The sequence below is a fragment of the Stegodyphus dumicola genome, chromosome 1 (genome assembly GCF_044657685.1).
Source record: "Stegodyphus dumicola isolate Sdum_Otavi_A_Nest chromosome 1, ASM4465768v1".
In the NCBI taxonomy this organism is placed as follows: domain Eukaryota; kingdom Metazoa; phylum Arthropoda; class Arachnida; order Araneae; family Eresidae; genus Stegodyphus; species Stegodyphus dumicola.
In genome coordinates this window covers 7,970,947-8,115,125 of record NC_140768.1, presented here as the reverse complement: position 1 = coordinate 8,115,125, position 144,179 = coordinate 7,970,947, and the positions used below count along the sequence as shown (strand labels likewise).

The window sequence follows — 144,179 nt, the reverse complement described above, 5'->3', positions numbered from 1 at the left end:
CTATTGAATAGTATATGCTGTGATTGCAATGTTTCTGCGAGAAAACGATGCTTAATAATAAAGTTAAAAAGACAACATTAATGACAACATGAATTAGTAGGAGCGATTACAACAGCAGACTGGTAGATTGCGATTTCAGTGAGAACTTAAAAAGCCTTAACAAACCCTTTTGGGCGAATAGTTAAAATCTGAAACCTTTCAAATTTTTTCTTTAACAAATTTATTAGATTTGAATGTTTTATCAACATTACCCTGTTTACATTTAGTTTACTGCTTCACTATTTATTACGCATTTTCACATTTCTTTAAATCAAAGTTATAGGAATTTTACACCGCGTTTGGACATTACATTAAGTGAAAACATAACGAATCCGCTCTACGATAGATTCAGACGATTCAGGTCCTTTCGAAGACTTTTCAGACCTTTCAAATACTTTTTTTTTAATTATTGTCATAGAATTATGAAATTTTGCATGCATGTATATTTTACTATAATCATATCAAATATCTTTGAAAAAAATTTCTGGATCATTGTAATTTAATTTTTTTCAAATTTCTTTTGAATTTTTAAAATTTTTTCAAAATGCTCCACGCGACTTAATTTTTTTTTTTCCGTTTCTTGTTAATTTTGCTTTATTTTTATTCAAAATGCATTTCAAACACAGCTTAGTATGAATTAGTGAATTGAATAAAATGTTAGTTTTTAATTAATATTTCTTTCACATGTACCAGAATTTTGGACAAAATTTCCCACTTTAATTGGACTTTTATCCCTTAATGAATTCGCATTCAAAAATGCATACCAAGTTTTGTTACATGTATAAATGGGAATCTAAATTACAAATTACAGTCATTTTGAACATAAAATAAAGCGCATGGAGCATTTTGAAGATGTAATAATCGCAAAAATTTCATTATGAGAAAAATAAGTTTTAAGAATATTTTTATGCCCACGTATAATATTTACTTCTTAGTATACCCTAATATATGATTTTTTTAATATAAAATATTTTAACATTGTTTTACGTATGCATAAATAATGTTTCTACTAATAAAATCGTAGAATGGTAAGAAATACTTAATATTATTTTAGAAATTTTCTCGAACACTTTCAGTAAATTCAACCAAATACTTTTTTAAAACTAAGAATCGCTTTAAAAACGTTGTACACCATATGTTTCCTCTTCCCCGTTTACATTTTCATTATGTTTACCTACCTTACATAGGTTTTTTTTTTTTTTTTTTTTTTTTTTTTTTTGGTAATTCTTCTTTTCTTGTATCCAGTCGAACCCCTCTTTTTGCTTTGATATATACGACGTTTATCTTGCCTTTGTCCAATAGATATTGAACATGAATTTATATCTTTATGTTCCATACCTGCAGTATTTAAACACTATTAATTGAAGTCACTAATTGCTGTAATAACAGCAACAGAGGCTGTTCACACATTTTTTAGACGACGTATATTGTATTCACAAAACTAAATTACATAAAATTCTTGTGTTTTAAATGTTCTATAGAACATCCCTTATTCTGAACTATCTTTCGACACCGCAATTTCCAGGATAATAATGCCTTTTGAAGTGGCAGAAGAGATATTCTATCCCATTCCTCCCGAACAGCTTTCCAGAGTCCTGTTAGGGTTTCGGGACAACGTTTGGATAATGCAGTTTTTAAAAGTCCGAAAGCACAAAAATCCATAGGTGACACATCGGGAGATTTACTAGGGATATCACTGAAGGGTATGGCCTCGATACCAGTTTTTTGTTCCATTCCTTTTAGGAAATTTACAGTGGATTTTGATGTGTGACTGCTAGCTTTGTCCTGATGCAGTCTCACAGATGGATGGCACTGTGGGTAAAGCGATGGTATTTCATTCAGAAAAATTGGCGATAAAATATGTTCCTGATAGTATTTGGAGTTAATCTTGTCATTTTTTTTTTTTTTCACTCTCTTTATCTTTAACTTGCCATTATAAGAAAAACCAGCAACAATCATGAATCCCTTAGAAAAACTTTCTTTCGATTCTTTGAACCATGTACTTAATTTTTTTTCTCCCCTTTTATAAAAATAAATGGCTTTTTTTGTTACATTCATTTAAATACACCCATGCTTCATCTATTGTGACAATTTTTTTCCATTTTTCTTTGGATGAGTGTTTCTCATATAGAATTCTGCAGCGCGTCCTGCGTCGAGCGATATGCTTTGGAAGAAGACGATGCACATTGCGTTTTTTCGCTTTCTTAAGATTTAAATTAACGTTTATCATTTTGTTTACAGTGGACACCGAGCATTTTAATGATTTTGCAACTGTCCTTTGACTAGGGGGATTTTCTTTTAACATTAAACAACGTACCTTTGCAATAGTCGAAGATGTCCGTTTTTTCCTTGGATACTTGTTTGGAATTTTTGTCCCACTTGAGGCTCCAATTTGACGTTTTTTTTCCTTTCTTGTTGATGATATTACCTAACGATGCTTTAGATACCACAAAACCATGACTCTCACATCGTTTTTGGATAACGGAGTATGCATATTTCTCTTCGGAAAGAGCGTAAATGTAGCCTTCGAACCACTGCTTTGTTAAATTCGCCATTTTGAGTAAAAACAAAACTTTCAAGCCACAGACGATAATTTTGAGTTTTAGAAACATAGTACAATTGCAATTACTTCTTTTGCAGCAAACGTTTTTTTATTACCACTTACCAAAATCGTCTAAAAATTGTGCGAACAGCCTTTGTATTTTGAGTCTGTTTTCAATAGAAATGTTTCCTTCGGGCAGTTCTTCCAAATGGCGCTATGTGAACTCTCGTTAGTATTTTGTATTTTTCCAGATATGGATCATGCTAAAACCTGATTACTGACTAGTCATTGAAACATTGGCAATATTTTGGATAAAACATTTACTGTTGATTTGTTTTTCATCATTGAATGAGATTTAGGTTTCATATTTTTAGCAATGCTACACTTAAAAAATAATAAATGATATGACATCTGTTGGGTATTTATAATGTCTGGGTAAACTCATCCGTGAAATAAACTTGCATAAATTGAAGTCTTCATAATTTTACACATTTATATCTTACTAACAGTAAAAAATATTGTCGCGGAAATTAAAATAATGTTTCTCAAATGTTTGTTTACCTTTTTATTGACATTTAAATGTCCCTGCAAAAAAGGTAAACAAGCATATTCAAACGCTTATAACTTCTTTAAAAATAATTTTATATATAAGCGGGTTTTTTTTTTTTTTTTTTTTTTTTTTAGACGACAAAGTTAAAACCGCAGAATATTATCATATGAAATTTTTATTTCCCAATTTTTGGTCGATTTTTGCTAAAATTTGTCAACTGTCCCCTTATAAGGAAATATCTAGTAATGGTGTTTATTTACATGTTGACTGATATTGGTCTTTCTCGGAAGTAGTCACTACATTAGGGGGTCACCAAAAGATGTTACAATATATAAAATTACATCCACCATTGCAAGGCAAATATTGCTTCGAACTTCTTTAGAAAAATTTATTACCGTTACCAAATCAAAAGCAAATATATTAGCCTACAACAATGATTTGAATCAATTACCATGTAATTAGTTCAAATAAACAAATAAAAAGAGTTTTGGTGTGTATTGAGAAAGCAAGTGAAAATTAATTACAAAGATAGGAAAGAAAAAAAAAAAATGCGCTATTTTTATCATAGCATTGCAGATCATTAACTTTTAAAACCTCATTCATCAAAATAAATAATTCATCAAAGAACTTTACTATAGATCAGCTAATTCTTAATGAAGCAAAACGGATGTGGCTTAGAAGATTTCAACTCGTATGATCACTGGAGTAAATCGAAATGCAGTTTCTTCTAAGACATTACGGCAACCAACAAACATTTTTTCAAGAAAGAAAAGAGAAAAAAAATAGAAGTTTTTATTACTATAATCTACTAGAATATTATTTAAAAGTGAAAGAATTTTTTCCCCAAAAATGTACTTAAAAGTGCATTATATTTTAAGCAAAATTTTCATTTTAGCTTAAAAAAAAAAAAAAAAAAAAAAAACAGCAGAAGCGTACGAAAGTAGATCGAAGTTTTAAATATGTGCAATAACTTCGTACAATATCGCTTTTTTCCTTACAGGGTATTTTCTACCTCCTTTCGGCATGCCTTCGTGGTATTAACGGTAGCATACTTGACGCGTATTCAAAAGGTCCAGGATTCGAGTCCCGGCGAGGGTATTGCACATATGGCATTACACATATTTCTCGTCTGCTGCTGCAAATTAACCTAGCAGAGATATTAGGTTTTTTTTGGGGGGGTAGCAGGAGTTGTGAAAAATGAGCAGCGCCCTCGCTGGGAATCGAACCACGGGCCTCTCGAATACGCGCCGAGCGTGCTGACCACTACACTACGAAGGCACGCTAAGAAGGCGGGAGAAATACCTTATAACCTAATGGTTCTTAATTGGCGCCCGAACTAAAAAACAAAGTGGTGGACGATAATTAGTCACCACCAGAATTTGGCGACTGGGTTGCTTATCCTCAGTAGCTCTCTAAAAGAGGGGGAGTACATAAGATTATTTTCTCCCTCCATGCTGTAGTGGTAGTACACTCGGCTGGTATTTGAGAGGTCCAGGTTCGAGTCTCGGCGAGGGTATGGCATATTTTTCACGTCTCCTGCTTCGAAAAATACCTAAGGACTCTACACTGCCGCCTGAACTAATGGATGGTGGACGATGATACTTCACTTCCAGGGTTTGGGTCCCTTAATCCTCAGGTCGCTCTTTAACCCTTTGCGGCACAGTGTGTCCGGTCTGGACACACCTAAAAATTTCCTTCTGTACGCACAGAAAAATTGAATGAAAAAGGATTTATAGGTTACTCTTGGCCTTCTTTATTTACAGTAGATGGCAGCTGAAACAAACCATTCCATGTATTTTACCCATGTTTAGTTTTTTAAGACCCTCATTTTTCAAAGAAATCTTCCAAAATTTTTTTTAGGGTATAAAATGAATTGTTTGAAAAGAAATTTCTAAGTTATTTTTTGGCTGTAGGCTAATCTCCTTATTCTATATCAGTTTAAATTTTTACCTTGAAATCTTGCCTAAAATCAAACGGCGAACCCTAGGTGTGCCCAGACCGGGCTCACCGATCATCTAGGACAACTGAGATTCTGTATTCTTTCTTTCTCTGCATCTCATCGGTCAGTTCATTGACAACAATGCTCGTTTGAGCACTCTTTTCGAAGCTCTATTCAATCAGTGTGCCACTTTGAGCACACCCACAGAATTAAAACGATAAGTGCTATCTTCACAAAAATTTATTTGTGTACTCCTCTAAGCCTAATTAGACTGCCTATCTTTTTAAAAAAAAAAAAAAAAAACTCAGACCTTAAAAGGTAGTGTGCCGGAAAGGGTTAAAAGGGGGAGTATATAAGCTATTTTCTCCCTCTTTCCAGCACGTCTTCGAGGTGTAACTGTAACATAGTGCACTGGTATTCGAGAGGTCCAGGCTGGAGTCACGGCGAGATGTCTCCTGCTTAAAAAAATACCTAATGACTAGTGTGAGTGTAATAATAATAAGTGACGCCCGAACTAAACGATGGTGGATGATAGTTCGTTACTAACAGAATTTGGCAACTGGGTCATTTAATTCTCAGTAGCCCTTTAACGGTATACATACGGTGGATGGACAAAAATAAGGAAACACCTTGTGAAATGCATGTTTGAAAAGAAAGATTGATTTTAATGAAATATGTAAGTGGCGCTGGCGTTTTTGACTACTGACGCCACCTATACAACTTCGTGAATGTGCTAAACAGTTCAGTTGTTGTCGGAGTACTGTTATGTGAGGTTGTCATTGCATTATGTCAGAGTTAACAGACTTCGAACGTGGGCAAATTGTTGGAGCCCGTATGGTAGGTGCTTCCGTAAGCAAGGCAGCCGAGGTGTTTAGTGTTTCAAGAGGTACTGTATCGAAGATTTATTCCGCATATTTGAAAAGCGGAAAAACATCATCTGCTAAATCACAGCGCGGACGTAATTGTGTCCTGAGTGATCGTGACAGACGATCATTAAGGGCAATTGTGACGAAAAATAAGAAGACTACAGCTGCAAAAGTTACTGCTGAAATGAATGTTGTGTTACCGAACCCTGTGAGTACCAAAACAATTCATAGCGTCCCTGTTTATGAGCTTCCCTGTTTCCAGCAATTCCCTATTTATGAGCTTCATAAACAAGGAATTGCTGGCCGTGCTGCAATTGAGAAGCCACTCATCAGTGATGCTAATGCCCGCAACAGGAAAAAGTGGTGTTTAAGTCATAAAGCCTGGACTATAGAGCAATGGAAGCGAAAAATATGATCTGACGAGTCTTCTTTCACATTGTTCCCCACTTATGGCCGAGTTTACGTTTGGAGAACGCCATCTCAAGCCTATAATACAGACTGCTTGTTGCCAAGAGTGAAACATGGCGGGAGTTCTGTTATGGTTTGGGCAGCCATATCGTGGTTCTCTGCCAGCCCCATGATAACTGTGTCAGGGCACATGACTGCCAAGACTTATGTGAACATTTTGGCCGATCAAGTTCATCCCATGGTACAAACTTTGTTCCCCGATGGTGATGGTGTCTTCCAAGACGACGAAGCCCCTGTTCACACAGCTCACATTGTCCAGGACTGGTTCTCTGAGCACGAGGATGAGTTGTCCCGTCTCCCCTGGCTACCACATTCACCAGACCTGAATATTATCGAACCTTTGTGGTCTACATTGGAACGGAAAGTGCGTTCTCGTTATCCACCGCCAACATCGTTATCTGAACTTGCCACCGTTTTGCAGGAAGAATGGTATAATATTCCCTTGGCAAACATACAGGAATTGTATTTATCCATTCCGAGAAGTCTGCAAGCTGTTTTGGATGCCAACGGGTTTCCTACACCACATTATGCAAAGAAACATGTTTTTTTAAAGGTGTTTCCATATTTTTGTCCAACCCCTGTATATAAGATTATTTTCTCCCTCCTGCCACCCTGCCTTCGTTGTGTAAAGGTAGCATACTTGGCTCGTATTCGAGAGGTCCAAGTTCCATCGCGGGCATGGCACATTTTTCACATCTTGCCTGCTTCCAAAATAATAATAATAATAATAAATGCATAAATAAATTGTAAGATTCTCACTAGTATATTTCTCAGTTACTGTAGAAGGTGAGTAACCTTAAGAACTAGAACCAATTAAACTGAATAATACTCCTTCCCTTTTTTATTAATAGTGTAAGTTTTTAAGTCACTTGAGTTACACTTGACGGTCTCTTTAAAATAAACTGTTGCACTCTAATTACCAATTAAACTGAATAATACTCATTCCCATATATATTAGCGTACGTATCTAAGTCACTTGAGTCACACTTGGCAGTCTTTATAACTATAGGATTTTGGCTGCCCTGCTCCGGGAACTAAGCCCACTACAGGTCCACTCCCCCTTTGGGCACGTCATGGAGGTAGGAAGTAAGAAGGAGTCGCCCTAAACAAGTTTCTCCGTACCCTGCTCTGAAGCACCGGCGATCCCTACGTGGTGACCAAAACATTGGGTCATTTACCATTGAGTTCTATGGGATTTGACGCGTTCGGGTGTAAATATTTTGTAATTACGTCGCAAATATACATATAAATGTATATATTTTCTTTTTCTACAACACTTCAGAGTCCTAAGTATGTGAAAACAACATATTTTTAAACAACATTTCATTCTGAACGGAATTAAATGCTATACTTTTCACAGGACAGTTTTCTCAGAATGGTTTAATTTGAATGAAATATTTTCACAAGTTTTCGTTAATTACATTAGAAAAAAAAATTAAGGTAATTCGGTTTTATTCGGTTAAGGTACAAAAATTAAGACCAAAGTTTATTGTATTATTAATATTAAAATTATGCATTATTTCTTTTCTATTTATAGAGCTTCTTCCTAAAGTACTTTCTTAAATATAACATGATTTTTTGGCTTCTTTTAAATCGAAAAATGTAAGTCAATTTATAATTAATGCTCTATTCGGTTCATTTTAAATTAGAGAATTATTAGGAATTAAATAGTATTTGACTTTCTCTGAACATTTCTGAAAGGGAATAAAATAAGTTTTTTTTTTAAGTATTATTTAAAACTTGTAACTGAGTTATTATAAAATGTAAAGGGAATAATTCTTTTAATTATACTTATCAGATTTTTTTTTTTTTTACCCTTCATTTCAACAATATATATTCCAAAACTCTTTATTACGTTCTTAAGTGCGCATCTCATAGCATTTGCTTTACAATACCTTTTAACAGATTGCTTTCCAATACGAACAATTCTTGCTTAAATAGTTTTATAACGTATTTGTCAACAGGATTTCAATTTATGTTTACAATTCAATATTAAGGTTATTATATATTTAGATAACATTTATAATCATTATAAATTAGATACATTTAATCATTAGATTTCTTCACAGTACTTTCACAGTTGTTTATAAGTGAATAAATTCTTCCTTTCAAATACATTTATAAATAATTTAATGAATATTTAAGTATTTTGTCAAAAGCAGATACATGCTTTTTGCAAGCACATGCATAAATACCCATACATATTTCCTATTTTTCATTTCCGGCATGTGCAAATCTTTAATTTCTGTGCATTCACTATATTTTTCGTGTAAAGTAATTTACACTAATTTAGCATACACCCGAAAGTTTCACATAAAAATATATATGAATATAATTTGAATGAAAATTATAATTATTATTTTTAATACCCACTCAAAGGTCAGTTTTTCTTCAAAATTCCTCCACGATGGCATCTCTCTCTATAGGCAGATAGCCCTTGCATGCGTTACTCTAATAAAAATAGTAGAAATAGTAGAAAATCTTGTAGAGCTTTCGTTTTCTGATTTTAATTGGTTTCTGACATTTCATTTTCTCGATTTTTATCATGCATTAATATTTGGATTGATGTTCACGGCATATTGTCGCTCTTTACAGCGAGAAAATGACTCGAGCTACAATTAGCGTCGAGTATTATGCATTTACTAACACCCGTGGATTAAGAGAATTCAAGTATATATATATATATATTTTTAATTGAGCTGAGAAGGAATGGAAGTGTTACAATGAATTCAACATTTTCTTATTTCAGTGCTTGCATTCTTTTGATTTTTAAAGAGTAAGATTCAGAATATATATTGTGTATGAACTGATTATATCCAATGTTAACATTAAAAGTTATATGTGAATAAATTGAATATATTCGTTGTGAATAAGATAAATTCATTCTGTTTGATGAGCATTTCTTGTGTAGACAGTACATTTAAGAGTGAGCGGTTATTAAATGCGAAATTTAACGCATTAAATGTATACGAATGCAAATTAGTACAGTTGAGTAGCATTGGCTATTATTATAGAACATCTTTTTCATACAGACTGCAATAAAAAGAGCTGACTTCTATTTACAAATATAATTGGACTAAATATTTTTCTCATATGCATAGTTTTATGCAAAGATAGCATTTGGGCTCAGATGTTTATCACATATTTCTTTCTTCATGTTATTTACCACTTATTAAGTAATATTTCACATGGATATTTTTGCGGAGTATCCAACATCTGTTTTTATTTATATCAAATTCTTTCAATCATGTAGTGAAACCCTCACAATTGCTTATATTTGATCTAACTAGCAACAATGAAAATTTTCAGAAGAAATCGGCTATGCTTTAATTATTTTCTACAAAAAATGGCGTAGCAAAATATTTTCAAACATCTTGCTGAAATCTTAAAGCACGCGAAAGGTAATGCAATATGACAGAAATTACTGGATGCTCATTGGTCCATCCTAGAAGCCACTCCCTCGGTGGCTACACAGATGTGCACTTGTGAAATATGCTTCTCGATTACCTTTACTGTATTGCATTCGATCTAAATGTTCGTCTGCAGATACTAAGACCAAGAGTTGTTTAATGAAATTCGAAATGTGTGCAGAGTCTGCAATTGCAATAAAAACTTGAATTCGAATTCTTACTTGATTAATATATTTGATTTGATTAAGGAAAATGAAAAGAAATACATTTAGGAAAAAATGCTTGAAGTAATGAGTTATCTTAAACATGGAAGTAATTGAATTAAGCACAACAGCGAAAGTAATCCAATAATGATTTTCAGTTGCTTAAGAACGTTCATTCATTCGCATTTTTTCCTGCTATGAAATGATTAAATTTTGGAGCATTTCCTTTCTAGAATTCGGAGTAATGATCGACTGCGTTAAGCAACTGAAATGGAAAAGAATAAATGTTTACGACAAAATCTTTTTTTATAGCTAAATGTTTTTAATAAAATTAATAAATTTTATTTCAAATGTGAGATGCGAAAACGAAATGAGATTCAGAAAGATTTACACTCGAATACGCAATATTTGAAATGGACCTTTAAAAATTCGAAATAACGGTTTGTATTTTTTCGCAGAAGAAATCTGATCATAAATTTTTATTTAAAGAAGTAAATTGCCTCGAACAATAACAAGATGTCATCCGAAATAAAAACACATAATTTATGCTAATTTTGGTGCAATGATTACATATACGAGAGTGGGCCCATTTTAAAAAAAAAGTTACAAGGACAGTAAAATATTATTTATTAACAATAGACAGGAAATATAAAAGGGGATTGAGAGGCATACTTGCCTATAGTTTTTTCACATAATCACCAAATCTATTTAGGCTTTTATCTGAACGCAGGGTCAACTAGTTTAACCCGAATTTGTAGAAATCACTGATCCAGTTCTCGATGGCTGTTTTCACGTCATTCTCTGAAGAGATATGTTCCTTCCTGATAAATGTTCCTTCAATTTCGGAAAAGATAAAAGGAAATAGTCACTAGGCTGTGTAAAACTTTCACTGTGTGAATCTCAGTTACTGTAGAAAGTGACGAATCTTAAGAACTAGTTAGCAAATAATCGCTTAAGTTCGTGTGACAAGAAACAGCAAGATGGAAGGGTAACTAACCCTTTATTATTCAAATAAGATTTAACAAAACTCCGTCTTAAAGTGTACAATAAAAGCCGACACTTGGGCTTGAACTTAAGAGACTAAAATAAACTAAGATTAACTAAAGACATATAGCCGAAGCTATCAAGATTCTAATCAGTTCTAATAAAGTGAATTCAAAAGCTGAATATTAAAATTGAAGATTTTAATACTTGTTCTTGAAGTATTCAGCAGAAGAATAATTTTGTTTTCTAAGTAAGAGTTAAATATTTCTTTTTCATGAGACGCATATTTTGTGTAAGTGTTTGAATCTAAGAAGATAATGGCAGAAGAAAAAGTAGATAAATTAAAAAAGAAAAGAAGTATCTTAAGAACTGCGGTTACAAAACTATTTAGGAAAATCGAAAGTGAATTAAATAAATCAGAAGTTAGTATTAATGAGCTCGAAGAATTGTTAGAACAGCTTAATGCTAAAACCGAAACACTATCTAAGGTACTACTTTGGTAGACGGTTGCACGGATTTTTGGCGATTTACTTTGGCGCAATTGTTGGCGCTGTTTTTACAGTCGTCAGCCATCTTGAAAAATGCTGTTTTTACGTATTTCACGTTTTTCCGTATTTTACATTAATAGTAAAGTATTCGAAACTTTAAAAAAAATAAATATTGTTAAAAATAATGGATTAATTTTTTGTTGAAAACGTTGTTTTTTTTTTTTTTTTTTTTTAAAGATGGCTGGCAAATGTAAGAGTTTAATTAACTCATTTACTAAGAGTATAAAATGCTAAAGTAAGGTTAAATTATTACTTTCATATAATAGAATAAAAACACCGCTATAAAAACATTGCGCCAACATTTAATTGCAATAAAATATTACTTAAATTGAATATTGAATTAAAAACATCATACCAACGTTTAAGAGAATTAAAAATTTTCAATTACTTAAATTCAAATCCTTTAAAATAAGTTTTATAGGATATAATTATTTAACATTAAAACATACGTGGCAATAAATATCTCGGCAATTTTTGAAAACAGTGTATTAATTTTTTTAAATAAAAATTGAAGTATACAATAATAAAGTAAAAGAAAAATATGTACTTACATTTTTTTTTAACTATTTTACCTCACGTATATTGATAAGTACCAGAAAAAAAAAAAAATCTTCATGTGTTATCCACATCTCTCGCACTTCAGTAAAGAAGTAATTAGCGAGGTTTCCTCCAAAATTTTTTAATAAATTTCCTCTTACCCTTGTAACAATAAATAAATGTTTGATTAGGAAATCCAGGTTGGCCAAAATAAGGTCTCAAACGGCAATTTTTTATTCCGATACCAATAATTCTTGGTAATTACCAATAACAACATTCATCTTCGAAACTGACACATCCATTCGCTTTGAAATCTGAGGAATTCGAAGAGATGAATAATAAAATTTTAAAATGGCGCGGTAATGCACAAATATTCAGTAACCAATCAGGGAGCTGATTACATCACGCATAGAATTAAAATTATTTAAATAATCATTCATAATAAAATCATATTTAAAAAATGCAAAATTAAATTGTATTTTAATATTTAACAGCCATAAATAATGTTTAAAACATTAGATTAAATTTATAGATAGTAAAACCAATTACTTTTAAAATATTGTGACGTCATTCATTACATCATTCACAACATAAAATATCATAAACAATAAAAATGCAAAATTTAATTCATTTTTATTATTTAGGAGTCATAAATAATATTTAAAACACGGAATTTATGCATAATAAAACGCATTATTTTTTAAATAAAATGACAACAAAGTATCGGTTACCATAAATAACTTGTCTAGCAATGGGTTTACCATAAGTTCTATCGCTTGCCAAAAAAAATCGCCAAAATCCGTGCAACCGTCTACCAAAGTAGCACCTTATCTAATGCCGATGTAGAAGTTGAACCAATTCTGAGTGTAGATGAATTCGAAATTACAGAACAATATCGCGAGAAGATAACGTTATGGAAATTCAGGCTTAAGAAACGGATTAAGGAAGAGATACCCACCATCTAGTGGCAAGAATGGGACAGTTTTCAACGACTGCGATTTCAATTTCAACGCATGCGATGCGTTTAATTCTCTGCCGAATTTCTAGAACGTCCCTCTCAAGAAAGCTTTTCAAAGTTTTATTGGCAAGAACTGTTGTAAACACAGGCACTAATATTCAATCCTGACATCACTGGTCCATCTCGGACCCATCTGCAGGGCAAACGGCGATTATCCGTGCAGCCTGAATGAATCCAATAACAACAACAGAGCCAGAATGGGCAGACAGGCAGAAAGTTATTTCCTGACTCGTGCTCGGAGGGGTGAAATGAAAGATGGGATGGAGTCCACTCGCTCGGCCGTGACCAACGAGATGAAATTCCGAATGAGGAGCCGACAATGAGAACTCATCTCACGAGAGGGGTTAAATGACTCACAAGACACCCGAAGGCATCCTCGCGAAGGGACATTCAATGGAACTGAATTGGGCTTTGTAATGATCACAGGTTTATAAAATGCAGATGCCGCCACGGAGGTAGAAATTAATTTCTCTTTATCTCCGCGGTCGGTGCCGTGTAACAAGATTCCTCCCCCCCCCATAACTTGTTTTTTATGCCAAGCCAGAAACGTAAGGGACAGAAGTAACACAATTTTCTTCCAGGAGCCACTAACCGAGCAGATTTAACGTCACATCCGCTTATTATTACAGGGAGTCCTGGAGTAATGAATGAGATACGTTTCTGGGGATGGTTCGTGAATCGAATTTGTTCGTAAACTCGATCCGTGGTAAGGAATACGGGATATACGATAGCAATAAAAAAATGTTATTGTTAATAGTAATAGTAAATGCTATTTATCGAATTGTTGCGTGCGTACGGGTTCGTAATAGATTGAATGCACGAGTCCGATAAAAAGTTGATAAAATTTATTCCTATGACAAGAACTGTAACAAAAAGCTGGATTTTTCCACAAAGATATTCGTACAATATCGCAGTATCACGCAATATAATCAGTAGCTATATTTTAAACTACTAAAACGTTAAATAGAACGCAATCCGAACTTCAGAGAAAGCTAATCCGATCTCAGTAAACAACAACAGTAAACAACAAACCTCTACAGTAAACAACAACAGTAAACAACAAACCTCTACAGTAAACAACAACAGTAAACAACAAACCGCTACAGTAAACAACAACAATAAACAACAAACCGCTACAGTAAACAACAAACCGCTACCGTAAACAACAACAGTAAACAACAAACCGCTACAGTAAACAACAACAGTAAACAACATGGAAATTCAGTATACAGTAAACAACAGTAAACAGTATACAGTAAACAACAGTAAACAGTAAACGCTACAGTAAACAATAACAGTTATCTAAACACCTTGTCGAGACATTAAGCTTATTTCGGAGCAGGAGAGATGAAAAATAAGCAATGCCCACGCCGGGAATCGAGCCACGGATCTCTCGAATATGCGCCGAGTGTGCTGACTACTACACTACGAAGGCATTCTAAGAAAGCGGAAAAATACCTTAACCCTTTTAAAGGGCGACTGTAGTTTTTAGGGGACCCAATCGCCAAAGCCTAGCGTTGAAGAATCATCATTCACCACCTTTTAGTTCGGGCGCCACTGTAGAGACATTAGGTTATTTCGGGGCAGGAAAGATAAGTGACGGTGGACGTGGGCATTGTCCCTTTACCATAACGATTAATCAGTTTAGTTTAGTTTAGTTTACGAGTATGCTGCAACCCTCTTGGCCGACAATAATCGGCCTCATGGTTAACGCAGCCCACCCGACGCAGACAAACAAAAATAATTAGAAGATTAAAATATTTAAAGTCCTATTCCTATGATAGTCTTGTTTTCATTCACAATCCTTATAATTTCTGTTGCGTAGCTATTCAAGAATTTTCTTTTTTCAATTACATTCTGTTCATTTATTTTTCCAAATCTCGTCCTTAGACTCTCGGTCAGTTTACATTCTTCCATAAAATGAGCTGCATTTCCGTACTTCCCACAAGCCAAGCATCGATCATTGCCCTGGGGATTAAAACGTTTTAAATAGGCCGGGAATCTACCATGATCCGTGATAACTTGAATAGTATCTGTATTATTAAATAGATCCATTTTTCTTTTTATGGTCAAAATCCTCAAGTAACCCTTATTTTTATTTGAACCATTCCATTCCCGAGCCCATTTCTCAATTATACTTGCTTTCATTTTTCTCAAGGCAGTTCTTCTGGAATCGTTAATCAGTACAACATCTCGTCCAGCATTATCTAGAGCAGGCCAGATGGTATGGCCACACGTGGGCCTCGAACATGACGCCCAGACCCAGCTCCCGGACCATCCGGTGGGCAGTCGAAAAACCAAAAATGCTCCGGGAATGCACTGCCACCCAACTGCCCGGGCCCAGCATTTATTGAGTTCAAAATCAATAGATACATGGCCATACGAGGGCTATGGGCTATAGTGGCAGAGTGTGTTATTAACTTTAATGGCGTAGCTTACATAGGCTTACAGTGCTATGGCTTCAGGTTACATGGGAGAACATATCTGGTAGTAAAAAAACATATGTGACATGACATACATACATAAACTTGCATTGAGTTACATTACTTACGTTACAATTAACTGAAGACACACACTATGCATATTGCAAAATTAACATAAACAATGGTACAGTACATTTACATTTTCACTGTCATAATTGCATTAGAAATTTAATCTTACGCATTATACATTATACTTAAATTTACGCCTTAATCTTATGCATCTGTACATACATTTTTACTCATGACATGCGTATATATTATTGCAGAAATGTGTGTGTGTGATTATGACAAAGCCTCTAGGGCTATCTACCTAAGGGGGGGATGCCTTCGTGGAGGACTTTCTAAAAGAAACTGGCTCGTACACACGTTACACACGTTACACATGGGGAAAACCACGAAAACGCCCATGCAGCCAGCCCGTTCTCGGACCGAACTACCAGTGTTAACGACTTTACCGCTCGGCCGCTATTGCAGAAATGCCTACAGAATCTTGCAGTATATTATATTAACCGAAGAACTTATTTACAGAACGTATTTACAGTATTGTATGCTGTGCTTATGTTCCCTAGAATGTGCATTATACATCGCTATTATACATTACTTACGTTATAATTTTCTGCTATTAAACACTGTACATATTGCAGAATTAGCATTAAGAACGTTACTGCGTACCTTACAGTATCACAATCATAGTTACATTAGAAATTTTAACCTTATTCATTAAAATTATATTTGTACATTATTCTTATGCGATGCGTCTGTATATACAAATACAACATGGCATGCATACATATTATTGCTGAAGTGCCTACAAAATCTTGTATTAAATTACCTAGAATATATATTTTACAAACCAGAACTTATTTGCAGTATTGTATGCTGTGCTTATATGCACTAGGATGTGTATTACACATTGCTATTATACGTTACTTACGTTATAGTTACTGGGGATATACATATTGCAAATTAACATAGACAACGTTACTGCGTACGTTACAATACGTTTACAAATCACTATCATTAAATGTATAATATATTATACATTATACTTATATTTACATTATACTTAAATTTACGTCTTAATCTGATGCCGTACATCTGTGCATACATTTATATTAATGACATGCATACATATTATTGCAGAAATGCATACAGAATTTTGCAGTATATTATCTAAAGAACTTATTTACAGGGGCAGGAAAGATGAAAAATGAGCAATGCCCTCGCCGGAAATCGAGCCACGGACCTCTCGAATACGCGTCGAGTGTGCTGACCACTACACCACGAAGGCCTGTTAAGAAGGCGGGAGAAATACCTTATACTGTTATCTGCATAATACCATGTCGTATAAAGTCACTGCAACTTTTTGTTACTTGATACCACAACCTAATGCATGATAAGCTTTCTTTTTCGTTGGAAGAAATTCTCAGCGTTTTTTACAGTTGACGGGGAAACTTAAATAGTTAACATGTTTAGGGATAAAATCCCAATTTTAAATAGCAGAAGGAATATTAATATAACGAGTCGCCCAGACGGTATAGGGGTTAGGAAAGCCTGACTGCGATACCAAAGGGCCTTTGTTCGAATCCCGGATATGGCAGGGTTATAACTGTTCGTCCCTTCATAGGAGACGATGGTGGTCCACCTATTAGGTGCCTCCATAATAAAGCTGAAATGTTTATCTCCGGCTTTTATAGCTTTTTTAAATCGGCCTCACGAGATAGATCTAGCAATTTTTGGAAAGCAAAAATCGTAGAATTACGGTTACAGATAACACACTGGTCAATTACATTTATTCGAATTAAACATAAATCAAAAGAGATACTTATTTATTAAATGTTAAATGCACCTGCTCTTGTATTTTTAATTTTCCGGCTAAGTTTTCTCTTAAAATTCGTCACGCGCTGCACTGCGAGGGGAAATAAAACAATTTTAATTATAATTCTATCAGAAATATCTAACAAAATGCACAATTCGTGACAGTATGGTATAACGATAAAATACAATATAATGCTGTAATAATATCTTGTACATCTTTGTAATAATATTTAAAATCTGAAACCTTTCAGATTTTAAATTACGTCCAAAGGGGCGTTTTTTTAAAAAACATTTTGTGTGTTACCATTATTTATTAAATATCATGTTCTTTGCACTTAAACCATAAAATTCTGTTCAGCAGTAATGTCGCAAAATAATTTTCAAATGAGCCTATCTTTAGAATTTCCGATACATAGTTCCGCGCGCTGGAGATAAAAAGGTTCTTCCCCCCCCCCTCGGTAGAGTGCTGCCAATGCTCGCTTTTAAATCGTTCCGTTTGTTGCTTAAAAATTCGTTAGAGTTTTAAAAAATATGAAATTAATAATAAAACAAATTCCAAATTTCAAATTTCAAATTTGGTCTTCCACGTGCCCATATTCGTAGGAGGATTACGTCATTCCAAATTCGATGGCTCTATGTACCGTTGTTTTATCACAATGCGAGAAATAAACATACATTTATGTAGATTTTTCATTATTTAATTTCTTCAAATATAACGCAGGACTCTAGCATTTGGTGGCAACAGTTTGAAAAGTGATTCGCCGTTTATAGTGATTCAACGCAAAATCACAAAACCAAAATAATAGTCCTTCAGGGACAGAGCCTCTTTGGACAGTTCTCTATCTCCCGTTTTACTGGACCGATTGTCGAAATTCAACTTGCATTTTCCATGTCTCGAAAGCGCGTCTTAGGATATATATTACACTTATATACAGCTTTGTCCTAACGTAGGTAATTTGACACAAAATCGGACTTTTTTCTGAAATTATATACATTTTTTTTTCTGTATATCGATTCTACGACTCAAATTACGAGATGCCTAGATATTAAATTCTGTAATTTTTGGCGAGACATTTATGGAGAAATTTTAAAATTTATCTTTGCGCATTTTTTTCAGTTTGCGCCGAGAATAATGGCCAGTGGGTAGGAAGAAAAAAAAATTCAATTCCCAAAACTGAAAGTTAACTTTTGGTTCATTGGGTTAAAAAGCCATTGAATTTGGTGCACCAACTGTCTTAATTCACTATTTCACTAAGAGTTTCGAATGTAAACAAATGGCTGCCTCGTTAGGCATAGCGTCACTTTAAACAGTTGACAATTCTAAAACTACTGCATTCAGATTAACAAAAGATATAAAATACCTTTACCGAAAGCACAAACCATAAGTGCACATCAGTATGCGCAACTGAGGGAGGAGTTTCTAAAAATGAGCCAATGAACTTCTATTACTCTTGTGACGCCGAATCTTTGAAACTGCATATGAGCGCATATTGTCCTTAAAGTTTTATTTTGCATTTGTTTCGCAGTTATAAAAGTATGGCGTATAAATACTGTTATCATTTTTGCATAAAATCTCGTAGTGCTTTCATTTTATGAGTTTACTTAATCGTCAAAATTTCACTTTTCGTCAAAACTTCATCACGCTCTGATATTGGGATTAATGTTCGTGGCATAGTATCTCGCTCTTTGTATCGAGAAAATGACTCAAGCTATAATTAGCCTCGAATATAATGCATTTAACTAACACTATGGATTAAGAGGATTAAGATAATTCTATAATTTTTTAACTGAGCTGAGAAAAACTGGAAGTGTTACAATGAACCTAGTATTCTCCTATCACGATGCCTGCAGTCCTTTGTTTTTAAAAGTGTAAGATTCAAAATATGTATTGTGAATGATATGATTATATCTAATGTAACATTAAAAATTATATATGAATAAATTAAGTATATTCGTTATGAATAAGATAAATGCATACTGTGTGAAGCATACAAAAAAGAGAGTATATCTTGTGCAAGCAATACATTTAAGAGTGAACAATTATTATTGTGAAATTTAACACATTAAATGTGTAGGAATGCAAATTAGGAACGTTCACTTTGAGTAAAATTATGCATTGGCTATTATTATAGAATATCTTTTTCATACAGACAGCATTAAAAAATGCTAGGACCTTCCACTACTTACACTTATAATTATGTTTATTTTTTATCCAATTTCGCACTGAAAATTTTCCAGAAATCCAAGATGATTTAGTTATTTTGTACAGGAAATTGCGTGGCAAAATATTTTCAAACATCTTGCTTAAAGCGCTGCGAAAATCATGTGACGTGACAGAAATGTTACCGGAAGCCCATTGGTCCATTCTATAAGCCATTCCCTCGGTGGCGATACAGATGTGCATTTATGAAATATGCTTACCTTACCGGAACATAAAAATAACGTAATTCTATCACTTTTAAAGCAAAAAAAGGCACAATTTATCAACATATAAAAGCAAAAAGAATGAGTTAACCGAGCCGAGTATTAGAGTGGAATACACATTTATATATGTTTGGTGTGGCCAATTGCAACAAAAAAGAGAGGTGCGAGGTGCATAAGTAGATGTTACATCATATAGAATATCCCAATATTCTACGGCTACTCGTTGAGTTATTACGAAATACATACAAAAAAAAAATCTCTACGGAATCCCCTTCAAATCCATTTTACAATCCGTTTTGGAAAAAAAAAAAAAAAAAAACTTTTATTATGTCCGTATAATACAAATGTCACGAAAAACCATCATTCAAATAGATTCGAGAGCGGTCAAAATGGATATTTTAGTTGAAATATGATATCCGAAATATTTCGCGATTACAATATTTCCTTTATTTCGTACAAGGAAGTAAAAAGCACCGCAGCTCATCTTATTTGAGGCTTCGGCTGCAAAAGCGAAATGACTGAAAGACCGAATGTGACTGCGACTCAGTTTAAGTCTTGAAAAGTAGATTTTCACAGGTAGTTCTTAATTATTTTTTACTAGCAGCTTCACTACCAGCCTTCGTCTGGCTTTTAAATGTACCGGAAAAATGGTTGAAGGGAACACCAAACGTTAAATTTAAAAACTGCGTAGAATTTTACTCTTCAGAACAACTTCATTAAAAAAAGTCATTACGTATAACAAAATTACAATGAAATAAGCAATATTCCTTAATACAAATATTAATTTTCCTAATAAATAAATTAACCAACTTCCCTTTGCAAAATCTTAAGAACTCAAGCGGTATAAAGGAGGTTAAGAACTTTGTTTCCTTAAAAAATCCCTCAAAACTTTTCAGTATCTTAAAAACAGTGAAATGAGCAATAAATAACATAAAAGGGTACTTTTCCGTTTCGCCGGCGCAAATCTCGCCAAGCAGACTTTATTGGCGACAACATACAGTATACACATAAAAAATATCAAAAAAATGTTAGTTCTAAGAATTCTTTTTAAAAAAGAAGGCATAAACATTTTAATATCGCTTAAAATTTTATAAAAAGCCAATAAATAAAGACAGCAAATTTGTAAAAAGACATTAAGAATTTACTATGCTTTTATGGTTCAACATCCTGATTCGCCGGTTCATATCACGTGACCCCAAGCGATCTCATCTCACGTAAACTACTCTACAAAAATCTAATGCTCTTAATAATTACCACATTAATTTCAAGTTAAATCTTAATTTGGAACACAAGTTTAAATGCAAGAAATATTTCAATTCGTACGAATAGCTTACTCAGAAATTATGTAAAACTGCAGTGCTTTACTTCGCTAATGTATCCTTATTAGAATTGATGAATTTAACCCTTGACTTTACCTTTTCTATATTTTTCGGCTTCGGGTAAGCGCTGTGATTACATCCTAATTGACTTAATTACCGAAAATGGCCTTAAACATAAAACTGAACTATCTGATAAAAATTCTATGTAATGATATGCCAGTATTGAAAGAAACAATCAATATGATGAGAAAAAGCTGCGACTTGTTTTGAAAATGAGGCGTAAAAGATTACCAGCGAGAATATTCCGTTTGGCATCGGTTGTACCATTATTGGCGACTTTATCGCTTGCGCCGGCAAAACGGAAAAGTACCCATAAAAGAATACAAAAAACAAAGAATTCTGAAAAGCAAAGTATAATTAATCATATTTTATCTTATATTTTCAAGAGAAAAAATTACAATGAAATAAGTTATATCCCTTAATACGATCCCTTAATAGGATAATTAATTATCCTAATAAAAAAATTAACCAACTTTACGTTGAAGAAAAAAAAAATCATGCAAAACTTTTCAATATCTTACAAATTGTGAAATAAGCAAAAAATAACATGAAAGAAACTCAAAAAACAAACAATTCCGCGCAAAATATTACTCTGCAGAGCAACTTTAACAAAAATAATAATAATAAATAAATAAAATGTATTATATATACGTATATAAAAAAATGACAATAAAATATGCCAATCTCTTAAAAACAGTGAAATAAAAAATACGATGAAAAATTGTTGCCAAAACTCATGTTTCTAAATGAATGAAACTATTCAAAGTGATGCGATTTCATCAAAAATCTATCAACAGCAATAAGACAGGAAAATTGTTGCCAAAATCACAATTTTAAAGATGTGACATGTGAGAAGTGTACTCGGAAGCTTCATTGAAATTTTTTTTTAAAAAATACAAAATATTATCATTTTTCCAAACTTCTTTTTGTAAAAGCAGTCGCAAGGATGAAAGTTTAACGTGTCCAAAAATCAAAGAAAAATAAACTGTACATTTTTAAAAATAAACTTTTTTAGAAAAACTCCCGTTGAAAGGTGTTATGTTCACTTTGTTAAATAAATTCGTATTTAATCGATTTATTGAAAGACGAAATTTATTTTAAGTTCGTAAAATAGCTAAGTCCCTACGTTTCATGACGATGTGAAAATGGTGTGCGTAGAGTAAAATCTCGCTTTATGCCATTATGTCTCAAAATGACGCGATTTCGTCACAAAACATAAAATTAAAAAAATTCTAATTCGAATTTGGAAAAAATCGCTTCGAGGTGCACTGGCTCTTGTCTAGATGCACCTGTGTACCAAATTTCGTAGCCGTGGGTCTATTAGTTTACGCGCAGCGCGAACGAAAGACACACACACTTTCTTTTATTATATGTAGAGATTATGAATTTTTAAATGTGTCAAGACTTTTTTATACAACCCCAATTCTCTTAATTTTCTATGCGATTTCCTGATATTTAGTTACGAAGAATTGTTTTTAGAAATTGTATTTTAAATTGTATAATATAAAACTCTAATTTTTCTATCCTTTCTTTGCTTTGCTGTAATTTTCTTAACGCGGCTCATAATAAAAAATATCCTCGTTTTTACCAAATTTTACTGTCTGTTTAGACTTATACAGAAGTTTCATTTATTAGCCCAGAAGGGCGATTAATTTCGTTTTGCCATTTTGCGTCGAAAACTTTAAATGACCGTTTCAGTTTTCAAATTGTTGCCACTAAATATGATCGCCCTGTATTATATTTAAAGAAATTAAATAATGAAGAATCTGCATAAATGTATGTATGTTTCTCTAATCGTAATAAAACAACGGTATCTAGAGCCATCCAATTTTGAATGACGTAATCCTACTGCGAATATGGGCATCTGAAATCCCAAATTTGAAATTTGTTTTATTATCGATTTCATATTTTGTAACACTTTAACGAATTTTTGAGTAGCAAAATCAAGGATTTAAAAGCGAGCAATGGCAACACTTTGCAGAGGAAAAAAAAAAAAAAAAACTTTTTATCTCCAGCGCTCGAGACATCCGAAATTCTAAAGATATGCTCATTTTAAAAATATTTTGTGATATTGCTGTTTAACTGAATTTTATGCTTTAAGTGCGAAGAACGTGATATTTAATAAATAAAGGTGATATGTTAAACGTTAAAAAACGCCCCTTTCAGCGTAATGTAAAATCTGAAGGTTCAGATTTTTTAAAGTTTTTTATTTATTCTTTCACTTCGAGTATATGGATTATATATGTGCTATTGTTTAGAGAAATTTCTTCTCTTTTCAGATACGCGTCGTTTCAAATAATGTTTAAGTAAAATTGTTCAGAGTTTAAAATTATAACTGAATTGTATATGTGGAGCATCAAAATAATATCTAATGATACTTTTGTTTTTAAGTATTGTTTAGTTAATATATTTTTACGGATGTCAGCAAGCTTTCCTTACATTTAATTCCAAAAGCTGCGTACAGATGGCAGCAGTAGTGAAAGTCCACTTGATGGAAAACTACGAAGTAATTAATGTGTCTAACCGATTTCGGTACTTTCTACACATCTAACTGTAAACAATTTAGGTTTCCCCCCCCCCCCGGGGAAACATCTAACTCATGGAGGTAAACGGCCAAGCAATGATGCAGTTGGTAACGAAGTTTGCTGTTATAAAATAGGAATTTGAGTGAGTGTCTGAACATTTCAAGTAACTTGATGCTCATAAATCAAAATTATGTATTATTTCCCGTTTGTTGATAAACAAGAAGAGAAAATTCGCTTCCTCTTTTCAGGATGTAATTTTCTGACGATTATTTGCGAAATAATTATCTCCATCAGCAAATTAATTAGTGCATGCATTAGAAACATCGAAACTAAGGAGAAAATTAATTACCTTCGCAAAAGAGTGCTAATTCACATTAGTTCAAAACGTTCGTTTCGAAAAATTAAACTGCCATGAAAATTAAGCTGACTCTAAAAAGTTTATTTAATTGATAATTAGAAATGATACTTATGCGAACCATTTTTTTAAACAATTTTCAATTTCTTTAACATAATGTTTGCTACAGATTACTCCTTCTGCTAATATAAATAGAGAAAAGTGGAGTAAGGCTGGGTAGATAAACTTGCTGGATTTAAATTATTCGACCTAGATTTTAGATTATCCATTCATTGTTTATCTGAGTACCATATATTGTTATAAATATAGGTTTTATTGTTATAAATATAGGAGTATACTTTACTAATGATTCTTTTGTTTTAAGTATTGTTTAGTTAATATATTTTTACGGATGTCAACAAGCTTTCCTTACATTTAGTTCCAAGATTTGCGTACAGATGGCAGCAGTAGTGAAAGTCCACTTTATGGAAAACTACGAAGTAATTAATGTGTCTAACCAATTTCGGTACTTTCTACACATCTGACTGTAAACAATTTAGGTTTCCATATATTGTTGTAAATATAGGAGGTTTTTTAAGGACTTCATTTCAAAAAATTTTGGGAAATTTAACTTTAATATTAAAACATTTCAGTTTTTCTTAATTACTTTGATTTTTTGCAATTTTCACAAAAAATTTTTTTTACAATTTTTACACAATTTTTCAACAGAACACACATTTCACATTACAAACAGTTTACATTTTATTCACAATACCACTTCACTTTATTTTCCTTCAAGCAAACTTACATCTCTTGATTGGCTCAGTTACTTAACTCCCTATATAATTGATAATTACTACCTTTAGGATTTTTAATTTTTAATTTAATTTAATTTAATTTTTAATATTAATGTTTACAAAAAAATTTTTTACTATAACAAAGATAGCAGCTTGACACTCAACTTTACCTACATAAACGCCATCTATATAATTTGAAGAACACACTTACTTCTCTTTAACAACACTTTTGCAGACCCCAACACTCATATAGTAGATAAATTAGAATTAAAACTTAGTATTTACTTGCTTTAAGTATTTTTTAAATTTTTTATGTAGTATCTAATTATTTTCTAAATATATTTTTTAAAAATTGTAAATTAGTTCTTTTTGTTTCTTATTGGTTTATATGGATTATGTCTAGTTCTTTTTTAGTTTTTTTTATTGATATGCATATTCGTGTAGGGGAAGTTTCTGTAGACATGGGTTTCTAAAACACATTAGTTTCTAGATTTTTTTATTATTTTTTATAGAAAATTAATTTTTTAAAAAATTTAATTTTTTAGAAAAAAGTTTAATTCTTGACTTTACTTGCTTGTTTCTCAAAGGACTTCATTGGTGTTTTCCTTTTTGAACTTTAATTCTTAAATGTTCATTTCTAAGAGTACCACTTTATTGGAATTACTTTTGGTTTTGACTTTTGCCTGCATGAATGACGAAACACGAATTGAATGATTGGAGAGTTAGGTTTGGACGCAACTTCCCCTTGATAAGTTTGTCTCCTGCCTACTCAACGGTCATTCACATATGCATTTTTTTAAAAAAAATGTTTAATTTAATTTTTTAATTAGTAAATTTATTTTCATGGATTGATTCTACACTTGATTTGCTTATGCTTCTGAATTTAAATGATATTGTAGATTAGTTCGAGAATTAAATCTTTTATATGTTTGCACATTTTTTTTAAAAATTATTTTGGCTTTTTTCTTTTTTTTAGGATTTAAATTTGCTTTTTTACTTTTATACGTATTTGTTAAAAATTGAGTTTAAATTTGTTTAAATTTAAGTTGTAAATATATAAGGTATTTTCTCTTTCCGTTCCGCATGTCTTCGAGTTCTACTTTGAAATATGACAACAAGATCAGAGAAAATATTGGTACGCAAGCTAAGATTTGAATATTTTTCAATGGCATGGAGAAATCTGCATATGATGCCCATGGCTTTGCTCTTGACACTTTTAATGTGGTTGGACCATGTGAGTCTTTGATTCAAAATAATTCCTAAATATTTAGCTTTATTGACCAAAGGAACAGTTTCTTGAAAAAGGTAGAGGTTTTTAAAAACAATGTGCTTCTTCGTTTTGCTGAGGATTAAAATTTGTGGCTTGCTAGCATTGATTTTTACATGCCAATTTGTACACCAATCTTCTACAGCATGGAGATAATTTTGAATTTTATTGGATAGACAAATTGGGCAGCTTTTATCATGCATTCCTTTATTAAAGAACCATTGGTGAATAATTCTGAATGTTTTGCTAATAAATAACTTATTTCGTAACTAGCTCTAAACTTATTACTTTTCATGAATTTTGTTAAACACTCTTCGCTGGCTATTAAGTGAATTCTTCGTTAATTTTAATTTTTCTACTGTTATTTTTCCTTTGAAGCATAAAAGTTGTTCTTCGTGATTAGATCTATAATGCCGCTTAATGTTGCATTGTTTAGTGACAGAAATTGATTCTTTGCAAATTAAGCACTTAATTTAAATGTTAACTTCAATACAAAATCAGCTCAGGTCTCATTTTTCTTGAAGTTTTCTTTCCTCAATCTTTCGTTTTTTATTTGAAGTGTTGAAATGACATTTTCCGAAAAAAAAAAAAAAAAAAAAAAGTTTTTAATTTTAAAAATTTACTTAACTGCAACTTTTTTTTTTTTTTTTTTTTTTTTTTTAAGTTATAAAAGAAACACAACCCACAAATCTTAACACGCCGATCGAGACAAAGAAACTAGCGCAAAGATCAGAACTGAAGCCATTTAAAATTATTGAACAAAATCTTAAATGCTTAAATAAATGGATATTTTTTTGTATTAAAATGCTTAAATGTAGAGAAAGAATATACGAGATCTGTAACCTAATAAAGTAAATGAAAACAAATACCGCTAATATATCAACATAATCTAATAAGTACTATACATTTTCACTTATGTCTTATACCTGTAAATGTACTAAAGTAACTAATAAAAAACGCAAAATATTGCACAGGTGACAAACGTGTTTCCCAATCGTAATGGCAGGGCCCACCAGTGGCCGAGCGGTAAAGTCGCTGAACGCTGGTAGTTCGGTCCGAGGTTCGGATTCCGCGAATGGGCTGGCTGCATGAGCGTTTTCGTGGTTTTCCCCGTGTGTAACGTGTATACGAGCCAGTTTCTCTTAGAAAGTCCTCCACGAAGGTATCCCTTCCCTTAGGCAGATGGCCCTCGAGCCTTTGCCATAATCACACTCACACACACAATCGTAATGCTTTCATGGACCTTATAAGAAATAGACCAACCTAAATGGGTCACCTTGTCTGACGCGTTCCCGGCTGTCACCTTGATCACATCCGGAGGAGTAGGGACGACTTGCAGAAATTTAACAGTGGTTGCCTATTGCAGCATGTATAATTGCCAAGAAAAAGCTGGTTGTAGCACCTCATTTAACAAATTAGAATTTCTCCATATTTTTTATTTTGAAACTGAGATTGATTTTTTAAAAATTTAGCATATTTATCAAGCATAATTAACGTTCCAAATAATTATAAAGCTATTGCATGCTTTCAGGTCTGGATATTTTTTAAGCTTTTCCTATGCTGTAAGGAAATTCGTAACTACTTCTTTTAGAAAATAATATTTTTAATCTGAACTAATAGAAAATTTCAAGCAAAGAATTTTTCTCTTGCAATTTTTATGCTTTTTATTAGCGTAAATAAGTAAAAATTACTAAAATATTTAAAAACGAATTTTTGAAAGTTTCGTTTAAAATTCTAAATTGAGCTGCTTTTTTTAAATTATAGATGAGTATTGTAACACAATTTCCATAAAGGAATTTCAATTATAATTCATAATACATCATAGTGATAAACACTTCTTAATTTTTATACATTTAAATCTAATATTAAAATTGTATTTAACCGTAATAATTAGTATTGCTCGTATTTTATACTGATTATTTTTTAAATTTACTTTTAGTTCTGCATAAGATTTTTTTTTATTTACTGTTAATTTAATTTATAAGCTCGAAGCGGCGTTTCACTATAAATATCCGTGTCTCCTTGCAAACTGTTGTTACCAAATATTATTGCCCTGTATTATATTTAAAGAAATTTAATAATGAAGAATTTGCATGAATACATGCATGTTTCTCGCACTGTGACAAAAACGACGGCATCTAGAGCCATCAAATTTTGAATAATGTAATCTTCCACCCCGAACATGGCCATCCGGATGACCGAATTTCGAATTTGTTTTCATCTATTTCATATTTTGTAAACCCTTAACGAATTTTTGATTAACAAACTCAACGAATTCAAAGTGAGAAATGGTAACACTGTACGGAAAATAACATTTTTATCTCCAGTGCGGAAATTCTAAAGATATGCTGTTTTCAAATGGTATGTAGTTTATGGGCGGAGAACATGATAATCAATAACTATAGGTAACACTCAAAATAAAACTAAGAGACTATTGGCCAAACTAAGAGAGCCTTAAAATTTCGCGTCAAAGAACATGAGGCATATGTTAGAAAAAAGGAAACACAGAAGTCTTCTGTTGCTCAACATTGTTGGTCCGAAAATCACACTTTCAATTTTTCTGCTGCCAAAATTATTCAAAAAACATCTTCCATTGGAGAACTGGATTTTCTAGAGGCATTTCACATTCATAAAAATCTTTCTGTTCTAGTTAACGATCCTAATTCCAATCCAAATTTGCCTTCGGCTTTTAGAGAAATTATGTTTTAGTTTTGGTTTCGCCAACAGATGGCGCCACTTGCTTATTCTTGTCCAGGCTTTCTTATCTAATCATTATTTCCTATCTTGTTCATTTGCGGTTTTGCAGCTGAAGATGATGGTTCGGTAAAACCATCGAAACTAGTCCTGTGAAAATTTTGTAGGTATAACGCTGATTTTTGTTGTTTGACTTCTGAACACTCAAAACGTTAAAAAAAATTCCTTTTGGGCGTAATATAAAATGTGAGTGCTTCTAGATATTATTTTATCTTTTTTTTTTTTTTTTCCTTCCTTTTTTTCCCTTACACTCAGAAAATTTTTTGCTCCGAATTTTATAAATTACTAAAATAAATAATCCACTTTAACGTTAATAATTTAATGATGATATAATCAAATAAATGATCGTTTTGTAATGTTATTATAGTTTTAAAAATCACTGCCTGAAAATGCTCGTTAAATTTTTTTAAAAAATTATCAGATCTTGTTTAATTTTTCCTTATTTATTTCAAAGCATCACGTTCTATCAATCTTATTTAATTTTACTTTATTTTTACGCAAAATTAAGGTCATAAATTTTGTGCTTATAGTTTTTACCGTTTTACCAATGTAAAGATGTTTGTACAAGAATTACGCGTGAAAAAAATCCGCGAAATGCAGTAAAAAGGGCTATAATGAGATATATTAAATCCTATTTGAAAAAAAAAACGAAAAACAATTTGTGATGTAGCCGTTCCTCAATAGACACAAATGCCGGCTAGCTTTAAAAGGATTTATTAACAGAGCACACAGGAACGGTTACAAACAAAAGAAATATATATAAAAATGAAACATAAACGAAATGGAACATCAAACATTGAGAATAACATAACATAGTAAGCTATCATCATGGCGGCTGGAGGTCGACTGACGTTTTTTCATATCGCCACGAGATGGCGTTTAAATAAAATAGTTCGGTTACAGTTCATGAGTTCATGGCGTGAATAAAATAGTTCAGTTACACTTAAATAGGTCTGTTACATCCTCCCCCTCTGACTTCGTAGACGTCTCGGCAAGAAGTCAGGAACTGACATTTGTCTACTTTGTGCAGCGGGCGGAGAATCAGATGAATGGGTTCCAGTTTGACGAGCAGTAGATTTTGCGTCACCAGCACCTTGTGCAACAGGTGCAGATTCGGGCGGTATTACACGTTTCGGGCGTCCTCTTTTCTTTAAGGGAACCACTGGAATTACACGAGCTGAGTTTTGAAACTTCTTTCGATCTTGATATGGATTCAAGGCTGAAACATGATACTTGCCGAGAATTTTGTCTGGTTCATGAGGATCGGCAATATCATAAGTGGTTGGGGATCTTGTAGTCACTATCACATAAGGACCATCTCTCTTGGGCATGAATTTAGCAGTTTTCTTCAGTGGACCTTTGCTGATTGGATGGAGGGTGACCCAAACTTTATCTCCAGGAACGAATTTCGGTGTTTCTGTTCGTTTTCTGTCAGCATATCGTTTCTGCTTATCTTGATGCATTTCGACTCTTTCTCGTACCTGTTGTACATTTCTTGCAAAACGTTTCAAATATGGAGTAATTTCGGGAACAAAATTATCGTTCTCAATTACGGCTTTTATATCATGCTTTACATCATCTAAGGTTCGTAACTCTCGTGCAAATTGAAGAAAAGAAGCAGAATGTCCAGTTGAATCACATTTGGCTGTATTCAAAGCAAACCTTATTAATGGCAGTTTATCCTTCCATGACTGATGGTCGTTACCAACAAGTATTGCTAAACGTGGTTTCAGATCTCTATTCTTCCTTTCAACTGGGTTAGATTGTGGGTGATAGACAGGAGTAAGACTTTGATCAATGTTCAAGATATAGCATAGTTGTTGCATAACAGCACTAGTAAACTGGGTACCATTATCACTTATTATTTTCCTGGGTAACCCAAATCGAAGGGCGACTTCCTCCAAAAGAATAGTGGCACATTCTCTGGCCGTGGCTTCCTTTAAAGCAAATAGTTCTGTCCACTTCGTAGCACAGTCCTGCACAATAAAAATCCATTTTTCACCAGACGGTGTTTCAGGAAGGGGACCGAAAAGATCAATTGACAAGGTCTCGAAACGTTGAGTATAGACTGGAGTTTGATGTAAACCAGATGGCTTTTGATTAGTGGCTTTATAACGACAGCATTCGAGACAGCTTTTGACATATTCTGCTATATCCTTTCTCATTCCAACCCAGTAGTATCTTTTTGCTATTCGATAAAATGTTCCTTCAGATCCATAGTGACCGGCCGTTGGCGAATCATGATATTCTTTCAAGATTTCTGCTTTTCTTTTTTGAGGTATAACTAGTTGAGCTTCTTCCTCTTCTGAATCAGGGGAGTATCGGTACAAAACTCCTCTGTTCATAACGTAGCCTCTTCCAGTCCAAGTTGCACAGTCTGCTTCTTTCTCTGGACTCTCAAAAGTTTCGATGATCTTCCGAAGATCATCATCTTCTAGCTGTGATTGTCTTAATTCTGCAGGGCTAATAGTGGGGATTTCGACAGAGACAGCACATACTTGACAAGAATCTGTACTTGAGTGTTCACAAATAGGACGAGACAATAGATCAGCAATAAAGTTCAATCGTCCAGGAATGTAATTGATAGTCAGATTGTAGGATTGGATTTGTAAGGCCCATCTTGCGAGCCTACCAGTTGGTGACTTTAAAGACATCAGCCATTTCAATGGTTGGTGGTCAGAGGTGATTGTGATAGACTGGCTTTCAACATATTTTGTTATTTGTTGAGTGCCCATACTACTGGTAAGGCTTCTTTTTCTATGGTGGAATAGTTTCGTTCTGATGCAGTCAGCAAGCGGCTGGCATATTCTATAGGGTGTTCTTCATTTTTCTCCCCTTGTAGCAACACTGCTCCAATGGCTACATTGCTAGCATCTGTGCGAATGATAAAAGGCTTCGTTCCATCAGCTTGCTTAAGAATCGGCGGGCTAATTAATTTGGATTTCAGCTCTTGGAAAGCATTTTCTTGTTGTGCTTCCCACTTCCACAGCGCTTTCTTCTTTGTTAAATCCGTTAACGGTTTGGCTATTTGAGAAAAATTTGGAATATATCGACGATACCAAGAACACGTTTGTACGAACGATTGCACTTGCTTAACAGTTTTCGGCGATGGCATGTCTGCAATGGCAGCAGTCTTGTGTGGATCAACAGCTATACCATGCTTAGTAATGTAATGCCCTAAATATTTCACTTTTTCACAACAGAAGTGGCACTTCTCACGATTAGCATTGAGCTTGAATAACGATAGACGTTGGAAAACTTGTTCTAAGTCAGAAAGGTGCTTTTCGAAGCTAGATGACAGCACGATAATATCATCTAAATATGTCAAAGCAAACACCTTATTAAGTCCAGAACGGAACCTATCTATCAATCTAGAAAAAGTGGCAGGAGCGTTTCTCAATCCGAAGGGCATTCGGGTAAATTTATATGTACCAAAAGGGCAAACAAAAGCAGTCTTATTTTGATCTTCTTCAGCTACTCTCACCTGATGATAACCGGATCTCAAATCAATAGTTGACATATAAGGTGTCGGTTTTGCTTCACTCAACAAATCATCTATACGTGGCAAAGGATAAATGTCTGGAACGGTTTGAGCATTTAGGTTACGATAATCAATGCATAACCGTACTTTTCCATTTGCCTTGGGAATCAGAACCACAGGAGAGGCATAGGGGCTTTCACATTCTTTTATGATACCTTGTTTCAGAAGGGAATCAAGTTCCTTTTTCAACAGTTCTTTCTTACTTGGGCTCATCCGATATGGAGGGACTGAAACAGGGGGGCTGTTTCTTGTGTTAATATGGTGTTCAATGAATGGAGTGGCTTCTCCCCCTACTTTGAAGACAGTGTGATATTTGTTAAGCAATGCATCAGTTGCAAGCCGTTGGGCTGTAGTTAATTGTTGTCCTTCATTTTCTCGTAGTTGGCAGTTGTTTACAACAACTGGGGTTTCTTCCAGTACTTGGAATTGATGAGGTTTCACGAAGCTATATTTTCTTCGAGGTTCATCAGAAAAGTTCCACTTATTTTCAGCAAGATTTAAAACAATTTTAGCTTTTTGAAGAAAGTCAGTTCCTAACAGAGTCGAGTTATTTTTGGCATCAGGCAACACAAGGAGCGGAGTTTTGAACTCTCTGCCTTCGAGAAGAATGATTTGTTCGGTGCCAAGTACCTCTTTTTCAGATACCAAACCATCAGCGAAAGACACCTGTAGTGTTGTGTTGTCTTTTCAAATACTGCATCTTGTTTTTGCAGAATATGATAGAGGGATTCACTTGCAATTGAGTGACTAGCACCAGTGTCGGCGAAAGCTGTACCGGAAACACCACCAATACTAATTGGAAATACAGCAGTCCGAGTGGAAGATAAACAGGATCGGATTTGGATAGTGCCAAAATTTGATGAATTTGAACTCTTTGGGGGGTTACAGTCTGAACATTTAGACTTGATAAAACCAGTTTTTCCGCACCCATAGCATGTTAAAGGAGGTCGCTTTTCCTCTGTTTGTTGCTGAACACGATTTGAAAAGGTTTTATGAGTTTCCTGTATGTCACTTGTTCGATTTTCTACTTTGTGTTTGGATGGATTAGTCGGTTTGTAAGAATAGTTTCGCCTGCCAGGAAGCTGAGTTTTATAGTTCGTATTTTTAACACGTACAGCTTCATAATCATCCAATTTCTGTACTAATTCAGATGAACTCTTTATTTTTCCCAAAGTATCAATAAAATGCTCCTTAACGTCACTACTGACTCTTCTTTTAAGCTGATCCGTCAGGACCAAGTCTTTCAGTGATTCAAAGTCTGTAACATCGAGACTATGAAGCCACTCTTCGAGATAATTGTTTAATTCGTAAGTAAAATCTTTCCATAAAGGCCCAGGGTGTTTTTGGTGTGTAGTAAGTTTAATTCGAAATGATTCAGCATTTAATTTGAATCTTTGTAGCAGAATCTTCTTGATGTAAGAATAATCTTCTAATTTGTCTTTTGGTTCTCTTAAAATAATTTGCGAAATGTCTATAGGCAAAAGAGATAGGAGATGAGTGATGTAATCTCTTTTTTATATTAACTTTCTCACATTGTCTTTCAAAAATTTGCAGGTAGGTTGCAATGTCAGAAGTTCCTGTAAATTTAGGGATTAGGTGTTGAATATTTGTTTCAATAGCTGCATTTGAAGCAAAGTTAGGATTTGAGCTAGCAGCTGCCAGGTTTAATTTTAAACGTTCCAATTCTAATAAAAGTTCTTGTTCTTTTCTTTGACGTTTCTTTCACGTTGTTTTTGTTGTCTAGTTTCGATTAAAGTTTCCAGAAGATTCCTGGTGAAAGCCTCATTATAAGTGTCAGAATTGTTTACAGTGAAACCTAGTTCTGTAGCAAGAGTTTTTAAATCCTCTTTTCGTGCTTTGGCAAGGTAAGCCATAATTATATGAGAGGTCAGGGGGGAGGGAAAATATGAAGTTGAATTTGTTGTTATTTCGATTTTATTCACAATACAGTATTTTAGAATTAATAATTATACCTTTAAGTAAAATGTATATACCCCTATTAAACAGCATGTATGAATGTAAACAATGTTACTCATACATTTATATACCACTATTAAACAGTATTTATAAATGTAAACAATAATACTCACAAAGTTTATTATTTCGGAGTCGTAAAAATATCATAAAATGCCCTCATAAATTCAACTTATATCAAGAAAATAACATATGATAAATTGCTCAAAAATTGTTTACTACTTAGCAACATACATAAATGTCTTACCATAAGCTTTTATATTTAAGTTGAATTCTTCGAAATCTTAATCTTAAAAAAATATTAAGCTGATTAAGCAACACACACTTAGTAACTCTTTTACTTTATTTAAATGGTCATTCGATGTTATTCATAATTTTTTTCTTTCGCTTCAAGAAATATTTTCAAGACATGCATTCATTAAAGGAAAACAATCGTATTTTCTTAATTTTCTTAAAGTATTATACTATAATCATTTTCTCAAAATGTTCGTCGAAAGATAAATCAACAAGTACAATATTTTATTTTATGTAGAATAAAACATTTAATAAGGAACAACAGCACTCAAAGGAAATAAAAATAATAAAAGATTTGACGTAAACACATCATAAATCATCGCTAGTCTAAACATTTCCGCGGGGGGAAAACATCTGCTGCTGTAAATCAGAAGCGAAATTCTAATAAATTCCAATGAACAACGTCCATAAATATATTCAAACTTTAACATCAAAACATGTATTCAGTGAAACAATATTATTCACAAATTAATTTACTATGCGCATTAACATTTTAAAATAACAAATTACAATTCAAGAAATAATGTTTGGTTAACAGAAAGCCGTTTGCTTTCGTTTAATACTCTTATGTAGTATCAATAAATGAGATTTCAGTAAAGAATTTACATTTGCTTTAAGAAGCAGCTTATAATAAATAATCAGTTTAAAAGAACTTTAAACTCAGATTAAACGATAATGTAAACGAAACTTATCTTTTCCGTTGAAATTGTCCAGTTGATGATTCGATGTGCTAGCAGCACGGTATGACAATTTTAATTCCAGAATTGGTTTCCAGAATATTTGACCAGTAGTCCACACCTGAAAAGAAACTGAGCCGATCTCCAGCAACTAAAAGTTAAATTCGGGAGTAAGAGCTTGTTAAAGCCAAACGGAAATTCTAAACATTTTGTTGCGCCATTTTGGATTCAAATTTCGTTGGGCGCCAATGTGATGTAGCCGTTCCTCAATAGACACAAATGCCGGCTAGCTTTAAAAGGATTTATTAACAGAGCACACAGGAACGGTTACAAACAAAAGAAATATATATAAAAATGAAACATAAACGAAATGGAACATCAAACATTGAGAATAACATAACATAGTAAGCTATCATCATGGCGGCTGGAGGTCGACTGACGTTTTTTCATATCGCCACGAGATGGCGTTTAAATAAAATAGTTCGGTTACAGTTCATGAGTTCATGGCGTGAATAAAATAGTTCAGTTACACTTAAATAGGTCTGTTACAAATTATATTTTTATTAAATTAATATTTTGAGAAAATGTATGCTATGTAATAATTGTTACTAAATTTAAGTATGAAGCACACCCACAAAAAATTTTTACATGTGTTCTTAATTTATTTTACTACAGTTTCCTTTTATAAAGCAAAAGTGTTCCGTCACTTTTGTGAGACACTGTAGAAGCTTCATTCAAACTACTAAATATCTATAATTCTTCTTGAGCCTAATTCATTTGAAAATTAATTATATAACTCATTGTCCATGTAAAAATTCTGCATAATTTGAATTATAATTGCATTCAAAAATAAAAAACACAAATTTCTCATACAAATCAATGATTCTTAGTCATATGAAGAAAAGGTAAGTACTTTTGATTTATTTGTCATTAACTTTAAAAGTAACCTTTTTTTAAGCAATTTTATATAATAAATGTTATAATTAATATAAAATGCATTATTTTACATTATTACATTTGTACGTCGTTTAATTGCGACGCGCTATCTCGTGTTACATAATAATACAGCGCGTGTCCTCCCGGGTTAACGATATACCACTAAATGTTATGGTTAACCTATTTATTTTACGTCTATATGCTATATATCTTATAACTTGACTGTACACCGCTCAAATCATCGATTCTATATGTTAAATATCTTGCAACGTAACTAACTATACACCGCTAAAATCATGGCCGATTAGCCGTTGTGAGCTTGGCGAATAAATACGCACCGGCGCCAACGGATCTGCTGCGGAAGCGCCAACGGATCCTTTGCTGAAGAAAACCCAAAAGAACTGTGACTTTCATAGTCTCATCACTATACTACGTATCACATTTAATAATGAAAAACTGTTATGTAGTACAAACGCCATAGGTTTCAGTGGTAAAGTAAACCAGATCATCCCTACTCTTTCTTGCGGACATGTCGGTGACGCGTGCCCCGCCCACTGGGCTAGTCTATCTCTTATAAGGTCCATGAATGCTTTCCTATAAAAATATTAACTAGCGCTGCCGTTAGATAGCAGCACCCTCCAAATGGCTGTACTCGTATTTAGCAGGACGAAATTGTGTGTACGGTATTGGTCCAATTTTCCATAACTGCTATTTCCTTTGCAATTATATTTCTATTTTCATTTGATTTCAGAAATGGTGAGCCACGAAAAGTTAATACGGGAGCTGCATGCGGTCCCCAGGACACCAATTTGACATCCTTGCTTTAGGTTAGGTTAGGTTATTTAATTACGGCAAAGCTTCGAGGGCTATCTGCCTAAGGGGACGGATGCCTTCGTGGAGGACTTTCTAAGAGAAACTGGCTCGTATACACGTTACACATGGGGAAAATCACGAAAACACCCATGCACTCAGCCCGTTCGCGGAATTCGAACCTCGGACCGAACTGCCAGTGTTCAGCGACCGCTCGGCCGCTGGTGGGCTCCTTGCTTTAGAACAGGGTTTCTTAAACTGTGGGGCGCTACCCCGAAAGGGGTCGGGGGACCTGCAGCAGGGACTCGCCAAAAAATTTAGCAGTTTTTATATTTCTTTAACTTATTATAATAATTTTACAATTACCAAATATTTTTACACGATGTACTATCTGAAAATAGATAAAGATAAGACAATCCAGACAAAGAAAGAAAACGAAAACGTTTCGACGCATTCTTTTTATAACGTTCATTTTCCTTGCTTTGCACGAGACGCTGCCATCTCATCTCTTACTTATTTAAAATTTTCACATTGTTGTATGCCTTAAAATTAAAAATGAAAGTTAACTAACCTAAAACTGCAATAGTTCATTACAGTACTCGAATTTATTCAAAATATCTACTTTGGATGTAGAAAAATTCTGTAATTATTTTCATCAAAATTATTATAATTATAAGAATTTTCAGAATATGCTGATGACGAAAAGTTATTATTATAATACTTATAAGTTTGGAAATTGTAATTATCTCTTTATTGACAATTGAAAAAAAAATGACAATTTCACTTACGCGTGTCGGATTTGCGCAATACTTATGATGTGGGTCCCACAAAATTTTTGTAAATATTATGGGGTCATGGGGGTCGCGAAAAATTGTCAGTGTTAAAAAGGGGTCAAGACTGAGAAAAGTTTAAGAAACCCTGCTTTAGAACATCATAAACGAATCTGTAATTTAGAAGTAAAAGTTGGTTGAAATTGTGTAGCCCACGGCAGGAAAGCGTTTCCGACCATGCATTGGTATGTGATTTCTCATCGTCTAGGTGTACTCTATCTTTCCTGAAAGTTTGTCACCACTGTACTGATACACCCTGTAGATCTACCTCTATTATTTAATTATTTATTTTTGTATGGCACAACTTAATATTGGTTGCTGTTTTAATCATTTCTTTTTCTCGTTATTTATTCACATATTCGAACATGAAAGCTACTGAAATTTTTATTTTACGAAACTATTATTATTGAATTGTAAAGCCATTAAGAATATCCGAAATAAATAACTAGCTAAAATCTAAAAATCACCAAAACATGGTGACTGCAAAAACATGTTCGCATGGTACGTCATTAGCCATAAAAATACCGGATATTTGGATGTGAAAGTTACTCACAGCGTCATCGGACGCTCAGACACTCTCCTGCCGATATCACAAACTTTTGTAATTAAAAATACGTGCATCAGAGATTAGTCATGTTCTGTCTCTCACATTATTAATTCTGAAAAATCGCACAAGCTATAATAATAAGAATTGTTTTCCCTTTCATTTGCCATCGTCGTAAGTGAATGGAATTGTGCCAGTGATCTTGATGGTTGATGATCTCGATCATCATTAATCCAAAATATTAAAGAGTGTACAATAATTAATATAGTTATTTAAACTTAACTGTTACTTCATCTATTATTTTCAACTTATATTTTGTTGTTACTTTTCTTGTTGTTAAAATGGTAACATTTATTATTTGTTATTAAAACAATATATTGTTGCGTGCGTACGGGTTCGTTATGAAATGAATGCACAAGTCCGATGAAAAATGAACAAAAATTTATTATTATCACAACAAAAATGCTTAAATTTTCTCAAATTATCATGCAGTATTACAATATCTCACAGTAGTTATCTTTTAACTACTCAAATATCCAATAGAACGTAATTCAAAACAGCTAAAGAACGCTAATCCGCGAATTCGCTACAATCAACAAGAGCAGTTTTCTAAACAACAACAAACTAAGCAAGCAACTACTCCGAACTGAGATGTTTTCCTCCTTTTATAAGATTTTAAAATCACGCGCTAGAATTTTCCAGTACTTTCTCGAAATCAAAAAGAGATATTTATTTATTTAACGCACGCGCTCTTGTATTTTTAATTTTTCCGACTTAGCTTTCTTTTAATATTCGTCACGCGCTGCACTGCGCGAGAAATAAAACCATTTAATTTATAATTGAACTAACATTAGCTTTTTAAATAGCAAATTCGTAACACTGCCCTCTTCCCAAGGACTGCACGTCCCGGGCAGTACAATACCTGGACAGGAAGCTAAACTTACAACTGTGACATAAATGCAACTGAGGCATAAACATTACAATAATAAACAACACGAACAATAAATGCAATAACTAACTTAAACAAATCAAATGCTATCAAATACTAAATACAAAACAAATACTAAATACAAATCAAATCAAATACACATTTATAAACAAAAAGGACCATGGTCTGATACTATTTACAATTATTTACATTACGTACTATGGCCATAGTAATAAGCTAACCTGTCGTAAGAGTTCGAAGACTCACGGATCCGAACCACGACGTCATTCGTGTTCAGCACTGTATATGGACCATCCGAAGGTGACTGTAATTTAGGACTCAGTCCTTTTCGTTGAATTGGGTTCCACAACCACACCTTGTCTCCTTTGTTGGATCTCTGTCTAGTAGCTCTTGTATCGCATCTGGTCTTCATTTTCTCCGTCGCCAAGTTGATACGCTTTCGTGCAGAACGGTGCATCCCCTCAAACCGGGCCTGGGCATCTTGGATGTGTTCCTCAGGCGATGAAGGCGCATCCGTAGGGCGACTAAACAGGCGGTCACAAGGCAGACGAAGGTCTCGACCGAAGAGCTTCTGGGATGGAGAATAGCTGGTAGTCTTGAGTTTCTTTTCGACCCTGGTATGATTTCGGCAGCTTCCCGAGCTGGATCTTTCGGACAAGGCGTCGACATTTCCAGGCGAGGATCCCTTTTGAGGATGGATAGTCATGCCATCAGATGCTGAAAGCAGCTTATTGTTTTTGAAATCTAAGGAAAAATTGTATTTCTTTAAAAAGTCCAATCCGAGTATGCATGGATCTGTAATATCCGCCACATATGCCGTATGATGGTAGGCGGCACTTCCAAAGGTGATGTTTACGTTTAACTTCCCAGTTATGTCGATCTTGTCACCAGACGCAGTCTGAAGGGTAACACAGGATGGCGTCCAAATAAGTTTATCTTTAAACTGTTCAGCTAAATCTTTCCTACTGATGGTAACATTAGCTCCTGTGTCAATGATCATATTGCAAGGAACTCCATCGATATTCCCATTAATGGACAGTCCGTTACTGTTGCCACTCACTGTATAAAATTTAAGTGCTTTAAAACAAGGTTTTTCATTATCTGGCAACCTCCGTTCCTCGATATGGTCACTAATTTGTTTACTGCGTCGTTGCTGAGAAATGGTCTTATTTTCCGTATCTCGGGGTGTTTTGCAGTTTCTTCGTATGTGGCCTTCAACTCCGCAGTTCCAGCACTTTAGAACCAGTTTCTTTTCGCTCCTACTTCGTATCAAAGCTTCGACTTGTCTGGATAAATCATCTAAACGAGCCATCAATTGGTCCCCTGGGTCGTGGACTCGCACAGCTCTGACTGGGTAGCGATCTCTAAGAGTTGCTTGCTGGGCTGCCTCCAATTTCATGGCGTACAACAGAGCGCTTTTTATGTCCTTTACATTTGCCATTCGAAGAGCTTTTTGTATTTCAGGATCCCGGATGCCGTCGATGAAATATTGCATCGACAGGATTTCGCTTGTTTCTGTCGGGCACTCCGAAAAGGCGTGATGTGACAGCCTTTCAACATCCGTGGCGAGCTCCTGAAGTGTTTCGGTGGACCTCTGCTGACGGGATTTTAGTTGAAGCCTGCTGTAGTCTTTCAAACACTTTTCACCAAAGCGCAGTTCCAATTCGCCGGATAGAGCTTCAAAGTCTAGTCTCTGGTTTTCGGGAAGCGTCTGCAGGATATCCACTGCGTCTGCTCTCAGAGAAGCGGCGAGATGACAGGCCTTAGCTTGGGAATCCCACTTCTGACACCAAAAATTGTTGCGTGCGTACGGGTTCGTTATGAAATGAATGCACAAGTCCGATGAAAAATGAACAAAAATTTATTATTATCACAACAAAAATGCTTAAATTTTCTCAAATTATCATGCAGTATTACAATATCTCACAGTAGTTATCTTTTAACTACTCAAATATCCAATAGAACGTAATTCAAAACAGCTAAAGAACGCTAATCCGCGAATTCGCTACAATCAACAAGAGCAGTTTTCTAAACAACAACAAACTAAGCAAGCAACTACTCCGAACTGAGATGTTTTCCTCCTTTTATAAGATTTTAAAATCACGCGCTAGAATTTTCCAGTACTTTCTCGAAATCAAAAAGAGATATTTATTTATTTAACGCACGCGCTCTTGTATTTTTAATTTTTCCGGCTTAGTTTTTTTTTTAATATTCGTCACGCGCTGCAGTGCGCGAGAAATAAAACCATTTAATTTATAATTGAACTAACATTAGCTTTTTAAAGAGCAAATTCGTAACAATATTCTTTTTCCTTTGTACATATTGTTTAGAACGTAGTGTATTCAGCTTTTTTTATGTTGTTTATGTTAACAATGCTGCATTTTAATAAATAGTTGTTGATTTTTAAAATTATCGTATTCGTTCTTCTGGAGAACTTGTATTTCATTTGAGAGAATTTAAAGGTGTCCGTAACTTTTTATTTGCAGTTGTTCTTTACAAGTGAATGGCATTGTGCCAGTGATCTTGGTGGTTGATTATCTCGATCGTTTTTAATTCAAAATGATTCAGGAGTAATATGAAATAATGAACACAATAGAGTCCAGTCAAGGCCAACTAAATATCTAGTATCTATATCTAGTTGGCCTTGGTCCAGGAAACTCGACTTGGATTGAGAGGATGTCGAGTTACCGAAAATGCCAATTTTCACAGACGTGCCAGCTTAAAATTAACAGCGTTTCGTCCAAAACTTTAATCCATGACAATTTAATTAATAACGTTCTTCTCTAGTTTCTTTCTCTAGTCTTTTAAGGTGTTCAATTTCGTTTTCATTGCTAAGTTAATTTGTTTTCTTTTCTTCTTCTTCGACATTTTCTCTTGCATAAACAACACAACGCAACTCTTGCAAATACGGTTAAAAACACGGAGTGGTTAAAATCTAAGAAACACGACACAGAATGAACTGAAAGTTTAGTTTTCAGTAGGGTACAGCCATAAACTTGCTAACAAGAAGCACAGACAAAGAACGTCTATGAACAATACATATTCTTTGGCACAGAGAAGAAAGAATATATGTGGTGATATTCAGCGGTTACCTGACTTTGTCCAGCTACATTGTTACCAAGATGAGAAATAGGGTGGATTGAAATTTCGAGAAAAAGGGGAAGATTTCTAACCAAATTCATTATACAGGCTCCAAGAAATGGTATCACAAAGGGTCGGAGACAAAAATTAGAAGTTACAATACCATAGCAAATCTTTGAACAGTACACACAAAGGAAATATACGGACATTCATGCAGATAAAGAGACACTGTAATTACAATAATACATTAATAAAAATGCACTTACACTGTTTACACCATATCTATGAAGCTAGAAAATTACCATCACATCATTTCAAGGATAGTATTTTGCTTGACCAGAAGATTTTAGCCATTAAAAAAAAAAAAAAAGTTTTCGTCGAGTTAATATGGAATGTCGAGTAATTGGGAACTGGGTTTTTGGACTCTTAGTAAGCAGTGTTATGCATACTAAGAAGTCTTTAAAATCTGTCAATATGAAAGTTTTCTAAAAACAAAACTGAAAATCGGGAAAGAGTTGGTATAAGATTGGTATAAAATTGGGCTGTAGGTTAGTTGTCGTGTGCTTCGTCGATCTGAGAAAAATGCTCCCTTAAATGCTCTCGAAAATACTTAAAATCTTCTCTAAAGAGCTGCCTTATGATATCAAATTTTTACGGCGTAGTGCCATTCGATGTAAGCTCAATGATGTGTTTTTCCACAGCTTCTCCACCTCAAACCACCCCTAGGTATTTCAAATAGAGCCGTCCGCGGAACCGGCAACAAAGACATCAGTATGTTTTGAGACGCTAATTATGTTTTATCAATGTTAGTGGGCAAGCGGAGTCAGCTATAAAGTATCTCAGTTTTACTCTAAAAAGCGGAATTCGCGCCCTTTTTATTTTTAACCGGTATTGCAGGTAAGGGAGATGTTTATTACGTGCTTTCTAAACCTTCTATTATAATCATAGCTCATTGTTTGTAGCAGAAATAGCGAAGAATATAAGTGTTCGTTCGTGGTAAGAAAGGAAGTGAAATTAGATGTCACTGCATTCGAAAAATTTTTTTGTTGGAAATTACTTTCTTGATTCTTAATTTTTTAAAAATTTTATATCATATGTTTTCGTTTTGTGTACTGATATGCAGTATTTTGTTTTTGCAATTAGCTTATGCAGTTACTTATACTAGCTTCTGAAGAAGCTGATATGTAGTTTCTAGGTGCTTTAATCATAGTTTTGCATAAAATTAATTACTCTAGTAGCATTTAAGGTAATTTGAATTAATTTTATCTAAATATAATGCTATCATTGTAGAATAATAATAATTTACTGTGTTTTTGTTGCAGTACTAAAAAACTAATGACTAGTTGACAAAGATTATTGTTAAATATTGAAATTAAATTGTACGTATATATACAGCAAATATCAAATGTTCTTTATTAATTTCACGTATTAACAGTAACAAAACTGATTTTAATTCAATTTTTTGTACCATTTATAAAATGAAATTTACATGCATATTTTATGCTACAGTACTAAAGTAGCTGTGGAATTCAGATTGCATAATTATAATTTGAGCTTAATTAGCATAATTAGTTTTTTGGTGCTTTCTGATTATGAGCACCATTGGTTTCAACATTTGGCAGAACTGTTATGCTTGGCATATTTTTTTTTAATATACATGCCGCAATAGCCAACCCATGCAGCCATGTACCACATGTCTGTTTGAGTACATGTGGTTTTTATGATTTATATTTAACTGTAATTTTGCTGAACAGGTTCTACTTGTAAAACTAAGTATTGGCCATTTAAATTTTTGTTTTTCTCATATAAGTCCTTGTTTCTTATAAAATGTTTCTTTTATTATTATTGCTTATGTACAGAACAGTACTTCACCATAAAAATAACCAAAAAATGCATTTTGTCAATTCACAAAATTGCCACTGAAGTTGACGACTTTTCGTGGAGTTGCAGATAATCGGGAAGTATTTTTACATATACCAGTTTTATACAACTCTGAAAATACTTGTGTTATATCCATCAGCATGTATATTTGTGTACATAAATATACATCTCCCCGCATGCCATGGGCATACCATGACAACTTGGAATATAGTTAAGCCCTCAGTTAATAAAAGCCAAGTCAGATAAGAAATATATTACTTTGAAAGAATTCATAAGGTGTAGACCAGTTTGGCTTTTTTTAGTTGATACTTAATGAGATTAATTGGAATTTCATTCTCTTTTAAAACTTTAGTAGGAAAAATTATCTAATGCTGTTGCTGTTTAATTACTATGCAAATTCTTTTAATTCTGACAATTAGATTAATAATTGTATTTGCAATGACTCTTTTAGTGAGGTTAGTATTCCAATTGATAAGTTTAATTTTTGAAAAACTGAATTCTCTTCTTTTATCAAAAATCCTTACTTCTTTTAAATGACAAATTTTTATTTAGAAGTCAAACAACAAAAATCGGTGTTATATTTTCAAAATTTTCACAGGACTAGTGTAGCCGGCGGTTTTGCAGCTGAGGATGGTGGTTCAGTAAAACCATCGAAACTAGTCCTGTGAAAATTTTGAAAATGTAACACTGATTTTTGTTGTTTGACTTCTGAATTAGTATTTGTTCAGCATGTTATTTTGTCTTAAATTCTTAGATCAAGGTAATTCTATAACTAGTTTTTATTTGTCTTGTTAAGCTTCAGACAGTTTGGGTAGATGTTGCTTTTTTCAGTAAGATTTTTATTGTTAAAGGGGTTGTTGATCTTTGGATTATGGTAACTTGGCGATTTTTGGGCGAAAATTTGGCGACCAACTCTGCTACAGCAACCCTCTATTTTTTTTTTCGCCGCCATTTTGTCTTCACGAAGTAAAGACAGGTTTCTTTTCTTTTAATTTACTCAACATTTTTTGCAATAATCTACTAGCCGAATTACACTTATGCTAGAAATTTTATGTAACAAAACTGCTTAATCATGACAAATATTAACTGCAAAATTTGGAAAAAGTGCACAATCGCAAACTCCTTGCGCGTTTTTCAGAATAGCACATACACATAAAGCATTTACACGTCGACTTATTTTTACTTAAAAAAACATCCCAGAATTGCACAAAAATGGCATTGCACACACTCTTAACTTTATCCATATACACTGCTATTTTCTCATAAATTACAAAAATTTGCACGAAAATGCAAAAAAATTCTGTGAATCTTTAAACTCGGTAAAAAGCACATATATGAAATTACCTGATCATGAAAAAGTATATATCCTTTCCAAGGATGAACATTTCCACGTATAAAATAAATAAAATATCCAAAAACTTTTACCTCTAAATTATCTATTATATTATAAACGTCACCAACGAATTCATACCGCAAATATTACAAATACTTAGTGTCAAATATTTAAATTACTTCCATGCACGTTTATTTCAACTGAAACGTATACCAAATTCCTACAAACATAAAATTCACAAAATAACTATCATTTAATTAAAATATCACTAAACCATGTACACGTCGACTTATTTTTACTTAAAAAAACATCCCAGAATTGCACAAAAATGGCATTGCGCACACTCTTCACTATATCCATGTACACTGCTTTTTTCTTATAAATTAGAAAAATTTCCCGAAAATGCATGAAAATACTCAACGTATACTACTCAAACGTATTCCAAAATACTACAAACATATAACTCACAAAATCACGATCATTAAATTAAAATATAATTAAATTAAAAAACACTACTTAAAATATAAATAAGCACATACATTAAATTAATTAGATTACAATCCTAATTACTTTAAACTAAATCATTGCTAATAACAATTTTCCAATAATACCTTTTTAATTTATTTACTCCTTACATTTAGAACAATGCATAAAAATAATATCTTCAAATGATTAAAAATACTGACTTACCTAATCTTCTTCAGAATCTTCCCCCTCAGGGGGCTCACTTCTGTGAGTACGGGTGTGGCAATCCCGAGGTACCCTAGCCTTCAGGGGATCATCTTCTTGATGAGACGGGTGTCACGATCCTGGAGCCCCAGTGATCTATCCTCTTTTCCGTCTCCTCTGCTCTTTGCTGGAACTTTTTCCCTTCTCTTCTCCCTTGTGGTTTCTCTCTACGGAGTTTGGGGCTCGTCACAAGAGACTGGAACAGCCCTTGTCTCTAGTCTTCGAGTGGCGAGAAAACTGCCCACGTGTTTGCCGTGCGTGGAGACCCATGTCGCTGGAAAGGAGGGTCCTGGTAGTTGGGCGAGGTACTGTCCCCAACACACTACTTTGGCCTCTGCTTCAGCTAAACGGGAGGCACCTTAGTCGTCCTCACGGGTGTCAATCGGCTGGTCACTAGTCCTTGTGTCAGTGGCTTGGGGTCAAGCTCTCGGGAGTACCTGCTTTCGGGAAAGCCGACTGTGGGGCTTCAGTTTGCGTATAGGTCCGGCTAGCCCTAACACAGGAATCTGTGTTCCCTTGTTGGGCTCCGTGGTGGGCGGGGCCGTCGGACCCGAATCTTTATTCTTTCACTATGGCTTCTTCTCATATCTACTTAATTAAAGATTTCGAGGTAACTCCAGTCATTCAAACTAGTTCTGAAACGTCTACAGCTAAACCAGTCACTCAACCTAGTTCTGAAACGTATACTGCTAAACCAGTCACTCAACCTAGCTCTGAACCATCTACTAATAAACCAATCATTCAACCTAGCTCTGAAACGTCTACTACTAAACCAGTCACTCAACCTAGTTCTGAAAATTCTGCAAAAAAATTACGGACAGATGCAAATAAAAAAAATCATCACAATAGTCCCCGTTTCCTAGTCATCTCTAGTCCTTCTGGCGAAATGCATAAGATGTCTCCTTTCGTAATAAATAAATACATCCAGTCTTCTATTGGTGAGCCGAGAAACATAAAGCGTCTCCGCTCCGGAGACTTGCTTATTGATACAAACTCAGCCACCCAGTCTGCTTCTTTACTTCAGATTACTAAACTTGGGCAAGCGAATGTCCCCATAAGTCACTGAACTATTGTCGTGGTGTAATCTCAGAATTCGACCTTCTGTATGTTTCTGAAGAAGAGATCGCTTCTGAGTTATCCGAACAAAATGTCTGCGGTGTAAGGCGGATCAAGATGCGTAAAGAAGGTAAGTTGATAGACACGAAACACGTGATCCTTACCTTCAACACGCCTGATCTGCCTAAGAATATTAAGGCTGGATATCTAAATATTCCTGTAAGACCTTATATTCCAAACCCTATGCGATGTTTCCAATGCCAGCGTTTCGGCCATTCTAAGACGTCTTGTCGTGGCAGCCTCACATGCGCCCGATGCTCACAGATTGGCCACGATTCTGATAATTGTACCGCTGCGCCTTTGTGTATAAATTGCAAGGGTGACCACCCAGCATTTTCTCGCTTGTGCCCAATATGGAAATCGGAAAAAGAAATCCAGACTACAAAAGTTACTAGGAACATCTCTTACGCCGAAGCCAGAAGACTAGTCCAGAGCACACAGCTTCGACCAAATTCATCATACGCCAGTGCTGTTAAATCATATCGTACAGTTGCCACCCAAACATCAATAGGCACACAGACCCTACCAAATAAAACCCAACCGTCTACATCCAACAAGAAAAAAGAAAATGCAACTCATATAGTACAAAAGAAAGAAACAATTATTCAAAGTAAGCCGAAAACTGCCACACAAAAAATATCAAATAAAAATAGAAGTCGCAGCAATAGCTCTCTTGATGACATGATTTCTGAATCTGCGGATTCAGACTTTATGGAAGTGGAAGAGGGTCTGGAATTTCCCAGGCATCTACTTCCATGAAAAACAAAAGAACAGCACAGGAAAAACAAAAACCATTCATAATGGCCACCCTCGTGTCATGGAACTGTCGCGGTTTCCACCGAAATTTGCTTGACATCAAATCTATAATAAATGCGTACCATCCTGTGTGCTTAGCAATACAGGAAACAAATCTGAAACCAGAACACCATGCAAAACTTCGGAGGTTTTCTTTCGTCAGGAAGGATAACCTTGCAGGTGAGCGTGCCAGTGGAGGAGTAGGTCTCCTCTCCTCACTGGATTATCCCTCAAATGTACTTCCTTTGACGACATCCCTCCAAGTTGTCGCTACTCAAATAAATTTTGATATTGTTGTTTCATTTGTTTCTTTGTATTTGCCTCCAAATGAGCACATTTATCAGCAAGATTTAAATAATCTAATAGAGCAGCTGCCTGAGCATTTTATTATAATAATAGATTTTAACGGCCATAGTCCACTCTGGGGTAGCAAAGATACAAATTGCCGAGGAAGACAAATTGAGCAGATGATCGAAGATCACAGCCTTTGTCTCCTAAATAATGGGCAAGATACATACTTCCATGAGCCTTCAAGGACATTCCACGCTCTCGATCTTGCCATCTGTTCACCATCTCTGTTGCCATTTTGCACTTTTAGTGTCGGAAATGACCTGTACAACAGCGATCATTATCCTATTTTTGTGTCTCTTGCACGAAGAGGAGCAAACCCCATGTCGAGATCCCCTCGATTCATACTGGACAGGGCAGACTGGGAACTCTTCTCTTCCATTGCAGAGCTCACAGATGAAATGGTAGAAGATGCGCATATCGATGACGCTGTTGAAGCTGTTACTAATACTATTATTCAGGCAGCTATGCTCTCCATTCCTAGAACATCAGGAAAACTACTAAAATATTCAAAACCATGGTGGAATCGCGACTGTCATGAAGCACTGAAAAAACAGAAAAAAGCATGGGGTATTTTTCGTAGATATCCTACTCTGCGAAACCTCATAGCTTTTAAAAGATCCAAAGCAAATGCACGGAAAGTAAGAAGGCAGAGCCAGAGGGATTCCTGGATTTCATATGTGTCCTCAATAACATCCTCTACGCCTAGTAAGCGGGTTTGGGAAAGAGTTCGAAAAGCATGCGGAATGTATAAAGACCACTCACTTTCCTTTCTGGAAAAAGATGGCCGAGTGATTAGCTCCATAGAAGAAATTGCAAATACAATTGGTGAGACATTTGCTGCCGTTTCTTCCAGCCGAAATTACTCACCTGCATTTCTTTCTATCAAGCAACGCTCTGAGAAAAATCCCATCGCTTTCAACTCTTCCAACTTTGAGCCGTACAATAGAGACTTTACTATGGTTGAAGTCTGGATGGCATGTATTATGAAATGCTAAAGCATCTGTCCTATAAGTCACTGAGTGCCCTTCTCACACTTTACAATAGAGTGTGGAAGGAGCGTACATTTCCCAGTGCATGGAGGAGAGCTGTTGTCATTCCTATTGCGAAGCCAGGGAAAGACCCGAGGAATCCCTCGAACTATCGGCCAATTGCCCTTACCAGTTGTGTTTGCAAACTGTTTGAAAAGATGGTAAACAGCCGCCTAGTCTACTTCTTGGAAAAGAATAATATTATATTGCCTTATCAGAGCGGTTTTCGACAGGGGAGAACGACCGTAGACAATATGCTTCTATTAGAGACATCTATTCGAAAAGCCTTTGTCAGAAGAAGTCACCTTGTCTCAATATTCTTCGACATTGAGAAAGCTTATGATAAGGCATGGAGATACGGTATACTCCGGGATCTTCACGAGAGTGGCTTGTGCGGCAACCTACCAATTTTCATACAGAATTTCTTGAACGCTAGAACTTTTCAAGTAAGGATTGGCTCTGTTTTTTCGGATGTTTTTCAACAGGAAGAGGGTGTGCCTCAAGGCTGTGTGCTTAGTGTAACGCTGTTCAGTTTAAAAATAAATTCTGTATTAAAAGAACTTCCTCACACCATCTTAGGATCACTATATGTAGATGATTTACAGATTAGCTGTCGAGGAGCAGACATGAGATACATAGAGAGGCAATTGCAGATGGCTCTGAATAAGATCCAAGAATGGTCAGACAAACAGGGATTTACTTTTTCGAAACAGAAAACTGTGTGCGTGCACTTTTGTAGGAAGCGAGGTCTCCATCCTGAACCTGAGTTATATCTAAATGGTACAATTATTCCAGTTGCGCCCGAAGTAAAATTTTTAGGAGTAACGTTCGACCAGAAATTGACTTTCCTTTCTCATGTTTTAAACCTGAGAAAGAAGTGTCTCAAAACACTAAATATGTTAAAAGTGTTGGCGAACACCTCCTGGGGTGCAGAGCGTTGCTCCATGCTTCGCATTTACAGAGCGCTTATCCGCTCTAGACTGGACTATGGCTCAGTTGTTTATGGATCCGCTCGGTCATCTGTTTTGTTAAAACTGGATCCTGTTCACCATCAAGGTTTGAGGATATGTTCAGGAGCCTTCAGGACTTCTCCTGTCCAGAGCCTGTATGTTGACTGTAATGAACCATCACTTTATCTGAGGCGTGAACAATTGTCCCTTTTGCAATGTTTTAATATACTATCCCAACCTGAACATCCCAATAAGCTGTGCTTACTTGATGATGTGAGTAACGCGTTATTTGAAACACGTCCATCTTGTGTTCCTACATTTCTTTTAAGAGTTCGCCCTGTCATTGAGGAACTTTCCCTCTCTGATATGCACCCCCAAGCAGTACAGAATTTTGAAATCCCACCTTGGGAAAATGCACGGATTCAGCTTCTTGATGTTTTTAAGTATCATGTGAAGGCAAGCACTAACGAGATTATTTACAGACAACTCTTCGCTGAGCACAGGAACAAATATAGCAGTTATCTTCCAGTTTATACAGATGGGTCCAAGTCAAAAGATCATGTGGGGATGGCATATGTAATTAAAGACCACATGGAGGGCAGACGCTTGCACAGTGCTTTTTCTGTCTTAACATCCGAATTAACTGCGATATATTATAGTCTTTTATACATCTCAAGGCTCTGCTACAAAAAGTTTATAATTTATACAGATTCGTATAGTGCTCTTAAATCAATAGAAGCTTTTCCTAATACTCAAAATCCAGTAATAGTGGATATTCTCAAAATACATATAAACTTAATGAATCGTGGGTATGATATCCTGTACTGCTGGGTTCCCGGGCATGTGGGAATAAAAGGGAATGAGCTGGCAGATATCACAGCAAAATGTGCTGTTGAACTGTCCAGTCGTCTCATCCCTTTTGCAGACATTTGTTGTGTTGTGAAACAAAAGATCCGAAAAAAAATGGCAACAACTTTGGGATGTTCAGCTTCAAAATAAATTAAGACATGTAAAACCTAGAATTGAGCACTGGGAATTAACCAAAAATCGTAAGGAGGAAGTTCTTTTGACTCGCCTCAGAATTGGTCACACTAGAGTGACACATAACTACCTTTTAAAAGCTGAAAATGAGCCTGTTTGTTTTAACTGTAATGTTTGTTTATCTGTTCGTCATATTTTAATTGAGTGTCCATGTTTTAATAGTCTTCGCCAGAAATATTTTAATAGCTGTGACTTACCTCTCGACCGTTTAATCGGAAGAGAGGTCAATTCTAATTTATTTTATTATTTAAAAGATATTGGCTTTTATTACCAAATGTAATTTGTTTTGAAGACTGTCTCTTGAATTTTAATATGTGCTTTTAACTTGTGTTTATATGACTTCATCCTCTGGATTTGGTACATTTATCTACTTGTTTTTATTTATTGAATTTTAATGTCATCAATTGTAATCATCTCATCTTTTGTTTGGCGCGTCATAATCATCTCTGGTTTTGCGCCATAATCACTCACTCACTCACTCTTCAGAATCTTCATTACGTGGCATGCGCACTTCCCTACAGAAAGAGTTCCATTTGGCTGCAGTACTACTGCTAATTTCTAAATCCGAAATCCAGTAGTCAACTGGCAGTCTATTCACCTAGTAATAAGAAATTAATAAAATTTCACCCATACTCAAACTACCTTCAGCAAACCACGTACCCTTCCTTACACTCCGTTTCACAAAATGTCCAATTTCACCAGATTTCTTGCACCGCCATTCAAACTTATCTGTAATATCCTTCCTTTCACACAATCTCAACTTATTATTATCAGATAAACGCATTAAAAATTTAGAATTCACTTTACATAGCATCATGCAATCCAAAAATTAATCAACACTATTTCACACAGCACACAATGAAGCTTAATACAAAATAATATAGTACTACACATATTTTTCTAAATTCCCCCCCCTTTCTGATTAAAGAACTGTAATTCGTCCATTAATGTCACATGACATATCTCATGATCTCTCATTTCCCTCACACAAAATAATGCGTAATCGGAACTGAGTACTTCTCGCATTATTACCAAAGTCCTAGGTAGTAACCTCCAAAATGTCGCCAAACTACCTGTTACCATATTCCAAAGATCAGCTGTTAAAGGCAGTTATACCATCTATATATTTGTAGGTGAAAGCAAATATAGTGTAATCATCTGTTATGATGTTTTTAAAAAACTTGGATTTTTTAGAAAACAAATAGAGGTAACGTAAATGGGTTGAGTAAGAACTGCCCATTGGAATGGCATTTGTTTGAAGGAAAAGTGTGTTTCCACACTTTATATAGTTATTTACCCTGGTATATTATTTATGTAGTTATTTTAAAGTTCCTCAGAATGTCCTGAATAAATGGTATTTTCTTGATTATAATTAAAAAACAACACTCACTTTGCATCTTGATTCCTTTTCTTTCATATACACTCAACTTGAAATCAAATATATTAATCATAGTCATTGATATTGTAAATATTAAGATTTTTAATATTTTCTACTATTTGCATGTTGTATATAATCCAACAGTATTTTCTGCATTAGCTTAATCAAAAATTACATTACATACTGATTTAAGCAGAGCTGTAAAAATATTGCCAGAATTCTTCTTGTAGTTCCTAGTACTATTAGCAATAAATATAAACTTGATGAGGTTTTTATGGAATTTTGGTAGTGCACATAAGTTGGCAAATGTGTTGTTTGTTGTAAAAAGAAATAACTTCCATTTTTTTAGTTAAATTTGTTGATCTCTCTTTATTTTTAGTAATACAATATGTTGCTGTATTATGAAGCTCCTTGCCAATAATAGAAAGATATAACTTTCTTTCATAATATATTAAAATTGTTATTTGCCTTATCAATCAATTTTGGTAATGGCAAACTGTTTTTTCAGCTGTGTAATCTTATAAATCTCTTTCCAATTTCTAATTACTTTAAATACTTGAATTTTATTCATGTTTTTTTTTTTTTTTTTTTGCTTTTATCCATTCCTTAAAAAGACATGTTCGTAAACTTAATAGAGAACTTGTTTTCATAATGAAATTGTCAAGATCCGTTGAAGTACTTTTAAAACAAATGAATTTAGGAATGTATTTTACCAACCTAAATTTTGTACATTTTTACATGAGCTGCTTTAATTCTTGATCCTGTACTGCATGTAATTTTCCTGTAATAATATGCTTATGTTGCTCATCCATATATGGAAAAAAATTCTCTTCATTACAATATCAAGTTGCTGAAAAATTCTCTTCACAGTGGTTGGTAATGTAACTGCTATGTTTTTTTATTGTACTTATGGCAAATTATTATTTAAGAATTGCTGGAAATTATTTTTTTAGCTTATTTAAAGATCTTATGCAGAGATCATCAAAACTTGTGGAAAGAAAGTTGATAGTATAGAAAATTCTTTTGAACTTGGATGAATTGCAGTAAAATTTAAATCCGATATACAATACACTTCCGATTATCCGCGGAATTGGGTGGCACGGCCGCCGCGGATAACAAAAATCGCAGATAATCCAAAAAAAAAAGCTAAAAACGGGTATAGCAAAGAGAAAACAGTCATTCCAACTTTGAAAATCGTTTTATGTACAATAAAACGTAAAATAAACAGCAGGAAATGTTTAACTAACGCTTAATATTTTAGTATATCACTTAAAACTAACATAAAATGCATTTTATTAATGAAAACAGAAAAATGCTTTGTACTTACGAGAGGTGTCAAGGATACACAGAAAAATTAAAACATATGTATTGTTTTAATACTGTAATGTATTATGTAATTACAAAAGCATACCTGTAAAACTACACATTTTAGAAGAAATCAGTCATTTGTGTTTGCTTCTTGCTTTGGAAGCATTTTCTCTTGATCCGAGATTGCATTTTTCGTAGTATAAGCTTCTTGGCCAAATCTGCATCGTCTTGTTCTTCCTAATAGCTCAGCAGTCCGTCGACTTGTTGCAAAGCCACTTCGTGAGTTTTCCGCATTTGCACAGTGGGCTCTTCTTCCCCTTCACTTCGCTCTCCTTCATTCTCGGTCTCTTTCCTTGTTGCTTTCTTCACAATTTTGTCATCCGTCAAGCGTTCGAAGCCAGGTTCGTTGACGTCACACTCCAACCACTCGTTAATGTTTTCAGCATCGACATTCTCACCACTCGGAACTGTTTTCACCATATTGGCAAGAATTGCCGTGGGCGTGTCTACATCTTCATTCTCTTTTTCACAACTCAAAGGGATTAGGTTGTTGTTGGCTTCAACATTAAGCATGAGTTTTCTCCATGATTTTATGACGGTTGACGGTTTCACTGAGTCCCATGCAGATGCAATATCGTAGATGCTGTCCAAGATTGTGTAGTGTTTCTAAAACTCTTTCAGATCATAACCTTCTTCAATTTTGGTCATTAGCAGCTTGGTTTGGTATGTTCTCTTAATTGTTGCAATGACTCCTTGGTCCATGGATTGGATTAGCGCAGTAACATTTGGGGGAAGAAACTTTGCAAAAATTTAGCACGCTTGTTGCTGGGTGAGAATATGCATTGTCGATCAATAGCACAGCTTCTTCAGGCAGGTTTTTCGATTTAAGATGTTTACGCACTTGAAGAACAAAGATTTTTTCGAACCATCTTGAAAAATGTTTCGGTTCATCCATCTTTTTTTTTTTTTTTTTTTTTTTTTTTTTTTTTTGTTAAAGTAATCAATGGGCAAATTTTCTATCCTTGTGCCTTTGAAAGATCTCGGTTTTGTTTTTACTTTCCAATGACAAGTCAAAGTTTATGTCCACCGGCAGCATTACTGCAAGACATGGTAGTGATCCTTTCCTTGCTGCTTTTATGACCCGCCACTTTACTTTTATTTTCAGATGCTAAAGTGCGATTGGGAAGACATTTTCACATAAGTCCCGATTCGTCGGCATTGTAAATTTGTTCAAAAGATAGCTCTTCTTTTAAAACAAATTCTTCAAATTCATGGTGGAAATCGTCGGCTGCTTGTTGGTCACCACTAACTTTCTCCCCATGAAGTCCAATTTCTCGAATTCCATGTCTCTGTTTAACCAGCCAGAAAATTTCCTTTCAGGCCTAACAACTCAAAAAAGGTTTTTGCCTTCGCCACAATGATAGGACCATTTACAGGAGTACCTTCTTTTCAAATTTGAGCTAACCACTCTGTCAATGCCATGTCTAGCTCATCAAAGGTAGAAAGAACCCTTCATAGTTTTTCGCGTTTTCATAGCGGAAGCAAAGTTTACCATTTCATAGTGGAAGCAAAGTTTACCAGTTTGTCTTTTTGCTTTAGAATGTCACGCACTGTTGTTTCCGTGATTCTGTAATCCAATTCATTCTGCTGCCTTGTAGCACCGTTTGCTACTTTGAAAATTAATTCTAGTTTTTGCGCAATTGTCAATACAACCTTCTTTCATTTTCCTGACATTTTAAATCGGTAACGAAAAACACAAAACCAAAAAGCACAAGCACTGAACACAATAAAAGATAAGAAATTAACTCCGACCGGTTCTCAAACACTATCAGGCTTAAACTAACAATGGCGAGTGCGAGGAAGTGGACGTGTCAGTAAGATTAAGACGAGAGAGAGCAGTGGAGCGGGCACTGCAAAGGTGAGTAAGAAATCACTTACTCATCAGAGGGGAAGATTCCGAGAAGGCCTGGGATATTTTTGCCATAAATAAGCACAATGTTTAGCAAATTTAACGTTTCGCTCAGTTTTGTGAACATTTTTATTTTCTTTGCTTTACGCTTGTAAAAAAAAACTTTGTGCGGCAGGTGCGGATAATCCGCTCCGCACATAATCTGCCCGTGAATAATCGGGAGTCTACTGTAGTCTCATACTAACTCTTTGATATGCTATTTCCTGTAAACTTATTCTTGAAGAAATTTTGAATGATAATTAGATGTTTGTGAGGAAGTGAATAAAGGCTGTCGATAATTTTCTTCTTAAAATTGGTCTGATCAAAACATATTCTGGCAATTCGATTGTTATTGAGTAATAATGTTTATAATAATGATTTATGAGTAATGCTTTGAGTTCCTTATTTACAGATATAATGCTTTAAATTTTGCTTTGTAAGTGACATTTTTAGGAGATTCATGTTTTTGATCAATTTGAAATGTGATTAACATTAGCTTAGAATGCCAGTTTGATAATTATATTCGTAGAGATTATCCTAGCCACATTATAAAATCAATGCGATTCTTAAGATTTATTTTTGCCAAATTTTCTAATACGAGGGTTGCTATTTATATTTCTGGCCTAATAATAAAAAAAGAAATGTTTGTGATCAAAATTGGTTTTATTGTTTTTCAAAATATTCTCCATGAAGATCTATATACTTTTGCATGCATTTGAACCAAATTTTAAAGAACGTTTCCCACTCCAATTGAGGTAATTCCAAAACATGCATTTTGAATGCATCAACCGCTTCTTTGGGAATTGCAAATCGCTGACTACATAATTTATTTTTGATGTGCTGGAATAACAGAAAATTATTGGGTACCAAATCAGGGCTGTGCGGAAAGTGACACATCTATTCGATGTTTTGGCTTGTCAAAAATTCCTTTGTTTGAACAGATGTGTAAGAGCTTGCATTGTCATGATGAAGAATGATTCGCCTCTTTTTCTGCTTTCTTTTTCCAATTTCTTCAATGACGTCTGGTAAACAAATGGTCATGTACCATTCGGAATTAATCCTTCTGCGTTGCTCTGATGCCAATGTCACCACATGACCAACAGTGCCGAAGAAACAGGCAACCGTTTGCTTCAGTGTGCTTCTTCTGCGAACAATTTTTGTTGGATTTGGCTCATCTTGGAAGACCCACACAGTCGACTACTGTTTTGGGCTCGTATGCATCATGATTCATCCCCGTATAAATGTTATTCACAGCCTTTGATGCACCTTTAACATATTTTTCCAACATTTCCTTGCACCACTCGACATGAGCCTTCTTTTAAGTATTTGTCAGATTATGTGTGATCCAACGTGAACAATTTTTTTTTACAGCCAAATATTCATGTAATATCTTATTGATGCTTGTCGTACTAATGCCCAAAGATGCCTCAATCTCTGGTATGTCACATGATGATCTTGCTTTATCAGTTCATGCACAACATCGATATTTTCTAATTCTTTCTAATAATATAATAAAAGATATCTTTCTAATATATCGATATCTCACGCACAGCAACAACCGATTTTGAACGACCTTTATGGAATTCGTCCTGGAGCGAACGTCGACCGTGACTGAATTCGTTATACCAGTTTTTTTTTATAGTGCTGTAGAATGGTGCTTTATCACTGTATAAGGAATTAAGATAATCGAATACCACATCGAAAGTTATGAAAAGTAACCGCACGAAAATGTTCACAGGTCAGTTCTATTTTTTGCCCGGCATGAGTTTTTCAGTTTACTGTAAACAACACGACATGAATTTTTCAGTTTACTGTGAAAAGTAATTTGTTGTAACTGTAAACAACACAAGTCACGCTAAAATGGCAAAACATTCTGAAGAAGTTATGGTTAAAAATATCAAACTTTTGATTGGAATTGTCTGCAGTTGCCTAGCAATACTTACTGTTGCCAAGGCCAGAAAAATGAATAGCAACCTTTGTATTAATCTAAATTCTTTTCAGAGGCAGTAAATCATTTGTAAAACCAAATATATTCTTTTTTAATTGGCAAAAATGCAAAATCAGTGAACAGTTGATTTAACTATTGCATTATTAAAAAAAAAATGAGAACCCTTGCCACTTTATAGCTGAATTCATTTTCTGACAACAGGGTAGTTTAAAAACACTTTTAAGATTTACGCTGTATATTCATACAGGGTATTGAAACAAGTGCTACTGATATATGTGCTGCTTTGATGACTGGAAGGTGAAGGTGCTCATAGAAAAATACAATGCCTGGTGCATATTAAACTCGCTGGTCAATAAACTCGGGCACTTATTAAGATTAGATTGCCAGGGAGCAAAACAAACATGTACTAATCAATAGAAAAGTTGCCGGTTATCAAACTCTTCTCTGCTGCTTATAAACTAGGATTGGCAAAGGACGTTCTTTAGTGCTAGAATATCTTACTTGTACCTATCAAAACGTTTTGTTGGTCATCCATTTAATGGATTGACTGTGGCTTTATTGAAATATGTTGTATTTCAATAAAACAGGTATGACTGAAATTTTCTTGCCATTCCTAGTCCCTGTACTTATGAGATACTGTTTTCAGAGTTCTTTGTTCATATAGGACTTCAGAGGAGCAGTAGTTCCTTATTTTAAAGTTAACAAAAACAATTCTATAGAGATGTTCGAAATGAGTAAGGTGTCCTTGAATACCAGCTGCTAGGAGGTGAAAATGCAGCTTCTGTACCCCATCTTTTAAGGTTTCCACCTTTAAAATCCTCATCTTGTTACAGCTACAGTGTGTTAAAACTATAGCTACAGAGTTATACCTCTTGCTACAGCTGCAGAGTTCACGAATTGCTTCTAAGCATTACAGTTTTTGAATGGAAAGGAAGTGGTATCTGTATACTGAAGAAAAAAGGAAGGGAAGCATTGGTATATTCAAGTGTGAATATGTTTGAATGCCCATTACATGTTTAATGGCAAAAAGAAAAACTGCATTTTTTTGCTGTATTGGAAATTTTCAAAATGGTCTTTGATAAATTGCACCAATTTGTAATTTAGTAGCAAAGCAATTTAACACGTTGACTGCCGTGGGAGTTACCGGGGACCGGCACTCGGTTACAGCGCTGTGGGTGCTACCGGTGACGTGACCAATGGTAAAATACATAATTGGAGTAAATATTGATACTGATAAATTTTTAAATAGTACCATTGTTATTATAATGGTTTGAAGAATAATAAATAATAAAAATTTAAATTATAAATTGCAATAATGGTCTACAGAGCCTTAGGGGATGGCCGGTGACCCCACCACTACGAAAAATGCATTAAGCACGATTATATAACTCACATTAACTTCTGTAGATAATATTTCAACATACACTGAAGTGACGAACTGCAGCAACTCGACGTGGCATGGACTCAACAAGTCATTGGAAGTCCCCTGCAGGAATATTGAGCCATGCTGCCTCTATAGACGTCCATAATTGTGAAAGTGTTGACGGTGCAGGGTTTTGGACACAAACTGACCTCTCGATGATGTCTCATAAATGTTCGATGGGATTCATGTCGGGCGATCTAGGTGGCCAGATCGTTCGCTGGAATTGTCCAGAATGTTCTTCTAACCAATCGCGAACAATTGTGGCCCGGTGACATGACGCATTGTCATCCATAAAAATCCCATCGTTGTTTGAGTACGTGAAGTCCATGAATGGCTGTAAGTGATCTCCAAGTAGCTGAAGGTATCCATTTCCTGTCAATCGGTTCAGTTGCACCAGAGGACCCAGTCCATGCCATGTAAAAACAGCCCAGACCATTATGGAACCACCACCAGCTTGAACAGTGCCTTGTTGACAACTTGGGTCCATGGCTTTGTGGGGTCTGCGCCATACTCGAACCCTACCATCAGCTCTTACCAACTGAAATCGTGACTCATCTGACCAAGCCACGGTTTTCCATTCGTTTAGGGACCAACCGATATGCTCACGAGCCCACCAGAGTCGCTGCAGACAATGTCGTGCTGTAAGTAAAGGCACTCGAGTCGATCTTCTGCTGCCATAGCCCAAGGAAGACAAATTTCGCCGCACTGTCCTATCGGACACGTCCCTCATACGCCCCACATTGATTTCTGCGGTTATTTGACGCAGACGTTGCTGGTCTCGGTCGTTAAGTGCAGATGGTCGGCCACTGCGCTGTCCATGGTGGGATGTTATGCCTGAAATTAGATACTCTCGGCACACTCTTGACACTGTGTATCTCGGAATGTTGAATTCCCTAACGATATCCGAAATGGAATGACCCATGCGTCTAGCTCCAACTACCATTCCATGTTCAAAGTCTGTTAATTCTCGTCGTGTGGCCATAATCACGTCAAAGCCTCTTCACATGAATAACTTGAACACAAATGAAAGCCCTGCCAAAGCACTTCACATTTATACATTTTCTATGCGATACTACTGCCATCTGTATATTTGCATATTGCTATCCCATGACTTTTGTCACTTCAGTGTAATATACATTGCATAATCAGCATTTCATGTTGGCGTCATGGGCAAACCACATAAAATGCACGCGGCAGTCAATGGTCTGGTAATGGAGAAGTAACTCAAATGTTATTTATTTGTTATGTAATTCAAGTTAAATTCATAGCTATAGAAACTAGGTATTTACATGTTATCGCAACCACCTTATTAGAAGTCGCCAGATGGTGCCAAACTCTGGCAACAATGTGCATACAGAATTTTGTTGAAAATTTCTTAAAGAGGACAATGAGGAAATGCATTTCATAGATAGCCACTGTTGCCGAGATTTGCATGAAGTTGAGTCTCTGTAAATTGTCTGATTTTTTTTTTTAAGAGAGAAAAGATTGCTGTGTACTCGATAAGAAGAATAGTGAAGAAAAATTACAGAGAGATTTGATAAAGAATTAAAGTGTTTTATTTTTAAAAGATACATATTTGGTAATTAATATTTTTGTATCGCTAGAGTATATTTCTTTTCATATGTTTGTCTTTCATACAATGTTTACCGACTTATGGTAGATATACATAGTTTGGGAACATTCTTAAAAAGTATTTTCCACATTAATTTAAATTAGTGGATATCGTGAATTAAAACATGTTGCTACTGATTACTTTAGTATTGGGTAGAATATTTGCTTCCTAGACTGTACATAATGCATAATTGTTTCTTTCATTTTCATTTATTATGGAATGTAGAAGAATTAATTTATTATAGTTATGCTACGCAGAGGTGCTTTGATTGTTTTGGAAGGTTGTGATCGTGTAGGCAAGTCCACCCATGCTAAACTGCTATATGAAGCTCTAAAAGAAGAAGGTCTGAAAGTAGAAGCAATTCAGTTTCCAGGTATGTTATTTTTATTGCTAGTGTATTAAATATTGCAATATTACCTGTTGCAAGTCATTTAATTGTAAGTATGTTGGTAAATGCTTACAATTAAACTAACATTCATAAGTTTCTTTATACAGCATGTATTTAGAAAAATGTCTGTTTATGAGAGGCTTTTAATGCTTATGTTTTCAAAATATTATTATTAAATATAAAATGTTCCGAGTTAAACTTCAAAAACAATCTGTTGAAGTGAATTTTCATCAGAATATTAGAAGAGTATTTTTCATGTAAACATTAGCAACAGATTTTTTTTTTTTTTTTTTTTTTTTAACCCAAAACCATGTATAAAGTATTTACTACAAAACTATAATAATAAAAATTACATTGAAAATTGGTATAAAAGTCGAATATAGCTCTTAAATTTTGTTAGTCCTTATTTTTAAATTATCTAACAAATAGTTTTTCAGTTTGTATTATTCTTTTTTGATTAAACTATGCGCAGTATTTTCTGGTTATCTGTGCCTCCACCAAAAATTTGCAAACTCTTTGGAGAGCATTCCTGAATGCAGTGTCAACTTTTGTAAGAAATAGTGTACTCCTTAGCAAGATTCAGAATTTTTGCTAACCTAATGTGCCAAAAGCAAGAACATTTATAACATTGTTATTTATTTGCCTCACAACTGTAGCATATTTTAGTTACTTAACTGAATTGCCTCATAAATAATTTTTCACTAGATTTTAGTGGGTGTACAGTTAATCAGAAAGTGTTTTATCTTCTTTTATTTGATACAGTACAATATATCTTTTTCCAATTTCCCCTTTCTTCTTTTTGTCCTAAATTAAATACTTCTTGATAAATTTTTAGAAGTTTCACTTTTTTACCACATTAGTTTTTATTTATTTATTTGTTTTTCTTGCCTTTTATTCTGCTTCTTGAGCAAAATTGTCTTCATTAATCACCATAAGATTGTCATTCACATTTGAAATTGCTGGTAGTTTTTTTTTTTTTTTTTTTTTCTTCTAAATTTATATTTTTACATAGTGATTACGTTATTACTTCCATCTCCTGTTTTGATTTCTTATTCTGTCTGTGTTCATACAATGCCTTAGTCTTTCGCTACTGTTAGTTTCATTCAGTTGTTTATCTATTTTGGTGAAATCTTCAGTATGGTCTTTGTAGAGTCATTAGGTTATTAAAACAGAAGACATGAAAAATATGCAATGCTGTCACCGGGATTCGAATGCTAGACCTCCCGATGCTTGCCAGACATGCTGTCCAATTACACCGCGAAGGCACATGGAAAGAAGAGAGAAAATACTTTATATATCTCCCTTTTAAAGGGTAACTGGGGTTGAGGGACCTACTCGCCAAATCCTGGTAATGATGAATTATCGTCCACCACCTTTTAGTTTGGGTGCCACTTGTAAAGTCATTAGGTTTATTGATGCAGGAGATATGAATAATGTGCAATGCCTCCCCCCCAGGATCTGAACACCAGATGTTCTGATGCTAGTCAGAAGTGTTATCCAATTATACCAAAAATGCATGTGCGAATTAGGGAGAAAATATCTTATATTTTAACTATCTGTAGGGGCTGGAATACCATTTTTACTTGTACCAATATTTCTAAAAATTTGTATTTTGTTAGTTTTTCTATAAGTATTCGTAATACTAGCAAAAAAGAAAAAAAATCATTAATCAATGCAAGGAATTCATGACAGCATGTAAATACTGAAAAAATAGGGAAAATACTGAAAGCAGGAAGTTCATTTGGAGATATTTTGAATATGCACACATTTCACACACGTAAGTTACTTTCATCTGCCAAAGAAAGAATTGTGGAAAATAAATTAAAATGTGGGATGAAACAAAAATGGCTTGTGTACTCATTTAAGAACTAAAGATATTTAAATTTGTTAAAACCAGAAATAGCTCATTCTAATATTGAAAGGTAAAATGCACAGTTAATAATAATAATTGGACTGTATTCCACTAGTGAATAATTTTATTCTTCTCCTAAGTATATACGAAAAATGCCGCTAGAGGGCTGAGGTGCGTAGGTGTAGTTAATGATGTAATATATACACCCCACGTTGAAATTTCAATTTCAAATTTGCATTTACATTACAGTTCAACATTGACACAATTGACAAAGAAATACATTTTTTAAATAAATAAGAAGATTAAGTGTATAAAGTCAAATATGAAAAAATATTAAGATATACCGATGCAGTTACACTGTTATAATCAATGCAAAATGAAAATTGAATCATTCATTGGAAGCAAACAAATTTGGCTGGGGGAAAGCTCATTAGATTATGCAAGCTCTTTATTTCTTAATTTGGGCTAACGAAGTTACGAGCATTATCCGAATATAAGCAAGATTTCCTTCATCTTGCGAAGAAGCGTTTTAGAGTTGCAATTAATGCTACTGTAGATAAGTCTGATACTAACTCTAAATGAATAGCCATAGTGGTAAAGCATACAAAGATTGAGACATAAATTTTTTGAAATGTGCTCTTGCACTGACCCTTGTATTTAATTAAAAATGGGCCATTCCATAGTAATAAAATGGAGGACTAGGGTTAACTTTCTCTGCAGGTAAGTTTTCCATTTGCTGCTCAGAGAATCTGGCTTTATTTTTAAAGCACGTTTTACATTCATTTACAATTTCTTCTTCCTATTGGCCAAAACTCCTGCCTCATGCAATGTATTAACGTTTGAGGACCTATATGCAAATATTTCCTATGTAGAGATTTCATTATAATTTTAGTAAGTTTGTACCTAGTAGGCAAAAGTTTGGCATGCTTTTTGTTTTGATCAAAGTCTGCATTTTGTAAGCGTCCACCTACACTAAGGATCTCATTCTCATTCAAAAATGGGTTCAGATTACTTAATTTACTATTCTTAATTTACTTTTGTTCCTCTTTAAACAAGAAATTTCTTCACAAAATTCATTACTTTGCACTAATCTTACCAATGCATCTAAAGCTTGGTTCAATTCTTCTACTTACTACTTCCTTTTTGGGCTCCCTGGGATGTTTCATGCTATGAAAAAACCTGAAAATAAAGCTTAATAATCTACAAACTTTAGTGAAATTATTACTTAAAGATAAAAAAAAAAATTATCAATAAAGCCACAATTTGAATTAATTAATAAAACTGGGAAGCTAGAAGGTTTTAGTTCTTTTTCAAAGTCCTTATCCACTGGTGTTGCACAAGCACCTGGCACTGGAAGGTCAAAAGTCACCCAAGGAGGGCCACTTCACCATAAGGAATTGCTCAACAGTTCTGTAGCTGAGGTACCTCTGGAAATGATGTATGTAGGATTATCAGTTGTTGGAACATACCTCCAGTCAAAATTTGGGCACAAAGAATTCATCGCTTATCCCGATTAGACACAAAAGTTTTTAATCTTTCAGGAGACGTCTTGATCCAGGCTAACGCAATCGTTGAATCATTCTATAGATAAATGTAGTTGAACTGGATTTGAAGAATAACAAGCACCTTTGCCACAAGTCGGGCCAAGAGCAGCGCAGCTGACAGTTCCAGTCATGGAATGGTTAGAGCTTTAATTGGGCTAACTCTTCATTTGCTGCACAGTAGACCTGCTTTCACAGCTCTGTTTCTGGCCTCTGAGACGATATAAATCACCACACCAAAAGCTTTTTCGATGTATTGCAGAATCCACGAAGATCAATAATGACGACTTCTAATTTGTTAATTTCTGGTAGCTGTTTTAGAAATTTTAACCAGCCTTTTAACTCACTTGATGAAATGAGATCAATCCAATTGAATTTATTCTTCCACATTTCTTGAAGAAATATTTTGGCCTTGGTAGTAACTGGATTGAAAAGACCTAATGGGTCAAAGAGTCGAGTGATGGTTGAAAGGACTTCACGTTTTGTAAAATTGTTGGACAACTGTTCAGATACCTTAAAATTAAAACAATCTGATGAAGGACGCCTTAATAAACCAAGAGTCTTAACTGTAGGTTGGTCTGATGAGAATATGTATTCCTGGGTTTTACTGTCATTTAACAAGTTTGGATTATTCGTAACCCATTTATGTAATTCCATACCTTCTGCAGCTAAGAGGTTTTGTAACTCGCTTCTTCTAAGTTATTAAATCCGGATGAAATGTCATTAACATATGTGTCGTTAATTAGTACCTTCTATGCCCGAGGAAATTTCCCTTTTTCATCTTCCGCGAATGCTCACAGTGTTCTAGTCTCTAAAAATGGAGCACATGATGTTTCATAAGTTATTGTTTTCAATCTGTATATCTCCACGGGAGCAAACAGACTCGGCTTCCACAATATTCGTTCTAAGTCTCTATCAGCTCCATTCACTAGTATCTGATGATACATTTTCTTGATGTCTGCACTAAATGCATACCTATGAGTGCAAAATCTGGCTACAATAGAAAATAACTCTTGTACAGTTCCTCCATTTAACAATATAGAATTGAGCGAAACCCCATTACTTGATTTAGAAGACGCATTAAAGATGATGTGGAGGAGAGTTGACATACTCTCAGGACAAAAAATGGCATGGTGGATATAATATTCTATATTCGAACACTCATTGTCTCCAATTCTTTCTATGTGATCAAGGGACAGATATTCATCCATAAATGCCTTATATAATGTTGCCATGGTTTTATTTTTATCTAATTTCTTCCAAAGTAAGTTTAATTGTCTTTTTGCTATTTCCGTTGACGCTCCCAACGTCGGCATATTATCTTCAATTACTGGTAACCTTACAATATGTTTTCCATTTTCAGTTAGTTCTCTTGTGTGTAGAGATGAAATGCTCCTCACAGAATTGCTTTTCAAAAGTGTTTTCACTTATATTTTTAGTGTGATGACCAGGAAAGGATTCCAACTCGAAGAATTGTTTGACAGACTTATCTAAATTATCATCTTCTGAAATTAACCCAGAAAAATTATAAGAATTTGAATTTTTGATCAAACCTGTCACTAAATAACCAAACACACTATTTTGTGACAACAGTGAACCATCAAATGACCTTAATCTTTCTTCTTTTAACTATTCAACAAATAATTCACACCCCAATAATACATGAATTTTACTAGGCATATAAAAGGTAGGATCTGCTAGTTTAGTTTCCTTTGGGAAATCTATTTTAGAAATATCAATTTTATTTGTAGGTGTAAGTCCTGTAATGCAAGGTAAAATAAAAAAGGATAAAGTCCTACACCAGTCACCATCTTCATTTGAGACTTTTGCGGTTGTTTCGTTTTCCACAAAATATTCGCCTCCATTTATTTCGGTTATGGTTGTATTTATTTTTTGCTTATTCAATTCTAGAACATTAGCCACTTCAGTAGTTAATATATTGCAGCTGCTTCCAGAATCCAATATTGCTTTTAATTTTACTTTTCCCCATATGTGGTTTGAATAAATAATGATACCGTACATAGTAACCATGTTTTTTTTTTACCTTTGCTGGTTAATATGGCACCTAACACTTCCACAGACTATTGCACAATTGAGGCAAATGGGGAACACTTTTTCTTTCTTCTCAGCGCCAATTGCTGGTGACTCATTTGAAACAATCTAAGAAACTTCGGGTTTTGAATCAATGTGAGTTAAACTGTTATGATCAGAATTTTTACATATTCTACACGTAAAGGTTGGCTTGCATGGCGCTTTATGCATTTTAAAACGTATCTTGCACAACTTTTATTCTTGAATTATTTGATTACGTTTTGAAACACTCATATTAAGGAATTTAGAACATCTGCGTAAAGAATGTTCCACGTTACAGAGAATACAGGGTTTCATATTTTTTCTCACTGTACTTACAATTAAACTCTTAGGTTTTATATTCCCTTGACCTGAAATAATATTTTTACGCAGTACTGGTTTCTGATTAGTGCTTTTATACAAACTTTCTAATACTAAAGTTCTGTTTTTCCAGAAAATTTAAGAATTCATCTAAAGCGGGTACTTCTTTTGTTTTTGATGTCAACTCTAATTGTTTACACGTTTCCGTATCGATTTTTGGAAGCAATATATTCATTAATAGAGCATAAGATAAGTTACTTTGTTCAAATTACAAAACCTTTAATGCACGTAAATTATGTTTTATATTATCCAATAAATGGCATAATTCCCTGTGGTATTGAATGTTTCTTTTTTCATGATTTAATATATTTTGTATGTGAGAATCACCAATTGCTGTTTTATTTTCAAAACGAGCTTCAAGAGCTTTAAGAAGTGAAGTCTTGATATTTTCTATTTGTTTCATTTCTCCCCTTAGGGCAGCCCTTAAATAATGGAGTTTTTGTAAATCGCTAAGATTATTAGTATCGCCAATTAAAGAAATAAATTACTGTTTAAAGCTACTAAAGTCTTCATAATATCCTGTAAATATCGGCAATGGAATTTCAGGTAATTTTACATTACAGAAATTCCATTGCCGGCTCTTCCATACTTTTAAGCTTTCATCAATATCTAGCTTTTTATCAACACTGCAGTAGTTGTTGCAGAGGTAAATCATGCCAACTTTTAGTTCCTTGACGTTCTCTAATTTTACTTCTAATTCAACTGAACTTCCTTCGGATTCTATGAAGTTATTCACGAACTTCTCCAGTTTTGTAATTTTGCTTTTTATCACGCCTCTTTGGCAATTTAGTTGCGTTAATTTATCCATTGTATTTTCGCCGCTTTGAATGAACATTTATTTTTGCCGCTTTGAATGGGCACTTATTTTTGCTGCTTCTTGAATGGGTTCATCTTCTTAATTTGCTCATCTCGCGATTTCCGCAGGCATATATGTTTTTCTTCCTTTATTGAGGAGCACATCCGGTTTGTTCCCCATTTAACCATTGAAATAAATTATATACAGTATTAGGCGTTTAGTTTACGTTTGGGCCAACAAATATCATTAGTTGTCCACTAAAGGCACGTGGTATTAGTGCTCAAACTTCATATTTTCTTACAGAAATGGCTGCTAGAAAACGTTCAGCGATTATCTTTATTATTTAATAAAATTATTAATTAGATTTATTGAATTTGGTGCAAAGACTGTGAAGTTGGACTTTGCCTTGAACCCTGTTTTGAACTCTTTCACACTAAACTGCATTTCTAAGGTATTTTTCCCTCAGCGCTTTATATTTTCTTAAATTTTATGCATTTTACTTTTTTATATTCTGCAATAAATAGAAATTAACTGTAATTCAACTGAAATTTATTTAAAAAAAAGATTTTTTTTGGGTGATAACATCTGAAATCGGTTTTTCTGTCAACTTAGTTTCTCATGACAAAAATCTATATACATATTTTTTAGAAAGAGAAAGTGCATTTTTCAATTCTCCAATATATATAGATTTAAAATATGCCCCCCCCCTCAAAAAAAAATTTGGAAGCGATTTCGGTCCACAAATTGAGCAGTCAGAGGATTAATAATAATAATAATAATAATTAAAAAATGTATTTAAATTCTCCATTAATAATAATTAAAAAAAAAAACAAATTTAAATTCTCCTAAAATGTGACAAGTAACTTTAAAAAGCCTTTGAGCGAATTTTTAACCACTGATTTTCCTCACTTGGGAATTGTAAATGGAACAGCATTTACTACAATTTTCAAATCATTGGGATATTTAGTGTCTTTTTTAAGTCTAAAGATCATATTAATATATGCTTCTTTTATTCTGTCAACTTAGTTTCTGATGACAAAAATCTATATACATATTTTCTAGAAAGAAAAAGTGCATTTTTCAATTCTCCAATATATATAGATTTAAAATATGCCCCCCACCCAAAAAAAAAATTTGGAATTGATTTCGGTTCACAAATTGAGCAGTCAGAGGGTTAATGATAATGATAATAATAATAATTAAAAAATGTATTTAAATTCTCCATTAATAATAATTAAAAAAACAAATTTAAATTCTCCTAAAATGTAACAAGTAACTTTAAAAAGCCTTTGAGCGAATTTTTAACCACTGATTTTCTTCACTTGGGAATTGTAAATGGAACAGCATTTACTACAACTTTCAAATCATGTGATATTTAGTGGCTTTTTTAAGTCTAAAGATCATATTAATATACGCTTCTTTTTTATAAGCTCCACAGCCTGTTACAGGCCAAGGCTGTCTCTCCAAGTTTCCTCCACCTGACCCCATATAGTACAATAGTCTTCCATCGGTTAACTCCAATTAACCTCAAATCTTGCTCGACATCATCTATCCATCTAGTGGGTGGTCTTCCTTTTCGTCTTACTCCATCAATCCCCTAAAGGTTATCTTTTTGGTTGGAAATGCATCATCATATCTTAACGCGTGGCCCAGCCATCTGATACGAGATGCCTTTACGATTCTCACAATATTATTTTCACCATATTTCCAATATAGTTCATGATTATAGAGAATTCTCCACATACCATTTTGTTGTACTGGTTCAAAGATCTTTCTTGGGATTTTTCTTTCAAAAGTGGAAATCGGGTCTTTCTCTGCTCTGTTAAGTATCCATCATTCACTTCTGTAAATGGCAACAGCCTTAATTAACGTTTTATATAAATTTAATTTAGTTTTTATGCTTATTAGCTTGGATTTAAGTTGTTTTTTAAGGCCATAGTAACATCTATTAGCCATAAATATTCTAGTCTTTATTTCAATTTTTATATCATTGCAACTTCTGATCAATGTGCCCCAGGTATTTAAATTGTTTTACAGTTTCAAAGGTATAACTGTTTATCTTCAAGGGGAATAAATCAACAGTTTTATTAGATGCAATCAGAAATTTTATTTTGTCTTCGTTAATGATTAGGCCCATCTTTCTTGCTGTATTTTCAAGTGAGACAAAAGCCTCGAAGACAGTTCGTTTTGATCGCCCAGTGATATCAATGTCATCGGCGAAAGCCAGCAGTTAAATGGTTCTGATTAATATATGCAGAATACTATACTTTGAAATGATTTTAGGCCCAGAATCTCCAAATGCTGTTAAAAAATTAGTTATTACACATTTTCATTCTTAATCAGATGTATCAGGAATAGGGGCAATGAGGGCTTTAGTTTTGGTGTGAGTAAGTTGTACAACTTTTTGCACAGAAAATGCTCTTTCAAGCAGTTCAGTTTTGATCTACACTTCAACTCTAACCAATAGAAAAGACACCATATTACTGTAAGTCTGCCAAAAAACTTAAAAGTGTATTTAATGAGCTGCATGGCTTACATCATACATGCACACAATAAATTAGAAAATCCTCGTAACATTCATCAAGTAACAGATTGGTTGAATGATACCTAATATGCCTATGAGGATGCACAGGTGTTGACCTTGCCTCAAATTGTACTTCTTGTACAGTGGCTGTATCTGCCAGCAGTGAGATAACTTCTTCCCTCACTCTAGTGGTTAAGACAGTTTTCTCCCCTGCTGCTTGAGTTGATTGTACTTGCAGTCATGTCTGCAAATATATTAGGCATTCTTTGTGTTTCATCTGTTGCAATAATCCTAAGGATATGTTGGAAACTGCAACCCAATGTATTGCAGAAATAACTTCAGGTTTTTTATCCGCATATACTGTTTTTTACCTGTTTTTGGTACGTTTGTAGTAAAAAAATATGTTCATGTCATTTTTTGAAATAAATTCATTTATTCAAAAACTGCTAAAAGTGAATTTCCATAATAATTTTGACACTCAAAAGTTTTGTTCAGATTTTTTGCAAATGATGGATTTCTGTTTTATTTTTGGATTTTAATGAAAATGAATCGCAATTGCAGTTTGAAACTATTAATTATTCGGCAAAATATTTGGAAAATGCTAAGTTTAAACTGAACATGGCAAAATGCTACTACTATGAGTTACATTAGAAATTTAATTATATAAAATTTTAAAAGTATTAGAAGTATTGCAAAAATCATTAAAGTTTTCAAGTATCTTTAATGTTACAAAGTGATGGATATTGGGTGGAACAGTGTACATTTAAGTAGTGGTTATGAATTAAAAACAATGTTCTAAATGTTCACTTGTGGCTAATACCAAGGAATTGGATGTTTATCGTACATGAAATAAACCAAAAACTAAGCTATAAACCTTACCAGTTTTTTAAGTTTGATTTGTGGTTTACATATTTTAATTTTTCTTTTTTGATATTGTGCTTTGCTTATCTGATTTAATGCTTTCTAGTTGCAAATAGTTTGTTTTTTATTCATTTTCAGTGTGAAATTTTTCCAATGCTTTGAGCTTTATTGTTGTGTAGTTAAGTTATTTTGATTTTCTTCATTGTTTATCATGCCTTCATCCATTAATCATTTCTCTAAATTATGCCTGAAACTATAGAAATGCAATTTTTGATGTCAAATGAACTTGATCTTTCTCACATAAAAATTATATTTCAAATGCACTTATCACAGATAATTATCTGGTTTGAGAAATACTTTCAAAATGAAAATAGGTTTGCATGGATTCAAGATCCATTTAACACTAGAATCTATTTGAATTTATTTCTGCGGAAGAAGATAATTTTATCAAGTTATCTTGCAACAACAGTTTGAAAGCAAAATTTGGCAGCATAGAATTGACGGAATTTTGGATTTCAATAAAAGTTGAATATCTCCTTCTAAGTGATAAGGCTTAGGGGATTTGAATTCCATTTTCGACGTCGTATTTGAGCGAAGCTAGTTTTTGGCAGTCCATGTAGTAAAAAGCAAGTATATAGCAAAAATCAATGTTAAAAATGAAATGAGGGTAGCCATATCCGGTTTAATTCCATGATTTGAGAAAATGTGCAGCGATTTGCAGGCTCATCCATCACATTAATTATTAATTTAATGTTAATAAAGTGAAATAAAAGTTAAATAACGAAGATACATGAATTTGTTTTTACCTCTTACTTACGATTATTCATATTTTTACTTGGGGTAGGGCTGCATGGAAAAGTTTCAGTTGAAAAAAGACAAAGCAACTTGGAAAAGTTTAGGAACCTCTGGCTTATGCCATCCAGTTAATTAGGATTCGTGCCATCATATTAAATATTCTGTATTTTTGATTAAATGCTAACTGTGTATTCTAAGTGTCTGAATACTCTGAGAGTTCATTTTGAGTACTTTTTTAATAAATTATTTTAAGGAATTTTTTTTTACATTTTTCTTTCTGCCAACAAGCAGATTTTGAATAAATTAAATAATAGCGAAGAAAAATTTTGAACCCGAGTTTTTTAACAATTATTTCGTGTAAATAAATTGAAAAAACATTGATATCTGAAAAAATTATGAACCAGTGTACATTTTCATCAGAACATCACAGTAATATTTTTAATTCATATGCTGTGTTTGCAGATATTTTATTGTTAAACACAAAGTACATTTAAAGTACTTGTTATATGTTTATGTCATTTAAAATACATATAAGAATGAAAGATATGAAGCTAAAAATGACCACATTTTCCTCAAATTGTGAAGTATTATATCTTGGTTTTTAGGATAATTTCAGTTATTACATTTTCAAAAATTAAGAATTGAATCTAATTAGGTTTGCAAAATAGTTTTTACATTAAATTCAGGAAATGAATTAAATATGTTTTATATAATTATTTTTTAACAGAATTTCACTTGGGTAATTAAGTAATATTCTGTAACACTTATAATTATGTAAGAATTATTCTCAAATCTAAAGTTATGCAAATGCTTTTACTGTGTATTTATATTTAATTTTACAAGGATCAATAAGTGTTCTTTCTGAATTCTACAGATCGTTCTACAGTAATAGGAAACATTATTGATAAATACCTAGAAGGATCACAAGAATTGGAAGATCATGCAATACATTTATTATTTTCAGCTAATAGATGGGAACAAGTGTAAGTTTATTTTTCCTCATTACATATAAAAAGGAATTGAATCTTTTTGTGAAATATATGATATAAGTATTGTGTATTTAAATTTATGTTTGCATGAATGTATCTGCTATTTCTTAAGCTTTTCAAACAAAAGAGTAATCTACTCTCAATTAACTGGTGTTAAATACCAGTCATTGGCCAGAATATAAAAATTGAAAAATATAAATTTACCTTGAGATCTGTTCCCAGCAATTTAACTGGTTGATTGTACGAGGTTGTTTTTTCTCCTGTAGAATGTAGCTATGGTTATAGAGTGTCCCGTGCAAAGGTATCCCTCCCTTGGGGTGAAAGCTTTAATATGCTTTGCCCAAACCCAATAATTAAGTCCTTGATTATATAATTTGTATGGATAGTTGTAAAATTGATTTATTTGTGAACTTTTAATGATATACACAAAATGATGTAAAAATAATTTCAAAGCTTCAGAATATGTGAAAGTTGAGAGTTAATGCATGTAAGAACTGTTTATAGCAGAAGTGACTTGAACTACCATCCATCAAGATGAGAGTCTTTCACTTCAACTGAAATGAATGTATATTAATTGTAGCTAATTCTGGTTTGTCATATACATGTTCAATATTTAGAATTTTTTTATTTAATTTAAAGTAGTGAAAATATAAGCACTGACATTTTATTTAGATAAAATTAAACTGGCTATCTTTTGTTATTAATCCTGTAATAATCCAATAAATAAAATAAATGACAGCTCATTTCCAGTTGTGCTTTCAATCAAATTTTCGATAGAGGGAGTCACTTTTTTATGCTTATCTAACTCAAAACAGTGTTCTGCTAAGTATATGTGAGATTCGTTTTTTATGATGATTGTATGGCTATATATATTTTGTACACATTCATAATTTTGTATACACATAAGTGTCTCCCGCCATCAGTTGCGTACAAACAGACCTAGTGTGGGTCATGTTGTCAGTGTGTGCATTTTATGTCATGTTTAAGAAGATTGAGCTATTTGTAAAATAATCTATTATTCCATTAATCATTTCCTGACCATAGGATATGTGTACTAGTAAAAATTCATCATCAGGTCTGTGAAATGTATTGTCTGAATGACATAAATGATAACAATTTGATGTGATGCCATTCTAAATAATTACAATGATGCAACATCACAGTGAGCCAGTTATTATTACAGTGATTTTTGCAGTGGATGGTAGGCAATAAATCTGCTGCAGCAGCTAATGCCAGTATTATAGATATTTGTTAACTGCAAAATACTGCTTTTTGTGTATTATGGGTATGCTGTGCCGTGACAACTGATGCGAAGATCTATGCCATTTGCTGTTCATTTCAAAGTTCTGATCTGTGTACTTCCTTCTTGGGATATTGCCTTTGAAAGTAATCAATGATTGCGACATCACATTGTATATTTTCTGTAATATGGTTTAACCCTTTAACTGTCAAGTTATTTTGATGATTTGGGTACACAAATTGTCAAATGTTTTTATTGGAAAAACCAAATGTAGCCGAAATAAACATCTCCCGATATATATTCGGGTATGACAATACAATGCACTCAAAAAAAAAAAAAATTACCCCGAGAAATACTCGGGCATGACAGTTAAAAGGTTAAGAACTAATTGGTAGTATAAAAAATACAGTGAAGCCTCTTGGAAACAAATCAATCCATTGGATTAAATTTGCATGCAGTGGGACCTTAAAGGCATTATACTCCTTTTTTGTTTTCCTGACACAGAGCAGCAAAGATGCATATTTCTAGCTACTATATCTTGAATACCTTCATGTGATTGTTGTGTACATATATTGTAAATGCAGCTCATGTGATTAGCCTGTAATTTTATTTATTTGCATAACATACATTTGTGTTTTCTTTCTAAAAATTGCATAACATTATCATGTTTGGGCATTTTCTAATATTAGAATGATTCAGACTGCATTTAAAAATAATATTCTTATTTTTTTAATCTTATTTGCAGCCCTAAAATGCTTCGTCTTTTAAATTCTGGTGTCAGTTTGATAGTTGATCGTTATGCTTATTCTGGTGTAGCTTTTTCTTATGCTAAAAAGGTAAGAGTTTAGTTTGAAAACATTTTAAGCTATATATATATATATATATACACACAGTAAAACCTCTCGTGTCAGCTATGTTTGAAAGGAGCTAGTATTTTTGCAACACAATTAAAGAACAGTAGTAAACATCTTCCACATTCATGTTCTCTTAGTAGGTTCTTTGGTAGATCAAGTCATCTGGAGTTGTAAATAAATCATTTTAAGGAGGTTTCACTGTATATTAATTGTGACAATATATGTATATAATTAATTATCATTTATGATTTTTACTTGCATGTAATAATACCTAAATTTTTAAAAAATTTCAATGTAATCATATTAGTTAAAAACTAATCCATTTATTATATATTGTAAAGGTATTTCTCTAAATATGCAAGTAGGCTATTTTTTATTTCCTTATTCTTCCAGTATTTCTTTGCATATACTGTAATTTTCGAAGGCCACAATACTGTAGGTTTTGTGGCCTCTCTGCAAATTATATAACTTTGAAATGATCATCAGTATTTTGAGTATGGATTTAATGTATAATTCAAATGAGGTATAATGAATAATTGAAAGAACATTGTATTTTATTAATCGAAACCATATGTATTTACAATAGTTTATATATATTGAATTCAGTAAAAGTGTAAAAAACTGTAATTCGTATACCAAACGCAAAACAGTTACATCATTTTGTTCTTATGCAATTATGTATTAGTAACTAATCAGCAGTTTTTAATCCGAGGAGAGTAAACAGTTTGTTGATTATTTCAAAATGTAGGTTGTTAATTTAACTGAGGAGGCAATTTTGATAAAGTAGTGAATTTATTTGCATTAATATTAGAAATTGAATTAATACCTAAGGAATAAGCAAAACTTTGCATATAATTCCACCCATTATGCAGCATTAAAAAAAATTAGTTGTATAATTATCTAATTTGGCAGTTAAAAAAATATATATTCAGTTAAAATATATATAAATTTATAAAGTCAAAATGCACTTTAAATTTTACACACATTTTCAGTTTTACAGTAATACTTAATGATTTGTTTTGTAACTGTGGTCATGTAAATAGCATGCTTGAACGTTTTAGTCGTGAATGTATTTACAACAAAATAATTATTAAAAATCTTCTGATCACCCTTTAGTATAAAAAAAAAATAAGAAATGATCTGTTTTTATAAACTATTTTACATGCTGTGGGCAATGAGTAAAATGTGCATTTCCGTAAAAGTAACACGCATATTAATGAAGATATATTTCTTTTAAAAATTTCAGTTTGTCCACGATTTACTGTATTCCATAGATTGTATGATAAATATAAATTGAATTTTCGTAATAAACCATGTCTTTAAAAAAAAAAATGTTATACTTTCTGAAAACTAAAAAATTTCCTGGATTCATTTAAAAAAAAATTACTTTTTGAATAATCTTTACTTTTCTATGCTTTTATGTTTTTAATATCAATGGATAATGGCAGAAATGTAGATGTTTGTTGTTACAAAATTCATTTCCATTCTAAACAGTAAATATTGCAGTTGTAATATTAATTGTAATTTATATTTATTAAATTAATACATTTATTTTGTTGCTTTCAAAGTTTCAACTTGGACAGGTAGCTTACTTCTGTGTTATTCTTATTGACCTATATAATTTACTTCTCCTTTATTGGAATAATTTACACTTTTTATTACAAATGAATCATATTAAGAACTTCAAAATTTTAAAAATGAACTTGTTTTTTCAGGGTTTAAATTTTTCATGGTGTAAACAATCAGATGTAGGTTTGCCAAAACCTGACTTGGTACTTTATCTTGATCTGTCACCTGAAGCTATGGCTGCCAGAAGTGGTTTTGGTGAAGAGAGATATGAGAAAGAAGAATTTCAAAATGAGGTCAGAAAAGTGTATGGACTATTACGTGAAGATAACTGGAAGGTAAGTAAAATGCAATTGTTCTCTTGTATTCTGGTGCAGAACATTTAAATTCTTTGATTTTATTTTTTATGTGCCTTTGCCCATATCAGATTCTCAATGTTTCTATTTAGTAAAGCATAAGATAAATTTAATGCATATGGCAAATTTAATCAATCTTGACTGATTAATAGAATAGGCAATTTATAGACAATATACAGAGTTTATAGTAATATAAATCATTGAAACCGGTGTAGTTATACAGTTGGAAGGCATATGGTTGATACGACGCTAATAGTTAAACTGCCAGTACTTCTTCTTAGAACTTAAAATTATCATTCATTAGTTAAACTCACTTAATTTTTACTTTTTGGCAGCACTGATGAAAAGAGTAGAAGTGCAAGTGTTAATATTGTGCAGCCTTTTTTTTTTTTTTTTTGTGGAGAAAGACAACTTTTTGAAACTATTTTATGAGAAAAATTTTAATTAATTCTAATATAACATAAAAATGTTACAGAAATAATAATAATGTCTAAATAAATGTAACTATAATAATTTATTATATTACTAATTATTACAGATCTTGACAAATCACAATTTGACTTTTAAAAATTTGTTTATTCTAAATGCTAAAGTAAAAAGTTACTCAGAAAAGAAAGTAAAAATCATCTAGTAAATTTTGTCTCTCTTAAGCATTTCTGCAGTATTAAGACAGCATGTTTTATGTATATTTTTGATGTAGAGTTTGACATCCCCAGGAGTATTGGATACATACACTGATACTGTCAAAACATTATAACCACCTACTCATTACACGACCTTTGGCCTGCCAAACAGCTGCAACTCAGTATGGATGCCACAAGTTCTCGATAGATGACTGGAGACATGTTGTACCAAATATCTAAGCGGTTACATCATAAAGTCCAGATATTCCAACATAGTAGTGTTTGAGCTCTGAGCTGCTGCTTCATCACACTCCAAATGTGCTCTATCGAATTAAGTTTGGCCAGCACATTAACTGGAATCTATCCTTACTGTCCTCGAACCACTCCAACAAAATTCGAGCCTTGTCCTGTTGGAAGATTCCATTTCCATGCGTTCCTTAATCTTCGGCACACGATGAATTGGAAGTTTATCTGTCAGCACTATCCTTATCTTCAGTGCAGATGTTTTTATTTTTTTGGCTTATAATTCCTTACTAAATGTAGTATTTCATCTCGATGTACTCCATCTTTGATATGATTTAAATCAAATTCCTCGTCATTATAATTCGCTTCAAGTAAACAAATAAATATTAAGCTTTTTTTGTTTTTTGTAAATTTTGATACCCTTTAGATCATAATTGCTCTTTATTTCATAAATTACGGTTTCATATTTTTAATTTTATAATTTCTGCATGCCATATTACCAGATTTAAAGTGATGATCTATAATCCAGAATCGCCGAAGTCCCGACGAGTCTGGATTAACGACTTTTGACTGTATAAAAAAAAAGTGTGAATAAACAAGTTTGATTCTCCACAGTAATTCAGCAGCTAAAGCATTGCCCTTAGTTACAAAGGAGTTTAAATTTGATGATTCAGCATTTGTTGTAAAGATTGCTGTACTGTTTAAAAATTTCTGAGTTTATCTTCATAGAGATGATTTTTCTGAATTTTCCAGGTAGTGTGGCAACCTTGTCTGTAATATTAAGAAAATGATATTACACCCTTGAGTCTCTGAGAGGTTTTAAATCAAAATAAAGAGTGGAATGGGTCCTAAAATTATTCTAACATCATTGTGTTAGCATTCAGGATCATTCCAAAAATTCCTAAATGTTATGAAATGGGATTTTATCAGGTGAACTTAATCAGGAATGTGTATTATTAAATTGTATCCAGTGATTTGGAAAAACAATTATAATTCATCTTTAGCATATAGATACACAGAGAAGGAAGGCAAAACAGTTGCCATAAATTATTGTATCTTGCTGAAAATGATCTCGCATTTCTCACATTGAGCTTTATTACAAGTATGAAAGTTAGTGTTCTGACTATGACCCTGGAATGATATATCTGCTGAATGGCCAAGTCGTACAGGTCTCGAAGAATGTGAAGTGGCAAATATCAAAAACAGTGTGAGAGCTCATGGCCTGACTTCAATATATCCAGTGTGGCAACCCAAGATTTTTAATTTAATCATTTTAGATATTTTAATAATTTGAAGAGTTCATGACAAGAAACATGAATTATACTTAGTTTATATTATTTAGTAGTATGCATGTATGTTAGCAAATACTAGAGAGTATAAAATTGTATGTTACTTAAGTTGCTTTATCTAATTTAGTAGTATTTTCTAAATTACAATACAGTTGATCGATTAGCGATTCTGCTATGAACAAGTAACTATTTTTGCATAACTCTGTCAAAGCATCAAAGAAACTGTCTTCTATCATGGCAAAGTGTCCTCTACTGATAGAAAATTGACATTTCTAATAAATAATAAAAATATTGCTAATAATTCTAATAAATAATATAAATAATGCGATAAATATTGATTATACTTATCAATATCTTAATTTAATTCTAACATGCTAAAGCATTTGTGTCAAACAATTGGACTACACCAACCTAACTTGTGGGCATCTGGGTAATGATTTATATAGCGTAACAATGCAAAGCCCCCTACAGTATAAAAGTATGTGGTCAAACAGCATACTTCTATTTCCTCATATCCTTCATATTTGCTTGATCTGTAATTTCTGTTGTCCTATATGAAAATCATACTGAAATGACATGAATAGATTGCAGCTATCCAAAAATTATAAAGATATGCTGATGAACATCCTGGTGAGAACTTTTCATTGCTTGCTTCAGGACCTCCAGAAAAGCCAACAGTGTTACATACAGAATAGTATAATAGTAAAAGGACTATTTTGAAAAGACAAGGACCCTTAGTTGTGCATTAAATAAATTATCTTTTATTTCTGGCTTAGAAAATAAATACTAAATACAGTGAATGTCGAGATGCGAGTTTAATTCGTTCCAGCATTGAGCTCATGTAACGAATTTCTGGTATCTAGAAACAAACTTCCCCACTGAAATTAATGAAAAATCCAGTTAATCCATTTCCCACCCTCAAAAATATCAATATAAAAATCAATTTTTCTAACAGGTAAATAATATAACCATAGTTTTGAGTATAGCTTTCTTTACTATATAGCTTTTGACATTGACCTTTTAACTGCTTGTTAATCCACACCACAATAGCTTCTAGGAGTTTTGGACGGTACTTGGAAGTAATGTTAACTTCTATGGCCACATAGTTTCTTAATTTCTTCCTTCTTCTGCAGAATAGTGTAGATCATCGATGTCGAAAGGCTGTAAGTCTTCACTAATCCGTCACTCTTACACCATGCTTATGTTTATCTATGATTTCTTTCTTAATTTCCTTCTTTTTCTTTGTAGCACAATCTGAGGTTATCTTCTTGGAAGGCATCATGAAATAATTATTTTCATGTTAAATGTAAAAAACAATTGACTGCGCACAAACACGTATATCAAAGAACACTGAGTGATCTGACGAGGAGATTTCTAGAGTCGAGCCGGATCGAGAAATGGCGCCATGCATACCAACTTCCTGGCTCATTACTCGAGTTAATGCTCACATTTAGAGAATTTTTTGCTCATACTTTCCTCGTATCTTGAATTTCTCGTATACAGAGGTACTCGTATCTCGAGGTTCCACTGTAAAATAAACTAAGAAAATGATCCTGCTGATTTTATTATATGTATATGATAAACGTTTTCAGCCTTTTCTTGAATTACATGATTTCAAATAAATCATTCCTGAAGCTGTGACTTCATTGGAGAAAAGTCTATTGGCCAAGCGTTGCTGTGCTCACACTGGTCATCTAAATTAATGGCTAATAACAGAAATAAAATTTAACTGACAAATACTTAATGAAAAATTATTAATAGAAATTTTGTACATAAAGTATTAGTTAACAAAAATTATGTATGGCAGTTGATTATTCACATATTCACAAAATATTGGAATTTGGGAAATGATGGTAAAATTAAGTTACCTGTTGTTGAAAAACTTTCTTTAATATGGTGTATGGTCACCTTGGACAGATATGCATACCTCACATCTTGATTTCATAAACTCTACCAAAGTGTTGATCAGGTCATGCAGAACTGCACACCTCTCTTATAAAAGTGCACTTTTCAACTCAGAATCAGGGCACGTATTTAGTGCGCTGAAATTTAGTACCTTAAGGCATGCTCAGTTGGGTTCAAGTAAAGTGAGTAAGGTGGCCAATCCAAAATATTCACGTATCTCAAAGTGGTACAGAACCTACTTGAAAGATATGCAGCTCAGTGTGGCTATTCGTCACGAAGACTCCGCAAGCAACTGTGGTCACAGAAATGGGAAATCAAGTGACATGTTCCTTTCTCCCTCCAGATGAAACATGTCTAGAATAAGGACCCTTAGTTGTAAATTGAATAAATTATCAGTCCAAATATAGTTCAGACTGTAATCGGACTTGTCAGATAAACAGTACTCTGGCCCAGTCATCTTGGCTTCACTAAACATGATGGCACCAATTTAAATGGGTTCGTCTGAAAGCTTGAGTAAGTGTAACATAAACCGTCGGTTTTCTTGCATGCAATCCAACCTTGTTAAGCCTTCGTGCAGCAGTAGAATGGCTAATTAGAGTTCCTGTGGCAGCCTGAAGGTCTAAAACCAGATCTCCTATAGTTGCTTCGTGGTAATCTTGTAATCAGCAACAACGACAGAAAATGGTCTTCTGATGCAGTTACCGCACCTGTTCGCCTTCGACCAGGCAGTCTCTCGACTGCCGAGGTCGCTTCGAATTCTTGATATGACACTTTGAGGAATATTCAAATCTTTAGTGACCTCCATTTGTGTTTGACCTCCCACGATTCTATCAATTATTTATTTGCCACTTTTGATTTTCACTTAAATGATGGCTTTGAGCCACAACTACTGAATACTGATCACTCTCAGAAACCACATTTACTTTAAATAATAATAATCACCGCATTAGCCTATTTCTGGCACTATTGTATGCGCGGAAGTGCAGTTTTGTATTCAGTTGTATTTAATTAACATAAATAATTACAGCACTGGGCACTAGTTGCATAATTAACTTAGGAGTAGATTTTTTCACATCTTTTAATTTTGATGACCAGTGTAAAAGTCAGATTTCTTTCCACATCCCACCTATGACTGAAAAACTGCTTGTTCAACTTAGGTTTGACACCAGCGGCCGAGTGGTAACATCGCCGAACACTGGTAGTTCGGTCCGAGGTTCGAATCCCGTGAACGAGCTGGCTGCATGGTTGTTTTCATGGTTTTCCTCATGTGTAACGTGTATACGAGCCAGTTTCCCTTAAAAAGTCCTCCACGAAGGCATCCCTCCCTTAAGGCAGACAGCCCTCGAGTGCTTTGCTGTAATCTAATAAACCAAACCAAACCAAACCAACCAACTTAGGTTTGAAGATAGGTGAAGGGGCTGGCTGCACGATTGGGTTTAGGCAGTTTCCCTTAGAAAGTCATTTCTCCTCTTAAGCAGATCCTTTGGAGACTTACCATATTCAAATAGTTTAATCGGATTGCTTCCTATAGCTATCAAACTGGTACTTTGTTTCTATTTTTCATATAAATTTATTTACTATTTCCTATTTTGCTATGTGATACATTTATTTATTATATACATTTTTATTTTGTCATAACCTTTGTTAATTGAGGATAATTTTTAATATATTTTCTAATAGGTTATTAATACGGAAAGAGAATTAAATGAAGTGCAAGAAGAAATAAAGAAGCATACTAAGGATACAATTAGTAACATCACTAGTTCTACTTGTGATACATTATGGACTGATAATTTTGAGACCTATGTGTGATTACTTAAAAAATTATGCATAAAACCTTTACAATAAGTTGTATTGGTTTTCGTACATTTATCTAGTTTACATTCTATGTCATCATTGTGGCTTTTCAAGTTGTCTAGTTTTTATTTCATTTTATTTTTATTGTACAATTTTACGAAGCATTTTACAATTAAAGTTTTTATATTTTTTTATTTTTTTCAATATTTCTTGAAAGTGTTTTTCATTTAATTCTCTCAGTATCATCTGCTTGAGGTTTAATATATTTTCTAATAATTTAATTTATATATAAACAAAATTTAGCTTTGATATACGTTAACTCGTATGAAATTTTATAAATTGTGCCTTAAAGTTCATCTTTACACAAAGTAAATAGAGTAATTTCAAAAGCAAGCATACATTGATAATAATTTTTGATGTCAAACACAAGGAATACTATGCATCCATTTCTGCCAGCATCCGCTCAATATCATCCCCTTTGTCAGTTTTTATACCTTTATATTCATTCAAAGCATCCTAAAAATAAACAAAACATTCAAAATTGCATAACATGACCAACTGTATTTCCTTTCATTTACAGATTATTATATATTCCACCACAGACCAGCATGATGCATCCCTACATCTTTTAGGGACAAATTATATAACTTTGTGTAAACAGGTTATGCTGTTTACCGAGTGCATTGAATTTGGAATCTTTATAGGATTAACTTTCTTACTATTCTGGAAAATGAAGCATAAAGAATCAATGTCATCAAAAACATCTTTTTGAAGTGATAATGGATATAATTGCTGCTATAAACTGTGACAAAATTACAAAATCAGTTACTTAATCTGAATTATCAATCCGAGTTAATTGCTGCAATTATTATTAGAGGAGAAATTAAAAATGTGAGAATGGATGTTATTGAAGAAGCCATCACTTGTTAAATAACCTATACTAGTGAATAGGAAGAACATCAAATTGTTCGAAATCGCTTGTGAAAAATCACTGTTTGAAAGTCAGAGTCACATGCAAAATATTTTAATCAACGTCGGCAGTTGCGAAACAAGCGCAAGTTTTACGTGCTATACAGAGATCAGACAACTGCCGTACTGAGGAGCGAGTTAGACAAGCAAAAAGGCTGAAGGATCGCACAAAGATCCCAAATGGACATGTTTTCAAAAGGAAGAGTTATTGGAATGGACAATCTCTAACAGAAGTGTCTCTAATTCTGAATGTCCCTCTGCCTGTGGTCTGAAGATTGTGGCAAAGGATTCATAGTACGGAGACATTACCCGATGACCAATACAAAGTCAACCAAGAGTAACAACTATTCATCAAGCCTGATATTTGACAATAACTGTGCGATATCAGTGGAATAGTGCTAGAGAGAACAGTTCAACACAAACTGTTTGTATGGGACTCCATCATGCTGGTCTGTGTGCCAAAAAATCAGCTGTTTGCATTCCTCTCACGCCTACACGCAAACGCGTTCATCCAAACTGAACTTCCCGCCACTCTGACTTAGAGAGAACAATTTATCAGTTTTAAATTTCTTGGTAGTAATTTGCAGTAGTCAAATTGTGCAGAATCCTATATGACTTTCTTTTTTAAGCACTATATACAAAATGTCAGAATGCATTATTTAATTTGAAAGCTATTTGCAAAAGACAGGATGAGCTGCAGAAGAGAAAGAATGGTAAGTCATACTGCTATTGTTTAATAATAAATTAACTCGCAAATCAAATTCCACACCCAAATTATATATTCAGACAAAATGTTTTAGAATAGAATGCATACAATAGGTTCAAAGGGTAGAACAACAAATTGAAATCCCCAATGAAAATGTTTTAGTTCACTGATTCATGTTGCACAGCATTTAATATTGGCAATGAAGTGCAGTACTTCAGGTATTGGTAGTGAGCAGATTCTAAAATGCTAATAATTATTCTGCAGTTAGTTACCTTATTAGTAGTACTAAAAAGTATTCCTGCATTTTTCTTCCTACAAATTTATCATAAACTACAACTTAAAGATAGAATTTCCTCACGAGTTAACTAAACACATCCAAAGGATTAGCACAGCTTGTATCCTGTGGTGATTTTGGCCCTGATACTAAACATATCTTAAGTTTAACTATTCTGTAAACACTGAAAAGATGCAGCAAATATTACTATGGTAGAAACAAAAGAACTAAGTGCTTTTTTTTTTCATGCAAAGGAGATTCTTTAGAAAGTTAAAAAGACCATAGTTTTGTAGAACTGTTTTTTTAACAGCTTCAAAAAGCTATATCTAAGACAGGGAGCAGATTTAAGGCTTTGATTTATCTCAGCTGAGCTATTTTACTAAAACAAATGCTGAAATTATATAAAAAAAAAGATCTTTATGAAAAATGTTCTTTACCCTGGTGGTACAAAAATAAAAATTCAAAATAGCTAGAAAAACTAAACAGTAGCTACCTTTAGGGGCATGTTTCATATAAGCATAAATATAAGAGGATATTCCATTTTAAGCAAATCAGCAAAATACAAATGACAAGATATCTTTACCTCACCTAGAAAATTAGAATGCATGAAATGCTAGAAATTTTCTCAATTAAGCACCACACATATATATGTATAACAGCATCCCCCCCAAGTTTTATTATTATACTATGTTCCTGTGGATAAGATATTGTTGGTTTTATTCCTGTTTTCCAAAAAAATCTATAATAGTCTACGAAATACTATGCAATATGAAATTACAGTACAACATGTCACTGATTCAATTAAGCCACTATTCAAGAGCAGCAAAAAACCAAATGCACCCAATGGATATACTGATGTCAATATAAAATATAAAAGGATATCATAAAACATGAAAGGAATTATAGCTACAGTATAGTATGTAGAGTTACAATAAAAAACAAAAATATTATTGTAAAACAGGTAAAAAAATACATCATCAAAAATGTTAATTTTCATGGCTACAGCTGTCATGTAAGAAACAGTCATCTAGCATTAATTTGCTATTTCTTTTGTAATAACATTTCCAAAACAGAAATTTATAAGAAACAAATTATTTATCCAGCTGAGAAAAACTACATCTCTGCATAATAAAATTATGATTTATTCATTTAACCCTTTGCCGCACAGTGTGTCCGGTGTGGACACACCTAAAAACTTCCCTCTGTATGCACAGAAAAATTGAAATAAAAAGGATTTATAGGTTACTCTGAACATTCTTTATTTATAGTAGATAGCAGCTCAACACAAATCAGTTCATATATTTTAGCCATGTTTAGTTTTTTTAAGACCCTTATTTTTCAAAAAAATCTTCCAGATTTTTTTTAGGGTATAAAAGAAATTTCTATGTTATTTTTTTGTATGTTAGTTTTAAATTTTTACCTTGAAATCTTGCTTAAAATCAAACGGCAAACCCAATGTGTGCCCAGACCGGCTCACCGATAATCTAGGACAACTGAGAGTCTGTATTCTTTGTTTCTTCGCATCTCATTGGTCAGTTTCACTGACAACAAGGCTCCTTTCAGCACTCTTTTTGAAGCTCTATTCAATCAGTGTGCCACTTTGGGCACATCCACAGAATTAAAACGATAAGTGTAATCTTCACAAAATTTTACTCGTGTACTCCTCTAGGCCTAATTAGACTGCCTACCCCCCCTTTTTTTTTTAAATCAAAACTCTGACTTTAAAAGGTAGCATGCTGGAAAGGATTAAAGTTCTAAAAAGTAGCAATTTCTTTTTGTACCATTTTTTGTATAAGCACGACCCTTGAGAAATAGGCCATCTAGACCTCCTAACCGCGGAGAGTGCAAAGAAATGTTGGGAGTGAATCATATCACTTACTCCCAGCAAATGAGATAGGTTTCTTCACACTCTTCATGGTGACATAACGTTATTTTTCAAAGGTCTTCGAGAAACAAGACCTATCTCTCTCGTGACATCACTATGAAGAGTGGGAAGACGCGTTGTGAGCGAATGATATCACTTGCTCCCAAACAATGGAATAGATTTATTTCACACTAATCATGATGACCACGAGAGCTCTGGATGTCTTTGTTTCTCGAAGGTCACAATATAAGTCCATATTAAGTCAAAAGTATATTGATAAAAACAACTTACATCGAATGTACTTTTGATATGATCACACAAACTAAGTAAATCTTCTAAACCTTTTTTAAGAACTTCTACTGCTGGTACTCCTAAAAGTATTTGAAAAGTAATTTATTTAAGTATTTCAAAGAATTCTCAATAAAAACTTATTTGCAATTCTAATACATATTACTGGAATCTAAATCTAAATAAATCAAAAACAAAATGAGAAAACAGGTTAGCAATACTGAAAAGTACACACTAGTCAGTACAATATAAACAGAATTAAAACATGCTTCAGGTTTCTATTACGCTTAAATTCAACATCAAGTACAAAAGTTAAAACAGATTTTTGCTTAACTTTGGCTGGTGTAATACTAATATTAGCACGATAAATGGTTAATGGTGCAGTAATTATTGGAGAATTTTTTTTCCCATGAAAATGCGACAACTCTAGATGATGTTAAAGTAGTATTTAAATTCTAAATATATTGAAACAAAGATACAAGTGAACCACATTTATCTAAATCGGGAAATACAGTACAAAGTCTTTAATCTGGACGTCCATAATCCGGAATGATCTATAGAATCCGGATCTCAAAGCTACAAACTTTCTGCGCATGCGTCCACACATGCGCGTAATACTTTTACGCCTGCGCATAATATGTTTATGCATACGTGTTTAATGTATAACGGATGGTATAAGCTAAGCTAAAATTATCTAATTATCTATTTCAGTCAATGTTGCAGATCTTCTAATTGGATCCAGCTTATTATTTTTTGCAGACTGTTAGAGCAATTTTATAAAAAGTAAGCTTGAACTTTAGATTATGTCAAAAAGAGTTTCCGATTCTGGAGCTGCCAAAGGATCTACAAAGCGAAAGCATGTTTCGATGGCCATCAAACAAAAAGTGGAATTGTTGCAAAAAATGGATAAAGGCATGAAGAAACTGACGGAGAGGTTAGTGAAAACGAAAAAATTTCAATTGACAATTTAGTCGGTATTCTCGGCACAGCAATTACGGGACTTGAACAGCAGAACTTTGTAACTGAACAAGAAATTATGTCTGTTTATAGAATTAAAGAGAAAGTATTAGCACATAAAATGAAGCAACTTAAACAACTTACATTGAAAGAAATGTTTAATAAAGTAAATATTAAACTTTTTTTTTTTTTTTGTAAATTTTGATACCCTTTAGATCATAATTGCTCTTTATTTCATAAATTATGGTTTCATATTTTTAATTTTATAATTTCTGCATGCCATCTTACCAGGTTTAAATTGATGATCTATAATCAGGAAAAAAAACCCTAATCCGGAATCGCCGAAGTTCGGATGAAAGACTTTGTACTGTAGCTGTTTTAGATTATATAGGGATAGGCTTGCTGTCAAGAAGAAAAGTTAATTTTCATGTACATCTTTCTCATCAATAACTTTTCCTTAATAATGCAATTTTCTGAAAATATCTGAATATGTTTGATTGCATTCTTGTCTTTGTATATTACAGAATCTTATTTTGTAAGTGCTCATTTCATACACAGTTTGTCAGGTCGTGATTCTAGATTCAACAATGTTTAAATTCCGAGCACATTGTTTCATTTTGGTAATGAGGTGGCTGATAGACTTGTTAAAGCTGGTTCTCTAATGACTCAACCTGATTCTCCTCTGCCTTTGCATAACATTAAAAGGAAACAATAAAATTAAGAATAATAGAATGTCTCTACACAGAAATGTAGCTGTGGGTAAGAGGTGAAACATCCTGCTTAACAAAAAAAAATAAAAAAAAATAAAAAATAAAATTTCCAATTCTTCGCCTCAATCTGTCGGAGTTGCTTGTTTTCAAATGCACATGATTATTTACAAAGGCATTTATGTTGGAATTAAGGATTCAACTTGTTGCCCTTTATGTCACCAGGGTGACATGGATGGCGACCATCTCAAGAACTGCACTGTTGTTTTAAAGTTTTTTTAATAATAACTCTTTTGATGCTGGTTTTAATTCTTCATTTTACTGGGCTGCTCTTCGCTTAAGGGCAGAAGTGCTGCGGATGGGCATAGGATTAAAATAAATGTTTAATTTGTCAAAATAGCATAGCTAGAACTAATGATATGGGCAGAAATTCTCCTGAAGGCCCTTGGCAACATCAAAACTCAGAAAAACATAACCTACAGTCTACAGATTAACTAATCTACATAACCCTTGGTTGCCAAGTATGCATACTTGGCAACCAAGGAATCCCACTGTAATTTATTGAAACCAATGACCTTTCTTTTTAAAAGTAAATTCACATTTAACAACCTATCCCTGTATGCACACTGATAATTAAAAATTCGGTACATTGAAAAATCCAGTCGACCGTAAAAGTTGGCAAAAATTCGTCAAAACTCACTGCCGCAGATAGTTTTGGAGGCAATCTGCAATTGCATGCAAAGCAGAAACAAATATGTCTTTTTCTTTGTGAAGACGATGCCATACGGATATATTCATGTAAAAATCTAAGTGGCATTGTTCTGTCCCACATTGTCTTTTATTCCGGCGTCTGGCTGAACCCCACTTTCGCTGTGTTTTGTGCATGTACCCCAGTGTCCAGATTTACAAAGTTATACTAAGGATAAACTTTGAAATGTTTAAAATCAGCAGCTCTTATTTCGTTACTTTTATAAGCTTTCCACGAGTCCAAGTATATTGTAGAACCTGCTTCAATATTATCTTATCGTTTGCATATCCACTATTGCCGCACTATTTGGAACTTTTGCCATAACACTTGTTGCATCCTTGCAAATACCTCCAAACGACCACTGCTCAAGAGTTATTCTCCCTGCATGACTTTTACGTTTACAGAAAAGGTTCTCATCAATTTAGACATTTAAGTTTGGCCCTCCGATTTTTTTTTGTTTGACCTTATTAAAAGACAGTGTGTGCAAACTTTTCTTAAATAATTGTTCCAATTGATAACAGTCTAGTAAGTCAACTCTAATTCTTCTTTTCCCTATTCAATACTAGTCAATTCTCTATGGCAGCAGTAAATGAATATTAGTGCAGTCACAAATGAAATGGCTCCCTCAAACCAAGTTTCTTTCGGAACGGATATGTGGATCTGAAAATTCTCAGTATTACAACGCCATTGAATTTGCATTTTAAAATAAAATGCCATATTGCGGCCATTAATGAATTTTTTGGATAATGGGAAGATTTTATACTTTTGAAAGAAAGATATTGTTTCTGTGTTTGGTAAATCTTGAATTTTTAACATATTTTCCAACACAGAGCTATAATGAGATTTAAAACAGTGACATTACTGTGAAAGCTAGAGAGAAACTCTTATTAAGATTACACTAAATCACATGTAGCCTGTTTAATCGTTACTGGCTAAAACTGAATCACTCACATGTGACAGGTTTTATCATTATTGGGGCTCAAAATCACCTCTGGGTGCCACTGCCTTCATTTGGCATAAGTGGTGGAATGAATTTTTTGAAAGTAATGAATACTCTAAACAGATTTTAAATTTCATTATTTTTGCATGCAATATGAGGTGTGAGACACACACACACAAAAGTAAGTGTGCAGCTTGAAAAAAGAGTGGAGTTGGCAACAACTGGTGACGTCATCCCACATATCTCCTCTATACATGCGGCCAGCTTCGATTAAACCGATCACACCAGTCGGGAGTACTGCGTCATCGAGTGAACATGTGCAACTGCATTCTGCCAGAAAAAATGTCTAATGTAAAATCTGAACAGCAAATCCATATTAAGTTTTTTGTGAAACTTAAGAAATCAGCCACGGAAACATTTCAAACGTTAACCGAGGTTTATGGAGATGAATATGTCTCGTGCACTCGTGTTTCAATGGCATAAGTGGTTTTCAGGGAGAAGGGACAAAGCAAGCATGTCAAAATCAAAATTCATGGCAATGTTAACAGTCTTCTTCAATATTTATTGAACTGTAGTGTTTGAGTGGGTTCCCAGTTAACTGTTAATCAATACTATTACATTAAAGTACTGGAAAAGTTAGGGAAAAATAGCCACAGTTGTGAAGTGATGGATGGTTGTTGCACCCTATCTGTCGAGCAGTTTCTGACCAGCAAAAACATTACTGTGAAAGGGAATCCTCCTTATTCACCTGATTTGGCTTCATGCGACTTTTTTTTATTTCCTAAAGTTAAATCTTGCTTAAAGGGAAGCCATTTTACCTCAGTTGAAGAGGTTCATGCAAAAACGGAGAATTTCCTGAAAGGCCTTGCAAAAACTCCGTTCCAGAAGTATTACCAGCAATGGCAGCATAGAATGCAGAAGCGTATAAATGCTCAAGGGGACTACTTTGAAGGTAATAATGTCACGGAGATCTGATTCTGTAATTACAATGATTTTATTGGACCAGTCTCTTTTTTTCTTGTGTGTGTGTCACATCTCATATACTGACTACTTTTTTTGCATGAAGAAATATGTATTTACCTTTACATACCAACAGCACAAAAACAGTTGACTTGGAAAAAACTGAAATTTTCCAACTTACTAATTCAATGTTATACCTCCCCCCTCACTCTTTTGGTTAGTGTGGTTTTTGAACTATACTTTGTATTTAAAATATGCCTTTGTTTGAAAATTAACTCCTCAAAATGTTCATGTTTAATTTAAGCATCAGAAATAGAAATATATAACTTAAAATTATTTTAATGAAGATATTTTAAAAAATCATTACTACTATCATTACTTCTAATTTGAAAATTTAAAAAAAAAAAAAAAATAAATAAATAAAAAAATAAAAAAAAATCAGAACATGAAAGGTTATTAGAAGATACCTTACTATATTTGAAATTTTTGGTAATGTTTTAAAAAAGAAAAAAATTCAAATATGTGAAGAAGCTGGAAGTACTTTCATTTTAGGGAATCTTGTGAATCAAATTTGATTTTAAGGATGTCATTGTTTTTCACAAGGTAGGGGGGAAGGAAAAAAAACACTAAAGTTTTAAAAACAATTCTGAAAGCATTCAGATTTTAACAGTTATCCAAAAGGTTCTTTTAAAGTTTAATTAGTTTATCAGTAGAGATTATCAACAGGGATGGCCAAGGTTTAATAGCAAAAACATTTTACTGAATATACATTTGGATATTACCATAGAAACATTATATATCTTCTGCATATTTGAAAAGTGGAAAAACTATATATCATGAATTAAATGCATTTTCATTTAAACCAATCCGATTAAAAAGTAAAAGAATATTTTTAAGAACTGCACCTGTTGCTTTTAAATAGTTTAGTTTGTTAGTCAATGACAAGGCAGATTAAATCTGAAGGACAAATATCTTGAATTTTACTAACATATTCTAACAAAAAGTGAAACAAGATATTAAAATAAATCAAACCAAAACTGTGTTTCAAGAATAATAGCCCTTTTGGGCTAATAATTGTAAATTTTAATATTTTAACCAAACTCTTAATTTAAACCACACATTTTATGTTGCTCATTTAAAATTCTTTAAAGTTAAATTATGAGTGTATTAGTGACAATTTTACTAAGTAATTTTTTAAATTATCTGTGTTTTTTTATTAACCAATATAAACTATCAAGAATTCAGTTTAGTCTTCTGATCTTGAATAAATCACTTAATAAATGTTTGTACAAAATAGTTTCAGGCTCCATTATGTGGATGCTCTTAAATTGAGAGAGATGGCTCATCACGTTAAAGTTTTTCTAAAAGATTTTAGTATGGCAACCTAGATGCACACAGTTGTAACAAGCCACCTGCACAGCCAGCCTCTTAAAGCACGCACGCACGCACACACACACACACACAAAAAAAAAAGTAATGCTTTTAATCACATGTCCAACTAGCACCATATATTTTTGTATATAAGCCAAGAATTTTTGGAACTTTTTCTGATGCTAAATTAGGGGGGGGGTCAGCTTACATACAAATCCACTAACCTTGCAAAAAAAAACAGGTAATTTTCCATTACACGGGAGGAAGTGATCATTGCTAAATGTTGCATTTTTTTTTTTTTAAAGTTTATGTAAACTTATGAAAAACTTTTAAAATAAAAATAGACATTTGTTTTATAAAAATGTGTTGTTTTAATATTGAAACTGTTTAAAATGCTGGTTTGGTACACCGTCACAACACAAAAAAAATCTGATATTGATGAAATTTGCATTCCACTTTTTCCATTCTCGAACTTGTTTTTCATTGAGAAATGCTTAGCAGCGATACTGTTAGAATTTTCATAAAACAAGATCACTTATAGTTTGAAATTTCTCTTCCCACTCATCTTTCAGATAAAAATGAAATGGCACAGAAATTAAGACTAACACAGAAACCACAGGTAGTGAGTGTACAAAACAACATATAAATGGGGGGGGGGGAAAAAGAAAAACCATATGCTAGCTTCAGACAGGGTTACCAAAGTTAAAACTATTATTTTTTGATTCTGTTTATAGCTATTTGACTGGAAAATAATTCACATATTTTACCTGTTTGGCAACATTTTCATTTTGAATGCTACAGGAAATTTTCGTCTTAATTTGTCTTATATGCAAATTTTAAATTTTAGGAAAATTTTTGAAATAAATAAATAAATAAATAAATAAATAAACCTCACTCTCAGCTTATATTCAGAAATATACAATAATTAATAACAATACAGGTGAAAAATTGCACTTATAGCTTTTATATTGCTTTGTTTCTTAAACAATAACAGATTAAATTGAAAGAAAAATTAAATATCTTATGATTTGCAGAATGGCAACACTACTGGTATATATATGGATCACAAAAGTATCTTCTTTTGGAGAGTAGCAACACATTTCCGTTAAATCTATTTATCTCCTTGTTGAATTAATATACTAGGGTTAATTTGCCTACTATAAACACATTTTTGGGGGTACTTTTCCGTTTCGCCGGTGCAAATCTTGCCAAGCAGACTTTGTTGGCGACAGCATACAGTATACATTTAAAAAATGTTAGCAAATATTAGTTCTAAGAATTTTTATTTTGAAGGCATAAACATTTTAATATGGTTTAAAATTTTGTAAAAAGCCAGTAAACAAAGACAATAAATTTGTAAAAAGACATTAATTTAAAATTTACTATGCTTTCATGGTTCAACATCCTGATTTGCCAGTTCGTATCAAGTGACCCCAAGTGATCTCATCTCGCGTAAACTATGCTACAAAAAACTAATTCTCTCAGTAATTCTCTATATTAATTTCAAGTCAAATCTTAATATAAAATTATAGAATTATATCTTAATATACAATACAAAATTAAATGCAAGAATTATTTCAATTCGTACAAATAGCTTACTCAGAAATTATGTAAAACCGCATTGATTTACTTCTCTAGTGCATTCTCATTAGAATTGATGAATTTTACCCTTAATTTTGCCTTTTCTATATTTCGCCTTCGGGTGAGTGGTGTGATTGCATCCTAATTGACTTAATTACCGCGAATGGTATTAGGACATAAAATTTAACTTTCTAAGTAAAAATTCTATATACTAATATTGTATTATGCCAGTATTGAAAGAAACGATCAATCTGATAAGAAATGGCTGCGACTTATTCTGAAAATGAAGTGTAAAAGGTTACCAGCGAAGATATTCCGTTTGGCATCAGACACATCGTCATTATTATCATTCACCGTCATTATTGGCGACTTTATCATTTGTGCCGGCAAAACGGGAAAAGTACCTTTCTTTTTAACCAGCTGAGTTTCCTGATTAAGTTTGAAATATGAATATCTTATGTTTGAGTGGCAGCGTACTGCTTTTAAATTGTCGGGTTTGTTAATCAGAATGTTATTACATTTGCACAAAATATGAAATAAACAATTACAAATTAAAAATTTGGGCTTTGAGGTGCACATGTTCGGTACATGTGTTGAAAATTTGGTGGCTCTAAATGCTGCCCTTTTACCACAATGCTAGGAACATATAAACAAACAGATTCTTCATCATTTGACAATAAGATCAATCACACCTTACATGCATTAGCAAAATGAGGGGAGGGAGAGATGAAGAGATCTAGAAGGAAAAGAACAATTATAATACAAGAAAGACTTCAAAACTTTTTCTAACTAACCAAAAATTTCATCATTACTGTACTTCTGACAGCTACTGTTCTAGAGGACCGTATCATGAAAATCCTCATGGTTTATTAGCTTAAAGTGATTAAAAAAGCATAACCATATTTGGTATATCTGTTTCAATTTTAAAAATATTTCAAGCATATAATTAAATATTACATAAAACAAACTTACCGTATGTTTGAATTCTGAAATTTATTTCACATATGGATGGGTGAGGAAGCGAATATCCACAGTATTCAACTTGAGGACTATAAAAGAACCAAAAAAAGGATTAATATGTTAAAAAAATTAATTTTATATTCAAATGTTAACTCTAACAACAAGTTCAATGAACTCTACACAATCAAAATTACAGTACAAAGTCCAAAATCCGGACGTCCATTATCTGGAATGATCTAAAATCTGGACCTCAAAACCCCCAACAAAGTTTTTCTCGAAGGCTTTACGCATGTGCATTTGATTCCCCCCCCCCCTCCGCGCATAATAAAACATCCGGAGAGTCCCGATTCTTAATTTCACTTCGATATTAAATAAATACCTTGTTATTGAACAAACAATCATTTCAGAATAAATTTGTACCATCAGTAATTTGGCTCCGTTGCTGTGTATGTGCTTGGCACACATCTCAAACCCAAAATTCCACATAGATACATCGTTGATCTGACACCTACCTGACGAATCATTATTTATTATATTTTCCTTTCATCAACGCATGTTTATCAAAATATGACAACTTGAGTAATGACTCATGTAGCGATGCCTAAACAATTTTTTATGTTAGTAACTGAATAATAAAGGAGTATGGTAACCTTTTATGTTGATGATGAGCATTTTTATTGCTTGACGATGATTACAGATCTAAGTTAAATGCGCTAAAAATTGTTGATGAGGAAAGATTTTGTTGCTGATACTCATAGACCCAAATATTACATTTAGGGCTATTTGAATTAAGAATAACTGAATTGTTATTCACATAAACTCCAAACCAGCGCCTGGGCTCGTATGGCCACATCGAGTCGCAGACAGGCGATACGATATCTAGCGCCGGCCCTCAATAAGGCTGTGAGAAGCCCGTATATGTGGGAATTTATTTATTCAGAACTCTGATAAGCCTTAAGCATGTGCAAGAAAGTAATAAATAACTAATACAATTCAGGCTTAATTGTCTCAGTGTGCGACAGAAGCAAGATCAAATTTAATGGAACAACTTGTCATTAGTCTCAAAGTTCATGGTGTATAGCCAAATATGTATAGTGAAAGATAGTTAAATGTGATGATGATGGCTGAGGTTTTTGGATATCGCAAAACAAAGGTGAAATTTTCCAATTAACGGATTTTGTAAAGAAATAAGGAGAAGTGGTAATAAATGAAGATGATATAAAAGAAGTTTTTCATTGTGATGACAGTGCTTCTCAATCATCAATCAATTAATGAATGGCGAAATCTGTAGCATGGTTCTAGATCCAAAAAATACCACTACCATGAGTGAAGAAAAGGACAGAGGAGCTACTGAAAATGAAAAAATTTTGATTGACAAGTTAGTCGGAATTCTCCAAATGACAGTTACAGAACTTCAACAATGTAACTAAACAAGAGATTGTGTCTGTCTACAGAATTGAAGAGAAAGTATTAGAACAAAGAAACAAAGCAAGTTAAACAACTTATATTGAAAGAAATGTTTACCTCTTGGATTGTAAGTTGTTGTTTCATTTACGAAAACCTGAGTAGTTGAATGTTATGAAAACCTTACTGTGACATGATTGGTTGCGTGACTGCAGTGAATTTGACTGATAGGAAAATATTTGTAAAGACTTATCTATGTGTTGGATGTTGGTTAGGAAGTACATTGCTTATTTTGTGTTTTATACCATAAAATGTCTGCTGGTGGTATGATTAACCTGAAATTTCTGTACACTTTTGAATGACTGGGAAAGAAAACATTGATTGACTGGTATGTAAATGATGATTAAATGGCTTCTCTCGCCTCTCTGTAAATTACACATCGAGATTTAAGGACTTGGAAATCGGAGCTCGTATCAACGCCATGGAAGGCATATGGGGTGTAATAAAAAGGGATTTTCGAAAGAAATGCCATTGTCAGTCCGGCAGTACGGAGAATATTTTTCATTTTTACTTTTGTGAGTTTATGTGACGACAGCAGTATACAGATTCTAGTTTAGATAATTTTAAATAGCTTTTAGATGCTCTGTTAAGGAATTTTGTGTTCCTCATATATCAAAGAAATAGAAATTTTTAAATAAAGTAAGTCGATATTTCCTTTTTGCATTGCGTAGATTACATAACATGTATTTCCATTCTTATGTTATTTTGCTGTTTGATTCAAAATGAAGTTTATTGGGATTATATATTTTTTGTTTTAATTATATTTTGGATGCCATTTCACTTGAGAGGGCATTGAACATAAACAGGAATGGTGCCAAAAATCACCAAGGTGTACAGTGAAATACAATTTAACCAAAATTTGATATTTCTTTCAATTCATTAGCATTTTATGCATTTGAGAAAACACATGCCATTTACAGTCACCTTTTACACTATGCGCAACTGAAAAGTCTTTGTTGCTAGTTCAAAGTGATCATGAAATTTTTCATTTATTAAAGAAAATAATTTTACTGATTATCAGATGAATGACTTGAAGTCAAAGAGTGATTCTTCACTTTTGGGAATGTTTTAGTAATGTTGCATTAGTAAAGTATTGTAAATAGAAAATGAATGCATGAAATGACATAAAAGGTCTTTCAAATTTCACTAATAATACTACAAATGTTTGATAAGTGTTGTTCTTGTTATACAACACAAGTCCAAGAAATATCCCAATTCTGCCCAGATGCTGACATTTCCCTACGATGGTTTCTAAAACAACTGTAATGCAACCCTGAAGCTCTTCACATGTTACTGGCAGTCTGGACATGTAAGCATTATCTTTACTGTATCCCTGAACAAGAAAAAATAACTGAAATATCATTATGAGAGTTTGGTGATCATCTTAAGTCCTCATCAATTCACTCACCCCAATCCAATAATATGAGAGCTCATCATTCATGGTAGTGATATATTTCACTGTGCCTCATTAAGTAAAAATATATAACTATATTTCATTTGAAGAAATAATCCCAGGATCCTAATTCTACTGTCCTGAAATACATGTTGCATGGTAACTATGAATAAACATTTTGCATATTCTAAAAATACAATATGCCTATTGCTGTACACTCATCATTTTGAAATCTCATATATGCTACATGATGTGCCACCAGGACGTTAGCATGATTTTTCTTTCATTATACGACTGTCAGAGCATGCGTTATTCATAACTTAGAAATTATAACCAAAATAATAATAATAATAATAATAATAATAATAAGTAAAGAATTATTTATAATAAACTTGTACAAGAAATAATCCCTTTCAATTACGATTAGATAGAAATGTTAAAATCTAAGCAATTTTGAAAAATCTGAAATTCTGTTATTCACTATTCAAAATTATATACTTTTATACCTCCAAATGCTTTCTGAAAAAAATCTCGCCTTTATATATCTTAAATTTCAGTTTGATTATTAATATAAATATTCGGCTGATCTTTGGAATATGGTAACTGGTAGTTTGGCGACATTTTGGAGGCGATAAAGGTTACTACCTAGGACATTGGTTATAATGTGAGAAGTACTCAGTTCCGATTACGCATTATTTTGTGTGAGGGAAATGAGAGATCATGAGATATGTCATGTGACATTAATGGACGAATTACAGTTCTTTAATCAGAAAAGGGGGGAAATCGGGAAAAAATCTGGAAATTTTGTATTTAGCTTTATTCTGTGTTGTGTGAAACAGTGTTCGTTAATTTTTGGATCCCGTGGCCCTAACTAAAGTGAATTCGAAATGGGTATTTATTGGGATTTAAAGGGGTAGTAATAAGTGTTTTTTTTAAGGTTGTGCGAGATAGAAGTAAAGATGTTTTATTAAGTTATTTATTTTACCTGGTACCTTGCTGTGAACTATAAGTATGATTTTAAAGATCCTGAAACAGACACACATACGCTTGCTTTTTATTTAGCGGAGGAAATAAGAAAAGTTTATCGGACACGTAATCAAGATTCTGAAGAAGATTAGGTAAGTTAGTATTTTTAATTATTTGAGGATATTATTTTTATGTATTGTTCTATATGTAAGGAGTAAATAAAATAATATGGTATTATTGGAAAATTGTTATTAGCAATGATTTTTATATTTTAAGTAGTGTTTTTGAATTTAATTATATTTTAATTAAATGATAGTTATTTTGTGAATTTTATGTTTGTAGGAATTTTGTATACGTTTCAGTTGAAGTAAACGTGCATGGAAGTAATTTAAATATTTGACACTAAGTATTTGTAATGTTTGAGGTATGAATTCATTGGTGACGTTTATAATATAATAGATAATTTAGAGGTAAAAGTTTTTGGATATTTTATTTATTTTATAGGTGAAATGTTCATCTTTGGAAAGAGTATATACCGTATTTTTTGCCGTATAAGATGCACCGGCATATAAAACGCACCCAATTTTAAAGGAGGCAAATCTAGAAAAAAAAAAAAAAAAAAAGATTATGAACCAAATTCTGTAGTAAAATATTTTATATCAACTGTATAAAGTTAACAGCAGTTTAAGAAAAATTTTATGTCAACCATGTAACATACTAAGAGCTATCTTTACTCTCATAAACAGTCAGCAAACAGTGAAAGTAACAAAAATAAGGCTGTCATGTTTTTTTCTAACCCCAAGAATTCCTCTTCTTCGCTGCTATCAGAAATGAGGAAGGACAGATCCACGCAGTCATTGTCATCACTTTCTTCCTCACTGGTGTCAAATAAGACGATGTCTTCTGTTCCATCCAAGGCATTACTAATGCCACACTTCTTGAATGATTTTACAACAATGTCTTTCATTATGGAGTCCCATGACCTTTTAACCCATTTACACACTTGTGTGATAGTATTCCTTTGGCATTTTTTGTGCAATTCTGGTTTTGGTGTGCATAGAAAGGCCAGATCTCTTCATAAATCTATAGCACCATGATGGTGATCCGGTGAAATCCTGAATGCCTTTCTCCACAGCAATGCGTTTGGCCTCATAGATTATCATTTTTGTTGAGACAGAAAGTCCATTTTGCCGGTGACGTGTGATCCACTCCTTTACTTCTACCTCTAACTCTGGCCACTTTGCAGTTGGTCCATGCAAGGTGTGCTTGCTTTTATCCAACTTTTGGAGCTGATCCTCCTGTTTCCTCCACTCTCTTATCATTTTCTCAGTTGGAGGTGGCCCAAAGTGCCTCTCCGCTGCTCTGTTTCCATGCTCCTTAGCAAATTTTATTACTTCCAGCTTGAAAGCAACTTTATATGCCAGTCTCTTCTGCTTCGACATCTTGATGGGGTGGTATGAAATATGATATATTTCATTCAGATATACCATACTACATATATCACAGCTCACAGCTATCTGCACCTCCGCTTGCTCCCGCACTGCGATTGGCGAGCGAAGAGACGCGTGCCTTCACCCGCTCCCGCGCTGGCTTACGAGACTCTAAAAAGTGCACAAAGCCAGCGCGGGAGCGAGCGAAGGCACGCGCCTCTTCGCTCGGCCAATCGCAGAGACCGTCCAAATGCAGTGCGAGGCAGAGCGGGGCTTCCTGGTCTCAGACGGCGCCAAGAGGTGGAAGGGAACGGAGTGGCCGAGTATTCCTGCGGTAAGGTATATATGCAGAGGTGGAGGGGCAGCGGAGGGCCATGGTGGGCTTTTGTATTTGCCGCATAAGACGCAGGCACTTCCCCCCCTGATTTTGGGGAGAAAAAGTGCGTCTTATACGGTGAAAAATACGGTACTTTTTCGCAATCAGGTAATTTCATATACGTTCTTTTTACCGGATTTAAAGATTCACAAAATTTTCATGCTTTCATCAAATTTTTCAAATTTATGAGAAAAAAGCAGTGTACATGGATATAGTGAAGAGTGTGCGCAATGCCATTTTTGTGCAATTCTGGGATGTTTTTTTAAGTAAAAATAAGTTGACGTGTATATGGTTTAGTGATATTTTAATTAAATGAGAGTTATTTTGTGAATTTTATGTTTGTAGGAATTTGGTATACGTAACAGTTGAAGTAAACGTGCATGGAAATAATTTAAATATTTGATACTAAGTATTTGTAACCATTTGTAATGTTTGCGGTATGAATTCATTGGTGACGTTTATAATATAATAGATAATTTAGAGGTGAAAGTTTTTGGATATTTTTTTATTTTATACGTGGAAATGTTCATCCTTGGAAAGGGTATATACTTTTTCGCGATCAGGTAATTTCATATATGTGCTTTTTACCGAGTTTAAAGGTTCACAGAATTTTTTTGCATTTTCGTGCAAATTTTTGTAATTTATGAGAAAATAGCAGTGTAGGATGGATAAAGTTAAGAGTGTGTGCAATGCCATTTTTATGCAACTCTGGGATGTTTTTTTAAGTAAAAATAAGTCGAGGTGTAAATGGTTTATGTGTATGTGCTATTCTGAAAAACGCGCAAGGAGTTTGCGATTGTGCACTTTTTCCCAATTTTGAAGTTAATATTTGTCATGATTAAGCAGTTTTGTTACATAAAATTTCTAGCATAAGTGTAATTCGGCTAGTAGATTGTTGGAAAGAGTGTTCAGTAAATAAAAAGAAAAGAAACATGTCTTTACTTCGTGAAGACAAAATGGCGGCGAAAAAAAAAAATAGAGGGTTGCTGTAGCAGCGATGGTCACGAAATTTTTGCCAAAAAATCGCCGAGTTACCATAATCCAAAGATCAACCAAATATTCCATATAATGGATATATATATAGATAAATTAAATACTGAAACATACATAAATAACTTTATAAATATTAAAAGCTAGTATGCTTACTTTTTACTTATGACATAACGTAATGCGTTTCCTAAGGTGTGATCTTCATTCTTCAATACAAATGTGCAACACGTTTCATCATTGTCCGGTGTTGAAAGCTATAAAATTCGAAATAATGTTTTCAAAATATGAAAGAATTATAACATACCTTTTTTATTCAATAATATCTTAAAATTTAATAACTAATAATAAAGAATAAAGCAAACAATAAATTTCAAGGTCCCTCAATGCATTTAATTATTCACTCACAGCATACCTGCAAAAAAAAAAAAAAAAAAACCAGATATGCAAATAAAAACACGAGTGCACAGCAACATCCTTTATGTACTGGCATGTAATTAGATGGCCTGAAGGCAATTTTGCAATCAATAAAGTGACAACACTGGGTATTCATTACAAATCCCAATGCCATGTATCCAAAAGAAAATGCATTATGAATACATGAGAAAATATGAATGAGAATGATTACTATGATGAGAAAAAACACTACCATTCATTCAGCTGAAAAATTAAAGTAACATTTTTGAAGTTATTATATTTTATGCTTTAGATAATACATAAAAAGAACGTGCTTCCTGCTATGATACCAAGACCCCCACACGCACTTATGATTATTGGGCCCCTTAAAAGGACCCCTCTAACGTTTTGTAAATATAGGTTGTAATACATCATTTCATTCAGGAAGAAAAGCCATTAAATGATTTTGTAACCTGATCGACTTCAAAGCCCATATTTCGATTTTCAGCCCCTTGGGCCTTTTTTTAACTTTTCGATAAATAAGGTAGTAAATACATACTTTTGCTCAGGAAGAATATCTCTTCGATGGAGGTAAAGTATTAAAATACTTCTGAGTCTTCCCCCCCCCCATTGCCAGGCCCATGGGCTCTGTGGAACTAGCGCATTTTCCCCTTCCAATGATAAATGTTCTGTGTTTAAAACTGGTCTTAGAAATATTTTCTCTGCTTTCATCAACCGTGAAGACTTATTTTGAAAACCGCCTGCTTGTATCCTTACCGAGGGGGAAAATTTCTCGTGTTCCTTAGTCTCTCATCTGAAATTAAAAAAGACAATCTCCTAAAACACAAAAGTATGTAGTCACAAATAAGTAGAATTTCTATTTCAGGTGTTTGTATTTCAGCTTCCCTTTCGTGTGATCTTATTATAACACAGTTTGCCATCAATCACCTCTTTTCATTTTCGCTGTATTCTATCTAGGGTTGTGGAAAACATTTTAAAATTTTGATGCCAAACAACAATTTTGAAATCCACAAGTTTTACTCGGGGGGAATGGCAAAGTCGTGAAATTTTTGCTAACCAAAGATGAATGAAAACTCGACTGGAGTAAGCAAAGTACAAAAAGATACTAAAATACTTTTATTTACTCCTACCAAAGGGTCATTAAACTTCCCATTCTCCCAATGAACATAATGTTTAATCCTAAACAACTTTTAAATTAATCATAAAACAACTGTATCATATTACATCACAAACAATTACAATATAAATAAATTATATCACCCCCCCCCCAGAGGAGGGAGAGAAGAAGCCTGGTGTTGCCTTATATTGGTAAGGTATCCTCAGTATGGAAGCTGATATATTTTATATTAAAGGGGTATAAATAATCTTTTAACTATCCATTTTGGCTAATCTTTGGAATATGGTAACAGGTAGTTTGGCAACATTTTGATAAGGCGATAAAGGTTACTAGCTAAGACTTTAGCAGTGTACATGGATAAAGTCAAGAGTGTGCGCAATGCCATTTTTGTGCAATTCTGGGATTTTTTTTTTTAGTGAAAATAAGTCGACATGTACATGGATACCGTGTATGTGCAATTCTTAAAAATGCGGCAAGCAGTTTGCGATTCTGCACTTTCTCTCAGTTTCGCACCTAATCTTCGTCATGATTAAGCACTTTTGTTCCATAAAAGTTCTAGCATAAGCGTCATTCGGCTAGCAGATTGTTGGGAAAAAAATGTTGAGTTAAAAAAAAAAAAAATGTCTTTACTTCGTAAAAACAAAATGGCATCCAAACAAAAACTAGCAGGTTGCTGTAGCTGGGTTGGTCACCAAATTTTCGCCAAAAAATCGCCAAAGTTACCATAATCCAAAGATTAACCTTAATTTTGATTAAAACGGAGTAAATATATAGGGTTCAGCATGTGTACATCATATATTTGAAGATTTTGATTTTTTTTTCTCCTCAAATAGAATGAATCTTTAACATGATACCTTGGAATGAGGTACATTAATTTTATAAATGCAAAATATTGAGCATTCTTAGAGTAATGCTGCCATTTATAATCAAAAGGAAATACTAGAAACTCAAGATTACAGCTTTTGCTGTAGAAAAATTAGTATTTTTTAGGAGGTTAAAAAACTGACAAACTTCCGGTATATATTATATACCGATGCGCCCCTAAAGAGTTAAAATACTCTTATTTTAATAAGAAGAAAAAAATAGTTTTAAAAAGAAGAAGAGAAATAGTTTTAAAAAATGATAAAATATAAGCTATTTTATAATTAATGTATCAATCATGAAGCCAGGTCTTTTAAAAATTCCAAACTTAAGGGTTAAAATTAAATCCCTTTATACTTATCATTAAAAAAAAATGCTTACTTAAGACTGGGCAGTTCCTCCACATAGCAAGAACCATTAATAAACTGCATACTAGCCATTTTTTATCCAAATATATGATCAAGTTTTAATATTTTGGCACTTATACATTAACTAATCTTTTTTAACCTTTAGTGATTTTGGATGAGATATGATGAAGTATATTTAACATTTTAAGATAAGTAAAAAATATTTGTCAAGAAATGTTTTAGATGATTAATATCAATACAGCTTTTAGTACTTACATATTATCACATCAGTCGAAAAAACATCACCAAGCAGTGTAGCGTTAATTTAGCACCATTTATGGATAAGCATGTCACACTCATAACATCTGCACTTTTGTTTCATATAATCTGACTGATAAGCTATCTTTTGTTTCTAAGAGCAAGGATATAAATTAACAGTTACTGACAATTTTTACCCCCTTGCATTTTTCTCGAGATGGAGGGGGGATTAAAATGAGGCACCTGTCTTCTACAGAGCAGCAAGTAGTGGATTACATTTAAAAACCATTAAAAAAGTCTTTGTTAATGGGCATGATACGGTCAGCTGAATATGGCTGACATAACAATAATAGACTGCAACAATTACTAGAAGTTTTTTATTCAAAATATTCTAAACAGAGAGTTCAGTAAAACCAGCGAATCTAACAGAATAGCAGAAATTGACAAAAGCCATTGGTAAAAGTTTACAATCAGGTATCCCTTGTTTTTTTGGCGATTCTTTTTTAATGCCAATATCGGCGCCAGCAAGGCACAATTTCATGATGGCTCCTAAGCAAAACCAAAATAAGAAGTCAAAGGAATGGCACAAACTATTTTCACTTTAAAAACATCAGAGAATTACACACTGTCTTTACTTTGTCCATGTACACATGGATCTAGTTTCACTTAAAAAGCCAGGAAGCTAAAACCAAGTTAAAACTATCATGGTAACCAGAAATGGCATTTCATCACCAAAATCGAACAAAATTTGTCACCAATTGAAGGAGCACCCACTTTTACACTAGAGCTGAGCCATTTTGCAAAGTGTAAAAGTAAAGCAGATTGAATATCAATTGTTTTATTATATAAAGGAACATCCATTCTTTCAAAACTCTGTAAACAAAAGTTTCTATTAGGCTCCTGACACCATGCTTCTAGGGCGCAAAAGAGTTCTCACGTTGTATAGTTGCGAATTCCAGACAATAGTAAGCTGCCCGAGTGTCCGGATCCGTTCTCACCTGTAGTAACAATTGGTGCAAGATTTCCACCAACTTTCACAGTCAATGGGATGATAACACGCAGATATCATGTTTATTGTTAAATGTTTTAATGCTAATTGTACAATGCCAAATTATCCAGTTAGGAAAAAATTTCAAAAGTTTTATTGCAATTTTTCATTTTCTTCCAATATTACATTAGCTCTATTACACACACATAAAAAAATATAATTACTTTTTTCAAATAGTTTTCAGAATATCCATTCAAATTTAAAACAGTTATATGCAGGTACTATGTTTCAGCAACAGTGCTTTCTAGATCTAAAGCTTTAAGTTAGATATAAATCCAAAGAGTCAGATATAAATTTAACAAAGGACTCATGCAAACCTCCTACAACTCACCACTAGATATATCAGAGATGCTTCATAGCTAGGACCTGCATTAAGCATTTTATCAGGCTGTGGGTCTTAAGTTCTGTTACCCAGTGCCTCCCTCCACTAACATCCCCCCCCCCAAAAAAAATTAGCCATCCCTAAATTTTGTTACTCTGTGCTCAAATTTCTAAAAGTTTTTTCCTGCCTTGCAGCTGCACCAGCTCTGGTGCCAGCCCTGTTTACAGGCAGCAGTTTCACAGACATCACAGGTTCAAATGATGCCGAATTCGTATGGTTTCATATAGTTTTGAAATTAAATCATAATATATTTTTTTCTGAATAGTCTGACATTTGTTGCAAATTTCTGAATGTTAGTTTGTATCAGATTTTCAGTAAAAGGTGATTTATGAATATACGCTACAGCTGTCATATAAGTATGCTCATTATAAAAACTAAACAAGAAAGATAAAACGAAAAATGTTTGGAATTATGAGTGCAGCTTAGAATGATTTTTGGTCACTAACATCCTATTATGAAGGACTACCATTACAGAAGAAAGTACAAAAAATATTATGTATTTAAAAAAAGGAAATACCACTTCTAGTCGACGAGTTACTTGCTCCATCTCGAACTCTCGGAAACACAAACTCCACACCACAAACCACACAAACGAAACCACGATTCCATGAACAAAAGTGTCTGCTTTTAGTGCTAAGTCTTTCTGCTCGAAGGGGGCAAAATCGGTATAGTTTGAATGCTGAATCAAAGAAACTCTAGGGGATATAGATTCTTTAATTCAAACTATACCGATTTTGCCCCCTTCGAGCAGAAAGACTTAGCACTAAAAGGAGACACTTTTGTTCATGGAATCGTGGTTTCGTTTGTGTGGTTTGTGGTGTGGAGTTTGTGTTTCCGAGAGTTCGAGATGGAGCAAGTAACTCGTCGACTAGAAGTGGTATTTCCTTTTTTTAAATACATAATATTTTTTGTACTTTCTTCTGTAATGGTAGTCCTTCATAATAGGATGTTAGTGACCAAAAATCATTCTAAGCTGCACTCATAATTCCAAACATTTTTCGTTTTATCTTTCTTGTTTAGTTTTTATAATGAGCATACTTATATGACAGCTGTAGCGTATATTCATAAATCACCTTTTACTGAAAATCTGATACAAACTAACATTCAGAAATTTGCAACAAATGTCAGACTATTCAGAAAAAAATATATTATGATTTAATTTCAAAACTATATGAAACCATACGAATTCGGCATCATTTGAACCTGTGATGTCTGTGAAACTGCTGCCTGTAAACAGGGCTGGCACCAGAGCTGGTGCAGCTGCAAGGCAGGAAAAAACTTTTAGAAATTTGAGCACAGAGTAACAAAATTTAGGGATGGCTAATTTTTTTTGGGGGGGGGGATGTTAGTGGAGGGAGGCACTGGGTAACAGAACTTAAGACCCACAGCCTGATAAAATGCTTAATGCAGGTCCTAGCTATGAAGCATCTCTGATATATCTAGTGGTGAGTTGTAGGAGGTTTGCATGAGTCCTTTGTTAAATTTATATCTGACTCTTTGGATTTATATCTAACTTAAAGCTTTAGATCTAGAAAGCACTGTTGCTGAAACATAGTACCTGCATATAACTGTTTTAAATTTGAATGGATATTCTGAAAACTATTTGAAAAAAGTAATTATATTTTTTTATGTGTGTGTAATAGAGCTAATGTAATATTGGAAGAAAATGAAAAATTGCAATAAAACTTTTGAAATTTTTTCCTAACTGGATAATTTGGCATTGTACAATTAGCATTAAAACATTTAACAATAAACATGATATCTGCGTGTTATCATCCCATTGACTGTGAAAGTTGGTGGAAATCTTGCACCAATTGTTACTACAGGTGAGAACGGATCCGGACACTCGGGCAGCTTACTATTGTCTGGAATTCGCAACTATACAACGTGAGAACTCTTTTGCGCCCTAGAAGCATGGTGTCAGGAGCCTAATAGAAACTTTTGTTTACAGAGTTTTGAAAGAATGGATGTTCCTTTATATAATAAAACAATTGATATTCAATCTGCTTTACTTTTACACTTTGCAAAATGGCTCAGCTCTAGTGTAAAAGTGGGTGCTCCTTCAATTGGTGACAAATTTTGTTCGATTTTGGTGATGAAATGCCATTTCTGGTTACCATGATAGTTTTAACTTGGTTTTAGCTTCCTGGCTTTTTAAGTGAAACTAGATCCATGTGTACATGGACAAAGTAAAGACAGTGTGTAATTCTCTGATGTTTTTAAAGTGAAAATAGTTTGTGCCATTCCTTTGACTTCTTATTTTGGTTTTGCTTAGGAGCCATCATGAAATTGTGCCTTGCTGGCGCCGATATTGGCATTAAAAAAGAATCGCCAAAAAAACAAGGGATACCTGATTGTAAACTTTTACCAATGGCTTTTGTCAATTTCTGCTATTCTGTTAGATTCGCTGGTTTTACTGAACTCTCTGTTTAGAATATTTTGAATAAAAAACTTCTAGTAATTGTTGCAGTCTATTATTGTTATGTCAGCCATATTCAGCTGACCGTATCATGCCCATTAACAAAGACTTTTTTAATGGTTTTTAAATGTAATCCACTACTTGCTGCTCTGTAGAAGACAGGTGCCTCATTTTAATCCCCCCTCCATCTCGAGAAAAATGCAAGGGGGTAAAAATTGTCAGTAACTGTTAATTTATATCCTTGCTCTTAGAAACAAAAGATAGCTTATCAGTCAGATTATATGAAACAAAAGTGCAGATGTTATGAGTGTGACATGCTTATCCATAAATGGTGCTAAATTAACGCTACACTGCTTGGTGATGTTTTTTCGACTGATGTGATAATATGTAAGTACTAAAAGCTGTATTGATATTAATCATCTAAAACATTTCTTGACAAATATTTTTTACTTATCTTAAAATGTTAAATATACTTCGTCATATCTCATCCAAAATCACTAAAGGTTAAAAAAGATTAGTTAATGTATAAGTGCCAAAATATTAAAACTTGATCATATATTTGGATAAAAAATGGCTAGTATGCAGTTTATTAATGGTTCTTGCTATGTGGAGGAACTGCCCAGTCTTAAGTAAGCATTTTTTTTTAATGATAAGTATAAAGGGATTTAATTTTAACCCTTAAGTTTGGAATTTTTAAAAGACCTGGCTTCATGATTGATACATTAATTATAAAATAGCTTATATTTTATCATTTTTTAAAACTATTTCTCTTCTTCTTTTTAAAACTATTTTTTTCTTCTTATTAAAATAAGAGTATTTTAACTCTTTAGGGGCGCATCGGTATATAATATATACCGGAAGTTTGTCAGTTTTTTAACCTCCTAAAAAATACTAATTTTTCTACAGCAAAAGCTGTAATCTTGAGTTTCTAGTATTTCCTTTTGATTATAAATGGCAGCATTACTCTAAGAATGCTCAATATTTTGCATTTATAAAATTAATGTACCTCATTCCAAGGTATCATGTTAAAGATTCATTCTATTTGAGGAGAAAAAAAAATCAAAATCTTCAAATATATGATGTACACATGCTGAACCCTATATATTTACTCCGTTTTAATCAAAATTAAGGTTAATCTTTGGATTATGGTAACTTTGGCGATTTTTTGGCGAAAATTTGGTGACCAACCCAGCTACAGCAACCTGCTAGTTTTTGTTTGGATGCCATTTTGTTTTTACGAAGTAAAGACATTTTTTTTTTTTTTAACTCAACATTTTTTTCCCAACAATCTGCTAGCCGAATGACGCTTATGCTAGAACTTTTATGGAACAAAAGTGCTTAATCATGACGAAGATTAGGTGCGAAACTGAGAGAAAGTGCAGAATCGCAAACTGCTTGCCGCATTTTTAAGAATTGCACATACACGGTATCCATGTACATGTCGACTTATTTTCACTAAAAAAAAAAATCCCAGAATTGCACAAAAATGGCATTGCGCACACTCTTGACTTTATCCATGTACACTGCTAAAGTCTTAGCTAGTAACCTTTATCGCCTTATCAAAATGTTGCCAAACTACCTGTTACCATATTCCAAAGATTAGCCAAAATGGATAGTTAAAAGATTATTTATACCCCTTTAATATAAAATATATCAGCTTCCATACTGAGGATACCTTACCAATATAAGGCAACACCAGGCTTCTTCTCTCCCTCCTCTGGGGGGGGGTGATATAATTTATTTATATTGTAATTGTTTGTGATGTAATATGATACAGTTGTTTTATGATTAATTTAAAAGTTGTTTAGGATTAAACATTATGTTCATTGGGAGAATGGGAAGTTTAATGACCCTTTGGTAGGAGTAAATAAAAGTATTTTAGTATCTTTTTGTACTTTGCTTACTCCAGTCGAGTTTTCATTCATCTTTGGTTAGCAAAAATTTCACGACTTTGCCATTCCCCCCGAGTAAAACTTGTGGATTTCAAAATTGTTGTTTGGCATCAAAATTTTAAAATGTTTTCCACAACCCTAGATAGAATACAGCGAAAATGAAAAGAGGTGATTGATGGCAAACTGTGTTATAATAAGATCACACGAAAGGGAAGCTGAAATACAAACACCTGAAATAGAAATTCTACTTATTTGTGACTACATACTTTTGTGTTTTAGGAGATTGTCTTTTTTAATTTCAGATGAGAGACTAAGGAACACGAGAAATTTTCCCCCTCGGTAAGGATACAAGCAGGCGGTTTTCAAAATAAGTCTTCACGGTTGATGAAAGCAGAGAAAATATTTCTAAGACCAGTTTTAAACACAGAACATTTATCATTGGAAGGGGAAAATGCGCTAGTTCCACAGAGCCCATGGGCCTGGCAATGGGGGGGGGGAAGACTCAGAAGTATTTTAATACTTTACCTCCATCGAAGAGATATTCTTCCTGAGCAAAAGTATGTATTTACTACCTTATTTATCGAAAAGTTAAAAAAAGGCCCAAGGGGCTGAAAATCGAAATATGGGCTTTGAAGTCGATCAGGTTACAAAATCATTTAATGGCTTTTCTTCCTGAATGAAATGATGTATTACAACCTATATTTACAAAACGTTAGAGGGGTCCTTTTAAGGGGCCCAATAATCATAAGTGCGTGTGGGGGTCTTGGTATCATAGCAGGAAGCACGTTCTTTTTATGTATTATCTAAAGCATAAAATATAATAACTTCAAAAATGTTACTTTAATTTTTCAGCTGAATGAATGGTAGTGTTTTTTCTCATCATAGTAATCATTCTCATTCATATTTTCTCATGTATTCATAATGCATTTTCTTTTGGATACATGGCATTGGGATTTGTAATGAATACCCAGTGTTGTCACTTTATTGATTGCAAAATTGCCTTCAGGCCATCTAATTACATGCCAGTACATAAAGGATGTTGCTGTGCACTCGTGTTTTTATTTGCATATCTGGTTTTTTTTTTTTTTTTTTTTGCAGGTATGCTGTGAGTGAATAATTAAATGCATTGAGGGACCTTGAAATTTATTGTTTGCTTTATTCTTTATTATTAGTTATTAAATTTTAAGATATTATTGAATAAAAAAGGTATGTTATAATTCTTTCATATTTTGAAAACATTATTTCGAATTTTATAGCTTTCAACACCGGACAATGATGAAACGTGTTGCACATTTGTATTGAAGAATGAAGATCACACCTTAGGAAACGCATTACGTTATGTCATAAGTAAAAAGTAAGCATACTAGCTTTTAATATTTATAAAGTTATTTATGTATGTTTCAGTATTTAATTTATCTATATATATATCCATTATATGGAATATTTGGTTGATCTTTGGATTATGGTAACTCGGCGATTTTTTGGCAAAAATTTCGTGACCATCGCTGCTACAGCAACCCTCTATTTTTTTTTTTCGCCGCCATTTTGTCTTCACGAAGTAAAGACATGTTTCTTTTCTTTTTATTTACTGAACACTCTTTCCAACAATCTACTAGCCGAATTACACTTATGCTAGAAATTTTATGTAACAAAACTGCTTAATCATGACAAATATTAACTTCAAAATTGGGAAAAAGTGCACAATCGCAAACTCCTTGCGCGTTTTTCAGAATAGCACATACACATAAACCATTTACACCTCGACTTATTTTTACTTAAAAAAACATCCCAGAGTTGCATAAAAATGGCATTGCACACACTCTTAACTTTATCCATCCTACACTGCTATTTTCTCATAAATTACAAAAATTTGCACGAAAATGCAAAAAAATTCTGTGAACCTTTAAACTCGGTAAAAAGCACATATATGAAATTACCTGATCGCGAAAAAGTATATACCCTTTCCAAGGATGAACATTTCCACGTATAAAATAAAAAAATATCCAAAAACTTTCACCTCTAAATTATCTATTATATTATAAACGTCACCAATGAATTCATACCGCAAACATTACAAATGGTTACAAATACTTAGTATCAAATATTTAAATTATTTCCATGCACGTTTACTTCAACTGTTACGTATACCAAATTCCTACAAACATAAAATTCACAAAATAACTCTCATTTAATTAAAATATCACTAAACCATATACACGTCAACTTATTTTTACTTAAAAAAACATCCCAGAATTGCACAAAAATGGCATTGCGCACACTCTTCACTATATCCATGTACACTGCTTTTTTCTCATAAATTTGAAAAATTTGATGAAAGCATGAAAATTTTGTGAATCTTTAAATCCGGTAAAAAGAACGTATATGAAATTACCTGATTGCGAAAAAGTACCGTATTTTTCACCGTATAAGACGCACTTTTTCTCCCCAAAATCAGGGGGGGAAGTGCCTGCGTCTTATGCGGCAAATACAAAAGCCCACCATGGCCCTCCGCTGCCCCTCCACCTCTGCATATATACCTTACCGCAGGAATACTCGGCCACTCCGTTCCCTTCCACCTCTTGGCGCCGTCTGAGACCAGGAAGCCCCGCTCTGCCTCGCACTGCATTTGGACGGTCTCTGCGATTGGCCGAGCGAAGAGGCGCGTGCCTTCGCTCGCTCCCGCGCTGGCTTTGTGCACTTTTTAGAGTCTCGTAAGCCAGCGCGGGAGCGGGTGAAGGCACGCGTCTCTTCGCTCGCCAATCGCAGTGCGGGAGCAAGCGGAGGTGCAGATAGCTGTGAGCTGTGATATATGTAGTATGGTATATCTGAATGAAATATATCATATTTCATACCACCCCATCAAGATGTCGAAGCAGAAGAGACTGGCATATAAAGTTGCTTTCAAGCTGGAAGTAATAAAATTTGCTAAGGAGCATGGAAACAGAGCAGCGGAGAGGCACTTTGGGCCACCTCCAACTGAGAAAATGATAAGAGAGTGGAGGAAACAGGAGGATCAGCTCCAAAAGTTGGATAAAAGCAAGCACACCTTGCATGGACCAACTGCAAAGTGGCCAGAGTTAGAGGTAGAAGTAAAGGAGTGGATCACACGTCACCGGCAAAATGGACTTTCTGTCTCAACAAAAATGATAATCTATGAGGCCAAACGCATTGCTGTGGAGAAAGGCATTGTTAATCACAATAAACAAAGTATTTTCCAAGTTTTCATATACAAATGAGAGACTTCACCACATCGATGACAATATCCAATTAATAACATTAACCATGACCACAATAAGCAGCGTCTACTGTATTCTTTTAAGTTACATAATGCACTTTTTTATCTCTCTATACTTTGTATATAGCTATAAATTACATGTCTAAATACGTTGAAAAAAAAACTTGAGAAGAAAATACAAAGCAGGATGCAATGTTAGCAAATACAGCATTCAGAATTTTTTTCACATGTAAATTAAAAAAAAAAAAATAAACATTGTTATTGTCAAAATTTATTAGCATAACACAGCTCAATGCATAGTGGAACCTCAGGTTACAAATATGTTTCACGATGAACAAATTTCCTAACCAAAAAAAAAGAACCGTCTCGAAAGACAAACATACAAGCTATCAATAAATGAATTTCCTACATGTTTTGAGGTCACTTCTAACAAAAATGAGCAGTTTTAATATTCTCTATTATTCAATTTTCATGGACAAAGCCTTGTAATACATAAATAATGAAACAATGAATTCAATCTGGAAGAAATTATTACCAGAGATTTTAAAGAAGTTGACAGTTAAGGACTTTTCTGTTTCTATATAATGCCTAAATCCTTTGACGCGCTGTGGTCGTGCCCTGAAACCTCGAATTTTTTTTTTTCTTCTTTCTGAAATTTTTGAATGAAAATTGATTGATTACTGATCTTTTACCAGAGAGTTTTATCTGACCTCAACACACTTGCTCCCCAAGCTAGTATTGTGATTTTATAAATTATTTCCTGTGGTTTAAATTTAATGTAAATATACTTTGCTATAATAAAAATTGAAATCGCTTAAAGTTTTATTTAAATTAAAAATATTTTCTGAATATTTTGGGATGAAATATGAATAAAATAAGTATGAATGGGAAACGAATGATCCGTACCAAAGCCAAAAAGACCAAGCCCTCCCCATTAACATAAAAAACTACAAATGTCATCTGATGAAAAGAAACTAAATAACACTGGATATACCAGTGAAATTTAGATCCAGGCAGTGTATATTTTGTAGCACAAGGAAGAAACTTCATAGAAGATACATGTGTGAAACGTGGAATGTGAGTCTATGCATGTACCAAAAAGACAAAACATGCTTTGAACAATGTCACAAAATTTTTTTATCTTTGAAATTTAAAAACAAAAACACTGATTATTTTTTTAATCCTTATTTTACTGAGTTTTTTTACCCATTTAGCCAAACGTCCTTATTATGTAGGTACTTATATTTTCACTGCTACAGAAAAATTACATAAATGTTAATTTTTTTAATTTTTCTGACGATTTACTTTGTAAAATAATGTTAAAAAATTATATATAATGCAATTCTTACATACATTTTTTTTTTTAAATTCGTAATTTTCTATTAATTCAGGATATTTGTTAAGTTTGCGGGAGTATAATGGAAAAGTAACCCTTTTTTCTATCAGCAAGATTTATTTCTATTTCATTTTAAAGATTAATAACAATATTTCTTCCCTTTTCATTTCTCATTATCTTGTAATTATATCACCAACTCTTTTTTATACATGTATATTTCTCTACTACTGAACTAGTTTCTTTCTAGTTTAGATTTAATGATATGCACTGGTTTTTCAATTGTAAACTGGTGCAAATGTTACCAATGCAAAAGTTTAAAATCTGCAGTCATCTGAGGCGAAGGAATGAATCAATAATATATTTTACAGAAGTTCGTAAAGGAGAATTAGGTTTGGTTTACAAAGATTTCAGATGACCTCTAGGAACAAACTATATTCGTTAACTGAGGTTAGAGACAATTTAGATACTGAAGTTACATTTGAAAATACACACATAAATCCAAATTTCATATATATACATAAATAGAAATTTCATATATATACAGAGAGAGAGAGAGAATTAAATTACATGAACTTTTGTAAAATTCAACAAATTACATTACATTACAAAAACATTAAAATCCAACAAATAGTAATATAGCAAAAATACAAAATCAAAAACTTCTCACACATACTCCTTACATTAATATATTTTTCTTACAAATAATACATATAATATATACAAATAAGACTTTTTAGTGTAATTTAATAATTTTTTTCTTTCCTCTAAGTCTGTTTTTCAAGCAGTTATTTATACTTTTCAGCTTATAATATATCATAAGCTGAGCACATGAACTGACAATATATTCCCACATTTTTACTGCATGATAATGGCATGTAAGCCATTCATGATCAATTAGTTTCAGTTGGGATATAATTTTGGATTTCACATCTTTTTGGCTACATATTTTATCAAACAAAGTTACAAATTTTTCACCCATCTCACAAACAGTAAATGTAAACTGTTGTGAGGGGTAACACAATCCATTTTTCACTACATCAAATTCTTTAAAATACAAAAAGTAAGTGTGTTCACCCAAAGATTTATCAACAAGAAGAATATTCTTACATAAAGTGCAAGGAAATTGCTTCAATGCCCTTCCAGCAATATATCCAGCAACATAAGCTGCTGAATTTTGTGAAAATACATCATATGATGTACTTGCAATACAAGCACTAGTATCAGAATTTTCATTTGCTACCAATAAGGGATCATCAAAGTCAATTTTCATATCATTTACATCACTGCCATTTCCAGGCTCAGTGTTATCGATAACTGTCAGCAACTCTGTAGGTATCAAAACTGTATCGTTATCAGGTTCACAGTTTGATAGCTTACTTGTGCTTATGATATTCTGTGCCATTAATATTCTCATCCTCTGTTGAAAATCATATGCAGTTGGATGGTCATTATTTCCACATCTGCGTCTAACAACAGAGAAAAAATTTTCCAAGGCATCTTGGGTGAAACGACACATTAATACAAATGGTACATCTTCCAATAGAACTGGAATTAACTGCTGAACTGCTGATAGTGTTAATTTCCAGCCAAATATACTTGGGAAAGATATTTTTTTTTTTTCTGTTTGAAACTCAATGCCTTTGATGAAATCCATCTTTTCCTTCCAGGTTTTTAAGTGAATCGATGACTTGGTAACTCCTGCAAGAAAAGGATTAGAGTGCTTAAGTGTTCTACTGTTCAAACTGTCAAATAAAATATTTATGTTTGAACAGAAATCTGCTGTAAGACTAGCCGATGCGGGTAAGCCATTTAGTGCACTAAGGTAACACAGGCTTGAAGCCACAGAATGACTGAAGACCTGAGCTGCTAATTTTACACTCATAGCACTAAGGTAATCCACATTTACATGGCGGTCTGTTAATTTCGGAACACATCTGTGAGGCATTTTACGATCAAATTCCCACAAAGATACGATATGGTTCCAACTAGCAATTTTGCCACCCTGAAATTTAACATCATACTTTCTAAAATTATTTCGCAAGCACTTCAAAAGGTGAGGCACATCAAAAAGTGTGAATATCTTTTTGTCTTGACATATAATATATGGTCTTTCTTCTGTGACTTTCATAAATTTTTTGTAACAAACTACATTGTTTGCACCACCATCACAAACAACAGCCACAGGTATCAAACCACAATCAAATAATTTTGATAGGGCTTCCATGACCAAAGTACACAGCATAAAACCTGGAGTAGTGTGAGAAGAAAAAAAATAGCCAATGACTTGTTTCCACTTTTTACACAGCCCACGGACCATAAAAACAAGACCATGAGTTGCATATTCGGGAAACGTTTTTAGTTCAGTGTAGGAACCATAGTTTTCAAATCCAACAATGTAATCACTTTTCTTATCATAAGATAAGCTTTGCTTTAAAGTGATTTCATCGAAGGATAAGATGCAATACCTGTCATGGATTTTCAGTTTGCTAGCAACTAATTTTATGGCATTGAGCACAGCAACTGAAAATCCAGGTTCCATTTTTATACCAGATACAGCTTTCAATAATGTAGGCTTGCTGGGCAAATGCAAAAAAGCCTTCAGTGTATTATATGATGTTGGACTACTAAGATAGATCTGAAGGCACAAATTTTTATCCATCAGTGACCATCTTCGTCCATATTTTGACACATTTGATGCTTTTATTTGTGATTTTATAAAAGTGAAAACTACAGAAGTAACTAATGAGCTAATCAGCTGGAGTGCCTTTTCGACTCCAGCTTTGTTTGCTTTCCTTTTTGCTGAATGTTTTCGCTTTAAATAAGCCAGCTTATGACTTAACTGCCTTATTTTTAAAGATTTTGGTGTTAAATTTTTGTTGCATTTTAATCTTTTTGGCGTCTCGGTAATATTATTTAGTTCTATGGAGTGCTGGTGTGAACCAAGTTCTAGAGAGCCAGAATCTGTTTGTGAAGTGCCAGAATCTGTTTGTGCCAAAGGACTTGAATTATCATCGATATTGATTGCATGCTGCTGCAATTTCGAGCACAACTTCATAGACAGCTGATGAACATTTACAACTCTGTCATTTCTGGACATCTCATCAGCTAGGAAGGAAAAAGAAAATTTATATATATATATATATATATATATATACAACAAGACTAATGCATAATAATTTATAATATAATCATTATCAATTAATTATTTTATGAATATTTCATCTCTAAACAAATAAATATTTAACTAACCTTTAACACGGTTTGACATTTAGTTTTAAGAAAAGAAGTTTTGGTTAATCTTCGGATTATGGTAACTTGGCGATTTTTTGGTGACCAACCCTGCTACAGCAACCTGCTAGTTGTTTTTTTTTTTTTTTTTTTGGACGCCATTTTGTTTTGACAAAGTAAAGGTTTTTTTTTTTTTTTTTTTTTTTTTTTTTTTTTTACTACTCAACATTTTTTTACTACTCAACAGTGTTTCAAATTTTAGCATCTCTCAATGGTAGCATCTTGCAATTTAAAGAAAATTTGGTTAATCTTTAAATTATGGTAACTTGGCGATTTTTTGGCGAAAATTTGGCGACCAATCCTGCTATAGCAACCTGCTAGTTTTTGTTTGAACGCCATTTTGTTTTCACGAAGTAAAGGCATGTTTTTTTTTAAACTCACTCAACATTTTTTTTCCAACAATTTGCTAGCCGAATTACGCTTATGCTAGAACTTTTATGGAACAAAAGTGCTTAATCATGACGAAGATTAGGTGCGAAATTGGGAGAAAGTGCAGAACCGCCCACTGCTTGCCGCGTTTTTAAGAATTGCACATACACGGTATCATCCATGTATACGTCGATCTATTTTGACTTAAAAAAACATCCCAGAATTGCACAAAAATGGCATTGTGCACACTCTTGACTTTATCCATGTACACTGCTAAAGTCCTAGCTAGTAAACTTTATCGCCTTACCAAAATGTCGCCAAACTACCAGTTACCATATTCCAAAGATTAGCCAAAGTTTTAATTTTATTTTTAATTATTGTTAATTTCATTTATCCTGAGTTTGTAAATCTGATTCAAAGCCTAAAATTATACTTTGCGTAAATATATTCTGCTATATCATATTCTAAGAACATTCTGCTATATCCATAAAGGATTTACTAAGGAAAATTTAATGGATTTTAAAAAAGGGTTACTTTACATTCTCTCATACCAAAATTGACTATGTAAGAAACAGCAGAAGAGTCCTTTCATAATAAATAAATTATATTATTTATGTAAACAAATGAAATTTCTGTGGGAAATTAAACTAAATTATCATTCAGAAAAAGATTTATCACTCTTTTTAAAGACAGCAGACTACTCTCTTTCTAAGATAACATAGTAAGTTGTTGATCAGTACAATATATAAGAGGTTAAATTTTTAAAAATTTTTGAAATATATAAACTTGAAATTAATGCATACCTGTTTCACCAAATTTTGTTGGTTTAGCACTCGAATGCAAAAAATGCTTCTTAGTTGTGGAATATGCATTGTCTTCAAAATGTGCGGAACAAAGACGACTTCGATATAAAAGAGAAGGTGGCTTCTTTAATATTTCCTTGTCACGTCCAATGAAGTAAATTCTACATGCTTCAAGCCATTGTGCTGATCTATAAAAGTTAAAACAACATGAAATTTACACCTACTTTACACAGGGAACACTAGTTTTAAGCATTCATTTAAAATGTAACTTATTACTGTGCAAAACAAATACATATTTTAGTTTTTCCAGAAATTTGACATGTAGATAACATTTAAGTACTAATTTATGTACAAAAAATTTAATATTTATGCATTTTACTCAAACTAATGTTAAATTTTTAAGCATTCTGCTTATGAAAAAATTCATTTTAGCTGATGCATATATTCAACTAATGCTTCTACGATTTTGTAATATTTACATAAATATTTTATTACTATTGTATATATAATTAGGCTAAACAGATAAGGCAATATTGAATATCACACAAAGTATGTTAATGAATATAACGTTTTCATTTGAAAAGGAATAATTTTTTTAAATAACAGAAAGTTAAAAAAATTTCTTCATCTGTCATACTGTACTTATTTTCATGCATTTTAAATACTTATAACTTAAAATAAAAATAAAATTTTTACCTCTGGATTTTTAGGAAATCGAAAGAATTTTCTTTCAGGAAAATACCAAGAATTGGCATTACACACCACACAATGCACATAAGCCTTTGGTGAAGGATCATTTAACCTAAATGAATTATTATTATAAAGATTTAAATCACATCAGTACAGAATATAAAAAAATTGAATATAAAAATAAAATATGGATATTTAATAATTAATTTACAGAATACATTTAAGTTGCAAGGTTGAAATAAAATAAAAAAGAGCCAATGAATATCATGACACCAGAATTATGCAGCTAATTTACTTTAATAATTTTATTTTTAAAACTGGAAAAATTATTAAAAAATTAATTTAAAAAATAATTAAAAATTGGGATAATATTGCAGTTCTTAGTAGCAAAAAATTGATATCTGTGAATAGTTTATTATAAAGATTCTTTGATTATAAATAATGCTCAATGTATAGAATTAGAAAATATCATGAACTAAAAAATTGATACCTGGTTAAACGAAAATAGAAGAAGTTGCAATATACATTACATATAACTGCAGAAAAGATCGGATATGAAGAACTGAAATAATGTTCATTAGCAATCATAGTAAATCATCCATGATTGCTTGATTTTATCCTCGCAATTATATACAAATATACTAATTTTGCGTAAGAAGCTTTGATGGAGATTTTTCGAAATACTTCCGATTTCTTTAACAGTAGGAATTATAATTTTTCAATAAAATGTTCCAATGAAACTTTTGCCAACTTAATTAATAATCATTCATTACATATGATATTTGATTACCATCCCATGTTATGGAATGGATTTGAACATAACTCTGGTAATTAAAAAATAATTCTACTATGAAAAGGTATAAGAGTAAGGTAAAGGTAAAGGTATTTTTACGTACCTTTCACACGCAGGATCACTAGAGCGTGATTCATTATTTTTTTCCATTTCCAAATGTTCAAAATTGCTGAAATCCTCGTGCTTAGCGTTCAATATGGCGCGCTATGACGACTTCTACGATGTTGTTGACAACCTCTCTGGCTCTAGCGCGCATGCGTGAATGAATTTCAGGGAACCTGAATTTACGCCTGTAAAGTTGTCAAAAAAGACACATTTTAGACTCAAGTTTTTCTCCGTGGCGTTGCAGTGCAGTCGAAGCTTGACTTCTTCTCACTATAGATTCTTTGGCTGAATGATTGTTTGTCCTACAACAAGATACCATCAGATTATTCTCTTCTCCAAAGTTCGAAAAATACAAATATACTTCCCTAAATTTAGATTTTTTTAATGTGTTTTATAAATTAAAGAATAAAAAGTATAGCAAATGTTAATTAGTACCAAAACCTGAAAAAAAAAGTTTTTAATATTCATAAACTAATAATACTAAATCTTCAAATAGATAAATAAAGGCTATCCGCATTCCCTCCTTCCCTGAAACTATGAAATTCCCCGTATTTGCTGACATTTGGTTGTCTTAAAGAATTAAGGTGACATTTTATTAACAGAAGTAAATACTTTTGTAGCTAGGGAGAAGGGAAACTACGTAGAGAAAAGTAGTATTTAACTCATTATTTACTCTTTTATATCTGTTATCTAGCGAAATTAATATTCAGCGTCAAATAATCGCATTTATGACAGGTAACAGGGTAACTAGTTTTGGATCTGACTTCATATATGTATTATTCTTGTTCGCATTTCGTTCTCGCAAGTATTTCCCCTCAAAACAAATCCTGATGTTATAATCGACATATATATTAATTAGCAAGCTAACGCTGAAATTTATTTCTCGCAGTTTACGATTTTACATTATTTTCAGCTCTGAAAAATATAGCATGGAAAATATGCGTATGAATGAAAATATTATTTCAGATTTAGAATCTTATGTTCAATAAAATTTCAGTTTACTGGATTTATTTATCAAGAAATTATAATACTAAGTTTTGTTGGTTTCATAATAAAAAGTAATAAAAGTTTAAGATAAAGTAACACGCCGAACAAATATAAATTTAGAAGTCAAACAACAAAAATCAGTGTTACATTTGCAAATTTTCACAGGACTATTTGGAAGGTTTTATCAAATCATCATCATGCCAAAGTTCAAATGAACGAGATAAGATAAAGTGATAAGGTAAGATGAGAATGGCTGGCCATAAGTTAAGCTACTGGCGCCATCTATTGATGAAACAAGAAAACTAAAACATAATTTCCTTAAAAGCTGAAGGTAAAGATGGATTGGAATTAGGGTCATTAACTAGAACAGAAAGATTTCTTTGCATGTGAAACGCTTCTAGAAAATCTAATTCACCAATGAAAGAAGTTTTTTTAATAAGTTTGGCTGTAGAAAAATTGAAAGAATGTAGGAAGAAGGAAACACAGAAGTTCTCTGTTGCCCAGCATTGTTGGTCTGAAAATCACACTTTCAATTTTTCTCTAGCCAAAATTATTCAATAAACATCTTATATTTGTGAATTAAATTTTCTTGATGCACTTCACGTTAAAAAAAATCTTTCTGTTCTAGTTAATGACACTAATTCCAATCCATCTTTACCTTCAGCCTTTAAGAAAATTATATTTCAGTTTTCTTATTTCATCAATAGATGGCGCCAGCAACTTAATTCATGTCCAGCTGTTCTCATCTTATCCCGTTCATTTGCACTTTGGCAGGATGATTATTTGGTAAAAGCTTCCAAATAGTCCTGTGAAAATTTGCAAATATAAAGCTGATTTCTGTTGTTTGACTTCTAAATTTATAATAAGCGTTTCTTTCCCTTTCTCTACCAAAAGTAAAATTTTGCTCCACCGCTAAATTTTTAACGTCGTCTACCTTCAGAAGCTTACACTTTACTACTAATCATTCCATTTTCATTGGAAACTCCCAACTAATAATGTTTATCATCTTTATTCCTGCATCTCATAAGTGTAGGAAATTAGGTAAGAATTTTTAGCTTTTCCAGCCAGCACAAAGTTTCATCTTTCTAGGGTTTCAACCCACTTTCAATATAATTTGAGTTATGTGGTCATGCAATCTTTCGAATAAATTTGCTCATTTAGAATGTATTTTTAATTATTCAATAAGTATCAGAAAGATTCTTTACTGAAATAGCTATTTTTTTATGTAATGCTATAAAAGAAAAGCAGAATTATCAGCAATAATATAATTCACAAAACGCAAGATATTTTTTATCTAAAAGATTTTTCAGCATTGATTAAAATTTTTGGGAAATGATTCTGATACTAGTTTTAACTGAAAATAATTAACATTAAAAAAACTTTGAAGCAGTATAACAGTGCGACAATTAAAAAAAAAAAAAAAATGCAAACTATTTACTGAGACTTGAGTACTATACCAGAGCACAAATAATTTTTAAATTACTAACTCAAGTAGTAATTTTATATTTATAACAAGTACACTAGCAATAATAAACATATTACAGTATGGAATGTAAAAAATCACAATTTTAGTATTTCTAATTATTTTAATAAGTAATCTATATGAATAATAGTTTATTTTAAACTAAAATACACACTACCATTTTTTTTTATAATTTTAGGTCCCCCAACCAGTTTTGTTTTCCTTAGAAAGTTCTCCACGAAGGCATCCCTCCTCTCAGTTAAGATAGCCCTTGTCAGCTTTTTCCATATTTGAATAAACTAACCTTATCTTTATAACTTTAAGCTTAACTACACTTGCAAGTTTCTGATATACATTTTTTCAAAATCTGACTTAATATACAGGGTGTCCAAAAAGTCTTTCTCTGATTACATAAATTGATCACTCAGGCTAGAAGTAGGATACAAATATGAAACTTGTGTCGAATTGTTTACAAACTATCAAAGTTTTTTTTTCTCTTTTAGGCTCTCAGTACGTAAGTAGTGGATGAGGTACAGTGCCCAAGAGGCCATGTTAACCAATCAGGAGCAGGCACAGTGTGTCCTGTGGTACCATGAAACACGATCATCAACCACAGTGCAGAGACACTTCCAGACAACATTTCGAAGGAATCCACCTGATGTCAAGAGCATTAAAGCCTGGTATGAGAAGTTCAAGAAAACACAGGATCGGCTGCTGACCTTCCGAGGTCTGGTCGACCAAGAACCTCGGCAGACAGGGTGGAAGCTGTGAGGCAGTCTTTTCTGCGAAGTCTGAAGAAATCGGTGCGCAGGGCCTCACGTGAATTACAGATACCAAAAAGCTCTCTCCATGACATTTTACACAAACGTTTATTGTTTCGTGCATACAAAGTGCAAATCGTTCAGGCCTTGTTGCCCAATGACAGTACATGTCGATATGACTTTGCGGTCGAAATGCTATCACGTATTGAGGACGATGATGGTTATCTCAGATGAATTGCCTTTCCCGACGAAGCAACCTTTCTTGTCAGTGGAGTAGTGAATCGCCATAATGTGCGCATTTGGGGTTCACAACCCCCTGGCGAGGTCATGGAGTGCACCAGAGGCAGCCCAAAGGTGAATGTTTGGTGCACGCTATTGCACGATTGAATTATCGAGCCATTCTTCTTCGCTGAGGCTACCATCACATCTGCAGTGTATCTGGACATGTTGCAACTGTATGCTGTTCCTCAGCTGCTTCAGTATCACCCCGATGTCTTGTTTCAGCAAGACGGTGCACCGCCTCAATGGGGTTTGGACGTCCGTGCCTATCTCGATATGACCTTTCCTGGGTGATGGATTGGTCGTGATGGGCCAATGGTTTGGCCTCCACACTCCTAACATAACCCCATTAGACTTCTTTTTATGGGGTTATGTCAAGGACGAGGTCTACTGAACACTTATACCAGATCTTGAAACCATGCGGCAACGGATAACCACAGTCATTGAATCGATCCCTCCAGTCATGTTGGCTAATGTGTGGACGGAAATTGAATATCGCCTAGATGTGCTACGTGCTACCAAGGGTGCTCATGTGGAAGTTTACTGATGTGTGAAAAAAAACTTTGATAGTTTGTAAACAATTAGACACCAGTTTCATATTTGTATCTTACTTCTAGCCTGAGTTATCAATTTATGTAATCAGGGAAAGACTTTTCGGACACCCAGTACATTTATCATTACTTTAACTGTTTATATATGAGTAGCTGCTAACTTTAATAATAATAAAAAAAAAACACAATGTAATGAAATATATAGTTTAATATTCTAAAAAGCTTTCTATCTGAGAAAACTGAAAGTTATACAGCTGTCATAAAATTAGTGTAAAAAAACAGTTGCATTCTTTCAAAGAAAAGAAATGTTCTTTAGAAAACTTACCACAAGTTTAAAAATTAAAATCTGAATTTAACATTTGATACCATAAGGTATAAACAATGATGGGTAGATTAACAATTTTTATTAATTAATTATAAACAAAGGTAAGTGCAAGAATAGCTTTAATTTAGGATGGGACATTTGTAAAAGCAAAATTCTTAAAATTCAGAAATGAAATGTTATTCCTGCTAAACAAAACTCTGTCACTATCTTCTTTAACCTTTTTATCCTTACAGATGTTTTATATTATATTTCAAGAGCTAGAAGAGGCAATTAAAATAAAATAAATTATTTTTATAAATTTATTTATTCTGCTCTAAAACAACCCTCTCATTTTTAATACTGAAACATATATGTAATTAATCTTAGCCATATACCATTAAAATAGCTTTTGAGGACCTTTTATTCACATGGGCTTTTATCAGTATAGACTTTTATCAATATGGGATATCACTGCAAAATATGGTGCATTTTTCTTTGAAAACATAACTTTTTAAAGTGGATTTTACAGCAAATTGTTGTTCTTTCTTCTAATTTCCATCTAAATTTGTCTTCAGTGTTGACACAAGAACATTCAGGTGTTCGACAATTATGTTTCCATAAATTTTGTATGCTTGTAAAATCCTTTTAAAATTTCACTTGCATTTTTGTGGAGATTGCTTTTTTTTTTTACATGTTTTAGTAATAAATAATGGAAAGCCTAAAGAAAAAATATTTGAGTTAAAACATTTTTACCAAATGACAAAGAAATAAAGCATCTTCCAAACTTTTTTGATTTGAAGGTGCCATTTATTCTATTCCATCAAGTGATCCTGTTCTTATATTGGATGCAAACAATCTAATCACATTATTTAAAAAAAATTCAAGACCAATAATTTCCATATTAAACAGCATATTTTTTTAGTACACTATCTGTAACAGTATGAAGGAAACCTACCTACTTAAAACATTCTTTGTAAGAGGATTAATGTAAAAATTCATATTTCATGTATTTTTACTAAAACCTGGGAAATGATTCAAACTGTCAAACTCTTAAAGCTTAATTTATCTTCATAAATCTGAATTTGAAATTAGGTGCTATGAAATATGCATATCATGCCTAAGATTTTCATTTTCATGTGGGTAAAGTAAAGATTCAATCCAAATATAGTCAAGTTTCAAAAAGTCAAAGTAGCAGAAACCTCCCCCACACACAAAGAAAAAAGTACTGAAAATTTAACTTTGATTTGGATTAATTTTTGAAACGCATGCATCAATCTTCACTTTGACTTCACCCGAATTCTTAATTCTGCAAATATTTTGTCTAAAATTCCTACTAATTCCTAATGAATTGATGTTTTAGTGTACATTCACCGTCCCCCACACACAAAGAAAAAAGTACTGAAAATTTAACTTTGATTTGGATTAATTTTTGAAACGCATGCATCAATCTTCACTTTGACTTCACTGGAATTCTTAATTCTGCAAATATTTTGTCTAAAATTCCTACTAATTCCTAATGAATTGATGTTTTAGTGTATATTCACCGTATGGTAATTAAGTAATCAGAATGTATTAAAAATATAGCTTACACTGTTGTCTGACTTACACTGATGCAACTTCCAGTGTTAATGCAAGTATGACATGTATTGAAAGAGGTTTGGAGAGGTCTGTTTTTGACAAGCTCTTTAGATGTGCCATTTGTTTCTTCCATATCAAAAAAGTCTTTTCTTTGAGAAGCAACTTTAGTTTTTAGAAAACCAATCACAAGAAGGCAAATCTGGAACAACATGGGGCCGACTGGTACGATACTTACTATCGGAACAGAAGCGGTTTTACAAAATAGTTATTGACTGGTTGGAAGATGCATTATTATGCAATACAAAGCATTTGGAACAATGTTTCTGATTAAATAATGTATGATTAAAAATCATCTGATTAATTCTCAGCCATTCAACTACAAGAAGTCGACTACTCGGGCAAACATTTAAAACTGCAGAATTGTTTTCACACCTCAGATTATAAGACAAACCTAACATCACTTAACCTAAATACTTACTTAATCTTCTAAGGCAGCAAGGACACTATCACCCCATCCTTAAGCTCAGATTCGAAGAACACTAAATAAATACAATAATAGCAACCTAATTGAATAGTCATTTACATTATAGTTGGGAGTTTAGTAACGAGATAACAAAACTTAAATTCTGTATTTTGTATCAGAGAATACAACTATCTTTTACAAATTTACAAATATAGTAAATTAGAGACTAATAACCTGGCTCCTAATTCAAATGAGCCCTATGACTGGCCTAACTGTTGAAGACTGCTGAATACTTGTGATTTGTTACAGAGCCCAAGCTAGGCGAATAGGCTGGCTACATGATTGGACTTCATAGTTTCCTAGGTTGTGAATATGAGCTAGTTTTCCTAGCAAAGGTCCTCCATGAAGCCCTCCCTCCTCTTAGTTAAATAGCATACATGTGTTTTGCCATATTCAAATAAACAATTAATCTAGTTGAAGTGCAAGTTCTAAATGAAGTTACTAGAAAAATCCAAAAATTCATTAAACATCAGTGTAGCTATCCAACCAGGAGAAATATGAGAGATGGTGCAAAAAATTGAATTAACTACTTTTTATGTGTTTTTTCTCTTGCACTTTCAAAAAATATTAAAATTCTGGGCCTTTTCAATACAACAGCAAGCCGTAGAATATTTTCCAAGTTATGGTTTCCTGTCATTAAGAAAAGCGTGCATTAGTGGACACAATATGCAACATTGCTTAAAAAAAGATGAACATTGGCAAGGAAAATTAAAAATTCTGACAAAAAATTTCAAGTTTTTTTATATAACCATAACACGAATCTATTGACCACCAAACGAAATAAAAAAAAAAATCTGTTCCTTCAAACTTCTGTCAGAATACCCGCCGCCACACTGGGGATATCTCTGTCAATTCTCATCATTAACAGAATTTAATAATCAGAAAAGATGTTTTACACTCACACGGTTTTACCCATGAAAACATGTTGGCTTTTAAGTCTGAAATGCAATCTGTTTTCTCAAATCTTACATAAATTTAAATGTAGAACATAGACATTCATGTTAATAACAAATCAGATGACTTTGTTTTAATTTTATTTCAGCAATTTCTTCTCCCCTTCATTTGACTTTTCTACAGTGAATTGCATATTTTATATACTCAACTATTCAGAATTTTCACATATCCGACATTTGGCATTTCTGAGCTTTCCAGATAGATGAGACTTTATAATAATTTGAAAATGACTAATGTATAACTAATCGCATATTTTAAATTTCTACAAAGCATTTTGTATAAAGTAAAATTTATTGATAAAAAGTAGAAATACTCTTCTTAACAGGTATAGAACGATAAAAACAGATAACATTGTCAATTTTTTAACATAATTACAAAAGGCAAAGACATTTTATTCTACAAGAAATATCTACAGTGATAAATAAACAGATACAATGGCAATAAAAGGGCTTGAGTAGAAATGTCCGCATTAAAAACAATGCCAGTCACTACGTAACTTGATAGATGAAGTCATGAGCAAATGGTAAATATTACATGCTAAATTATGTCAAAAATTACAGTTTGTTAATGATATTTTAAAATTGTCAGAAGGAAGATGCATCAAAACACAAAGCACAGGATTCACAAATGAAGCACGGCTTAATGATTTCTTTCAGATGTTTTCATCTACAGTCGGAAGCCAAAAAGCCTAAAAAAAAGCATTTTTAAATGTAAAAACAATATTTTTATAATGTGTAATGAACATGCATGCAGTAGATATAAAATTAATTTAGAAATATGTATTTCATAGCAATAAAAAGCATCCTTGTATAATGAAATGGACACAGCCAGTATTGGGTTTCAATCAATTACAATACTTCTGCATATGTTCTGCTTTTTTCTAGTTTGGTTATTCTTGAATGCTGTGTAAATTTATAATGCCATTACACAGATTCATCAGTAACATTCTCCAAACGGCAGTTACAGGACTTCAACAATGTAACTCAACAAGAGATTATGTCTGTCTACAGAATTAAAGAGAAAGTATTAGTACCAAAAACAAAGCAATTTACAAAACTTACATTGAAAGAAATGTTTAATAAGGTAAACAAATAAATATTAAGTTTTTTTTTTTTTTTTTTTTTTTTTTGTAAATTTTGACACCCTTTAGATTATTTCATAAATTACGGTTTCATATTTTTAATTTTATAATTTCTACATGTCATCTTACTAGATTTAAACTGATGATCTAATATCCAGAAAAATCCCAAATCCGGAATCACCGAAGTCCCGATGAGTCCGGATTTTGGCACAAACTCGACGAGTTCGGATTTCGGACTTTGTACTGTAGAGTGAAACGCATTTAAAACTAAATGCTTAAGACAAAATATTGGTTAACATGAAATAATACAATGGTCCAGACAAACTACTATGTATTTTCATGCATTTTGTTTCTTTTAACATGAAATAAAAATTGCTTAACATGAAAAAATATCCTTTCTGGGAATGAATAAAATGCAGAAAACACCGGCCTCGTAGGCGAGATTTAAGCGGGACATGAAATGAAAGAAAAGCTAACTTGGCCTTGAAATATCCTCGGAATGGCCTGTGACACGTGCCAGTTTTGTTAACCTAAGCTACTTTCACCTTATACACCTACAAACGCCACACAAACATCTCATCCCTCATCAGTTGGCTTTGGAATTCGGTGACAAGTACATCACAGTGTGAGCAAAAATCAGTGAGTTGTTGTTGCACTCTGCATGGAATTCAGTGACTCTAAGGATGAGTGAAAATTATTTTCGTCATGCATGATTCTAAAAAATATCAGATTCTTTGGTGCCAAAAGAAGTGAAGGAGGAGGATATTGAAACTGAGCTGACACTTAATGAAATGTTTGAGAAAGTTTCTGTATTAATTTCTACTGCATTATTGGAAGAATTCACTGCAGTAGTTGATGATAATGTGTGTACAGCCCCAATTATGGCAGACAAAGATATTTTGGAGTTTGTTCAAAACTCAACATATCATTAATGATTCCGAATGAAATGAATAATGCAGCTCCTGTTCCGAATGAGGAACATCATAAAAAGTATGTGCAGTTATTTAGATGCACATTCCAATGTGAAATGAATAACAAAATGGATGATATCGAATAATTTTAAGACACAATAACACGCCGAATAATAATTTTGTAAATATAACGCTGATTTTTGTTTGACTTCTGATTTAGTATCGAACAATTTGTTAAAAATTTGATGCTAAAAAAGACAATGCAAAGAAAAATTATCATTTTCCAAAAACCCAATAAATGTTTTGTTTTCAAAAAACTTTAAAAATTTTGTATTATATTTCATCAAGTTCTTGTGGATGTTTTTGTTTCATTGATTTTTATTAAATACATGCATATATACATATCTATGTAAGTAAAATGTACTCTAATAAACCTAATTTTGTTGAAAATATGTTTTTTTACCCCCAATATCCTTTAACACGAAAAAAATATTTCGGTCCCCTCAGTTTTGTGTTAAACGATTTTACAATTTTCACTGTATAAATAAATAAATAAATAAATAAAAACCTCTTCTTAGCTCACCTGAACTAAACTTATGACACGGAATGACAACATTCACTATTTACCTGGTAAAAAATTATCGAGGCTTTTTTTTTAATTAATATATATAGGTTATAGTGCACATTATTTTTTGATCTAGTTATTATTTGATTTGTACTAATTTGATACCTATTTCTTGCTACAGCTAAAATCTTGTCATCATTGTCTTCAGATTTGCTTCCATCACTCAAGAGATCATCACTTTCATCACTGAAACTTTCTGATAAATTGGTATATTCAAAATCATCAGAGTCGCTCATTATCAGATAACTTTTTCTAAACAAGTTACAAAAACACTTAGTAAAAATTAACTTACTGTTAACTGTTTACTTTTATGATAATTAATGCAATAAAAATGGATATATTACCTTAAATTAGTTCCATATACCTTATTGTGGCTGAATTTTAATATGAAAGGAACTACTTTTCATTAGTTTATTTCATAAAGTGATAATTCTGCCATTTCTCTGCTAAAAATTCTACATTATTTCTAAATTTTTATCTGTCGGTCAAAAAGACAATTTTTTTTTCTTCTTTTCTTTTTAAAAGATTTTAATTCACTTAAAGTTAAGCAGGCTTGTTCCATAACAATATATAAAAGTAATGAATGTAGAGCTCTTACACCAACGTGAATATAATAATTAATCGCATTCATTAAAATGGAATGGAAGAAATATTACGGAGATTTCTGATGCTATAAAAGCACAGAGGCACTGAAACATTTGTAATAAGTTTGATGATAATTATATTAAGAGAACGGTTACACAAATAAAAAATATGTGAGACGGTAAAAATAGAAAATAGTATAATTACCATATTTGTGCATGCAGATGCGAGCATCATATACTTGGGATTGAACTGGACACACTGAACAGGACCAGTATGATCACAAGATAATTCAGCAGTTTTTATACCAGTTTCTGCACTCCAAACGTGAACTCGGCCATCAGTAGAACCTTATATAACAAAAATGTTTTCTAAATATTTAATATAAAACTAGTATTTATAGATATATTGAAATATAAAAATATTTATCAATTATATATTTTCATAAGGACTACTAAAATATTAATTTACAATGTTAATGAAAAGGAGATAAAAGCATACTAAAGATGAATTCAGTAATATACTTAGTATATATAATAAATTTGGGACTTAAATATTTTATCGTAGAAAATTGGCAAAAATCCCACCAAAACTTAGCCAACTATTTTGGTGTAGGTGTGAAAGAACAAACTACTCTTAATCTAGTTACATAATCACAAATCACTTTTTATTTTACAGCACAGTCAACAGATAGGAGTTATGAGAATGGTATACAAAACCTTAAATCAATATGAGCTTTGTGATTATCTAACAAACAAATTCCTTACAAATAGCAATAATCATTTTGATGGAATTTTAAGACAATCCCCCCCCCCAAAAAAAAAAAACTTTTATGAATTGGATGCCACATAAATCCACTTCACGATTCTGCAGTATATAATTTTCCTTGAACTCCAAGTTTTGAGTACATGCACTAATAACCAAGCCTGTAACTCTGCAAATTCTCCACTGCTTATTATTCTGCAGCAGGAAAGTCACAAATTTTAATCATATTTTTCAAAATGACAGAGAAAAACAGAGAAAGAGCACTTGACTTCATCATTCTTTACAAAAACTAAGCTAGCTTATTGAGAATTAATGAGATTTACAAATATCCAAAGGAAAGATCTTGTGATGTGTGGTGATATCACACATATTCATTACTGGCATTAAATGCCAGTTTGGCAACACTGTGGAAAATAGCCAACAGCAAAAAGCTTAAGTACTGAAAATTTAGGCATATATGCAAACATGAAATAATATGAAAAATGTTACAAATTTCAACTTGATTACAGAAAATACAAAGCAGATATAGAAAATTCTTAAATATAATTTCTGCCATATAATAAAAACTGGTCTTTCTAATTTGCATACATTTTTCAAGTATTTATACAGACTACTTGCTATGACTTCAAAAAGTGTTTCATCTATATGTGTGTATCCCAAAATTCTGATTAATATAAAAATTCTGAGACTTTCCTTTTAATTATCAATATTTTTAAATGTTAATCTGTACAAGATCATATATATATATACATGATTAGGCATGATCGCATACCTATTTAATAGAAATCGATAGACATCATCTTAATTAGAAATAAATCACATAAATAATTAAATATAAATCAACTAAAAATTTAAAAAAAAAAAAACTTATTTCTTACCACTGAATACAAACTGAGAGTCTGGGCTGAATGATGCTTCTAATGGCATACCCTTATTATTTATGTGACTCTAGAGTTAAAAAAATATATATATATTAACAATAAAATCATCCAACTACGTTTTTTACATATAATTAAATATGCATTATCTTTTGAGCTCAGATATAAATACAGCTGTTACACTCCCATTAATAATGATGGTTCAAAAAAATCTAATCATGTTATTTCTTTGTGATGAGAAACCATACGGAGGAAAGACTGTTGCATAAGGCAATGGTCACTTCAGAATTAAACTTCTGTGCATTATACTCTTTCATACATGCTGAAGTTACACCAAAACAGTTTTATCATTTATAGTGATGTGTATGCTGCGCTAAAAGCTCTAGAAGCATTTTCTGATACCTGGAATTCTGTAATTGTTGAAATTCTTAGAATGCATTTGAATTTAATTGCCTATGAGTGTTGGTTTCCTTACAACTGGGTTCTCAGGCCCATAGGGACGGGGAAAAAATGAGCTGGCAGATATCACAACTGATGCTGCGGAATTCACCACTCAGCTCATCCCTTTTAGAGATATCAACATGATCATCAAGAGTAAAATCATAAATAAATAGCATCTATTACCAGATATTTAGGAGAATAAATAACAAGCATCAAACCTAGAACAGAATATTGGAAGGCTACTAAAAAATCAGAGGCAGAAGGTTCTTTTAACTTGTCTTAGAATTGGTCAATCTTGACTTACATAACTTGACACTAAATTATCTTCTAAAACCTGAGAGTAAACTTGTTTGCTGAAACTAAAATGCTGTTCTAGCAATGTGTCACATTTTAACAGCATCCAATTTCATAGACTTTCATATTAAGTGTTTCAATGGTTCCCACTTTATTCTTGATCATTTAACTGGGAATGAAATTAATTTTAATATATTTCAATATTTAAAAGAAACATGTCTTTATTACTTAGTCTAATTCAGTTTTAACACAATTCTTAACATTCTTCATTTATACAGCTTTTACATGACTTTATAAATGCAATTTGCATGTGAATTTCAGGCATCTTTTGATCACATTAAGCCCTATTCATTATTAAGTAATATTAGTTTGTTTTATAACTTTTTTCTGATTCATTTTATGACAAAATCATTAATTAATTGTCCTCAGTGTATTATTTCAGTTGATTTTAGTACTTTATTCTAATGTTTAAGATATAGTATCATCATATGTATATGTATAGTATCATATGTATATGCATAGTATCATCATATGTATGGCACTCCCTGACTTTTCACATTATGCATAAAAAAAAGCATCAATCCCCATGTATGTATTATTGTCCAGAAGGGGCTAATATATGACACATTAATTTTTTACAGAGAAATTTGAAGTTCAGAAAAATATTTTAATACCATAAGAATTACATCTTAAATCAGATTTATACCATAAAATATTTTAATACCATAAGAATCATCTTAATCAGATTAATCCAGCACATAATACAGCAAAATAATATATAATATACTGTAAGAGTAAAAAAACACTGTAAGAGTTTCTAATCACCTGTAACAAATTTACTGATAAAGTTTCAAAATTTCAAGAAATCTCCAAAACAGCAGTGCATCATCAAATATAGTTTGATTTGAATACTTTCAATTTATTATTCACTTTGATTTAGCAGTTATCATTATTTAACATGCATACTTCTAAATCAGCTAAAGTAATTGCTGTTTTCTGCACATTGACCCCCCCCTCCCCAGTAATTTGTAAAGTAAAAAATGTCTTTCTTTTTTTTAATTAATCAAAATAATTTACAGCAAACCAGAAGAACTAAGTTTAATAAGTATGTTACACAAACAAATTTTGTATAAACTATCAGAAAAAGGTTAAAATAACCCCTAAGATAATTTCACATTCTATATATTTCTTACCGTGAAAGCTCGTAATGGTGTTCCCTGAAAAGCATCTATAAGATGGATTACTTGACCATTGGTAGAAATAAGGATTGTCTTCCCATCTGGGCTGAACTTAAGACCAGTCCAATCACATTCTTTATCCTGAGGAAGCTTGAATGTATTGAATGGACCCTGCAGAAAATTTTAAGCATTTGGTTAGATTTACATTAACTTATATACACAAATTTCTGTTAAACAATATGCACAAATATGAATTATATAATTAAACTCTTAAACTGAAGATAACATAAATTTAAAAAAATTTGATGTGGACACCACATGACTACCTTATGTGGTCTATTACACTATACACGTTTTTCACTGGATTTTATTTAAGCTTATTTCCTTGAATTTTATTATAGTTTTTATTCAATCAAATGAGTTCCTAATTCACTGCAAGGCAAAACTACATAAAAACTCAAAAAATGGTAAAATACAGAAAAACCTAAAACAACCAAACACTTAAAAAAAAATTTTTTTTCCATTAAAATTAGAATTTCTAGCAAATTAGAACAAGCAATTTGTCCAATGGTTGCAGAAATGGTTTTAGTTGCACAAAAATTTAGCTTTTAGTCCCACTGAGCAAAATACACTGAAGTTGGTGCACAAAGTGACTTAATTCAGTATATTACTAAGAGTTAACAAACAGCAGCCATGTTAGGCCTAGCACAATTTTTAAACTGTAGATAATTCTACAACTACTGCGTGCAGATTAAATAAATTAAAAAAAAAGTAAGAACAAAATAAATCAATAAATGTAAAGCAAAAAATGCACAATTTGCTGACATATAAGAGAAAAAAAAAATTTCACCAAGTTGGCTATATATATATATGAATTGTGTGGTCAATTGCAATAAAAGAGGGAGATGCACAACTAGTTATTATAACACTTTCACACACAAAATTTCAATTTCCTACTGCTAATCACTTTTGAGTTACGCGCGATACATACATATGTATAAACATCACAAAAATAATCCCTCCTGAATCCATTTTACTTTTATCTATGCTTTGGAAAAAAGAGTCCTTTATTCTGCCCATACGTACAGAAGCCATGCAAAATAATAATAATAAAAACAATTGTTCAAATGGATTCAAGAGCAGTCAAAACAGGAATTTTCCTTGAACTAAGATATCCAAAATTTTTCATTATTAGAATACTTTACAAGTTGTACATTACACAACAAATATGATGAAATAAACTAAATACATAATTACCTTATCAAACGACTTTAGGTCATATAATTTAACCAATTCTGAATTTAAACCAACAGCAAAGATGAGACCTTCAGGATCAAAATTTACAACAGATCTACTGCCAGATAAATGCATCACCCCCTGAAAGAAAGAAAGAATTTTTTTTTTTTCATATTTTCATTCAGTAATACATGTGACAAAGTGGTAACAAAAAAAAAAAAAAAGAGACTATACTTTCAAGCATATGATGGGAGCTCTAAATGAAAATAAAATAATTTCTGCATAACTAACCAAATTACTGAAACGGAATAAATCAAAAGTAAAATCAGTAGTGGCTAATGTTAACTTTTAACAAAAGCTCAAAATTCACATTAAATTCAAAAACTTATCTCGACGATACAGAAGCCAGTGGACTTGTATCTTCATGAATATAACTCATATTAGAATAATCCTGAATATAACTTCTCATTACTATACCATTCTTGAATATATCTTATTATATTTTCAAAACAACAGTTTAAATTTAGGTTAAAATAACATGCCGAACAATGATTTATTTTAGAAGTCAAACAACAAAAATCACCATTATATCTGCAAATTTTCCAGGACTAGTTTCAATGGTATTACTATCGAATCATCTTCCTCAGCTGCCAAAATGCAAATGAACAAGATAAGATACGATAAGAGTGGCTGGATACGAGTTAAGCTACTGGTGACACCTATTGATGAAACAAGAAAACTAAAACATGATTTCCTGAAGGCTGAAGATAAAGATGAATTGCAGTTAAGGCCGTTAACTAGAACAGAAAGATTTTTTTGAATGTGAAATGCCTCTAGAAAATCTTCACCAATGGAAAATGTTTTATGAATAATTTTGGCTGCAGAAAAATGGAACGTGTGATTTTCAGAACAACAGTGCTGGGCAACAGAGGACTTCTCTGTTTCGTTTTTCTTAACACATGAATCATGTTCTTTAACGTGAAAATTTTAGGCTCCTTTAGTTTGACCAATGTAAATTAAACTACACTGGCAAGGAACCCTGTAAATACCACTGGAATTCATATCTGGAATGGGGTCCTTAAGTATGGAACTAGAAATTTTATTAATAGGAGAAAAAATAAAGTTAAATTTCTGTAAAATATGTGCAACTTTATAGCTAGTCAATGGAAAAGAAAGGAATGACAACAGAATTCTTACAATCTCCTAAAATGAGAGTGGGCCTTTTGATGTATTTTTTAACTGCTTGGTTAATAATGGTGGGTTGAAAAGCCCCTGCCAATAGCAACTGCTAATACATATTATTAATAAATATTATTATATATAATTAAATAATTTAGTTCTTGATCAAGAGCCAATTTGGAGAAGCAAACTTGAAGTGCACATAAAACAAAGGAATCAAATGAAGCTAACTTCTGCTTAGTTAAATAACATGATTTGAAAGTGTGGTGGAAGCCGACACTAGTCCTGCAAAATTTTAAAATATTACGCTGATTCTTGCTGTTTGACTTATCCAATAACCCTTGGCAAGTTCACATGGGAGATTCATTTCTTTACTGAACTTATTTGTTGGAATGCCATTTAAATTCTTTGGTTCTGGTTTTCTGAATTTTTCACTTTTATAAAAATAACAACTTTTAAAGTAAGTCTTATCTTTAGGGAAGAGAAAGTAGTCACGATTCAAGGGAATAGTTGAAAATTGTGATGCTTTTCTTTGTTAGAAACTGCTAGGCAAGAACATAATTATACGACTGCACAATATTGTGCAGCAGAAACCAATTATGACTGAGCTTTTTTATGCCTAACTCACTGAATTCTCTTCATATGTCTATATATTTTTCCCTAATCAAAGAAGGAAGGGAAAAAACAGTGCTTATTTGATATCTCTATAGCCTGATGAGTATACTCCAGCTAAAGCTTTATTTTGAAAACAATAAAACAGAGTACAGTCAAAAGTCGTTAATTCAGACACCCATAATCCGGACCTCAAAGCTAAAAACTTTCTGCGCATGCGTCGCGTTCACGCATGCGCACAGGCGTTTACGAGAGCGCATAAGACCCTTACAGCTGCGAATATGTTTGTGCGCATGCGCGTTCAATGTGTAACGGAGTTATACGCTAAGCTAAAGTTATCTAATTCAGTTAATGTTGCAGATTGCGTTGTTCCTTAATCTTCGAATTGGATCCGGCTTATTATTTTTTGCACACTGTTAGAGCAATTTTATAAAAGTAAGCTTGAACTTTCGATTATGTCAAATAGAATTTCTGATATATATATACTACAAAGCGAAAGTATGTTTTGAAATCCGAAATCTGTTTATCAATTTCACGCTGCTCTGCGGCAGGGGGGGGGCAGAAACGTCATTATTAAATTATGATAGATTAGAAAGATTATGTCAAATAGAATTTCCGATATATATTTACTAATATGTAATTTGTATCTACAAAGCGAAAGTATGTTTTGAAATCCGAAATCTGTTTATCAATTTCACCCTGCCGATTGGAAGTTGATCTGTCAGCACTATCCTTATCTTCAGAGCAGATGTTTTTATTTTATTTGGTTTATAATTCGGTACTAAGTGTAGTATTTCATCTCGGTCTTTGATATGATTTAAATCAAGTTCCTGTCATTATAATTCGCTTCGGATAGTGAAGAAAGTGACCCAGAGGTTATTGAAAACGAAAACATTTCGATCGATTGACAAATTAGTCGGTATTCTCAACACAGCAATTATAGGACTTGAACAGCAGAACTTTGTAACTAAACAAGAAATTATGTCTGTTTAATAGAATTAAAGAGAAAGTATTATCACATGAAACGAAGCAACTTACATTGAAGGAAATGTTTAATAAAGTAAACAAATAAATATTAAGCTTTTTCTTTTTGTAAATTTTGATACCCTTTAGATCATAATTGTTCTTTATTTCATAAATTACGGTTTCATATTTTTAATTTTGTAATTTCTGCATGCCATCTTACCAGATTTAAACTGATGATCTATAATCCGGAATCGCCGAAGTCCCGACGAGTCCGGATTAACGACTTTTGACTGTACTACGTTTGATCTCCTGCCACAGTTTGATGGAAGATAGTATGATTAATGCCTATCATTTGGATCATTACATGCAAAAACTTCAAGCTTCATTCTATTATGCTAACAGTACATGAGTGACAGAATAATAATTTTTTTCTTTTTTCAAAATCTCCTACAACAATTTTGTAAGCAGTGTCTTTACCAATGTTAAGCTCATCAGCTATCTTTCGAAGAGGTAAGTGGCAAGTTCTCAATATCACCACCAACATTTTTGGTTCTCATCTGTTCAAACCGAAGCGCAATCACTTTTGAGTTCAGCAACGTTTTCACATCCATCACAAAATCCTTCAGATGTACGATGAAAATGTAAGATCACGTTAATGTTCATTCCCTGTATGCTTTACACATTTGAAGTATATCTCAATTGTCGTTTTTCTCTGCTTGGCAGCAAAACTTTATTGCTATTCTTTACTCGGTTTTCAAATTGGTACAACAGCAGATTTCACTTTTTCAAAGCATACAATTAAGAGCACAGACTATTCTATCCATAAATAGATGATATTTAAAAAAAGCAAGTTGAGATGTCATAATAATAAATTATGAAAACTGTTATTTGACAAATTTTCCGGAATTTGTTGTAAAAAAAAATATGCCCCAAATCTTTGTGGATGAACAATGAATTTAACCAGATATAAACTCATATTTTTTCATAAACATTTTGGAGGTGGTGGGAAGCAACAATAAACTGAAATCAACTACACAGTTATTCAATATGGCAACTCGGTGTGATCCTTAAAATTAAAAAACTAAATTTTGAGTGCTTTCTTGTGTTATAGAAATAGATTGTACCCATGTGCTGACTTATTTATTATAATAAATATGATTTAAAAGATGTAATAAACAATTATTATGTGCACCACATTGATTAATAGAATTTTATTACTATACATCAGCGCGAGATCGGTATTAGAGGAAAATTCCTTCTGCAATGCCACATTATGCAGTGGCACGTGGCATTTAAAAGTGAATCAAAATAAGTTACTAACTACTACTCATAACTAAGCCCTCTTTACTCCAATGCAAATAATGATTTTTTTTTTTTTTTTTTTTTTTTTGATAAAAGATCCGTGAAAACAAAATCTACCAAAAGTGGAACTGGGCTCTTCTTGCTGCAAGCCCTTCAATTTCCTCGGCTCTTAATAATTCTCCTAAATTAACTCAGCAAGACATATTCCAAATAACATACTTTGCAAAAATGATTAGGCATTTCAGTTAGAACCAGAAAAAATTATCCTGTTTTAAGACACATTCCCTTCAATATCTATTCCTTTAGTTTTTTTATATTTTTCTGCCAGCAAAGGGATAGATTTTGTTTCTCCTATATAGAGAGATATTCTCATCGATTTCAGCAACTTTACTGGGTCTTCCAATTGTCTTTTAACATGTTTCAACATCGACATACAGAGATCTCTTGAGCAAATCTTCCTCATCAAGTTATTTCAGTCAACGCTTCAGCTGTTATTTTATTTATTTCTAACATCACTTAACGTATATTATTTCTTAAACACAAAAAAGAGAAAATGTTAGTCAAAAAAGAAATTTTGGTACTTTTCCGTTTCGACGGCGCAAATCTCGCCAAGCAGACTTACAGCATACAGTATACACATAAAATATTCTTAGAACTAAAATTTTTTATTTTGAAGGCATTAACATATTAATACGACTTAAAATTTTGTAAAAATGCAATAAAAAAGACAATAAATTTGTAAAGACAAATTTAAGAATTTACTATGCTTTCATGGTTCAACATCCTGATTCGCCGGTTCGTATCACGTGACCCAAAGTGATCTCATCTCACGTAAACTACACTACTAAATATAATTCTCTCGGTAATTATCTGCATTAATTTCAAGTTAAATCTTTATTTGCTGTACAAGTTTAAATGCAAGAATTATTTAAATTCGTACGAATAGGTTACTCAGAAATTATGCAAAACTGCAGTGCTTTACTTCGCTAGTGCCTTCTCATTAAATTGATGAATTTAACTCTTAATTTTGCCTTTCCTATATTTTCGCCTTTGGGTGAGCGGTCTGATTGCATCCTAATTGACTTAATTATTGCAAATGGTCTTAGGGTATAAAATTTAACTATCTTTTGTAAAATTTCTATGTAATTATATGCCAGTATTGAAAGAAACAATCTGATAAGAAATGGCTGCGACTTGTTTTGAAAATGAAGCGTAAAAGGTTACCAGCGAAGACATTCCTTTTGGCATCAGTTGTACCATAATTGGCGACTTTATCGTTTGCGCCGGCAAAACGGAAAAGTACCGAAATTTTTAATCAATGAAACCAGTTTCAGTCACAGATATACTTTTATTTTTAAGCATTATTTAAGTATAAAACCCTGTGTAAGTTTGTTGGAAAACTTTATTTCTTGATTGTTCTCACAAAAACTTAAGTGAGCGGTGCAATTTTTCTTATAATTCTTTCTTGAAAGAACGCAACAGCATCATTCTCAATCAATGATCAATCGAAAACAATTAACATGATTATGTTTGAAATACAAATTTAAAACAGCAGTAGGAATAACAATATAACAAAAAAGTGTACATAAGAAGCTAATAAATAAAAGCAAAAGCACAAAAGTTTAAAAAAAAAAAAAAAAAAAAAAAGAAGGCTGTGATATTACAGCGCATTAAGGTTGTCAATGTAAGCTAATTATCATAATTATCCCAATGATGATCCCCAGATATCAATTAAGTGTGCCAGATTTATGTTTTGAAAAATAATATAATGAAAAGAAAAAAAAAAGGGGGGGGAGAAACCTACTTGACAATTTGGAGACCTTAAATCCCATATTCTGATGGTTTTGTCTAAAGAGCTGGACATGAATGTGTCATCAACGGGTGACATGCATAAAGATATAACCCTAAAAGTAAATTTCATACTTAAGTCAGTAAAATAATATACTAATTATACATACACTACTTAACAAAAACGAAACCTGCTAATCAGTCTAGAATTTCAAAAAACCATAATTAATGAACATAAAAAATAATTTAAAAGTTACGACAAAATATACATTAAAAATAAGAGTACTTATGTATCATTCACTTGCTGAAAATGTTATAGCAGTTGACTGGTGATCAGATTTTGCCCTAATTTTTAGTAGTGATTAATATAATATTCATGTTTATTTCTAATATAATAGAACTTACTCTAATAATATAAAAAGACGGTACATTTACGCATCATTTTTATAAGAAGAATAATTTTAACATTCATCTACACTCAATTTTTGCAGTTAGAACTAATGTATTGCTACAATTTCTCTTATTTCAAATGTATCATATTATAGCCTTTTTGCATAATTGCATACAATTATTCAAATGGAAAAATAATCACAGAAGCCTGTCAGAAATCGTCTGCATTATGCAATTAAAAAAGTACTTATTTTCCCAAAAACCACCAGTCAACAAAACCAATATTTTCAGGGATGGGATAATAGTATATATGCATCAAAATATTATTTCAATAAATAATATGCTGTATATTTATACATTCTTTAATAATCTGTAAATATATAGGGCTAAGTAAATGATAAGAAACAGTAAAATATGATCAGGCTACATAAAAATGCTTCTTCAGTGAATTGTATCAAAAGTAAGTGGCTTGTGAAGGAGACAAATCACTACGAAAATACCAATGTAATCAACTTGCTCAGACAGCAAGAAGCAAAACAGATATGAAATTATCAGTTATGTAATGGTACTATTTACCTAATTTAGTTACTAGGGGCATTCTAACATGCTGGTTACTCTGAAGCTAGTAATACATATTTTAAAATTTCTAAAAATATCTTATATGAATTTATATTACACAAAGTACTTTAGCACACATAGGCTTTACTTATCTTTCTTCTCTCTCCTTTTTTAAGTGCATTTGTATGTGTTAATTCGAAAGGAAAAAAAAAAAAAAAACTGAAATACTGGAGGATAATTTTACAATGATTTACTTTTATA

The 144,179-nt window shown here is 32.9% G+C and overlaps 3 protein-coding genes and 1 long non-coding RNA gene across 5 annotated transcripts; 2 read left to right on the top strand and 2 right to left on the bottom strand.

Moving 5' to 3' along the window:
- Positions 1-43,255: 43,255 nt before the first annotated feature.
- On the top strand, positions 43,256-83,636 carry LOC118197053 (thymidylate kinase). Of its 2 annotated transcripts, none has more exons than XM_035368528.2 (6): positions 43,256-43,517; positions 61,607-61,735; positions 73,445-73,553; positions 75,545-75,635; positions 77,369-77,557; positions 83,316-83,636. In XM_035368528.2, the coding sequence occupies exons 2-6, from the start codon at positions 61,609-61,611 to the stop codon at positions 83,445-83,447; spliced, it is 648 nt and encodes a 215-aa protein (XP_035224419.1). In that variant the 5' UTR covers positions 43,256-43,517; positions 61,607-61,608; the 3' UTR covers positions 83,448-83,636. The 2 variants fall into 2 exon arrangements, with proteins under 2 accessions (XP_035224419.1, XP_035224418.1); XM_035368527.2 differs by having other exon boundaries at positions 43,257-43,418.
- A 94-nt stretch (positions 83,637-83,730) lies between these two features.
- Positions 83,731-107,477, bottom strand: Polr1D (RNA polymerases I and III subunit AC2 l(2)37Cg). The gene is made up of 5 exons (XM_035368529.2): positions 107,321-107,477; positions 102,533-102,630; positions 95,770-95,846; positions 87,537-87,616; positions 83,731-83,948 (listed from the first exon to the last, which is right to left on the bottom strand). Exons 1-5 carry the CDS (start codon positions 107,348-107,350, stop codon positions 83,868-83,870), a joined length of 366 nt encoding a protein of 121 aa, XP_035224420.1. The 5' UTR covers positions 107,351-107,477; the 3' UTR covers positions 83,731-83,867.
- Positions 107,478-107,527: 50 nt separating this feature from the next.
- Positions 107,528-126,903, top strand: LOC146999043 (uncharacterized). Its single transcript, XR_015040081.1, has 3 exons — positions 107,528-107,680; positions 112,371-112,468; positions 124,686-126,903. It is a non-coding gene; the product is annotated as an uncharacterized LOC146999043 (long non-coding RNA).
- A 2,501-nt stretch (positions 126,904-129,404) lies between these two features.
- Positions 129,405-143,118, bottom strand: LOC118196198 (WD repeat-containing protein 82-like). Its single transcript, XM_035367615.2, has 6 exons — positions 142,987-143,118; positions 137,145-137,264; positions 135,903-136,058; positions 133,975-134,044; positions 132,539-132,681; positions 129,405-129,820 (listed from the first exon to the last, which is right to left on the bottom strand). Exons 1-6 carry the CDS (start codon positions 143,101-143,103, stop codon positions 129,785-129,787), a joined length of 642 nt encoding a protein of 213 aa, XP_035223506.2. The 5' UTR covers positions 143,104-143,118; the 3' UTR covers positions 129,405-129,784.
- Positions 143,119-144,179: the final 1,061 nt, after the last annotated feature.

What these genes read in the sequence shown, in the direction of transcription:
- LOC118196198 (XM_035367615.2), bottom strand. Translation starts at nt 143,103, where the DNA reads ATGAAATTTACTTTTAGGGTTATATCTTTATGCATGTCACCCGTTGAT. An exon ending in TAAGGTCTCCAAATTGTCAA is followed by an intron (nt 137,265 to 142,986) that starts GTAGGTTTCTCC and finishes TCTTTCTTTCAG; the next exon opens with GGGGTGATGCATTTATCTGG. An exon ending in ACCTAAAGTCGTTTGATAAG is followed by an intron (nt 136,059 to 137,144) that starts GTAATTATGTAT and finishes AATTTTCTGCAG; the next exon opens with GGTCCATTCAATACATTCAA.
- LOC118197053 (XM_035368528.2), top strand. Translation starts at nt 61,609, where the DNA reads ATGCTACGCAGAGGTGCTTTGATTGTTTTGGAAGGTTGTGATCGTGTA. An exon ending in AGAAGCAATTCAGTTTCCAG is followed by an intron (nt 61,736 to 73,444) that starts GTATGTTATTTT and finishes TGAATTCTACAG; the next exon opens with ATCGTTCTACAGTAATAGGA. An exon ending in CTTTTTCTTATGCTAAAAAG is followed by an intron (nt 75,636 to 77,368) that starts GTAAGAGTTTAG and finishes TTGTTTTTTCAG; the next exon opens with GGTTTAAATTTTTCATGGTG.
- Polr1D (XM_035368529.2), bottom strand. Translation starts at nt 107,350, where the DNA reads ATGGAGCAAGTAACTCGTCGACTAGAAGTG. An exon ending in TTTCAGAATTCAAACATACG is followed by an intron (nt 87,617 to 95,769) that starts GTAAGTTTGTTT and finishes AAATACTTTTAG; the next exon opens with GAGTACCAGCAGTAGAAGTT. An exon ending in ATATCAAAAGTACATTCGAT is followed by an intron (nt 83,949 to 87,536) that starts GTAAGTTGTTTT and finishes GTTTATTTTTAG; the next exon opens with GATGCTTTGAATGAATATAA.